We start from the raw sequence: 144,179 nt of genomic DNA on the forward strand, positions 1-144,179 counted from the left end.
TTTCGTGTAAAAGGAATCCAGTTCATGTCTTCAAAAACTGTTCTGTGATGGGAACCAATGCACAGTATGTATGTTTGTAGGGACATTTGTTTCAAAACACACTTCTGATTCAAACTAAAGCACTGAAGTAGATAAAACCCCATAAAGCAGATTTGTTCTGTATAGAAGAGACAGCTTCAGTCTGGAGCTGCTCAGAGGACTGCATTTGAATAGCTCTGATGAATTAGAAGCATCGTACCCTCACACAGTTCTCTCTGTGCATCTCTTGTTTCCCTCTGTTGAATAAGTCCTAGCATGGCAGGAAACTCATTAGCAAATTCTTTGCTGAAAGTAATGCTTATGTAAGTTGAAGACAGGCGCATTATCAGAAGAACGTTTTGATTAATTTGCTGTTCATTTACTGTACACCTTGGTGACCATATAGTAAATTCTCTTTTGAAGACAACCCTAAAAATTTCACACAGCTGTATTTTTTGAGAATCTAGTGTTCTGAGCACATTTAATTACCTCTAACAAATGTTGGGTATTTGTTTACATCAGGTCCCCGTTTAAACTCTGTAGCACACACTTGCATGAAGACTAGCAATCCGAGGTCCCAGAGGGCTTCTTCCAGGAAAGCTATCATTGTGGAGCCATAAAAAGTCCTCCTGTTGTTAAAAAGTGGCCAGGGTTTTATGTCATGTCACCCATGATTCAGAGCCAAAGAACATATATCATCTCTTCCACAGAGAATTTATGGTAATTACTTTTTTCCAGCGGGTCAGCTGGGACATTTACTATGATGAACTTTAATCTGGATCATGCTTGCCTGGCAAATCCAAAACTTTGATCCTGCTTCCTTTAATGACACACATCCTTTGGCGACCTTTATCAGAATACCTAGCTAGTTTGACTACTAATTGGAGACCGCTTTCTTTTTATTGGATTAAGAGAAGGAGTTTGCTGCACGAAAAGCAGCAGAAATTGTGTAGCTTTGCATTTTTTCCCGGGGAAAAAAAGTGTTAAAGTGAGGGATTTCTTTCTGTACTGCATCTGTGCATGCCTCCATTTTAAAGGGTAATGTGGTGATGAAGCCATCAGTGTTTTGTTTGCATATACTAGCTACAGGTGCTGTACCCCTCACGGTAAAAATAGCTCCAAGAGTCTCTACACTGTGCCAAGCTGGTACTAGGCAGTTATATTTGTCTAACATAACACACTACTAACAGGGTATGCTTCAGTGTGGTGCTGCCATGTATTGCCATAAGGAGGCCTGTAGCATTCACTTACTTATTACATTCCCTGTGCACTCTACATATTTCTAGGTTTCTAACGAGCTTTACGATACTTAGGACATGAACACTTCTGTAAATATAAGAAGTGGGCACATTCTCATTTTCTCCACAGTTTGCCACCTGCATAATTTTTTTGGTAGGTTACCACAGAAAAGGGTTTTCCTTTCACTTGTTTCAGCTAAGGCTGGTCTGCTCAAAAACCTGCTCACAAGTTTCACTCAACTGCTGAGCAAAGATTGACCAGGCTGACTTACCAGTTAATAATTGATTAAAAGAAAATGGCTCCTTCTCCCAGAGATCTCCTTACTTTGCCAGACTGGAACATAAATGGGGACGTGCAGTGGTCTGCTATTGCTGCTTCTGTTCCTGCTTCTGCTGGAGAAAAGAGGGCAGTGAGCACTGACCAGCAAAAAGACATCAGAAACACAGCATGGTATTAACAGCTCTTGCTCATTAAGGAGAACAAAGAGACATATTTCAGGGTAACAGCACAACATCTGCCAAAAATCTGCACAGAGCAGTTATAAACACAAATGAGTACTTTGTGTGCACATGCAGGTAATGGCAAACTTCAATCAAATAACTTGAGTGAGTAGGTAGCTTTCCAAACAGCTCCCCGCCTTTCATCCTGAGGCACAATGATGTGCACAAATCAAGCAGCTCAATAGCATTACCCTATGGAAATGTGTCCCCAGAGCCCAATGTTCCCTCTTCCTTCTCCAGTACCCCCAAAATGACTCCTGCTAAAAGCACAACTAGTTACAAAGATAAAAAGAGCTTGAGGAGTCTTGTCCTTAAATCTTTACCAATTAAGAAAGAATAAATTTAAAGGCAGGATACACAGAGAAAGCCAATAGGAAACTCTTGGAACTTTGTAAAACATTTCCTCCTGCCTCGCTGTTAAATCAAATTAAATATTTGTTTCAATTCTTTCTCTATAGGCAGACAAGATGTGAATGCCTTCAGTTTGGAACTACTGTTATTAATACTAGCAGGGTGTTAGACATGCTGGGGATCTCAGGTAGCTGTCCTCCAGGCCCCTGATGTGTAGCTCCGGGGAGGGAGCCTGTCCAGCTCACACAGGCTGGAAACAGTGCAGAATTACTGAAAGAGACATGCAAAAACTGGGACTCCAGGGAAAAGCCCCCAAGTCAGCAAAGTGGAAAAGCCCTGGAAAGGGTGTCTTCAGATGATCCCTATTTGCAACTCTCAGCTCAAAATTTTTTCCCATACAGGTGAGCACAAGGTCTGCAAGGCAATGGAGGTGGCTTTCCAGGCATCGGTGGTGTAGCCGGGCATCTTCTGCCTCTAGGTGCTACACTGGGTACTGATTAATGCTGAGCTGGTGCTATAATATTCCTGAATCTTGCTCTGGGTTTGTTTTTTTCCTAAACTGATGAAGAAGCAGCCCTTTCATTCAAAGCTCTGACAACGATCTGCCTCCCCTCTTGGTGTCTGCACCTATCTAAGATGTAGAGCTTTGCATTTAGCTCCTGCTTTTGTCCTAACAGGGTTAAACTCTGAGCATGAAAGGGCCCTGTATATACATCTATAGACTCCTTTGTAGTCTGCAAAACAACAGCCAACCAACCAAAGAAACAAACTCCTCCCCCCAAAAAAAACCCAAAACCAAAAACCAAACCCAAACCCAAACCATTCATTTCTGCATAGAGGAGGGATACAAATGTTTTCTCTGGCTAGTGGTTGAGGATGCTGAGAGAGGACACACCTCAGTTCTACTGACTGTGTGGTTTATATCAAGTAGTTTTCAATAAAAGACTACCACAGGTAATCTGAGGAGTACATTTTTATAGCTGTTTAGGAATTTAAATAGGTTGCCGAAAGGGTTTCACATTTAGTAGCTACTGCAAATGAAACCACTTTGTCTCAGCATGGTCGTGTCGGTGCAGCACACCACGCTGGCTGGAGCGGCTTGCCTGGCCTCTGTGGTCCCAGCTGGAGCAGCAGAAGCAGTTCAGGTTTCTCCATACTGCACTGAACTTTGCAGCACTGACACATCCATTACTTCTGCTTAAAGGGGACTTGCTCTGAAGAGTCTTGTTTCCCACCTGAGCCATCTCACTGACACTAATAAAGTCCTGCCAGCACATATCCCCTGCCCTCACAATTAAAAATCGGTGTAATTCAGCCCGAGTGGGACCTAAATTCCGAGTGCTTTTCTTCTGAGTAAATATCACAAGAATAGTCAGGGGTCTTTTGACTCTGCAGCCTGAAGTTGGACAAGTAACTCCATTACCTTAAATATATAAAATAATTTCCAGAAGAATATAGAGTAATTTTCCAGTGGTCTCAAGAATTATTAGGGATTGAAGAGTTTTGAAAACAACCCAATGCGCTTTCAAATCAGGTTCCCTCTAGCCTTTCGTATTACAGCCAGACCCAGTTTAGCACGTCATGGAAAAACAAGCCAGGCTAACAAAAAAGCCTTGTCAGGCCTTCCCGTTTTCTCACTACATTTCTTTATTCCAGTTAAAAGAGATTGACCTTTTTTCTTTTTGTATTGGTCTTCTATTCTTACCATATTGCACAACTGAGAGATCTGACATCCTTAGCTTCTAAGGTATTCATTTTCACCAAACTACTCTAAGAAAGAAAATTCATGAGTGGGAAACTGAAGCACCGGAGCTCCGAAGAGCTCCCAGAGCCATTCAGGGAGTCAGTTCAGAGAGCACTGAGCCCAGACCTCCTAGGTCTAACAGTGAGACCTCAGCTATTCAATCATCCTTCCTTTCAATAGCACCATTTTACCTGTCTGGAGATCACTTTCACATGATAAATCTTTTTAATCATAAAAATACTCACATTCAGTGCGTGCTAATTCATAATGGGAAAAGCAGAATATTTTAACTGAATTAAACTCATCCTGTATCAGTATTTATGAATATCAGAGTTGTAACTCCTTATTCAATAAAACAGGTATGTATTCATTTGAATGAATGCAAATAAGGACCATTGATTCCTTTGACCCCTTTAATTCATTAGCCAGGCAGATTAGTTTTTAAGATAAAGTTGAAGGGAAAAAATATACCCAAGGTGAATTTTGAAACAACTGTGTCAAACTGAAACTGATCCTGGAGTGATCCTTATCGGCAAACTACAGGATATTTGTTCCATTGAACGTCAGAAGGATAAAATCAGTCTAAAGTCTCATGTTAGCAACTGGCAGCCACTTAAGAGCACTGCACCTGAGAACAGGCTTTACTTTATTGACCATAAAAGTAAACAGTGTGGCTTATCATTCTGCCATTTAGGCATCCAAATACTTTGAGATGCTGAATTTCTAAGTTTTCCAGTCTTTAAGTATACAGTTTTTAATGGGCTAGTACTTTCCTTAAAAGCAGTCCTCAGCACAGACCTCGTAAAACCCAGCCATTGCTTCAGTAAATATTCTGGCCATGTATTCTGACCTTTGCTTCCAGAATGAGGAGCTGGCCAAAAGGCAGGGATGTGAAGGTCTTACAACCCAAGTGGAAATTTGCTTGGTCTGGTAGGGACCACTCTAGTCCCTCAAGCTCTACAACACAGCCCCTAAAGGCTGGCTGTATGGTATGATGGCAGGGTACTTCAAGGCAGATCTCCCTGGAATATGTTTGGCTCCTTTTATGGTATAAAGAAGAGTTAAGAATAGGGCAGGCAGGCACAGAATTGAGTTTTTCAAACAAGCTTGCAAAAATTTGTCAAGGGTTGTTGTAACACAAGGCAAGCCAGGCACCTGATTCCAGAAAAAGTGGTGCTCCCACACTCCAGTCTTTACCTATCAGCTTGTGTGAAGTATTCGGGGAGGTGTGGGAGCTGGGATTATACCTTCCTGCTCTGCCCACAAGGATATGAATACCTGGTGCCTCGTGCTTTTCAAAGGAGGAAAGCTCCCACTTTCAAGTTATCACTTATTCTTGGGGGTTAGGGAGTGGGGAAGAAAGCCCACTTGTGATTTTTCTTGTTGGATCTGCTCATTTTGTATAGGATGATTAAATATTAGTTAGCCAGAAGGTAAACACTACTCTCTAGATGCTTCTTTGGGCAAGGGGACACCTGTGTTTCTGTCCTACCTCCTATTACTACCTGAACAGCAGGGTGGGGACAGGAAAGCAGGTCTGTCTTCCTCCGCTCTCTCCTCTTGCCCAGGTGAGAGCCCATCCATGGGACAGTGCTCCTTCTCTCCAGCCAAATGAACACACAGCTACACAATGCAGTATCAAACAGATGCAAGGGGAGGGTGGAGGACACCCTCAGCCTATGGTACCACACCACCCACTCCTAGAGCATTCATCCCTGCAACTGAGTACACAGGTAGAAAAGAGAAGGGAGAACCTGCTCTTTCCACTTTTGGAGAGGCAGAAAGAGTACTGGGAGAGGTACAAGTCCTGAAGTAAGACAGATGCTTCACTGTGGTGCACAGAGATTGGAGTTCACTGGAGTCCAGAGCAACTGGAGTTATTCAGTAATTTATTCTCCACCCCTCCTGCTCAACATACCCCTCACTAAAGAAAGAGGGATTTGAGGGAAACAGAGGTAAGGAACAGTGGCATCTAGGGCTGCACTAGAAGGCTTCCTGAGCCTGGGACAAGCAGCACTAGGGATCTGGCATTCAGCTGGAGGCCTGACAGCCTCTGGAGAAGAGAATTTGGGGCAGAGAACCCATGTGCCCCAGATGATGGTTGGGTTATGGTCCACTCTAGACATCAGTAAAAAACATTGCTTTTCTTCCTTGGTTATTTAGCTCTGAATCACCCATGAAAACTGGAAAATATCCCTTGAAAAATTTATGTATGCTTTTTATAATCTTTTTTTTTTTTAATGTGAGTCATAGACCAAAGTGACTTCTAGATTCTTTGGTTCTGCAGAAGAAATGAAAGACAAGAGATTCCTGTAGATAATGAGGTTTTGTCACACATATGGCATATCTGCAAGCCCTGGTAATGGGGTTATGAGCAGGTAGAAACAGCATGGAAAGAACACTAGTGTCCTTCAGATGCAGATTACCAGCAAGAAGCTCACTTATGAAACAACAATTTAATTCAACCCCACGTTAAGCAAATATACAGGAACAATTTCTAACTATGTGAATAATAAACTATATGTCATGTATCATAGAAGGCTGATTAATCCTTTCTTGCATTTTATATTATCCAAGTGTACTAAGTATGACAAAGTGTCTTGGCTGGCTTTAAGAGATACCTGTGGAAACACTAGGACAACTTTGCGCACCCCCATCCTCCACACAAAAGCATTTCAGGCTTTAGTCAAAACCCTCTGGAGAAAACAGGATTCTTTCCATCCAGGTCAGATTCTTGCTCTGCAGGCAACATTTGTACTGACACATTTAAAACAAATTCTTTCTAAGATTTGCCTGTATACAAATGAGGAATCATGGGGGTTGTGAGAAATGTGGTATGCAAAATAATTTTGGAGACATATTTATCACAGGTTCCAAAACCTTGAATGCTGATCCTACAGGTCTTGGATTTGTAAATGCCAAGAAATTACAAATAATAGCAACTAACATAGAAGTGATTCCCACTTCTTCCTTTTTTTTTTAAATTTTAATTCCCTTTCTTTATTAGATTATTATCTTGGTCTGTGGGAGCAGCTCTTCCCTCCCAGATCCACGCATTTTTAGCACAAGTGGGAACAAGGAACTGGCAAACCCATTTACAAGTGGGTTAGTCACTATTCCAACAGCAAATGTGGACTGCCATGCAATAAACATATTTAGGTTTTCAAGCCATTAACACAAATATCTACCCTTAAGTCAGAGATCTCCTGGCACTGCTGGTAACCAATGGCACTTAGGTGGGTTTTGTTCCCCCCCCCCCCCCAACCTGGGGGTTCACCATTTTCCTTGGCTTCCCTAATTGTCCTAGCAGGCATTGAGCCAAGTTGGGGGAGGGGGAGGGCAACAGTGTTTGGGACTCCTTCCAGTTGTGTGAGATTTCTTGGGCATGGTGACCTGATACTGACAACAAGGTACCTTACTGAGGAGAGGCAGGAGCTGGTAAAACAAGGGCATTTCCTGTGAAAAATCTTAAAGGGCCTTTCTCCACACCATCTTTCTAATTTAAACCCTGAAGAGGGGGAAAAAAAACCCAAAATACAAAATCCCACACAAAAAGATTTAGGGAATAGTTGTTTTTTTTTCTTTTCTAACAACCACATAAACTGTCACTTTTTAAGGTTTTTGTTGGCTTTTTTGTTTTTATAAACTAGAAAATAAATGGGGTGTCGAGCCAAACCCATAATATTCCAAATGTACACAAATCTTTGCTTAGTTAAGGAACCAGGTCCAAAGGGAGGTTTAAAAACCAAACCAAACCAAACCAAACAAACCAAAACAAAACTAAACTAAACAAAACCAAAAAAGCCCCCCAAAAACCTCAAAACAAACCCCCCAAAACCAACAAAGAAGCAGAAAAGCTGATAAAGGAGATTGCAGCAGAGTACAGCTCCTGACTAGCACTCCCTGACAGCTAACAGCATTGTATGAGCAATAATTTAACTCACATTTTTACAAATGCCATGTACTCAAAGGCATTAGAAAGACTTCAGCATTGTCAAGGAGAGCTACTAAAACGATTGCACTAAATTCCCTTTCATGACTCTAAATACTTTTATTTGCCAGAGTAAAATACTTACAAGTGACCTCTCCCTAACGGCTCTGCCTCTCCTTTCAAGCACTTGACTGTATAAAAACCTTGTATGCTACCAAGGGAAGGAATGAGAAATTTTACCTGGTAAGGATAACACCTGCTAACAAAAATAGAAACCTATATTTAGATTCTGTTACTTCATGCCTGGTTAATCTGGAGAGCATGTCCGGGACAGCAACTGGTGTTAACCAGTCTGACAGTGTGATGCCTGCAGCAATACGAACTTGTTAATCTTAAGTTTAAAATAGATCTTCACCAGTAATTCAAGTTAACTGTGTCTGATCTGACTATTTTTTTCTTAGACTATTTGCTTTATTTCATCTCCTCTCCTTGGTGCTGGGAAGATTTCACCCTAATTTGATATCATCTCTTGATCGTTATGCAGCCTGCACTGAATTGTAGAGACAGGGAAATTGTGGACTTTGCAAACTAATAGCTTGAGTTCAGTGGAGTTAAATGAAACATCAGACACCTCAATTAGAAGTGCCTTTGGGCCCAGTTAGGTGCATCTTTGGTGGCCCTTGCAGCTATCAAAACAAATTGTTTTATTCTACTTAAGAGGTTTAGGAGGAAGTTCACCTTTTCCCAGCTTGAGCTCCAGTGCACACCATAGAAGGTCCTCATAATAATGATGAAGATAATCTTTTCTGCCTGCAGGAAGAAACGTTCCTGAAGTGATAGTGAGTATCTGCATCTTCCACTGGTTTAATAGGATTTGTGTGCACTTGAGTTTTGGATAGTCATACAGTTTGTTAATAGGTGCCTAGATATAGACTTCAGAGCCTGATATAAATCTCCAAATTGAAGTGTATCAGGCAATCTGACAGAACAATACGTATTATTCATTTGCCAGACTTTCCTACTCTAGGTGAAAGCAAGACCCATTTGAAAAACTGAGCTGTAAAGTGTTACATTTTTCCTTGTTTTCTAGACCTTGATTCAAAGCAGAGAAATTCACATTGCGAGTTTACATCATTAATAGATTTACTCCTCAGCCTCAAGAGACCTTCACAGATTTCCATATCACAACATCAGGACTCAGAAGCCCAAAACATTTTCTCTCTAAGAAGTTTCAAACAGCAATGAAATGCGGGTTTTAGCTTGCTGGAATTCAGGCAGTAAATGTAGCTTGTCCAGAAGCATCCTTATTATGTAAACAAGTTTGGTCCCCTTTCTTCTTTAAATAAAATTTTAAAAATTAAGTTCCACACTCAGTTTTTCTCATGCTACAAGACATGATCTCAGCAGCAACCTTCTTGGCTGGCATGGTCCTTTCAGCTCCTGTTACCAGTGGCCCAGCCTGCTCCTCCCTGGCACAGGACACAACTGGCCATGTGTATAGGTTGCTTCACACACCAGGTGGTGTGGGCTGACCATGTGTATAAAACCAGCAAGCAGACCAGTTTGATCAAATTAACCCATCATTCTGCCTCCTGAAAGCTTATTTTTCCTTTTCCACATAGACACTTTGTGGCTCTTTGACAGGGGAAGGATGAATAACATCCCAGAAGCTATGGGTCTGGGTACATTGCAGCCATATGTGTTAATGAAAAAGGCCTTTTCACAAAACATTCAAGACTGTCTGCAGACATCTCCTAGACCAGAGCAGCTCTCTGTTACGCTCTGCACTAAGGGTAAGTGCAAAAATTCTGCTTGAACTTAGGCCGTCTGCTCCCCACGGGAGTCAACTCTGGTGGGGTTTCCTGGGCCATGTACAGATACTTTCTCTCTGCCAACATTTTAGGAGCATGCTGTTGCTGTGTGCTTGAGCCTTACTGTCTTTTAAATATGTGGATAGAAGAGATCGTGAATCGTCATTACCGGTGATGTCCCCTTGAAGAAGTCACCATTAAGAAAGCTTCCGCCAACTTTGTTGCCTAAAGAATCCAGCCTGCCCACTATGCCATCCTGTGAAATCAAAGCCTCCTCCCACTTTCTTGAACTGCATCTGCCTTTTACATTAGTTTTAGGAACAGATGCCCTTGAAGATTTATGGGTAGCAAAAGGGAAGAATATGAGTCCTCTGTAAGAAACTGGAGAAGTCCTTTGTACTACGGCTTTCATATCAACAGGCAGGGCAGCAACAAGCCAGACATATGCATGTGCGTTGTTGGTCTGAGTTAAAAGCAGCCACACCTTGTCATCCACGGAAGAAATGTGGCTCACAATATTTAACAATATATCTTCGGCTCACTTAAAATGTTAAGTGCAAAGATAACAAATTAATCTTGCCCTATGAACTTGGCTTATCCATAGAAAGTACATGATGATAAAGGTTCTTGTAAGTCTCCAGAAAAGCACTGAAAAAGCTTGCTTAAGTTAACAAACTTTTCTTAAAGGTAAAGGCTCTAAGCTTTTCAAAATCTTAGCAGCAGCCATGCAAAACACTTCTAATTCTTCCACTTACCTGTACCCTCGATAACATCACAGAGAAGAGGGGAAGAGTCAGCCCAAAAGGCACGCTGGACACTTGTGAAACAAAGAGAATAGTGGAATTTTGAAGGAAAAAACAGAATGAGACTGCTCTAAAGTATGTGTGGTATGCACAGAGCAAGGTTTTGGTTAGATGAGCACAAGCTCCATAGGGCAACTGCAGGACATGAACAGACCTGGTCCAGTCTTGGTGCCAGCACAGATACTTTCTGGCATGTCTGTCCTTCAGTCTGCAGAATGACTTCAGAAGCAGTTACAGAAGCTCTGGCTGCACCAAAAGGGGGGCAGTTTGTATGTACAGCTAGAGAAAGTCACCCCATAGAGGTGGAGGGCGAATGTTCACCTGTTCTGAGGGCCTTCTTCACGTCTAACACAGGCTCTGTCAGACTGCAATGTTGCTGGTGTTAAGCTCACACCTTTTGTTATTTCTCGGATGGCTTATTCCATTCTTTGAAACTTTCCAGGAGATTTTCCTCTGTGGATTCTCGCCACGGATTCCTGTTGTGCATCAGGCTGCAGAGGACCTCACTTTGAGGTGACAGCTTTTATCTGCGCTTTTGCCTTCCATGCTTTTCCATGGCACAGAGCCGAGTTCTTCCTTACCCTCCTCCAGGTTGTGGGAAGACTAGGGACGTGATGAGAAACAGAGGGACAGACCTTTCAGAACAGTCATTCTGATACTGAGCAACTGAATATAGCCAGCAAGGCACTGCTGAAATGCTTTTGGGGAATCTCTCACTATTATTCTCATTCCCACAAATCTGGGAGAGAGTCACTGCAGACAAACTGGCACTCAGGAGCCTGCCCAGGCACCTCAGTTATGTGGTGTTTTCACGCTCCAGGTGAAGAGCCCTGCTGCAGATAGTGGTGGATCACAAGGAAGACCTGTGCCAAACCATTCTGCTGGTGAGACTGTGGAAAACAAGAGGCTTCTCACAAACAGACGGAGGACTAGAACCCTGGAGCTGAGGTCAGTCATGTGTTGCAATTAGGTGAAACTTGGAGAAAGACACCCGGACAAGTAAGTTTGTGCCCTGACAGGACATTTTAAGTATTCATTGCACATTTTTCCTGTATAGTTGAGTGCAAAACCTTATCAGTTGATGTGTCTGCAGCATGTACTTATTTTCATATCTTTACTACATTTACCCTATAGCTATTTAAATACAGGATGAACTTATCTGGATTTACATTGCTTCCACCTGGTCACACTGGCAGTGCTACTGGTGGCCACTTCTAGTCCTTTAGCTGATAACAGAAAGCTCCCCTGTCCCCTCCCTCCCCCCCTATACACACACACCCCCCAAATCTTTTCATGACAGGTACAAAATGCTGGCCATCAGTGATGAGAAGTAATGCAGCAGGTTGGACTGTGCAGCCCATTAAACTCCTGCTGGCTCCCACACCACCGGTATCACACGAGGCACGGTGGGAATAGCTTTGCAATCCAGGTCAGTCTCAGTCAAGATGTAACAAAGAACTTTGTGAGTTTGGAAAGGGGGCTGTGAGGCTAAAGTTGTAAACTGATAACAAGTTGGACACACTGCGCTCTTGTGTTGTGAAAGCCTAATGTTTAGCTTCTGTTTGCTTTGACTGGCTAACATTTTCCATTCTCTGGCTGTTGTAAATGTCAATTCTTTCCACGATCACAAGGCCAGGCCCTGATCTTTGCTCAGAAAAGGATCCAGCTCTTATATCAAAACTGCTCATCATAATTTTACTGCAAACCTTGGACAGCTATGATAAGTGGTTATGTTATGAATTGTTGGAAGGAAAGCTTCTAATCTTGAACACAAGTGCAGGCAGATAGAGTGGATCGAATTTTGAATTAAAACAAAATAAATGCTTTTTAATGTATCATTTACAAGCTTCCAAGAAGCCACTGTGCTTATCAGATGCTGAAATCACTTCCAGGAGCTACTTAGAAGAAGCTGTCAGTTCTCTTCAAAAGTGATATGCCTTGGAGAATTAATAAAGAGATTCCTTACTAAATTTCTCTTTTCTGATCTTGAACTCATCTACAAAGTAAATTATTTAAATTTTTAAATAACATTAAACTTTTTTTAATAGATCAGAGGGATGGAAAATACTGTTAGCAAGTCTGCCTTCCCAATGTAAGGTTCTATTTTCTTGATAAAATCACACATATTTTTTAATCTGTGGGTAAGAAAGGAGATAAAGTGGTGAAAACATGAAAAGCAAACAAACAAACAAAAACCCCAAAAAGCAGAATGCAGCAACCTATGTAAAAAGAGCTCATATAATTTGGGAGATAAATAGCATATGGAAGAGTTATTCTTCTCTTGACCTGCAAGATTACCAGCATTGATCTTCAGTGAGAGCCATGTACAAGAATGGACCATACAGACAAACTACAGTGGGTGGTATTTTGCACAGGAAAAAGCAAACAGGGTTACACGCCTGCTTCTGTAGACTCTCAGTCGCAGCGATCATTGATCACGCAGATTCCTGCCCAGACCAAGAACTCACATTGCTGTGCAGCAGCATGCAGTGACTGAGATCTTTATTACAACGGCACTTACGTCATTTTTGCTGAGCTAGTTTGGAGCTCAGCAGAGTTGAAAGATGAACCTGTTCACCTTAGAATATTGTTTGCTTTATTTATTGTTTTTTCCATATTACACTTTGAGAGTCTCACCATGTACTTTTACAGCTTTGAAGTTGTGTGGGTTGACCTGTAACTGTAATAAAAGAATTTAGAACGAGATAACACAAGTTTTTCCATTATTTACAAAAGGCTGAGGCTACTTATTCAAGACCTTCATATTCCGTAACTTTACTAGAATGAATGTTTTTTTAAGCAACTGTTATGTTTTGGTAGACCCTTGCAGCACACAGATTGGACGGGACAGGACTGCGCTGTGAGACTGAACAAGAAAAACCTTCAGTTTAAATTTTTATTTCAACCTTTCTGAAGAACACTGCATTTCCTAGTTACAAATTAACAGTATGTTTTCATCCTGCATAACTACTCTGGGACACAGGTTGCGTTTCTCGTGCTTCACGCTATTCCAAAGGAGCATTAAGTTCAGTTAAGAGGACATAAGGAAATGAGAGGTGAGCATTTGGCTCCCGTTCTGTCCACAGAGGACTGACCCACAACACCATTTCACTTGGAACCCACCTAAACACTTCTAAAAAAAACACTCCTGAAATTGCACCCCCAGTTTTTTGGCCACACAACCAGGTTTTTCTCCAAGCAGAGTAATGCCCCATGAATGTTCCTGGGCTGCGGAGCAGGCATGCCCCAGGGTGCGCACTGCAGCCCTGGTCCCCCTCTCACCCAGGCTGCAGTACCTGTGGGCGTATTTTGGAGTTTCCTCTCAGCTGTCAGCTCAAGTTTCTTTCAAAAAAAAAAAAAAAGTCAGTGCTCAGGAAGTGAGGACTATGGGAACAGGGACCACTGACACACACCCAGACCTCCTCCTGTTGTGGAGCTAATGCTCAGCCAAAACGCGCATGCTGCTCTGCAAGCGAGACACTGAGAGGGCAGGGTGAAGTGAAAATGTCCTAAATATTCAAGAGGAACTCCTCCAAGGAGACAGGCAAACCTCCTAAGCCAGGATCCTTAATTTCCAGCAGTCTCACAGTAAGATGTCTCCCATGATGGGCCTCTGAAAGCTTTGGTAATCAACCACCACAAGCAGCACTAACATTGCAATTAACTACGTGCTAGACGACTAAGTTGGGCTGAATTTGCTTGGAATTGCATGCAAATGCACATTACCCGATCTGTAGGAAGTTAATCACAGAATCACAGAATTACAAGGTTGGAAAAGACCTTTAAGATCATCAAGTCCATCCTATGTTAAACCATATCCCTAAGTGCCTCATCCACCCCTCTTTTAAACACATCCAGGGAAGATGACTCAACCACCTCCCTGGGCAGCCTGTTCCAGGCCCTGACAACTCTATCAGTGAAAATTTTTTCCCTAACATCTGATCTGAACCTGCCAATAATAAAAACCTGGCCTTGTCTATAGCAACATAAGCCACTAAAAATCCCACTGAAATTGAAAAACATAATAAACGCTGGATGAGGCGCTCCAAGAAAGCACTCAGTCCCACCAGCTGCAGCCTATGCCCGTTCAGCCTGTGCCATGCACAGAGCTCAAGGCAACAGCTGAAGATTTCCTCATGCCAGGGGTAGCTTTGGCACTGTCGATAACTTCACAGCACCTCACACCCCACCAATGTGAAGGTATTATGGGATGGTGGCAGGTGGGAGAGAGGAGATGCTTTTCCTCACATGGGTTAGGTCATCCCCAACCTGCTTTCTCTGCTATGAGTTAGGTCATCTCTGAGTCCCTTCTAAATCTTACAGGTAGGCAGGTATTTGCTACAATGTAAAAGAAAACAAAAACAATAGAAAAGATGGAGCTAAACACAATGCTGCATAGTTTCACTTTATCTTGGTTTCCTAGTTGGTCTGTAGTATTATAGAATATCAATACGATCCTACACACTTCAGGTGCTTTTCCTGGTGGCACTGATGCATCGGCACCCCAGTACAGCCTTCCATGCATCGATAGTACTAACATGTTACTGGATTCTTTTAAACAAAAAAGCTGGTCCTCATGCTGGGAGCCACAGCCTGTTATGCTCCCTGCCCTTGGGATTTGCTGGGCTGGAGGGAGGTTCCAGGCCAGCACCACTCATGAGGTCTGTGTTGGGCATTGTCCTTGAAGGAAGGGAGCTGTGATGTGATGAATTAAATGTTCTGGTGGCTCCAAGGACCTTACAGGGTGGAAAGACATGGCAAAGGATGGCTGCATGGACTTCAGGTCTTCTAATACCAAGGAACCTGTTGTTGAGCATTGACTTGTCATCAAGTATGTTGTTCCTTGGACAGCTACAGATGAGACTGTAAGGGTATAAAGCAGGTAAAAGAGGGATGAATTAGGTCCTGGCTAAGGTCGGGTCTTAGGATATGCTGCAATTTGTATTTAAAAGTGTCTCACCAACCTGCAGTTTAGGTTAAAATACATTTAATGACCCTAAAATTATTTCAGACAGTTCTGTCTGGTGCATGAGAAATATGTTTCTATATAATTCTGTCTTTAAAAAACAGTGAAGGCTCATGCAAATAACTATAATACATTTCCTGTGCAAATAGTGGCTTACTATAATGACTATACAAGCCAAGGCTAGCTTAAGATAAAATGTGTACTTCAGTGATGCATTTTCTTTTTTCATGTTTAAAGAATACAAATACAGATAAAGAAAAAGTAAGCAATAAATTATTCCATAGTATTACCCAAATATTTTGAAAAGACCCATTCTTCCACCCATGGCCAGCCATGTTTGCTTGCAGTTGCACACAAGTTGAAGCTGCCTTCTAGAGCCCAGTGTAAATTCCACCACAGTCTAAATCCAGTGCCAACGCTGTTCCAGTCAGTTCAGTCTGGTTTATGTGTCTTGACTAGGCTTGGGGATCTCATTTAAGTACCTGGGTCAAAGATTTAACTGAAAAAGAGGTCTTCCCAACATTTTGGGTTCCTAGGATCACTCTATAAAGCACCAGCCCCTACTTGTACATCTGCTGCTGTTAAGACTAACACTAGCAGGAATCTGTACAGATACAGATGTTTTCCCTCATTAAGAATTAACATCATCTACATCCTTTTCCTCTTATGAAAGGCTGTATCTATTGTTTTTAAAATATTTAATAAGTGTCTGGGCTCAAGGTGAAGGCCAAGCCTGCTTTTTGCATTTGCTTAAGAGCCACTGAAGTCTAAAAATTTGGTTAAAACCTTAACCTTTCAGTTACAATGCTTTTTTAGATATGTGTTTTAATGTAGGAGTGCAGAATCACAGAATCACAGAAGCACAGGGGTTGGAAGGAACCTCAAGAGATCATCGAGTCCAACCAGAGTGTAAGAGACCTTGTCCGTATTTCACAATCATGACAAGGGTATAATTAAAATCTAGGGAAACACTTGTTTCCAAACACTTCTTACTGTGATGGCTCACTACAGGAAGGCAGGACTGTAGGGAGCAAGGATCATAATTTCTTTCTACATCTTTCGAGAATGGCTGTGCTGTTAATTGTCACTGGGTGTCAAATGGGAAAGACAATGTTAATAAGAGAAACTCAGCCACACCTCAGGATCACACATGAATACAGTATCTCAGAGGAGAAGTGACACAACAGTTCCTGCCTTCAATGTCTCTTCTGGTGGTAGACTGAGGAAAAATGAGTAAATAACTTCTGTTGTCCCCATGGAGCAGCTGTGTTGTTTATATAGGACACTCTCATTTGAAAGTTCTTGTGCTTGTGTCTCTTTTGGTCTCTGCTCATCAAAATCAAGCTTCAGCTTCACATGTTGCTGAAACATTGGTGCTCTCTGACTGAGAATTACTTACCCTGTTATTTCTTGCTTTTGTTTTAGGTTGTATTGCTATTTTACTGGTGTATTTGATTTTCACACAACTTGAGAATCCCTTGGGATATTACAGCTAGGTACTCTTTAGAGAGTGAAGACAGAAGTCTGGTAGTCAGATCCAGGAAGTCTCAGAAACCCCCCTACATAAAAAAGTATTAATGAAAAGCATTTGAAGAACAGCTATGAACAACAAATGTTTTCAGAGAATATCATAATCACTCAGACTCTGGGTCAAGTTCCCAGCTGGCTTCAGTGTAGCATTTCTGACTTCTGTCACATATGGATCTGGCTCTTTTTTTTTTTTTTTTTTTGTAGGGAGAACTTCAAGGAGCTCTAGCTAAAGTGAATGACAGGGCTTCAGCTTCTCAGTGAAGCAATTCATTAATCAGTGTGTATATATGTGTACCACCATACATATAATTTGTGAAAACATGAAGAGCTTTATCCTGTATAAAGCCCTCTAGAGTCACTGGGAAAATCTGTATGGCCTTCATTGGGTTATGGATCACATCTTGAATATATCTGCATTTGTAAATCTTTTCCAGTGCTTCATCTTTCAATGGAAATTAATAGCTTTGTGGAATTGAAATGACCAGTTTTCAATTTAGATTTGCATAAGAAGCAGAGTCCGATGGGATTGAATGTGAATGGTGGCTTGGTAATTCATTAATCGTGAAAATACGGTGTGCGGTTAGATAAGTGGTTATTTTCACATGGAAATAACTGCCACTTTTATGCCTGTGCAGGAGTGAGCACATACAAACCCATTCACCTCGAGTGCACAAAGATGCACAGGTGCTCTATAGACAATACTGATTTTGTAGATGTCAGCATACTGAGAGGACAGCATGCCCAAGTATCCTACCTGTACGCAATCACACGTGTGCCTGTTGGGGAGAAGCAGCATAACTTGAAAGTTGCTGTGAGATTTATTCTTTTTTTTTTTTCAAATCCTCTGGGACACACATGATCTATGTAAAATATTTTATTCTGAGAAGTTCTGAAAATGTGAACGTTACAGCTTCTGTTCATTTAAAAGCCTGAGCAGTCAGGTGAACAAGATTGGGGTGGCCTCAAGCAGTGCTAAATTCTCTCCCTTTTGTCTACTGCCTTCTGGGACAAGGAAAAGTAAAAAGCACAAGATTTAATGTGCCATTGCAAAACTGTACACAGCAAGGTACAAAGCACCATAAGATGCAAGTCAGAGGACTGTTGAAACAGGTTTAGTGCTCAATTTCCATTTGTGCGTGCTGCTGGAAGCTGAAATTCTGCACTGAATGGAGTAATTCAATACACTTGGCAGATGTAAGAAGTTGCCTCACTGGCACAGATCTCTTCTATCTCAAAATGATGGAAATGCCAGTTCCACCTTTGTCTCCTTCCAGTGCCCTTGCGTCACTGGCACCCCGTTGTCTTTTCCAAATACAAAGGATAATCCCAGGTTCCAGTCACTGTGCTTCCGCCCGCCAAGGGCCAGGCCCTGCCATGTACTTTGTCCTGGTAAAAAAACCCCATCCTCATGAATCCTCTCCTTTCTTTATCGTCGATGCCTCTTTATGGAAATGCACTAGTTTCAAATTTTTATTTTCAAGACAAGATGTAGGCAGACTGCAGAAGTTCTGGCTGCCACTGAAATCTAGTATGCTGAGAAAGCCGTGCCTGAAGAATGTTCCTAGATGGGAAATCAACCCAGCCATGAATTTTATTTCTTTTTCACATGGAGAAACACAAAGCCTGATTGTAACCGAATATTTAAGGTTTCTTCAGTTCTATTTCAAGTGTATAATGGTATTTGTGGCTGTAAAACTATCCTGAACATTTTTCACTCATACATGTATTTTGAATTGAAGGTATTAATAATCTGATTCTTCTGTCTTTCATCTTACCTGCTTTATTCAGCAGATCACAAACCAGAGCGCAACACGATGTATCTTTTGAAGAACTCACAGCCAAGCTGCAGCAACAGAATGAGAGAAAGCTGCACATAACAGGTGGAGAAACAGGAGAATGGAAAGATGGAGGGAATCAAGTATAAGGTCTCATGATTACTTAATCGCTATGCCCACATCTTGTTCCATAATGCATACAAGATTTCAGCCACCCTATCTACTGAAATCCTTCTCAGGACATGTCAGCCTTTATCCACCTCTCATCCTGCTGGGTTATGCATCCCCCTTGGTGTTTTACTGTCTTCTGCATTATTCCATCTTTCTTAAATCCTTGCACTATATGGGAGTCTTAATACAATAATGTCTTACTGTTGCTCATGTCAGTCACTTCAGACAGAGATTCCCAGGTTTCCCAGCTGTTCTCATCCACTATCCTTACTATACTACCTACTGTATTTGCCAGCAAATCCTGCCAGCAAATCACCGTGGCCATCAAACCACCCTAATTCAGTGTAGCATCTGAGGGGTATTGCTGGAAGGAGGCAGGCAGTTTTGGTGCTTCAGGAAACCCTGATGACTAAAATAAGTCATCATCACTAGTGCAATGCCATGTTACCCTGTGACAAACGGAAGATCTTTGGTAAGCTGCGCTGTCCCCTCCCACCACCCCGCTGCTATAGGAGGACAAGTCTCTAAAACTGGTCTACCAAAACAACATTCTTGCCCAATCAGAAGTGACTATGGTAGTATCCCTCGCACCTCCACACTGGGAAAGAAAGACCTTACTAATGAAGTCTTCCATAGTTGCCTGTTGGGATGAAATTACTCGCTAGAGCAGTGTATTTAAACTTGCCAGCCCTGTTCCCATGATAACACAATATGGCAATCACAATATCCCATGGAATCTTAGTGGGAATACCAGTTTAAAAGGTTGCAATACCTCGAAAACTGAGTCTGTGTGGAGCTGTAGGCAGGTCTGGTTTGGGGAGAGAGCAATGAAAAATGGATTGCTTGTACCCTACATGGTGTCCCATATGGATTTTTTGAACTGGGGCATCCTGCAGTGCTACTAGCCATGCTCTGACATCCAGGACCCTTTCCCAGGTAAGAAGGCCAATGGCTAAACTGGGAGACAGCGTGCCCTCTGTCCTCCACGTCTCACGGGCACACTCTTCCTTGGCGAGGGACCCTTAATAGCCTCTGGGTCCCACAGCGCTGCTCTCTCTGCTCAGGGCCTCCACCCGGCACCAGCACACCCTCACTCCGGCCCAAGCTTAGGGGTGACTGTCCCCGGAGTGCTTAGCCGCGGGAGCCGCCGGGCCAGCCCCCGGCCTTGGAGCCGCCGGCGGGACACCCCGACCCCCCCCGCGCAGGGCGGGGAGGCCACGCCGGGCCCCGCGGAGAAGGGAGGGCAGCGCCGGGGGGAGTGGCCCGGCCGGGACGGCCCCATAAATAGCCCTCGGCGGGGCGGCGGCGGGAGGAGCCGTCGGAGCCTTCGCCGCAGTCGTCGCCGCCGCGCCGGCCGCGGACATAGTCAGCACCTCGGACAGCGCCCCACCGCTTCCCCCCGCGCCCCCCGCGCCCGCACCATGACGGCGGAGACCCACCTGCAGGGCGTGGAGATCTCGGCCGCCCAGTTCTTCGAGATCTGGCACCACTACGACTCCGACGGTGACTCCTTTTCCCCGGGGCGGCGGAGGCGCGGGGGGCAGAGGGGGAAGTGGGAGAGAGGGAGGTGTAGGCTCGGGGGATGCTTGGGGGGAACCCCACCGCCCCCCTAGCGAAAGCAGCCCTGGCCCCGACCCGCTCCGCGCCCGCCGCCCCGCAGCCTCGGGGCGCAGCCCCGGAGCCCTCAGGGATTGGGGTCGGTCCGGGGGAGGCGTGTGGGGAGCCGCGCGGGGACCCACTCCGCCGGGAGGGAGCCCGGGGGTCGGAGGCGTCCCTGGCAGCGCTGAGGAGCTGAGAGGGTTTGGAGGGAGCGGTGACGGCAACTGTAACTCTTTCTGTTGTAGGCAATGGGTACATGGATGGGAAGGAGCTACAAAACTTCATCCAGGAGCTGCAGCAGGCTCGGAAGAAGGCAGGCTTGGTAGGTTAACGTTTTAGCCCTACTTTTCAGTCTTCTCTGGGAAGAAGAGTATTTTCTTGAGCAAACTCCAGAGCCCTGGTCCCTTCTGTTCCCTGTCGCCATCACACAGTTCATGCACAAGCTTCACCGGGCAAAGGGAATCGGGACTGTTAGGAATCGTCTGCTTTGGAAAGGTGAGGCCGGGGTCCGCCTCCCCGGAGAGAAGGTCCCGCTCACACCCTGCCAGGCTAGGAGCCAGTACTTCTTGCAGGGCTTAAAAAGAAAAGCCAAGAAATGCATCGGCATTGTTTTGGGTGGGACCTTATCCCACTGCAATTAATTGTACCTGATCTAGATATGTACCCAAACTAAAAAGGAAAATTAAAAAAAGGGGGGAGAGAAAGAAAGAAAAGAATGCTTCAAGTTAGTTGGGCTCTATTTTAATGTACCTAATGGGCAGTATGGGCTGAAATGCATTTCTGCCCCTCGGTGGTCAGTAAACAGATCTGCAGATGACTGCTAACCAACCACTCTGTGCCCTTCACCGGTGTTACACGTCGGGAGTATGAATCCCAAATCCTGGCAGTTTAAGCTGTTCAGAGGGACAGAGAAGTTTTTGACAATGTTGTCAACACAATTCTGTGGATGAGTTATTAAAGTACTAATTATTAATTTCCCCCAATCTATGCCCGTGTGGGGAAATAGAAAGAAAGGAAAAAAGAAAGAAATGAAAGAGTCCATGTAAACATTTGAGTCAGGATTAAAATAGAAGTGAACCTTTTTAAAAAATAAATTGCCTTTAAAATAATCGGTTTCTAAAACAGGCCACTTAGCATCAACTCCAATATATAACCAAAATAACTCAAATTAAATGAATCTATGCTAAAAGACTTCTGAAGTAGCAGAAAATGTAATTTAACTGAATGGTTTGTGTGCATGGGGGAATTATATGAACACTTCATATAAGAATACCTCTAAACTGAGCAATAGCTTTACAATATTTAAATTTGCTTTTAAAGTTGATGTATATTTTAAAAGTAAATGCAAAAGAAAAGAAGAATATTTTATGGAAAACTGTATTTTCTTATTAATTGTTTGGGTCTGAAAAAAAGCTATTCCCAGCAATGTCTCAAATGTTACTGCAGTCTTGATACCAGTTAATTCTTCTTACAGTCATTGGTGGAGGCACTCATCTTCATGAGTGTAAATAAGTTTTAACTGAAATTAAGAAAAAAAAAAAGAAAAACAAAACCCACCAAGAGGTCAAAAAACCCTACCAAAAAACCCACCAAAACCCTCAACCCAGAAAACTTGGAAAGGAGTGCGTTTTTTTGAGGGGAAAAGTCTGCTTTTTTTCTCAGAGAAGACTAAACACAACTTCAATATATTGCAAGTATTGCAACAAAACAAATTGCTCTTCTATATCAAAGTGCATGAAACCTAAGTGTGTCCATTAGAAAGAAGATATGAAAGCCTGTGTATATTTAGTATGAATGGCATTCTTAGTAGAGATGCTGATATGTTATTCATTAATCTAAAATTCATTAGAAGCTCAGGAAAAAAATATTTACCTTTTCAAGATCAAATTCTTTTCTCTCTCAAAATAAGTGTGCATCTCTTCTTGAAGTAACACATAAAAGCCCAGGAAGATTATTCTTATCTGCTACAAATTCCATCATTTATTCTTGTGGGGTTTTTTTTTAAATTACCTCTGCCTGTATTTCACACTGTGTTTTAAAAATGCTCAGGTGTTTAATTAAGTTTTCCTTTGTTTTCTCTGATTCAAACCTATTTTTAGTTTCTTCTGCTGAAAAGAGCAACCTACAGCAACAACATAAAATTCAGTACTTGATCATTGGCTCTGCCTCTGGTAGCTGTTACCTTCATTCCTAAACTCTGTTTCTGGAGTATGGATATATGTCACATTAGGTTTCAAATCTAAGCTGATCCTTGGATTTGAAGGCTCATTTGCCAAACAAGCATCTCGACAGTTCATGTCTTGTCTCACGGGATACTAATTCAGTAGCTTTGAATTTCTATTCTTTTGCCAGAAGGGACACATTGAGAAACTAGTGTAGGTTATATGTCATTTCCTCGGCTGTCCTTCTTTTAACACCCCAAAGCTTCTTTGTCATCATTAACTTCTGCATTTCAGGTCACTCTCCTGCTCACTATTTTTGAAATATTCAATTATGCAGTCTTCATAGCTGGATATTACATCAGTCATGCCATCTGCATCAAAGAATCGCATTGATTCTGTCATTGAACAGGATGGTTTAACATTTCCCAATATTCTTCCCAACTACAGAACTGTTCTAATTATGTTCTAATTCTAATCCTTTTATTAAACCCCTCAATAAGAATGCACTTTCACAGTTGCCTTATTCAGACGGAGCAGTAGCATGCAGCCTAATTCATGCTTGCCCAAAGGGTGGCTGTGTACTTGTAGGTTTTAGGGCTTGGGCTTTTCTCTGGTAATACTTTGTCTTTTCACTTGTATTACTATGTCTTTTTGCTTCGTGCGTTATGGTAGTGAATTGATCTGACATACTTTCAGACATGTCGGAGGAAGTGCCTCTTTTTTAAAGATAAAAGCTGTTTATTTGCATTGCTTCCATTTATTATGCCCCACATTTATGCAGTACCTTCTCTATTTGGGCATGCAGATTGTCAAAAGAAAGCGAGGGGTACCAGTGACTAGCACAGAGGTTGATACAGGGTCAGGAAGTGGATCTCAGCTGAGCTATCCCACATCTGTCTCTCACTTGCTCTGCTTATGCTGCTTATACAGGCAATAACAATAGTTATCCATAGAAACGGGATTTAAGAGATGTTTATGGAGAGTCATGTGTTTCTGTAGTGCCATCTATCCTTACATTTTTTAATCATCAAAATAGGGCACTTTTTTTTTTCCTATAGCTCCACTTGATTGGACAAGTGTCTCTTAAATTTTAAAAGTGAAGACCTGTGAAGAGTTAGTTCCTTAATTTCAAACATTGAGCACTGCATCTGTATCGAGCTTGGGACTAGACTTGGTTAAATTTAGGCTTTTTTTTAACTGATAACTTTTATTTGAATAACATAACTTGCATAGCTCATCAGGCAGCTCAAGAGCAAGTGAACACCAGAAAAAAACCCTTTTCTGAATAATGTACAAGAGTACAAGTGTCTTGTTTTAATCTGTAATCAGCTGTGCCTCCTTCAGCTGCTGGACACTGTCTGGCAACTACTTAACCAGGACTAATTAAAATCCAGGTGTCTAAATTCTCCATTCCATCTGCTGAACAAACTTGTGCCCACTTTGGGATCATTAGATGAAAGGTGACATTGAAGTGCATTGTATTAATAACCGCATCTCTAATTAAAGCCACGGCAAATTACTAACCTGCCAGGGATGACTTTGACAGAAATAGGATACTAGGCCACGATTGTATCAGCTACGAGGAAGTGACATTTTAGTTAGCTTTGGTAGTTGAAATTTGGGACAAACTACAACAGACTTTGTACAGCTGGGATTCCCTGTGTCTCCTGTGAGAGAAACACTTAGGTCCTATGTAGTCGTATCTATTATAGCAGCTGAACCTTTCATTTCCAAAGAAGGCTGTATTTTCATCTGTAACCAGAGAATTGTCCATTGTCTTAATATAACTGTAGCCCTGGTCCTTGCTGCATGGTTTTACCAGCTCACATTTAGAAATACAAAGAAAGTTAAATGTTTAATCAGTTTTAAAAGTTGACAGTAGTCCATACCACAGCAAGGCAAGGCAAGTCGAAGCGTGAAATCAAGTATTTAGATATCCCCCCCACCAAGTCTGGCACCTTTGCCGTAGCCTAGAGTGAGAATAGCCTTTAGAGAACAGATGTGTAGCAGGGACCATAATTGATAGGAAGAGCAATTATGCTGGATTTAAGGTACTGCTCAAATGTTTCTCTCCACCTCCTGCCTAAAACTGCCTCCCTACATTTCAGCAGTGACACTTTGACTCTGTTTCTATGATAACCAAATACAAAACAGTGAAAAATATGATATCATGATGAGTTCTGAGGGCTAAAATAGCATCCATTGTTCAGGAAAAATCCACTCAAAGATGTGGAAAGGCTATTTTGGTGTTCAGATGTATTATACTGAAATGTTCCTTATTTTGCACTGCCTTCAAGTTACTCATTTAAAAATGAAAACTGAGAAAATTGACTAATAATTGCCTATGAACTTCACTGTCATCCTCTTAAACAAAGGAGCTGTTATACACATCTTCCAACACATCTGTCTTTATAGTTTTTTTCATTTTGTAAACTAAAATAGGAGTTACAAGTATTTAGATGCCAATCATTCACACTGACTGTAGTATAATTCCTTAGGAAGTAAAATTTATGGCATTACTTGTGATTAAAAAAAATACTTAATTTTATTTAAACTTGAGGAATCTGAAGTAAGTGTGACTACTTCATTAAATACATTATATATATTATTTGGCAACTAAGAGTATTCAAGTGAGTTTACATATGTTTCTCTGTATCTTAAAGTAATGGTTCTCTCATTGTAACTTTGTAGGATTTAACACCTGAAATGAAAGCTTTTGTGGACCAGTATGGGAAGACTACTGATGGAAAAATAGGAATAGTTGAGGTAAGAAAGACAATTACTTTATAACAAAAAACTTAATTGTTTACTTGTAGGAAATACATTCAGCACAGAACCATACGGGCATAGTGCGTAAATAGTTTGGATTTTTAGTTACACAGAAAATTTCTTCCTCTGTTCTAGGATCTTTAGAATTTTTTCCACTAATGAAACTTTTTCAGTAAGAAAAAGTAAGGTATTCCTTACCCCTCTCCAGACAGTTCACTATGCTTCATTTAACTTTGCATGCTTTATATTTGGTTTTCCTGGAAAGGTGATGAAAACTCTGTGTTTAGAAGTGTACCTTGTGAAAGGTAGAATGTGATTTTTTTTTTTACGTATAATTTTGAACTTATGCTCTGTCATCACTCCTGTAGTGAGGATAATGCATAAGTGAACACAACTAGGCAATCACTGTAGCTATCTATTCTACAAATATGTATATTGTAAGAGAGCAGGTTAATCGTGTTAAGTTCTAACACAATTTTAATAGTAGTTGTCGTCCAGTTTGTGAAAGATCAGGATTTCTTATGAAATCCTTCCTTTAACAGAACTTCAGGCAGAAAATTCCCTTTACCTGTACTTCCTAAAGAGGGCATGGATAACCGACCCCTTCCCACATACAGCTGTTTGACAAGTGTATAATTTAGACAACTTACCGGGAAGGGGAAACCACTGTGTTTTCTCTTGCTTTCGCTGCTCATTGCTTCAGGTCAAAAAAGCACTGGGTTACAGCTTCAGGAGTCACTTTTTCAAGCCTAAACCTACAAATTCTTCATGTCACTGAGTGCAGAGAGGCTGCTATTTTATTATTAAATACCTTTTCTTTTCTTTTTCTGATAATAAGGAATATGACCTAGAGAGCTAATTAAGAAACAGCTGGAAACAAGCCAGGTCTGCAAAATTTCTAGTGACCAACTTCGGGTCAGTAGCTTGTCTTAAAGTAGAGGACTGAACAGAATCTGTAAAAATCAATGGAAAGTATCACTGCTGTTATAACAGATCTTTTCAGGGTATCTTTCCATCTCTGTCATGTGTCTGAATTGCATGGACTTGTTTAAATGCGTATGTAATTAGGACTAGATGATCATTTAGTATGCATGGTTTGTTTCACTTTCAGCTATAATTGATTTTAAAAAATGCATCTTTTGACAATACTTGGTGTTGATCAAGTAGTTCCGCATCTAAAAAGAAATACTGTTTATCTTAACTAGGGAATTGTTTAGTTTTGGACTAGTAAATGCTTATTCACTTGAAACTGAGGAATCCTATTTTAATGTAGTATTTTCCAATACGTGTGATAACAATCATTGGATGCAAGAAGAACACATAGACAGTGCCTGAAAAAGCTTGTGTTTCTTCACTTAAGAACCATAAAAGTTTTAGCTTTCAAATTCTGTTTCTGATTCTGCTATTGACTTAATGGCTAAAGGTGAGCAAATCTGATATAGTATGGTGCTCACCACCCCCACTGAAGGGCCAAGCATGCTCAGCATCCACGGAAGCCATTGAATAGTGACAGTACTCAGTTAGGTGACAGAAGGTACTTTCTCCCTTAATATAGCAGTTTCCTAACCCAAGAGCTGTATTTTATTTCACTTACATCAGCACCAAGCTTGATTTGGAAAGTGCTGATGGGGCTCTGACAAAATGTGTTGTACATTCACAGTAGTATGATATTAAAGTTGGTATTTGGACTCAGTTCTCCTTCCTTACAAATAAAAATGTCCAGATCACTCCATTTACAAAGTGCATCAAATAGTTTTCCTGGAAAAGTATATGGATGTTGTTTACAAAAAATTATGTAAAGCCATTCAGGCTCCCCACCATCATAACGAATCCCCCAGCATCTGACAGGAAATGTCCTAGTGAATCATGGGTTTTCAGAAAAGGTCTGTTGACTGAGATAAAGAGGAGGCTTGGGTGGTTTCACAGAGGAAGGAGTGAATCTTCACCTCAGATTGTCGATTCTCTCTTTGCAAGCATACTGCAGTTAGTTCACTAGCTTTTATCCAGTGCCCTCCAGCTAAATGCAGAGCCTGACCTGTCCACTTGCTTGTCATTGTGCAAGGGACCTTTCTTTCACCTTTTGTACTCATTCAGACCAATGCTTTCACCAAAATGTGGATATGAAACCCAAGGTTTGAAAACTCAGGACTGCAGTAATTCCACATTCAAATTACTTGAAGCTTACTGCTGCTGCAAAAATAACTACTTATTAGCCTAAAATAATCTTTTTATTCCCATGCTCTATTATGGGGTTTTAAAAAGCAAATTCACTGTATTAGGCAAAGGGAATTTTAAATAGCATTAAATATCAGCAGAATTTACTTAGCAAATGATTTCTAGAAAATAATTCCAATATTGGTTTAAATACTGAGAGTATTTTTTTCTGCAAGGTAACCTTTAAAGACATACCTCAACCTGCAGCTAAACAGAGAGGAGTCCAGCAAGTCTCAGGCTTTGTGGTTGTCCTCTATTACTCACAATGCAGAAATAGTCAATGTTCTTCCAGAAAGCAGCAGAGCTCACAGAAATACTCACTAAACTGCTGCTGCTGCCATACATACTGGAATTTGCCGTGTCCTGCATGCTTACTCAAACATGCTCAGGTTGCTCTCTGCTATGGTTACCCTTGCAACGAATCATCATTAGAAACAGCACCAGGTTTCCAGGTTTCCTCTCTGTGGTGGTATGCAACTGGGACTGGGAAGTCGAGCCAGTTTCCACACACATCCCTCAGTAATGCAGAGTTTTCCACAAAAGGCAGCTTAATGCTATTTGATGCGTGAGCTTGGAGAACTTGACTTCCCTTTAGCCATATTGTTGCTATCATGAAGATTAAAGACTTCTTTTTTTGGCAGAAGCCTGAGCTAGTGCTGGATATTGAGCTACTACGTCTTCATAATGTGAAAGCCTGTGCTTTCCCTTGAGTCTTACAAAGGGTGAAAGGTGTAACTTAAAATAAGGTAATTTTCTTCCAGGGTAATATATTCTATACCTCAAATACACTTTGGCCCCAACAGTAAGATGTTAATGATTCTTTGTAAAGTTACTGGAAAGTTACCATTTTATATTTACTCTTGAACCTTGTACTATTTTACAGCGTCCTTGCAAAATTCATCAGGGCTAGCATTAAAAGTCCCCAGAACAACATCCTATTTGTAATCTCCACACATTTAAACCCTTTCCCATGGTCACAACCAGTCCCTTCCCCCAAAACTCTGTTTGTTATTATAATCAGTTCTTCCATTCAATGTTTGCTATTGAGTAGAAGTGTTGATTTACTCTAAAAATCAAAGCGAGAAATACAGAAATGTTTCCATAAATCAACACTGTTACAGCCATTTAGCTATTGCATATATATGAACACGTACTTGCTCAAACATGTATAAGCTATTTATAATGGAGTAGGGTTTGAAAGCTGCTGACAAAACCAGGTTGTTTAAGTTGATTTGGTTTGGCTTTCAGCTGTTTAGCAAAATGGCACTCTGATGGGCTTGACAGTCTGTCATTAGCTGCTCCGTTTCTGTAAGGAGAGTGTTCTGATGTGCCTTTTCAGTTGTACCAACACTTAGAGAATGTCACTGATTTCTCACACAGATTATTTTAGGGAAACAAGAGGTCTGTCTCCGTACCCTTGTCGTGCCTGTAGGCTGAGAGGGAGAGCTGAACTCACTTAAGGTGCTGCTGGAACCCATTTAAAAAGCCCGAGTAATTAGGCAATAGCACTGAAATATGAATGAGGGATTTGAGGGTGTAAAATGAATGCAGGAAAACAAAAATTTGAATCAAAATTTTAAGATGAGGCTCCAGGAAGTTTGCAGATGTCATTTTTCATAAAAGAATGCAGCTAAGAAATCTGTCTTTCTCCGTTTTCTCTTCCTAGTAAGCACAGCTGGTCTATTCTTCAAGTAAAAAAGTTTTCTTTAATCAAAACATATTTCATACGTTTTGAGGACAGAAAAAAACACATATTGGGCTTTTGTTAAAAACAAATCACGATTTTACATTAAATTATACAGCATACTCTCCATCTTCTACATTTGTCACATGCCAAAATTGAGTTATAGTAAATTAAAATTTTCAATAATCAGTACAATAATGTCTGATTTTTAAAAAGCCTTTTGTAGAGCAGCAGCATTGGAAGAACGACCCCTGATTTTGCAGGGCTAAAAGCCCTTTTGATTTCTTTCTGGTATTTATAGCTCTTCTTGAACACAAATCTGTGCCTGGCAATGATCACTGTTTGCCATCCCCTCACCCTCCCCATTTTCTTTTTTTATCATGACTTCTCCATATATTTTTCTGGTTACCTTACACGTGTTCTTCATGTCAGTATTCCTCTCTCATCTTCCTCAGTATTGGTGAGTAGTCTGTTTTCCTCACTTTCTTAGTTCATGGTCCTTCACTCTTACCCTCTACATCCTTGAGTCATGTTTTCCTTCATGCCAGTTCCAAGGTTTTCAACACCTATCCTACCTCTGCATGGCTGACACTTCCCCCTCTTTCTCCAGCTACCCCTCAGTAAAGTGCTGTCTCACTCCCTTCTCTCAGACCTCACTTCTGCTTGACCTTGATGAACATGGCAAAGCTGCAAGCCAGAAGCCTCTCAGAGGCTGGGGCAGTACAAGCACAAATAATTCCATACCCTTTTAAACAAACTTTCACAGACTCAGCTGACCTAATGAAGAATCAAAATGTAATATTTCTTAAAATCTGTTGCAGCTTGCTCAGATATTACCGACGGAAGAGAATTTCCTGTTGTTCTTCAGGTGCCAGCAGCTGAAGTCGAGTGAAGACTTCATGCAGGTACAGTATGAAGAGTTGTCTTTTTTTAAAACTGTCCAAGACCTGTTTGCCATAAACACATCATTAAAGCATTCATGTTCTGATTGCAGACATGGAGAAAATATGACAGCGACCACAGTGGCTTCATTGATTCTGAGGAACTCAAGGTAAACTGATACCCCTGAGTACCACCACATGAAAACAGGCATTGGATTACAGCCTGTGCTGCTATCTGTTTCTTCAGATACCCACCCATGCATGTTTTTGCATTTCAAACATGACTGGAAAGCAATATGATTAGCTGATGTTTTTATCACCAGTAAATTATTTAAAGTGAATCTCTATTCTGATCACTGTTCTTTGAAGGGTGTTTTAATTCAGATCACATCTCAAGTGACTCAGGGTAGAAGGTGCTCTAGCTTAGAAGAAGGATTAAGAAAGGAAGGTAGGCCTCTGAAAGCTGCACTGTTCTTTGCAGTACATTAAAGAGGACGCCTGTTTTGTTGGGTTTTTTTCCTAAGGGCATCACTACCATTAATAGCTATGCTGCCAGACAGATCATGCTGCCTCAAGTACCACGTAACACAGCAGTTTCCACTGTAATACACAGGCTGACACAACTGGAATTCTGCTCCCTCTGCTTGGTTAACTTGGTGGGATTTTGGTATCAGCTTTAATATGCACAAATAAAAGCAGAACTGAGATTGTGACAGTAGCCAACTCGGCCTTGCAGAGTTACCAAACATTAAAAGCAGAGTGATATACCTCCCTAGTCACAAAAACAACAGAATGGTTGAGTCACGAATCACAGGATGGCTGGCAGGGACTTGTACAGGTCATCTGGTCCAGTTCCCCTGCTCCAGGAGGGTGATCTACTAGTTCCTAGTTGCCCAGGACCACATCCAGATGGGTTTGGAAAATCTCTGAGGATGGAGACTTCACAACCACCCTGGGCAACATGTGTCAGTGCCCATCACCCTCACAGTGAAGAAGTGTTTCCTCATGTTCAGAGAGAGCCCTCTGTGTTTCATTTTGTGCCTGTTGCCTCTGCTGCTGTCATTGGGCATGAGCCTGGCCCCATACTTTTTGCATGCTACCTTCAAGTATTTCTATACATGGACAAGATGCCCTTGAGCCTTCTCTTCTCCAGGCTGAACAGTCTCAACTCCCTTAGCCTTTTCTCATAGGAGAGGTGTTCCTATACAACAGTCTCTGATTAGAAAGGTGGCATTTTCCACAGTTCAGTTGCACTGGGTACATTACCCTAGCTTTAACTTTAGAGGAGTCCAAACAATTCATAGCAAGAGAAAGACCTAGCAGTGCTTATATGTCTAATTTGGACTCTGTTGCCCATATCTGGTATTCTAAAAAAGAACTAAGCATTATTACCTAAAGCATAGGGAGATCAGACTGTCTGAAATAGTTGCAGCTTTTCTGGTCCAAAGAGGAATCGACATGAGACAATTCACATCTTTTATTCCCTTTTCCCTTCCTCTTCAAGTTTGGTATCTATGTGATGTTTGATGGCAATCCTACCTCAAGATAACCCTTGGGCAGATAAGCCCATTCTTCTGCTGGCTTGTCACAGCATGTTGGTGTATCTAAAGTTGGCAGGATCAGGAGCAGGCCACACATGCAAGCACTTGAGAACCCTCCAGCTGTTCAGTGAGGTCTGAAGTACTGGTGCCAGCTTCTGTAATTTAAAATAGACTTAAAAAGGGAGGGCTGATTGAGGACCAGCTGAAGAATGAAGACATTTTAACTGTATCCCTAATGTTCCCATCTCACTTGTGCTGTGAGATTTTGTCCACCTGAGAGAAACAGTGCATTTCACCATGTTGAATATAAGATATAATGCCCAGTATCAGTATTTCTTGACAAGCCCAAACATTTTAAGTATTTGCTATCTGAGGAGTACACCCACTTACAACTTTGTAAGAGAAATTTAAGCTGGAAATTAGGAAAACTTTCTAACAATAGTAACAGCAGTGGAATACGTTGTCTAAGGGGGAGGCAGACTCTCCATCACTGTCTGTATTTAGGAAACGTTTGGCAACAGTTCAGATCAGACAGTAACTCAGGAAGTTTAGATATAGATGATCCTGTATTGAGACATGGAAATGGACCAAATGGCCTTTTAATGTCCTTTCCTGTTCTATTTTCCATCAAAGCACGCAAGGTTAAACATGCCTCTGTAGCATCCGTTTAGAACATTTCTGTCCTGTTCTCTGTACACAAGTTACTGGGAAAGCCTTCCAGCATCCAGAGGGCCAAACTAGAAGACCTATCGTGTATTAATCATAGGACTATTCACAAGGGTAGATTTAGATTAAGTTGCAATTTTTCACTGTGAGAGTGGTGAGACCCTGGCACAGGCTGCCCAGAGAAGCTGTGGCTGCCCCCTCCCTGGAGGCATTGAAGTCCAGGTTGGATGGGGCTTTGGGCAGCCTGGTCTAGTGGGACATGTCCTTGTCCATAGCAGGGGAGTTGGAACTAGCTCTCTAAGGTCCCTTCCAACCCAACCCATTCTATGATTCAATGATTCTATGACACAGTTGTATCCAAGTTCAAGAATGTAATGTTTGCACAAATAGATTTTCTTATGACCTACCCCACTTTCTATCTTGAAATGTGAGGCAAAGTTCCAAAAAGATAATGACTCTTCAACTGATGACAGTAATTAAGTATTTCACTGGGCACTGACAGGCATACAGACATCTCAGGTCTTGTAGTACCCTTGCTAAATAAATTGATATCTTTCTTGTTTAATGTTACAGATCTAGTACAAAAATTTAAACCACTGAATGGGTGGAGGCAATCTTATTTTTAATGAAACTGGCTGCATGCACTTAAAATACACTCTAGGAAACAGCAACATAGGTTAACATTCACTTCTAGCATCAGGCACTGCCATAGGCAAGGAGAAAACTTGATTAATCATTGATCTTTTCTGTAAAATTGTTCCTATGTTTAAGAAGTGACTAGGCATCCAAGTTTTCAAGGAGACTCAAGGTTAATTACTTTAGTTTACTGATAGAGCTGATTAGGAAGCAGTGTACTGGGAAGCAGAACTATTTCTTCCAAATTCACAATACAACAAATGGCATACAATGCAGAAAGTTTTATGAGTCACTTTTTCCAAATAAAACTGTGCAGAATACTTGAATTGATCAAAAGAAACTTGTTATATTCTTAGCTGTTAATTACTACTTCTTTTCACACTTATTTGGAACTTCAGCAGTAAATACTAAAGTGGGAGTAAAATACTATTTTCCAGTACTTTAAGCTGAAGTTAGCGACTCCAAGCATTTTATACTTGGTGTATTCACCTATTACTCTTCTATTTATTTTAACAGAGCTTCTTGAAAGATTTATTACAGAAAGCAAATAAGCAGATTGAAGACTCGAAGCTAACAGAATACACAGAAATAATGGTAAGAATGTTTACAAGCATATTTCATCAAGACTGATTTAATCCAAACTCTCGTTTATCTTTAGCCACTGGAAGGCTCCAAATGACTTGGAGCCCCACCAGGTCCTAACCAGGCTAACTATGTCATTGTAACTGTGAGATGACTGTGGCATCTAGCACTGAAAGTACTTCTGCAGCTACAGAAGTAACTGCAGAAGAAGCTGCAAAGAAGCTTTGATGGGCTGTTTTCAGTGCTGCTTAAAAATAATAAATAAATAGCTAGCTCAAGAATTTTGAATCTTCCTTGTATTCATATGAGATCATACCATAATATTTTTCCCTGCTATGCTTCCCTGTGCCATTACTCGTAAAACTGAAGTCTTCACAGTTCACTGGGGTTACTTTCTGTGTTTCGCCTTCTTACAGTGCTGCAATGTCTGTCCCTTCTTACAAGCCATCACTGCATGGTGGCTTCTTGCAAGACTTACAAACATCTCATTCTTCCCTTTTTTCCTGCTTCAAGGAGGAGAAATTGATGTTTTAGATTAACACTAGAACGTATCTCTCATTTCCCTGGCCTTAAATCAGCCCATCCTTGGGACACTCCTTCCACCCCACTGCTATGATGCTCCATGGTAAAGACCAGTATTGGCTTAATGAGTGGATGTTTCAAGAAAAAAAATTGGACTCGTAATTCTTGCCTCCAATAAATGTATAGCACTACTCTTTTGGTTTAGCAGCTCAGTTTCATCCTGAAATATTTTTAGCAAAGACGTGTGAGGCAAACATGCTGGCCCTCAAACTGACCTGAGAATGGCTGATCAAAGCATTGGTGTTTGCCCTGGAAAAGTCTTCTGTGTTGCTGCACCAATGTAAGCCCTTTACCTACAACTGTCACTGTTTACTCACTGGTGAAGATAACTTCTGTTTCATTCAGGGAGCTTTTTGACCTTCATCTTAAAATGTGCTCTTAAGTTCTGGCCTCTGCAGAGAGATGCAATGAGGAAGAATTAACAGCAATAATTAAAAACCAAAAAGAGTTGGCCAGCTCTCTCATAATCTCCTCAGAAACCAGAAAAGAGGCTGAATAGAAAACCTAAGGGCCTGAGCTGCTGCGGGCAGGTACAGCCAGCCGCTGACCACCAGCAAAATACAAAATATGTTGACTTCATAGCTGCTGCTGCTGACCTCCCCCAAATGCAAATCTCCTTTCACATGAAATGCATGTGGGGCAGGTGATTTTATACAACAAAGGCAAGTGTTAAAAGGAACCAGGGTGTTATGGAGAAACAAATGTTTATAGAATTGGTCTCTTTTCTGGTCTCCTTTGCCATTTATTGTGTATTAAGCAAGTGAAATTTGGCCTTTTTTCACGCCATTAATTCTATCTTTAAAAGGATATACACTTATCTCAGAACAGGATGACGATTTTCCTCTTATCTAAAAACTACATCTAACATTACTGTGATTGAAAGTGATGGGATGGAGTGTGGGTGGTGGTGTTTTCAGTACAATGTCTAATGATGTTTTGTACAGTTTGCTGCTTTTGTGACTCTTTTATACTGCAAAGGCAAAATAATACCTGCAGGTAGCAAAATGGAACTATACAGACATAAAAACTGGTAGAGGAAATCCCACGCAGGTGTAATACTTCTATGTACTTTTAATAATGAATATAAGCTGTTTGTGCCACTCAGCAGCAGAAGCTCGTGCTTTTAAGAGCTCAAAGGGAAACACCTTAATACAACAGGATGATTAAAAATTATTAGAGTATTCACATGTTTTGTCACATTGCATTACTGTATTTGGTTCTATAATTAATTGTAACTATTTGGAGATGTTTAGTTTCCCATTTTTGTATCATCAACAAAATGTGACAATCTACAGTATCTGTTCACTGTTTTGAAATGTATCACAGAAATAGAATGTGATCTTTACTTAAACAGCTCTAGCAGCTAATTGAATGAAATGTCTATTATTTTCTGTCTAAGGCACTGAATGCCTTGGATTCTATTGAACTTTACCTGACTGTTGTTTCACATTTATGATTAGAGAATAATGATACTATTATCAGATCATGACACGAAGTCAAAAGTAAAATGTTACCCTGTCAACACTCCTCTCATTTATACATTATTACAGGTGCGTTTCTCATATGGGACATTCATCATTGTAGACAGGTTAAGACCTGCCTTACAGTAGGTTAATCAGGATTGTTTATCTGGTTTCTTACCAGGTTTTTGCAGTAGAATTAATTAATATAAATTACTTCTTCAGTACTTTAAATAAATGTACTACACAGAAAGTGTCACAGATTAAAACCTGGGACCATTATTTCAGCATGAAATAAAGGCTAAATTTTATTGAATTTAGATTTTCCAAATAAGTGTTCTATTATGTTGATTAATTTTGGTTAGTAACATAAAAAAACATATTCTTTCAGCTCAGGATGTTTGATGCAAACAACGATGGAAAGCTGGAGCTTACTGAACTGGCCAGGTATGTCTTGTGTCTCTTCACAACCAATGTCACGTACCAATCACTGTTATGGAAACAGTTACATATTTTGACCTTCCTTTTTCTTTTTCCTCTCTCCAAAGACTACTCCCTGTACAGGAAAACTTTCTTATTAAATTTCAGGTATGAATATTCACATTCTTAAGGTAACCTGTTACCATCACACAAATCTGGTGTGATTAATGGATTAATTTTTTTTTCCTTTTGGTATTTAGGGTGTAAAAATGTGTGCAAAAGAATTCAATAAAGCCTTTGAGATGTATGATCAAGTAAGTCTTCAAAAAAACCTTTCTGTTAATTGCATAGTTTGATGGCACTTATTTTCTGAACTTGTGGAAAATTAGTGGTAACCTCTGAAACAAAAAATAAATGTTTAAAACTATCTGTAATGATATTTTTCAGGATGGCAATGGCTATATAGATGAAAATGAACTTGATGCGTTACTGAAGGATCTCTGTGAAAAGAACAAAAAGGTAACCACAGAAGGCCTTTTTCCCCCCTTAGAGATTAGATTCAATTTGGATTTTAATGACACTTTAATCCACCAAATTAAGATAAAGAGAGAGTTTCTAAATCACAATTCCTGAAGTCAAAGTACAACTAAAACCTTCTTAGCAGAAGTCACAGAAGTGTAAATCCTGAACTAGGGGAGTTGTAATTACATAGCAGCACCATCAAAAGCTTGCATCTGAGACATCAGCTATTAGCAAGCTAACATATGGTTAGTTGTAATATGGATAACATATAAATACATAAACAACATTTGCAATGTGTTAGTGTTGGACAAACTGAGAATACCCTTCTTCCCTCCCCCCTCACCTCCATTTTCTGCCATTGGAGGCAAACTTGTTCATGCTGGTAACTAAACAGGATTATAAAGCATTATCTGTTCTTTAAATAGGAATTAGACATTAACAACCTTGCGACATACAAGAAAAGCATCATGGCCTTGTCTGACGGAGGAAAGCTTTACCGAGCAGAACTGGCTCTTATTCTCTGTGCTGAGGAAAACTAGAACTCTTCTATCATGTCCACTTAACTAGTGATGTACTCTATCTACACAATAACTGTGCACTATAAGGGAGTAGGCTGTATTTTTAAACTGCATATAGAAAATTAGCCAGGATGTGTGGCACATTCCTTTCAGTTTGTTTCTATACTGTTTGTAATGTACAGTTTTTGTAACAATAAGATTGATAAAGAGAATGTCTATGTTTGGGCCAGTCTGTATATTCAAAAAGAAACTAAAATATGTTGGGGTTGGTTTTGTTTTGGTTTTTGGTTTTTTTCTTGCTTTCATAAACATGGCTGGAAAAAAATTAAACCTGCTGACATTGCTGTGGTCATCATATCCTTTGACACTTGCAACATTTCTTGTTGAACTAGGTAACAAAAAAGGTCTACAGGTATCTTTCCCCATTACAACTGAATGGGGGGGGGGGGTTGGGTTAAATGCAAAACATGAATTCAGATTAAATATGATCTAGGTCTGAAATAGGAAAGAGACGTTGGCACGTCTGGTTTCCAAAATTCAACACGGCACTAAGAAACATTTCCAGTTGTCAAACCACCCACTTACAGGTCTGTGCTCTCTGCAGTTTTTCAATTACTCTTCTCATTACAAACTCATAGCGTGTAGGCAAAGCGTTTATGCGGGATAGATCTCCATGCAGTAGTTGACAAAAATATAGTGTTTTCAATCTAGCTTGAATTTAAACATAGGCACTTCAGAAATAAATGCCTTTAATCTGTCTTGGAATCCTGGCTAAATGGCAGGTAGCATAGTTAATACACAGATTAACATATGATATTGTAAGTGTACCTTTCATGACTATTGCTGTGTCAGAGAATATGACAATCCATTTTCTAAACTATTTTCACATTTTGCAGGTTATAATTATTCTAGTAAATTGCTGTTTTTACATCATATTCTGTGTAATCTATAATTAAATTTAATATCCTAAGATTGTTGGTGTCTAGTTTGTCTATCTTCTGGATTCTTTTTTTCTGTACCATGTAAAGGACACTATTTAAAATGTGCCTCCTTGGATCTTCCACTTTATTACTAATCTATAATGATAGTATCAAAATTTAACACTAAAGAAGCAGAAGATCTAGTACAGATTTTATAACGATGTTTATAGCATGGGCTCTGTCTTTTATTATGCCAGAAAGCTATTTTCTAAATGGGAATGATAATGTGCAAAGAACCCTGTCTTCTTCCTTTTTTTTTTGGCTCCGTTTTTACTTTACACTGGTTTTATGCCAGACAATTCCACAAATGCCCAGACTGTTACTCCTAGTACATACTGCTGTCAGAAGGAAACCAGGCTCTGTCTTAAAGCCAATAAACCGACGTTGCCTCTATGTACAACTCTTTCAGAAGCAATTCCAGGTTAGCAGCTTAGCTATATACAACCTCTCAGATGCATCTCTGTGTCTTATTTAACAAACATATTTAACAAGGAGAAGCAAACGCATTTTATATGAGAAGTGCCTCAAACAATGAGGCTCAGATCCTTCCAAGATCACAGTGAAACTCCCACTGAAAGGAATCCTGAAGTTCCTCAGGTGAACTCAGGTGACTGAATACCCTTTCAGGAATGGTCTAGTGGCCTCGGCCTCTCTCCAGTCTGGGCCTTGTAAAGTTAAGGAGTAGGTGGTGCAGTATGGGGCCTCGCTGAAAAAAACCCAGAAAAAAAGGTAAAGATTAAGCTAGCTCATTCTCATCACTTCACTCCCACTCCACACACAGTGATTTAACTTCTCACTGGCTTGTTCTCATTTCTCTATGCAATGTGAAGTACATTTCATGTATGTTAAGCGAAGGAACAGTGAATCTGCCTATCAGTACAATAAATAATTTCGATTGCTCTATTGTGCACTTGAAACCCTGGATTTTGCCTTATTTTAACGTTTTAAAAGTGTACAGAGAAAACACAGAAACTTCTATGTAAAAATAGGATGCGATGGTTTGCCAAAACCACTCCAGTGGAAGATACTCCAGGCTTGGAGGTTGGTGTCTCTGCCTGTGGCAGGAGGGTTGGAACTCTATGATCCTTGGCGTTCCCTCCAACCCAGACCATTCTATGATAAAGTGTTTAAAGTGTTTTGACAAAATGTCATCACAGAAATTGGCCTCTATCTTCCTGAACACAAGTAAAGTTACCTGTCACAGATTTGTTCTAAATTCACCCCCCCCAGCTGCTCCCACCAGCTGGCTCTGCGGCAGACCAGGACACAGAAAGCAGGTCTGTCACCCACAGGCAGAGCGTGTCCTGCAGTTACTCCTCATAAAGAAAACGTGGATTGAAACACAGCAACTTAAAAGCCCAGTCTACATTGCCAGTGCAAAACAAAGTGTAGCTGAACAGGGCAAGTCAAAACTGCTATAAAAACTCCAGATTTTAAAACCTCTAAAATACCCCTAGGCAGAGCTCTTAAAAACGGCAGGGTATTTTTGCAGAACCAGGCTTGGAACAGTAAGAGAGGTGATGACAGGGAACACTGCAAGCTTCTTTCTTCTGGTAGATATTTGGTGACTGAAAGAAAGACTGAAAGTAAAATAGTAGCATCCACAAAAATTAATTACTCAAGGTAGTGCAGGTATGCCATATTCCTGCTCAACAGAGAAACTGGCTGATAGGTTCCACCCCCCTGCCATGGGCAGGGACACCCTCCACTAGACCAGGCTGCCCAAAGCACCATCCAACCTGCCCTTGGACACTGCCAGGGAGGGGGCAGCCACAGCTTCCCTGGGCATTGTTTAGCAGCTACAACACAAGATGCTCCATGGACTCAAAGGCAGAAATTTCACTGCAACATGGGACCTACTTTACTGAAGTTGTAAACCGTTTTACTACCTAAAAATGTGTATTTTATTTAAAAAAATACTCAAACTGAGAAGCCTTCAAGCTAATAAATATTCACCGTCCTACAAAATTGCCCAGAAGTATGCTGTGCAAAATCTGAGCTCATTCTAGTGTGAATATGTACAGATGAAAACACAATGTTTCCTATTCATATCAACTCAGTTGATTTTCTATTAATTTTAAAGCAAAAGGCCCCAAACTTTTACTAATGCTTAAAGAAATAATCCAGTATTATTAAGCCCTTTAAGAACTTCTGGCTTTATAAATGCAGTATTTGCAGACAGATGTAAACTTTAACAGTACCAGGCCAGGCACAGTGAGCACCTGCTCCCAGCTGTGCTAATTTTCACCAATGATTTAAACAGGATTGAATAGGGGCCTCAAAGCAAGCCATGTGGCTCTCGTTCACCGCTACCCTGTGATATCCCAAAAATTTCATGACCCTTCTCACAGCACTGGTCTAATCCCCCCTGTTTACAGTGTAGTTTTTTATCTTTAAAAAGATTACTCCAGCAAGCTTAAAAAATTTCTAGACAGTGCATTCCATGTGCAAATCCCAAACACAGATCAGGTGCTGAGACCCAGCAGTGCTTTTATGCAACATGAACCTTGTCTCACAAAATACACACAGGCTGCTGCTAAACTCCACTTAAACTAGGATTAAGCCTGTATTTCATTAGAAAGCTTTAGCTTTTTCTGAATAATTTCCATTTGACATCTCGTGCATTTATACTAAGCCCCTCATCATAACCACTGTTATAATCCTCTGGTTGTGGAGACATACTGAAATCCACACCTACTTGCTGTGTCTGTGAGGAAGCTCAGAATCTGTCTTCAGGCAACCAAGCATGTGTGGCCTGATTTTCAGAAGTGCTGAACACCTCCAAATCCCTCTGAAATCAACTGAAGTCATTCTGCACCAATTAAAAGCAGGTCACTGCATCAAAATCCCAAAGATCATTTTATTTTACTACATATTAAATTGTCACGTAAAAGATTGAGGGTTTTAACTTGGTTAAAGTGGGGTTATTACAGAATCACGGAATCAAAGGCTCATAAGATGGTTTGGATTAGAAAGGGCTGCAAAGCCCATCTAGTTCCAATCCCCCTGCCATGGACAGGGACACTCTCCAGTAGACCAGGCTGCCCAAAGCCCCATCCCCAATGTGGCCTTGGACACTGCCAGGGAGGGGGCAGCCGCAGCTTCCCTGGGAATTGTTTAGCAGCTACAACACAAGACTGTCCACAGACTTAAAGGCAGACATGTCATTGACAACTGAACGTCTTTACTTATGTGTTATCAGTATGTGGGAAAAAAAAAGAAAGGTAAATGAGCAGTTCATGTGCCAATGAACTTAGAAGCCAGTGGGGACAGACAGGAACCCAGAGTTTCTTCAAATAGTGTCATGTTCTGCTTGTAAAGCAGATTCTCAAATTGGTAAATAGTAACAAGTCTCAACAGTAGTTGAGATATTCAAGAGGAGGGAATTACCTGGAAACTGAAGAACCCAAGATTGACAGCAGTTCTGGTATCACAGAGAAGAGGTTATACAACTAATCTCTTTCATTTGCAACCTCATATGATTTTCATAACTTGTTTATAAGCCTCTACTATAATTCTGCTTCTCCAGCACAGAATTAATCTATGAAATTATAACAGGCAGGCTCAAAGGCAGTAAATAATCAACTGAAATAAAACGGGTATTTCAAGATTTAACGAAGCAGGCAAGATGCACTTTTCAGTTGAAAACAGACAATGAATCCTCCTTTGCTAGCGTCTCTCAGCCGAGTTCATGGAAGTGTTAATACCCTTGACAGACAACAGGTCATGCAAAAATCTTTTTAAAAAATGTAATTGAATTCCAGGAAGATTTCCTTGTGAGCCATGAAAACAAAACCACCTCTGCAAACCTACTGATTCTTTGTATCGTCTGTCTGTGATAAGCACGTACAATATACAGCTGCGGAGCATCCTTACGGGCTAAAGGATTTAGTGGTATTTTATGCCTCTCTCAGGACAGTCTCATCCTTGTGGACATTCAGCAACAGGCTCTTTTGGAAGTGCCAAGCCAAACCAGACACTGCCTGGGTTCAGTAGTTGCTGTAAAGCTACTTTCCCATGTCCACTTCCTGAGTTCAGATGATGTCATGTGATGCTACTTTAGTAATGAACACTTTGTATTTAGGTAAAATATAAACTTGCAAGCTTCAAGATTCATCTCTTCATAGTCACGTTCCTTTCCTGTCCCTAACAACTCTTTCAATGAAGGAAATGAATCCAAGCCAGACTATCCTGTCCTCCTGCAGAAGTAATGGCTAGATCAGACTTAAGTTTTTTCAATTAACAAACTTTATATATTAGGAAATATTTTATAAACTATCCAGGAATATATAACTCTTTAAAACATTTTCCAATTTCTAAAACCTGCATCAGCACATGGTCAAGACAGAATATTCAGAATCTAAAAGCAACTAACTTGCATAGGTATATGTCACTGGTATAGGTAAGATAAAATAGACTCTGTTCTTATTATGGATGCTCATTAAAATTTAAAATGTGCTTTCTGGTTCTATCACTGAATAACATATGCTTTCAAAATGTTTTGTTGGCACTTTACAATTAATAATTTATTTAGTTATGGACAGTAAACAGGCATATGGAGACACTTTGGAAGCAATACCTGTTTCTGCAAGTGATAAACATAGTTACTGAATATATATACCCAGTGTCTATTTACAAGGCAGACTTTAGGAGGCCTCTCAGTATTGTTACCTTACCCAATAAAGCAAAAATCCCACCCTTAGAGGACATGTTCCAGTAACTCTGATGGTTCAGAAAAGAGCTCCAGTCCCTGAAAGTTTCACTGTGAATTCAAATGAGTTTTTCTTAGATGCAACGTTAGACCGAATATCTCTGATGAGTAAAGCAATGGAGAAAAAACAAAGACCCTTATTTAATTTCAGGTCAAGAAGCAGTATTAATTTTAAACTGTAAAAGCACCTGAAAGTCTTTAAGACTTTTGCATAGGAACTCACTACCTTTTGCAGAGAAACATTTTGAATTGACGTCTGAAAAAATTACTTTCTAAACAACGGACACATGCAAAGAAGAACTATAGGGGTGGTTGAGCCAAAGAATAGTGGGTCTGTGTGTTTACAGCCACAAAATGGACTTCTGATATTTACTATGTCAGTAGGCAGTGCATCTAAGCAACACTGTACCTACCACTGAAATATCTGAAAAAAAAACAAACCCAAACTGTAGCTGGGCTAGGCTTACCCCCCTTTTCTATTCTGCCTTTCCTTTTCCATCTCACCCTACCCTTACCAAATGAATGCCTCTGCTTTCAATATCTAAAAATACCTTAAATAGTATGCAGGATTATTAAAAAAGTAAACAAGATTTTTTAAAAAAAGTTACTATTTTATATAAATAAGTTATTATTTTATTACAAGGAAGAGATGGATTAAGAATAAACATGTGGCATCCAGAGTGCTTCCCAGCCCCCAAGCCTAGCACAAGACTTGATCCTAACTTAATGTTGAAAGAGAATACGCCTCCTCATCTTTTCAACCTGTGTGTCACATGGGACCTACATTTTTGAGCTGAAAGGCATGTGCAAATCTCCCTGCTTCTGATGGCCTGTTCCTGAGGAAACACCACAAAGCATACCTGCCCTGCTGTTCAGATGCAACAAAGGTCACACAAAGCCTACGATGGCGTCCAAGACCAAACGTGGTCACCTACAATCTCAGTCCAATACCTAAACCACATGACAAACTTTCATGTAGTAGAAGCTGTACGCAATGGCGGATGCAAGAGATCCCTGGGAACTTATTTTTATTGATAGTCCCTCTCCAGAGGATACCTTACTAAAAATCCCATAGCTCTCAAAAATATCTTTTCCTTTTCTGAAACGCTTTTTTCAATGTGTATAAGCCTTATATGCAACTGTGTCCCATACAATGAGAAAAGTATACACAAAGGCCAATGAGCAAATAACAGTATATATAGTCCTAACATCTCAATTAAATCACTTTTGGGGGGAAAAGACATGGGCATCATGTCAGAATTTGATCTTGACAGTAGATGCTGTAAAAGACTTTACATTATATTCAAGAGACACCTTGAAGGCTGCTGTGATAAACACATTTGCTTTATTGTTGGTGGCACAGATGCTATGCAATTCCCCATAGGGCCATCACTCTCAGGAGAAAGCTAGCACCTGGAAGCCTGCACTAGTAGTCCACCCTTTCAGTAGAACATATGTTAGCTTGCTCCATCTCTGTATTAAAGCAAGCAAATGACATCAAAATGAGATTCTAGCATACATAATTGCAGCCTGATGTATGGGTAAAGTGACAACACTTGTCAAGAGTTGGTACTTGAAGGCAGACATCCTCGAATTGCTTCTACAATCCTGACTCCTAAATCACTCTATCAAATTCAGAGCACATACAGCTATGTCCATGCTTCTATGTGTGGATTGTCCGGACCTCAGATTAAACAATCAAAACCAAAAAGACACAGATGTCAAGCTGCAAAGGCCAGAGCCTGTTACTTTCTTTGAAGAATCCCATCCATTGTTTGAAGCAGTGGGGAACTAACCTCACTAGTCTGGAAAATGTAAAAATACTGAAAAAGGAACAGCAATAAACTCTTTGCTCGGTGGGTTTGGTTCCCTCCCCCCTTTTTTTTTCCAAATAAACCTTATTGGGGGTGGATAAGCTGGCTAGATTCAGAGGCAATGAAATCTTAAAGCTTCTTCATTACGAGCCTGTGAATGCAAATAAAAGCTAACGATTTCTGCAAATCCCAAACAATGACGTTTCAATGCTTTCAGTCCCAATATATTGATGTCCTTTATTAGTCTTAAGTAAACCATTTTTATGGAGAGACTCCCCTAGTCACACACGTTAACAGCAAATGATTTTTAGTTTCTCATTTTCAAGAACATTGACTTAATCATGACAAAGGCGAGCTCCTTAAAAGGCACTGCTAGTCCTTAAATGCCATTTTTAAAGTTCAGTATAGCATAATTAACAGACTGAAAATGTCAGCAAAAGATGAGAGGAAGATGGTTATTTATTTCAAGATTTCATAAGTAACTACAGGAGTTAACATCCTTTTTCAGTGTACGTAGTATTGCTGATAACTTGGAACTTTGTTACTTGCAACCTCAGGACTTATTAGTGAAGTGTAGAGCTTAAGAGTTAATTTCTTGAGTTTTTTCTCAGAGTAACAATTATATTCAGTTATGATAGTCCTGAAATGCTATCAGAATTGAAATACTAAGAGACACATACATATATATAAGAAAAAAGTCCTGTGAAATATTAAAAAAGTGCTAATTGTAGACCATTGCATGGCTGTATAAGACATAATCTAAAGAACAATAAAATGTAAGTGAAAAACTGTTGTTCATTATTTGCAACATTAAATTGCAGGTGGAAAAAATGAACAATTTTAAAAGATTTTATTGAAATTAGCATACAAAATATTTTTGAGGTTATTTCTCAATTGGATATTTCTCAATACTCATGAAAAAGTAGTGGCTCATTTCCAAAAATCTCCACAATACAGTTACATACTTTAAGAGCCTTTTGTCTTTCTAATCATTGCTTCCATTATATCCCACTGCTCTTTGGTAACCTAATAAAAGAAAAGAACATTTTATTGGAATTCCATATAATAATTACACATCTAAGTAAGTATCTGAACATAAAATAACAAGCAAGGAATTTAATACCTTCTTCAAATCATTGAATTCTCCTGCCATGGAAACATACTCTCCGCCATCCATTCTAATAACCTAGAAAAAGTATAAGCAGAGTTATTTAATTACAGCAGTTTTCTGTGGCATTCCCTTGTTACAAACTGTGAAAGTACTTTGCATTGATTTGGAGCAGAAAAACCCATCCTCAAAATAATGTAATTCAATCACTTTTAAAAGTTGTTCTTAAAGGTACTATCATGCATTACAATTAGAAGGTTAATAATACTTGTAAAGAACTTCAAAGTAACAGTTTTAAAAATCAAACTAAAAGATCAGCAAAAACTCAGGCCATCATCAGTGTAATTGTATAAAAAAGATCAACCCAAACTCACTGCTCCATTAACCCAGCTTGCATAGTCACTGCAAAAATAGGCAGCAAGATTTGCAATTTCTTCTACAGTTCCCAGGCGACCACAAGGAATCCTCTCAATAATTTTCTTCTCATATGTGCCTGTTGGGTCAAGGCGGCTAAAAGCACCCTGAGAATGAAGAGAAACATTAAAAAAAAATAAAAAAGCCAAGTTATAACTACATCAGAAATTAAAACCCAACAGATATTTGACTTCACATAAACTATATGGAAATTAACGTCTGTGAGTAAACTGTCTACACCTCCTTTGTCAGTAGGATGAAAAAGAAGAAAGTAGGAAACCAAAACCAATTTATCCCTGTTGCACTGACACGCACCTCCTGAGGATGATAAACTGGAATTTAACACCTTTGGGATAGTCACCCACCATCTACCTATAAAAATCAACTGGGGTTAATAATCTTTGTTTCTCACACAGCTTTGATAAACATTTGAGGAAATAAGGGAGATACGAAAGCACTTCGTGGACAGGGAAGAGGAACAAGGGGCGAAGAGAAACAGGAAAGCAACATATATAAATTATGCATGACAGAGTAAGTAAAAATGAAAAAAAAAAAGTTTAGTTAAATTAGAGGAATGGTTATAACTAAACCAAGTCACTGGGAGTTTTCGCATTGCAATAGCTTAGAATAGCATAGGAAAATAGAACAGGTTTAGTTTTTTTTGTTCTTCCTGGGTCCCTGACAAGGCAAAAACCTCCTCAGGCAAAATCACAACTGTATTAGTAACATTTACAGTTTATTTAACAGTTAGTGGAGTTATCAGAGTTAAAGCACACCTTAGTTTAAGCAATCATGGCCACAGTCACACCCTTTAAGCCTTCTATTGCCATGCTTTTAAATGCCAGTTTATAAGCTTAACCACACTGTGCTTCTATGTTGTTTTCTTTTCCTCTCACAACTTCTGACAGTGGTTTTTAAAGACACAGATGTAGCCCCCGAGGCAGAAACCCTTTGTTTTGCAATATGCTGTTTTAAGTAAAGCCGGTCTACCTTTTTATGCTCCCAGGGAAATTTTAACTTGGAATCAGTATGACAAATGTAGTACTTTATTAAGAACACACAGTACCTCAAGTGGGATACACACTATTAATTTAAATTAGAAACATGAACAGGAGGTAGTGATATTGACATATAAAGCAGTTAACTTGGAAAAAATTATGGGAATCTATAAATCAAAGTGATCTTGCCACGTGAAACAGAGGAAGCCAAAGGTTTGTATGGATTCGAACAGGAATAGGACAAACCAATAGAAGAAAAAATTCCCTTACAATATGAAGAATTATCAACTGTACCAAACAACCTGTGCCACAGACTGCCAGAGTTTGGAGACATAAAAGATGTTACTAAGTGGTTTTCTACCACAATTCCCTAAAAATCCACCCGATACAAGGCCTGGAGGACTTCTGGTCTGACTCTGTAATGTTGTACAACCCTGATTATACTGCCACTTATCTTTCTTCACAGTCAAAAAAAGTAAAACTCCAGTGTAGCAACCGGTATTGACAAGAGGAAAAAAAGAAAAAGAAAAAACACCAAAACCCAAAGAAAAGCCAACAACAAAACCAAAGAAGGAACCCTGCAACCGTACTCCCAACACATGAGCAAAACCAAAAACCACTGTGAAACATTTTACAGGTAGCACTAATACCATTATTAGCTGTTACTTAATTGCAACATATTGCTTCAACACAAAACAGATCCTCCTCTCCTCTCGCAGTACTGCTTTCTTTTGTCTTCCTGTTCCAGCTGGTCTGAATTACTTCCTCCAAACCCTCCAGTCCTCTTTTTCACTCACATCGGAGCTTCCCACATAGTTTTTCTCTTTCTAGTTTTGTGATTTTCAACAAAACTAGTTAGATTCAGGTCTTATAGGCCTGAAAGAGATTCTGGAATTTCGGAATTGATTACATTTTTTGTTTAAAAATTAGGTGTTCAGGCAGGAATAGACATTTTTACTCCACCAAGAATTCACTTCACTTGCAAACTAGGTACATACAGTTGATAAGAGTCAACATTAAGTATTTTAAAAAATATTTTTTAAAAAATGTTTCACTGACATTAGTATAGTAGAAGGGGCAGTGGCAGCTTTCAGAAATCCAAGAAATTCTAATTCATAAAAGAACTGAGAGGTAGTGTGTTCAATATTCCAGTGCACTCTTGACTACCAAAGAAATCACACTTGAATTTAACAGTTACTGAAAAAGTTAGACTATCTGAAGTTTGTAACTCTGTACTACAAAGCATATTCAAGTCTGTGTTTCACTTCATGCTATGTACCTTTGTTTTTATTGGACCTGGTTGAATCACATTGAATCTCATGCCATATTTACCCCATTCAGCCGCAAGAGACCTAAAAATTCATTAACAGAATGCATCAATACTTTAAACACAGGATTTTAATAATGCTATGCAGCAAAGTTTTGTGGGTTTTTTTTTTAAACCAAATCAAACACATTAAATACCAGAATTTTCCTGAAACAGGCATTTCTACTTGGGGGGGGGGGGGAGGGGAGCAAAGGGGGCATCTCTTTGTTCTAAACAAAAACATTTCAGAGAATAAATAAAACCAACCACATTCACAAATGGAAGAATATTGATTTAACAGATGCATCACATAAAGCAACATTACAGAGCAACTTGTTCTCCATCACAGATCATACAGATACGACTTTGGCACCTGAACTCCTTGACAAACAACTGTCAGGCCACCATCTTTCTCTGGTGTGTATCTCTAACATTTTTCAACATTGCTTTCACATTAGATGTCTTGAAATAACACAAAATAGAGGTTACATTTTAAAATGGGACCAATAGAATAATTTTGCTTTATGGCAGCTTTTTCTCTGCATAAGCAGGACTTCAGATAAATCACCTACTATGCAGGGTGAATTAGTTGGGTCATAAAGTCTCTGAAAAGTGCACAGTTCAGTTGCAGCACTATAGAGCAGAAATCAAGAGCATAACTCATTCCCTCTTTTTTTTTTTTTCTTCCCTGGATAAAGAATTCCAGTTACTAAAAGGCTGCCAAACTATACAATTCCTTCTGCCAAACCGCAGAGGAGGATCTATTTGAGGACTGTCATATAGTTAATGAAATCCTTTAATTTGCTGGGTAACATGAATATGTCACATCACTGTGTTCTGAATTAAGTACGAGTACAGACCTTAATTTGAAATACTGATAGGAAGACATTTCTTCATAAAACTAGATAGGTGAAACAAGAGTTTACTCCAATCATAGCACATCTTTTCCTGACAGTTCCCCTAACTGCCTTTAAGTCCTGGGTCACCTATGAGAATGCAAGAGAATCCGATTATCAAAACTCTGTAATTAAAACTTTAGACTTTGCTATTGCCAAAAGCAGTAGTTAGGCTTTTCCTTATCTCATTCTTGTGATCAAAATCATCCCTTCTGTACGAAGCTGTCAGCATGCGATTTTTTTTTGCTAGGATACTGCAGGCTGAAAAGTTCTGTGATGATACAATCGAACAGAGACCATTTTAAAGACCAATTACCCTATCTGAGGGAAGTGAAAAGCAGAACATTTTGCTGTATTACTCACTTGCTCATTGCTTCTACACCAGCTTTGGCAGAGGCACTTGGCAGCACAAATCCTGAACCACTCTCTGCATAAATTGTTGTAATAGCCAGGAATGCTGCTCCTGGAAGTTGCAAAAGCATTATTGAAAAACACAACACCAAACAAACAAAAAATGCATAAAGATCAAACACTGAACGTAGGGTAAAAGTAACCTCAGTGCTAGGGATGCCATTTCATTCTGGGATGTAAAAAAGTTATTTTTAAAAACCAGACTTGGAAGCTTTGCTTTCAAGCCTTTTATTTTCCATTTCCTCTTTTCCATAAATGTTAGGAGTTCTTCCATGGAAGTGCACATAGCTATTGATTAGGCTCCAAAGTCCTAAACCCACAGACTTGTACCAATAATAAATTTATATATGAACATCAATCTCACTGGAGTGAAGGCCTAAGGTCTTGCAGTGCCTTTTTAGAAGCTGCCTTAGCCTTGTAGTCACTAACCAAGTTATTTGCTGTAATTTTATCAATTCCTGGCTGAAAAAAAAAATTCCCCATTAACAATGATGTTAAGTTAACCTGTGCAACTTTTCCCCACTGTTATCACAACCGTATTGTACAAAGACCACTCGCTTTTATAGGCTGTATTTTATGATAGATTTAGCTAAAGCATTATGGAAAATAATGGAAACTGCAACTGCTTATTTATCTTTCTTTTACAGAACCTTGTCAATTCTAAATGTCTGATCAGCGACTAGCATGAGCTAACTGTAACTGGGGAATGGAGGACAAGGGACGACAGCTCACTCCTTACGCCACAGTAACTGAAATAACCGTTCTACTTACTGCATTTTAAAAATAATTTAATTAGAATAGCTACCCAAGGGATATTTCTAAAACAATATACATTACAGATAGAATGTATGTGAAGATGAAGTAGAGACTCAGTTAAGAAATCACAGCAATGTTACACAAGAGACACTAAAGAGAATCATAGAATCATAGAATCATAGAATGGTCTGGGTTGGAAGGGACCCCAAGGATCATAGAGCTCCAAACCCCCTGCCACAGGCAGGGACACCAACCTCCAGGCCTGGATCTACACAAGGCTGCCCAGGGCCCCATCCAACCTGGCCTTGAACACCTCCAGGGATGGGGAATCCACTACCTCTCTGGGCAGCCTGTTCCAGCACCTCACCACTCTTTCTGTAAAAAACTTCCCCCTAATATCTAATCTAAACCTTCCCTCCTTTAGCTTTAGTCCAAGAGAACTGTGTACAAGCATTGACAGAAATGACAGTGGGTATCTGGAAACCATGGACTCCACCTATAAAAAAGTAGTCCACAGTGAGCAAAGCTTTGAAAGCAAAATCAACTCAGGCAAATTAAACAGAAAAAACTCTGAAGTATCTAGAGTTGATAATGATACATTTTGCAGAACCTAAACCATGGAATTTTAAAAATACACGTTAAATAGAGGTGAGTTGGGTCAACCTAGCACAGAAGCAAGAATGACTGATAAATTTACAGCCCTGGAGTTTAAAGTACACTTCAGTTTATACACAATTTTTATTTCTAAGGCTTGTATTCATAAAATGGACAAGATCTAATAAATTAAATCCTGTCACTTTGGAAAACTTTATTGCAGAAATAAATAATGCACTAGCAGATTACAAATCCCTTTTAAATACCAGGTTAAAAAGCAGATCACTTTTATTATTTACTAAATTAAATTTAATGTAGGTGATTCTGGAGAGCTAAAGCATGGGCCAGTGTTCTAGTAACTGTATAGCATCCTCACAGACTGTTCTAAAATATTTGCACTGGGTAGCATCTCCATCATTTCAGAAACTAGGATTTCTCCTTAAATTTAAAAAAACCAAGGAAGTAAAAGGAAAATGAAAGTGCAGAATGAGAGGACAAGCATAGAATCACAGAATATACTGAGTTGGAAGGGACTCATAAGGATCATTAAGTCCAACTCCTGAACAGGTACACTTGATTTACTTGCAAAAATAGTCCTTAAAGAAAGTCTTGAAGAAAAGCCTTATTTACAGACAGAACCCCGTAAAAAGAAAGCATGCAAGTAATCACAAAAATAAAGTGTTATGTTTTGGAAGCAAAGATGTGAAAGGAAGAGAGACAACATGAAGGTGAAGGACCTCTGAATTTTAATTTGGGGATGAAAGCAAGTAAAGTAGTTTTTCATTCAACACAGTAGAGACAAAGACATTTTTAAAGCTGGATTTCACATTACTACAGGAGATACTGCAAGCATCTGGAAGGCCATAAAGCAAACTACCACAGGTTTGCTAAAATGGTATAGTAAGTCAGAGCTGAGGGTGGCTTTTCAATGTGTGAATATTAGCACTAGAATGGTGGAAGCAGTTATTTCATGTGCTGCCAAAAATACGTATGAGAAATACTTCGTCAACTGACCAAAACTGTTCCAAGACTTACTGAAAGTACATTACATTGTTATCATTAAACAGCACTAACCCACTGAGTAATTTTTGGAAAAGATTTCTGGAAAAAAAAAAAATCCAATTCAGGAGTTGGAAAAATACAGTGCAAATACAAAAGAATTATTTCAACACAGTAGCTGAAGCTAGAAAAGAGGACTCAGAAGTGAGAGCACATGGAAAACTGTAATTAATATACCTCACAGCTTTTAAATGTTACTGGAGATGACATCATTCTGACAAAAAAAAAGCTCAATGTTTTTCAATTCATAACTAGAAGATAATGTAAAACGAAAGCAGTTCTTCGCATATAACAGATGATGTGCCAGAGAAGGGCATAAGTTAAGTTAATCTTTGGCTAAATAGTGTATCAAAGCACTATCATACTTTTAAGGTAAAGCTAAAATATTGGATTAATCTCCTTAGTAACCTAGAACCAAGAATTATACCTGCAAAAACAAAACATCATGCTGATTCCAATTTTGAAAATAATTTTCAAATTATCTCAAAGGTAACATTCTCCAGTGCTATCAGTCAAATACCACAGCTGTGAATTTCAGTTATTTAAGTGTAAGAGGAAAAGTCAAAGCGATATCCTGACTTGCTGTTCATTTTAATAAATGCCACATGTTTAGTTGCTCAGTGAAAACAACAGAGAGATAGCAGACTCAAAAGATGTAACAGCCTATGTTTAAAACAAAGCCTTATTTTTTAACATTTTAAAATTTAAAAATGTTTTACAACTACCACAAACTCTGCAACTTCATGGCCCTGGGTCCAATTTTAAGGGCAGGTTCTACAATGCAGTAATTATTAGCCAGTTCTACACATGATAGTTAAATATGGCTTTACTGAAAATGGCGTTTCTCTCTAGAAAAGCTGTAGAATGTTAAAAATTCTTTCTTTTCAAACTTTCAAAACTGGCTATTACAAGGCAAAAAAGAGCAAGTAATACTACATCACGATGCTTAGTCACCATTCATCTTATGCTTATGATACCTTTCTGTGCCTTAATGAGCTCCTTTCCGATTTCCAGAGTTACAAAAGCAGTACCATTAAGCACGATATCAGTTATCGTTTTCCACGCATTTGCAGAAAGCCGTTCAGAGGGGGAAATAAAGTTCCCAGCTGCGTTGTTTATCACAACCTGAAACAGATGACGGAAAACTGAAGTTAACTAAAAATAACTTCCCGAGAGAAAAGCAAAGAATTTACAAGGAATCTCGTTCTTAGTGTTTCTAGGAAGAAAAGTAAAAATAGCCTGATCAAATGGCATGTGGGGAGGTGGAGAGGGGGAGAAAAAGAGAGAAAGAGAGAGAGAGAAAGAGAGAGGAGAGAGAGAGGAGAGAGAGAGAGAGAAGAGAGAGAGAGAAGAAGAGAGAGAGAGAAGAGAGAGAGAGAAGAAGAGAGAGAGAGAAGAAGAGAGAGAGAAGAAGAGAGAGAGAGAAGAAGAGAGAGAGAGAAGAAGAGAGAGAGAAGAGAGAGAGAGAGAGAGTGAGTGAGTGAGTGAGTGAGTGAGCGAGCGAGTGAGTGAAGAAGAGAGTGAGTGAGAGAGAGAGAAAGATAAAGAGAAACCTGTTACAGGCTTTGGCAAATAACTGCAGTAACTAGTAGTCAAAATAACATCCAAAGTATCTTGTCTACAAATCAGGACAGTGAGGTGTTTTATTTTGTAGCACCATTATAGCATATGTTTAGAATTAGAGTGCAAGTATAGACACTTTGCATAGACACAATAGCTTCTTATAGACACAGAAAAGATGTGTGTCTACAGAAAGCTACTGTGTCTATGCAAAGTGTATACAATACACGAGTTTTAATCTATAGTAAAAAGTTTTTATCTCCCTGACTATTCTTTCCATGATGTTAACACCCTTGTCACTCTATGCATCAGCCAGCAGCACCTGAGCTGTTTCTCTAATGGCCAAAGCAGTTTGGTGCTTACTCTTGTTCAGACTCCACCAGACCACCCTTCTCCAAGCTACAGTCTGACGCAGAGTTCTGTACTTTTGTGCCAAACCATTAAAACACCAGATGCTTAGCTTGACTGAACATTTTTTCCCTTCATTTTATGAGAACTTAGTTTTCAAATTGGCACCTACTTTGTGTACTTCAATAAGCTAAACAAGGACCGAAGATGACTACTTCCATTTCTGATTTGTGAAACATTCTGTTAACAAGGTTGAATTTAGTACCAAAACAGGTAAGTCACCTTTTCAGGAGGAGCTAAGGACAGCGTTCTACTCAATTAATAGAAAGAACCCCATCATTATTGTTCACTGTTTACAATAAAAAGGTTAGTCCTTTTAAGTCCTAGAGTAAGGACAACATTTTGTCTATTTCACCACAAAGTATTTGAAGAACCATGGGAATAGAGCAACAGTCTAAGACTGTTAGCTTTACCTTGAAGTATAGCCACTTTTACTCTAGTGTCTCTTTCAATTCCATTACTTTCTACCATAGTAATTTTCTCTATACCTACTGTAGGGATATTTTCAGTAGTGAAGACTGAAGTTCTTTCCTTTCACTGTAACACTTACATCAGGATGTCCTGCCACTTGGATTATTTCAGCAACAGCATTCTTAACTGAAACTGGATCTCTCACATCACACTGGATGGCATGAACCTAGAGAATAAGAGAAAGGCAGCTGTTAAGACATTATCACTCATAAATTAAAGAACCCCACAGAAACACATAATGCATAAAAATCCTATAACCATTTAAAGTATAATAATAACATATTCACAATTCTGGAAGAGTTTACCTTATTCCCTGTTTTAGAAGAAATTTCTTCTGCTGCTCCTTTCAAAACATCGAGCTTCCTAGAAACAAGTATACCACATCACTAAATTTCAATTAAAATTAAGATAATAAAATCTGGAGATTTTTTCTGAGTAAATATTAACTAGATCTCGAAATATCATTTAGTAAGTGTGTACATGCACTTCATCGCTAACTTTCTGAAAAACTAAATCTACTGGTTACTGCTACTTCATAGCAACCCAGAAGTGACTACAGTAGAGGCTACCTTAAACTAATCAAGCCTGTTAAGCTAGCTTCCTTCTGAGTACATAACCATAACAAACAGCTGCTATTCTATTAATATTTCAGAAGGGACACACATATTCAGATGTAAAACTAAATATCTAAACCCCTGTTTGAATGAATGTCACAACACTTGCTTATTCTGATTAAAAACGAGACTGGTTTTCTAGCCCTTACTGTAGTGCTACTTAAGAGAACTGTATAAAAATCATCTTTGCTATGGGAAAATCAAGGCTGGTTTTAAAGTTGTAAGAATATCCAGCACAGGGCCACCAAGATGATAAAGGGAGTGGAACACCTTCCTTATGAGGAGAGGCTGAGGGAGCTGGGCCTCTTTAGCTTGGAGGAGACTGGGGGGTGACCTTACTTACGTTTATAAATATGTAAAGGACGAGAGGCAGGAGGACTGAGCCAGGCTCTTCTCAGTGCTGGCCAGCGATAGGACAAGAGGCAATGGGTGCAAGCTGGAGCATAGGAGGTTCCATGTGACTATAAGGAGAAACTTTTTCACTGTGAGGGTGACGGAGCACTGGAACAGACTGCCCAGAGAGGCTGTGGAGTCTCCTTCTCCGCAGACATTCAGAACCTGCCTGGATGTGTTCCTGTGCGATTTACTCTAGGTGATCCTGCTCTGACAGGGGGGTTGGACTAGATGATCTGTTGAGGTCCCCTCCAACTCCTAATGTTCTGTGAGTCTGTGAAGAATTAATCACAGAATCGTAAGGGGTTGGAAGGGACCTCAAGAGATCATCCGGTGCAACACCCCTGCCAAAGCAGGTTCCTTAGGACATATCACACAGGTAGGTGTCCACTAGGTGTCCACATGGGTCTTGGATATCTCCAGAGACGGAGACTCCACAACCCCCTGGGCAGCCTGTCCCAGCGCTCTGCCACCCTCATTGTGAAAAAGCTCTTCCGCATGTTGGTGCGGAACTTCCTGTGCTCCAACTTGCAGCCACTGCCCCTTGTCCTGTCCCCACAGACCACTGAAAAGGGGCTGGCTATTTCCCCGTGTCCCACACTTCAGATTTTTTAAACATTAATAAGATCCCCTCTTAGTCTTCATTTCTCAAGGCTGAACAGCGCCAGTTCCTTCAGCCTTTCCTCACAGGGGAGATGCTCCAGGCCCTTAATCAACTTTGCAGCCCTTCGCTGGACTCTTTCCAGGAGAAATTAAGAGGAATTACTTTAACTCATTACTACAATTCAAATCTGTATCAAGAACATCTGCAATAATACATTCAAAATATTTGAAAATATTTCAACATACTGTTGTATTTTAGGCCTTTGTTGTATTTATGTCTAATATTCTGGCTTGTTTATTTTGCTGCCAAGTTTCATGGAAATGTGTTTAGTTTATTTCTTCCTACTGCTGGTTACACCATTACCTACTTGTAGATGGATCTTCATTCTTACCGGCTTGCTATGACACACTTGGCACCCAAACTGGACAAGGTTGTTGTCATTCCTTTGCCAAGCCCGGTACCTCCACCCGTTATAAAGGCCACTTTCCCTTGAAAGCTATTTGGTGGCAACATCACTTTTTGGACAGGTGAAAAAAACGCAGCTTGTGATGCTTCACTGGCTTGATGCAGCACATTTGATCCATGGCTGAAAAACTGAAAGAGGAAAGGTGGTTTTTTCCCTCATTTCTGTATACAGGGCTGTTACACAAGGTTTAGATTTTCTTATCACGGTGGAGCTAACAACCCTGATTTAGCTTTTAATAATGAAATGTTAAGAACAATTAGGCTGTATTACACTAGAACACACAGACCTTCACACAAATGCTAATACTAGACTAGGAAAGCTCCTAAACTACTTTCAGATGCTTCACTACAGCTACAGAACAATTTTAAAATATTGTACACACGATTTCTGTTATTTTGAAAGCTAATTATTCTTATGTCTGTCACTTTTACTAAAATATGTGGAAAACCATTACAAACTAATTACAGATGCCCAGCAGGAACTGAGTTCAGATTCATACATGTAATATACTTCATGCATAAGGAGTTTAGCCCTATCAAATCCATTTTATTCTGAAATTCTGTGTGTAAATATTTACAAATTCAAAAGCTTCAGCAGTAGGTTCATTACTGATCCTTTATTACTGAAGTAAACAAAACATTCTTCTTCACTGGAGAACAGGGTAGAATCAAACTCCACAAAACTTGTCCCAAGCAAACCAATGCCAGCTCCCAGACCAAACTGTCCAAGATCTGGTTAACAACATGACACTGTCCCAGCAGAAATGCCATTTACAGTAAATTAGCTCTCAACGAACTGGTCCCTGCAAAAACACATGTGGTTAGTATGCATTTAAACACATACATATATATATATATTTTTTTTAATTATCCAAACAAAAATAGAATTTGCATGTTTTCACAGGGTGCCAGAATACTATTAAGCCTTGTAAGAAAAGAGTGTGTGACTGTTCTCTTTTGGATTTTAGTAGTGCCCTACTCATCTCTCTTCAGAGAGAAGGGGTCTCTCTGAACTTCAGCTCATAGCACAGACTGCAAATCAAGACAGAATCTGGACTCTCTTTTCCCACAGGATAATGAGATAACTGGAGACAATCCCTATGCAGTACTAAGTCTCCCTGACCTGGTGCACTGTTAGCAATGGTCACAGCCCATTATTCTTGCTACAGAGCCCTCATAGGCAGCTTTCCTCCTGCTCAGGGGAGGAAGATTAGGAAGCTGGCAGGAGCACTGCACCAAAACTAGGAAAATACAGTAATGGTATTAAGCAGCCAGTAACGCTGCTATAATTCAGCAACCTTTTCATGAGATTGCTGAATTCTAGTCTCATTAGTGGCTGGCAGAAGGGGCTTCTGTGACAGCATTAACACAATTTAGTAATTCCCCCCCCCTAAGGTCAAGCTTTAAATTAAAAAGTAGAAATAAAAATAGGCAGAAGCCAGGAAACCGCATTTTAAAAAGGCAGCCCAAAACCCTGAAACGTGAATAACCTGAAAACCAGCCTTTGCCCTGGGGCAGAGACGAATCCCGGCATCACAGCAGAAGGCCCTCTCGGGAGCACACGATCTTTGGTAAGCAGCACGGTGGCTGGGCAGAACTCACTACCAATGGCCTCCAGCAACACCCACAGAAATCAGCCATCGCACCGCTGGGAGGGCAACGTTCAAGCCACCGTACCTAAACCGTCCTGCATAGCTTCACTGCCGGGATCAAAGGCCGACAGCAATGCCTCCGCTGCCTGCAATGAAGTGAGGCACGGGAACTGCCCTCGGCGGGGCAGGGAGCTGTGTGCTGGGGAGCCTCCGGGACGGCGGGCAGCACGGTCCGCGGAGACTCGCCGTGTCCTCTGATGGGACAAGGGCGCCCGGACAGCCCCGGCGGAGCGGGGAAAGAGGTCGCGGAACACCCCTAAGGCGCCAGCCGACTGCCCTCGGCCTCACCGGAGCAGAGAGCATCTTACCCGCCCGGTGCCAGAGAAGCAAGCCGAGGCACCACCACGGACGCCGCGCAGGCCCAGCCGCACCGCCGCTGCCATCTTTCCCTGCCGGGTGCGGAAACCGCCGGGCTGTGCGCCTGCTCCGGGGACCAGCGCCCGCCCCGGGGCGGGAGGCGGTCCGGCCGCCGAGCCTGCCCCGGCGAGCCCGGCCAGGCTGCCGGTGTACCGCCGCCAATCATGCCTGACCTACCGAGTGCGGAAGCTGTCGAGGCCGGCGCTGTAGCACAAAATCGGGACCCCGCCAGCCCCCCGGGAGCGTCGCCCGGCCCCGGCCCCTCGACCTCCAGCTGACAGATTGTGCTTGCTCCGATTTGTACGCTTCGCTGGCTGGGGGCTTTTTCTTGCAAATTATTTACTCACTGCTATGTGAAGGTCGCTAATTAGCTTTATTATCATTTTCAAATCGTATCTGGCCATACGGAATGGCAGTGTAAGGGGGTCGGGGGTCACATAGTAGCTGCAAGAACCTATGAATTCCAGAAAACTGCGGATTTGAGAACAAACCACACCAATGTATCTACACGGTTGCAGAATGGCACAAGGGGACAAGCCTGTCAGTGGGTCGATACCAACTTTTGAGTTAAGAATTTAGGGCAAACTACACACTGCTGTGGAGTTCAGAGACATCAAAACTAAAATCCTAAGGCTTAGTCGCCAGTGTCCTGTCTAGAAATGGTCAAACAGCTCAGCATTCAAATTTTAGAGAAAAATCCTGTTCATGCAGCTGTTCGTAGGTATGGTAAGTTCCAGATGACATAAGGTAATGGTCCTGCATGCTGTCCTGCAGGCACTGCAGCAGTAGCTGCTGTGGTGTCATTAAAGCAGCATGTCAAGTACCCGAAAGTTTGTTAAAGAGACACTTCGAAGTTTAGGTAGAATTATTTCATTCAAATCAGTTAATTCATAACACACTACATGTGTAAATGAATGGGAAAACATGATACCATAAAAACCGTATTGGTAAAAGCATGGAAATTGAAAGTATAAACATTATAATGGGGTTTATGGGATTCATAGTTTCTTATGATGATGATTTGTTATATGAGGTGATCACAAAAGTCAAGCCAATAGGGTAACTAAGAACAATAACACTATAGAGAATACTTAAGTACAGTTACATAAAGCTGAGAAATAGTCTCATTTAGGATACACTCTATATTTCTGGCCACCATAGCACAAACCTGACTGAAACTGCAAAATTATGAGAGACTCAAAAAACCAAGCTAGTAAGATGAACAAAACTCACAAGAAAAAAGATGGGAGAGTGGAATCATTTATTTTAGAAGCATAGGAGGAAACATATAAAAAGGTATCTAGGTGAACACTTGAGGGTAAAGGATAATTAAAATCATAACACATGCAGATTAAACAGATAATTCTATAGAAACAACATTTCTGACTGACAGCACTTCTGTGTGCTTTAAATTAATCTTTTCCTATTAGAAAAATATTATCCTGAGTTCTCCCACTCCATTTCAATTCCAGGGGTTTTCCAATGCTAAAACTTCATACCTCTTGGTATACCTCCAAAAGCCTTTGCCATCTTGCAAAGTTACAAGGGCAAATGATTACCAGTACTGATTATCCAAGAAGCAAGTTAATTGCTGTGTAGGAAGAAGTGCTCCTGTGGACAGGAGGAGCCGCTGCCCATTATGGACAGGGCAGCCTGCTGCTCCTTGTGATATGGCGCAATGGTGCTTTGTGTCATACCTCAGATGCGTGTGGAGTCATGCACGTATGGCTCCTCTAGACCCACCCTGCACCATTCCTTTCCAGAACATTCAGATTAATAGAACTCATTTTTTTGTAACCTACCAAATGTCCTTCAAACTCCCAGGCGTTGTTCTGTTACTTAAAATTCTATTACGTTTATATTTTTTATCCAAAAGCTATTTTCAGTTAAGAGGTGAATCTCTAGAATATTCTTCGTTCCACAGTTTTGCTAGGGCTGTCAGTCACTATGCAGGGCAGGACAGAGGGACACACCTGTAACTGGGAGGGAGGTGGCTCCCCAGGCCTTACCAGCCTGCCCCCGGGCCTAGGAGTCCCGCTTCGCTTCAGCCTGCGGCTGTCAGCCCCTAACAGCAGCTGCCGGGTATCTGAGGCGGGGTCCCCGGCTGAGGGCTGGGGTGAAGGGAATATTCCAGCGCGGCTGGTGAGAGACCAAGGGGCCTGGGACCGGGGCTGTGCGGGGATTCCCTCGCTCCGCATGCGCGCTGCACACCGGCGGCGCTTGCTTCCCGCTGCCGCTGCGCGGCGTGCCCCGTTCCAGCCTCCTCCCTTCCTTCCCCTTCCGCCGTGCTGCCGCGGCTTCGGCCCGGGACTCGCTCTCGGCGGCAGCGAGTGGAGAGGTTTATTTTCACTCCGTTCCCGGCCTTGCTCCCGATTCTCCGGGGGGCGCTGGGTGGAGCTGGAGCCCTGTGCGGAGGTTCCTCGGGTACCACAACCCCCCCCCCCCACCTGAAGGCGCTCCTCGCCGCCCTCCAGGATGTGGAAGCTGGTGCCTGCTGCGGGAAAAGGTGAGGGAGCGCCAGACCTCGCCGGGAGTCGGGCGGGCTGAGCCCGGGCACCGCCAGCACCCGGTCCTGCCCCGCCACGGCCTGCACGGCTTCCCGGGGCGGCCTCCGGCGCCTGAGTCCGTAACGGCCCGGCCGTGCCTCGGGCTGCCGAGCCGCGCCGGGCGGGCACCGGCCTTTGTTTCCCATGGGGTCTCCGAGCGGGCTCGCTTCTCCGCGCTCGCCGGGCAGAGCCGTGTTGGTGCGGTGTGGGCGAGTGGTGCGCTGGCTGTCGGCCGAGGCTCGTATGTCGGTGGAGCCCCGAGCATTGAACTCGCAGCTCCTGTTAGTAGCGCCTTTTGCTTTGCTGGTGTGTACATCTGGGATGTCTTCAGGTGCAGTTGGAGCCAGTGAAGCAGGTCGCAGAGCGTTGATTTGAGATACCCGAAGAATTGAGCTTAGATGCAGAAATCAACCTCAGGCGTCTCTCAGAAGAGATGTCTTTAAACATGATGTTGATGTTTCGAGGACCAAGGGTTGAATTTAAGACACCGTGTTGTTCTTTGGATGCAGAGTTTTGAAACTGAATTGCCACTCAACCTTTCATAACTTTCCTTATTCACAGAAGTTTAGATACACGGATAACTTTGATGATAAGTGTATAATACGCAAATTTTTTCTTCACTTAAATGTTTTCTATATAATCAGCAGTCTTGCAATAGTTGCACCTGCTCTTTATTTCCTAATTCATCAGGAATAAATTTTGGATGTCTGGTTTATCTCCTAGTGACAATAGTACCTAATCCTGTTGAAATGAAAGTTTCTCTTATCTCCTGGAAAACTCTTTGAGCCAAAACATCAGTATTGTCATATCCAAGATGATGGTTTCTGTGCAACTTATATTTGGAGCACTAATTGCCCGGGGTTGATACCTAGAACATAATTTTTAATCATTAATTTTCTGGGTTTGTTGACCAGTAGGTAGCACACACCTTCTGGGTGCAAGGCAGTTGGTTCACTGAAAAGCCACAATGTGGTCAAGACTACAGATATCAAGAACGTGTTAAAGTGTAGGTGAAAGGCTGAACTTAGTAAATATCCCTTTGATTTACATTGCAAATCTTTGCTGGTAGAGTAGGAGGATATTTTTCTGTGAAAAATTAGTTATGTAAATAAATCATAGGCCCTCAAAAAATTTCATACTCTTAAAACCTGTGTTACGTCAAAGCTATATTACATTGTAACATTTTTTTCCTTTATCAAGAAGCAGTACTAGAGAAGAGTTAATAAGCAAAATATTAATAAAAATATATTGCCTTTGAAAATAGTGTGTTGCCACTTTCGTAACTGCTTTATTTATCATAAAATATATCCTTTTTAGAATGGACAGAGCAAGGAAGAGTGGAAGAAGATTCTATCTATAAACTAAATGCGTAGTTCTAGTCAGCATAAGAAATGATGCATGACAAAGTTGAGTTTCACATATATTATAAACTTTGGAATGTTTCAGAGGTGCTTTGAGTGTTTTGGAGGTTTTTGTTAGTTGATACTTTTTTCCGGTCTTGTTTATTTTCAGGAGAGCCATACCGGCTCTTAAGTGGTACAGAATATGTTGTTGGACGTAAAAACTGTGCAATTTTAATTCAGGATGATCAGTCCATCAGTCGAAGTCATGCGGTTCTGACAGTAAGTCATCCTGAAACAACCTCTGTAAGTAGCCAGCATTTTACTGCATTATCAATGTTAGGTGGATAATTCAGTCTGCCATGACCATGCATGACATTATAAATTTGCTCTCACTGGTGTTCTTTACTTGCAGTAGATCCATTGATCACCTGTCCTTTCCTTTCTTAATCTTGACAGACTTCTTTTTTTATTTGGGTTGCTTGGCTGTGTTGAGACACTTAGTGGCATAGTTCTACTGGTCCAATCTCCCATTTGAGCATTTATTTTATCACAGAGTAAAGATTCACTAAGAATTTGTATTAAAAAAAATGATAGCAAAAAATTATTCAATTAAATTTCATTACGTAGACAAGCTTTAGGCCTTCATTCTGGAAGGTGTTTTACTTGTCTTATTGCAGGCTTAGTACCTATTTCATTCCACATCATTAATTCTGCATTTGCTTAGGGGACTGAAAATAAAAGTGTCCCAGGGAGAATGAGCAGGCAACAGTTTTCTGTTGCTTCTGTGTTGCAGTGTTTACAGACATTTTTAAGCCAGACAGCAGGAATTTAATTTATGTAACCATATAAGGAGTTTGAAATGGAATAAATAAAATCTATTTGTCCTTTAATTGCCACAAGTAACGTATAACTACATGGCAGAATTTCATAAAAGCAGGCTGTCAGTCTTCTCACGGGCTTGTGAACCATTGGGGAGATATGACAGTGCCTGATCTCATCTCAAGACGTACTGGTGTCACCATACTCTGCAGCTTGTAGAAGGAGGTGAGGGAAAGTAACTTGGCCACCTAAGCCAGGGATCCATGGTAGGTAAAAGCATCAATGATAAATCACAGAGCCTTGCTAAGTAGCACTAGCAGAGGCTTTGGGCCAGTGAATGATTGTCTTGCACAGCCTCCAAAAAGACTGAATGTGGGAAGCACAAAAGTTCTGTCACTAAAAATACATGTTTTTTCTCAGTGAATGTGTTCTTCACAGTGAAAACCAGAAGATTGATAATGACACGTACCCAGCCTCATTGTCCAAAGTCTTAATTTAGGATGGTATTTTATGGGCTCTTTCTTATTTTTCTACTGCAGTGACCTGTTTCCAATAAAACTACCTAATTCTGATAAACTGTAATGGCTTGCTTTTTTACATTTCAGAGCCAGTCTCTCTCAGTCCCTGTATTAACAGTAACAGATAAATCTAAGTATGGTACATTTGTTAATGGATCAAAACTCAATGGCAGTTCAGTGTCTTTGCAGTCTGGTGACAGAATCAACTTTGGAGTCTTTGAAAGCAAGTTTAGGTAAGTTACTTGGTTATAAAACAACAAGTAAAAAATTGCAGTTTTTGAAGAGACTATTTTTGCACATGGTACAGCTTGGCAAGTGATAACAGCATTAGTTTTTTTAGAAGGCAAAGGAGATGAGTAGGATTTTGCATGTGTTCCATACCTGCTTCTGGAATAGTTTTTCCATTATATGTTTTTCTAGTATTTATCTTGACACTGAAGAGATTAAAATTGTTCATAGTAAAGAGTAGGCATGTTAGAAGATGTTGTATCATGCACAGTGAGTGTTTTCAGGCTATTTTAAGCAAAGAACAATCATAAAAGGTAAATGGTTCTAAAGAAGGGAGAAAAATTCAGTGCAGGAACAGAGAGCTTGTCTGAACCCTTGTTAACTGTTAAAATATAACAAGAACTGAAATCACTGGAGGATGCTTTGTGCAGCACTAGCCATTCAGTGCTTGCTGCTGTGATGTATGCCTGCATCCTCTTTAGTAAACCCAGCTTGCTAATTTTTCAAATGTAACACAGTAGTCAGTCCTGTCTGAGTATATAAAGCATTCCTTGAAGTAGTGGGTAAATAGATGAAATTCTAGACAGATGGTGGGAGGTCATCTATCTGAACTTCTGTAAGGCTTTTGATATGGTCCCCCACAATGTCCTTCTCTTGAAGTTGGGGGGATACAGATTTGATGGTTGGACATTTCAGTGGATAACAAATTGGCTGGATGGCTGCCTCCGAAGGGTCATCGTCAATGGTTTGATGTCCAGATGGACATGGTGCTCCTCAAGGGTCTGTACTGGGATCAATGCTGTTAAATATCTTTATTACTTATATTGACAGTGAGCTTGAGTGCACCCTCAGCAAGTTTGCTGATGACACCAAGTTGAGTGGTAAGGTTAATGTGCCAGAGGGACGGGATGCCATCCAGAGGGACCTGGACAGGCTGGAGAAGTGGGCACAGGTGAACCTCATGAGGTTCAGAAAAGCCAAGTGCAGGGTCCTGCACCTGGATTGGGACAACCCCCATTATCCCTACAGATTATGAGCCACCAATGTGTATCTGCAGTCCAGAAGGACCAACTGCATCCCAGGCTGTATCAAAAGAAGTGTGTCCAGCAGATCAAGAGAGGTGATTCTGCACCTCTACTCTGCTCTGGTGAGACCTCACCTGGAATACTGTGTCCAGGTTTGGAGCCTTCAACACAGGAAGGATATGCACCTATTGGAGTGTGTTCAGAGGAGGGCCACAAAAATGATCAAAGGGCTGGAGCACCTCTCCTGTGAAGACAGGCTGAGAGAGTTGGGCTTGTTCAGCCTGGAGAAGAGAAGGCTCCAGGGGTGCCTATAGGAAAGCTGGGGAAGAACTGTTCGTGAGGGCATGTAGCAGTAGGACAAGGGGTAATGGTTTTAACCTCAAAAAGGGGAGATTTAGGTTGGATATTAGGAAAAAGTTCTTCACTGTGAGGGTGGTGGATCACTGGAACAGGCTACCCAGAGAAGTAGTGGAGGCCCCATTCCTGGAGATATTCGGGGTCAGGCTTGGTATGGGGCTCTGAGTGACCTGATCTAGTGAAGGTGTCCTTGTTTATTGCGGAGTGGGTGGACTAGATGAACTTTAAAGGTCCCTTTCAACCTAACACATTCTGTGATTCTAATGACCATTAAAATCAACGTTCAAGCAACCAGAAATTGGTTTTGTTCCTTAAAATTTGTCTCCAGTTGTCACTGTTGCTGATATTTGAAAAGCTTTCTTTTAAATAAACATACCTGAAATGTGGTACAGGAATTACACTGTGACACCAGATACATCATGATTGTTGTACCAGAAAGATTATCTAAATTTCTTTCTGCTTTGTAGACTAAACCAGATCAAATCATGGAATTTGATATGATACAATTCCATATGAAGACCTATAAGTAGGCTTACGGTCAAGGGAAGTGGCAATGTTAGGGAAAAAAGTTACTTGAACTTGCATTCTACAACACATATTTTTTTAAATACCTGTTTGTGGACTGTTCTGTTGATCATGCTTTTATCTTCGGAAGCACATGCTCTGTATTTGCTGACCTTGCAGTATGCTTGAAATGCTAATTTTATGTGATGTGATGTCTGTGGAAAATCCAGAAATGCTTAGAAATATTTCTGACATCAAGTCAAAATACTATTTTTTTCTGAATAAAAATTCCTGAAGAAAGTAAATACTGATTATTAAAGTGCAGCCTTTGATCTGGGTCTATATCTGTAGTTTTGTGTCTTTTGGGGGGGGGGGGGGGGGGGGTGTCGGTGTTTTCTCCCAGAATTCCTTGAAACGCAAACAAGGTGGTTGTCAGGTCTGTTAATTATGTTTGGCTGAAGTAACTAAAACTCTTTTACTGTTCTTTTCAGAATAGAGTATGAACCTTTAGTTGTCTGCTCCTCATGTTTAGATGTTGCTCAGAAAACTGCTTTAAATAAAGCCATCCAGCATCTTGGAGGCCTTGTAGTGAATGAATGGACAAAAGAGTGTACTCACCTTGTGATGCTATCCGTAAAAGTTACTGTAAAGGTATGTTGAGATTTTGCATATCGATGGTGTTGCTTTGCAGTTTTTCCACAAATGCAAATTAAATTCTAGACCTGCTCAAGATTTTCCTGTACAAAGCAATTAAGTCAACTCTTCCAAGTTAAGAAAGAGAAGTATGTTGATGGGAAGTTGGAGGGAAAGAAAATGAAAGTTTTGAAGACTGCCTGGTACATTTTCATAACTTCAGTCAAGACAGCAATTAAAATCTAGGCTATTGGAAGTAAAACTGTCCAGGTCTTCAGTAGCAAAATTCAGTATTCTATTTGTGTGACACTTTCCACATCTAAGATCTTAAAAGGTAATGTCAGTTGAACCATGGCCTAGCTGAACTTTTTCCATATGATAAATAGATTTTTTCTGTCTTTTCAGACTATATGTGCTTTGATTTGTGGTCGACCAATTATAAAACCAGATTTTTTTGTTGAATTAATCAAAGCTATTCAGTCCAGGCAACAGTTGCCAAATCATGAAAGGTATGTATCATGTTTTCAATGTCACAAAATTAAATTTATGGCAATTAGATTATCAAATAACTACACACTGATCTGATTATATTTGACAGAATATATGTGTTACAGTAATGTAATTTGTGGAAGAATGCTTAATATGACGTGTGTTTTAGAGTTCAGGCAATTTCCTTAGTTTCATCCCTGGAGTTATAAAATGAACTCATGAAATTGACTATGCTCAGAGATATTACTAGCTCTAAGTAAAAACTTGTTTTGTTTGGAGCAACATTTAAACTCTTCTGGGAGTTGATACTTCAAAATAAAGAAAAATTTTATTTTTGTGAAAGAAATTATATCAAACATATTTCATTATGGAGACATTTTCCCAGTAAACAGTTAGTTACTGAATTTACTGTAAACCTTGGTGAAAATAAACTTAGCCTAACCATTGAGTTCCCTGGTTTAATTACCTGTAAAGAGTATGAGTATGAGAAATAATTCTTCATGTTTAAATTATCTTGGAATGGGGATTTTTTCTTTGGAATAAATAAGTACTGTAGAACAGCCCTTTCACTTACTTTTGCAACAGAGAAAAACGTAAAATAATCCGATTATTGTAGGAGATAATTTCATCTGAGCAATAGCATTGTTACAACGTTGCCTTGAAAAGTGATAGTTGTGGTTTGGTTTTGGGTTGGGTGTTTTTGTGGGTTTTGTTGTGAACACATGATTCATGCAGGTGAGAAATTTCCATTGTGTGTTTTTAAAAGGTAAACTGCGTGGATAGGTGTGTTTTTCACTTCTGCTCTGAAGGCTTTAGAAGATACTGTGGAAAAAAAAACCATAATAAATGGGAATTGGAAGAATGCTTGGCATTTGGAAAATAAAATGTTGAACATTTAATTAAAAGTTAACAGGGAGAAAAACTTGTGAGACTACTTTAAGTGCGCTCAAGATGTGATGATTTTTGTGACTGTGTTGTTTCAACCAGGTGGATGCTGAACACCAGACATGGAGGTTGGGGGAGATAAGTGGTGAAGAAAAGTCACCTAGTTGCCTTTATCTATGTATGGATATACATCCATGCACTATGTGTTAGGACATAATTTAGTTTATTTTCTTCAGGGCTTTGATAATAGCCTTTGGTGGAACAGTTTGAAGAACAGTAGGGTGGAGAAAAGGGCATCTAAACAAAGCTCAGCGGTGCACAAGTGGTATTGGAAGCAAAGCTGCTGAGGATTCCCAGCCAGCTGCACTTGCTGAGTCTTACAATACGTCTCACAGAATGTGACAGTATGCTGTTAGAACAGCACAGGTGCCAATCTGGAACAATTGGTAGCAAATACTTCAGCTTCTAGATGCTGTTTTACATTTGCAGAGCTTATGTTATTTGTCAAATCAGTCATCTGTGAGTGGTTAAAAGCTCATTTGGTCTTCAGTTTCAAAAGAAACAGGGAAACTTCATGATGGGAACTTTTCTGTACTTCTACATTGCTTTGTAAGGGTATGAGAAAACTAAATGAACTGTTTAGAGTCCTTTGAAATACTGGACATAAGGGTTTTTTTCTGGCAGATTTTTTTAGTGCAGGTGGTACAAGCCATCAAAAGCTGGCAATTGGTTGTGCAATCTGTAATTTCCTTGGTGTGATGTAAGCTGTAAGGCTGCTGTTGCTGCCTGTTACACTAACAAGCTGATAGTGATTTGGGCTTTTGATACCCAGGTGCATGTTTTTCATTCCTTTAATAGAGAAGTGATGGTATTACTCATCTGTTAAGTGCTCCTTAAAATAGAATCAGATGGATATGGTTCCCTTTTTTTAACACTTCCCTTACTTTTGAGATCCTCAGAGGAATTCACTAAATGTGATTAACACTAGCAGTATATCCACTGTTTTGCTTTCACAGAGAGATTTCTGCATCAAGCTAAATAATACAACTGATATAATACATGGATCTATATTTAAAATAATTGTGGCATCTTAAATAGGTGGTATTTTTAAGATGAAGCTTGTAGGAAAATACTGGAGATTAACTTGGAAACTGTTTGCATTCAATTTCCAAAAATACGTTTTAACTTTCATAAGGGATCTCTGTGCTGTGCACTGTAGCTAGAGCGGAGTAGGTACATCTGCAAGACACAAACCAAATTGAATATGAAATCATTTTGGATATGAAATAAGAAAGGCATATTCAGCCAGCCCCTTTTCAGTGGTCTGTGGGGACAGGACAAGGGGCAATGGCAGCAAATTGGAACATAGGAAGTTCTGCACCAACATGAGGAGAAACTTTTTCACAGTGAGGGTGACAGAGCTCTGGGACAGGCTGCCCAGGGAGGTGGTGGAGTCTCCTTCTCTGGAGATGTTCAAGACCCGTCTGGACACCTATCTGAGTGATATGTCCTAGGGAGCTGCTTTGGCAGGGGGGTTGGACCTGATGATCTCTCGAGGTCCCTTCCAACCCCTACAATTCTATGATATTGATGTGGTAATACAGGGTGACACTATAATTTAAATCTTAATTACTCACATAGATCTGATTAAAATAAGAAATCTTACGGAAATGAAATCTTGAAGTTCAAAAAATTTAAAACTTTTTATTTATAGTAAGACTTACTAGAATTACAAACCTGCAGTTCACATAATAAACGTGGCTTCTTACTTGAGGCTTTTTACGGGGAAGCTGATGGTGGTCTGATACTCTGTGATAACCTATGCAAGGAAAAAAATTGATTGAAGATTTCACTAATAGGTGCGTAGAGCACAGCCCTGTGTGAAATAACATGTTTTATTACAGCAGTCCTGTGTAAATTGTGCAGGGTTTTGAAAAAGTAGGAAAGTAACCAAGCTTTTAACAGAAACTCATCAGGAATCAAAATGTATCTATTGAAAGATTCAAGACTGTAGATGGCCTTTTGTGCATGATGACGTTGCTGTTCAGAGCTTATGGGGAGAGAGTACAAAGAGCGCTTCACAATCATGAGGGTGAAAAGACTGTTACCTTTAGGTTTACATCAGGATTGGATAAGACTTTCAAAAGAAGATCAGAGATTTCCTTGAAGAAATGACCAGTTGAAGGTTCCTGCCGAAATTAGAAACCAAAAGATTTGAAATTTCTAGAGAAACTATAGTCCACTTCTGAAGTAATAGAAGCTGCAGTTTTTCCCTATTTAGTCATCCTTTGGTTTTTAAAAATAACTTTGTCTCCTGTATATATCTTAGGTTAATAGCTGTCTCTGTTGGGCTCTATCAGAAGTCTTCTGGCTTCGTATCCAAAATTTGAGTTGGGCTATTTCTTAACATCACTAGAATTTATCATATGTATTTCAATTTCAGTGGAACAGTTTTTTTTGTAAACAGACTTGAATGGGATGTTCACTTCTGTCTAATCTGTTCCCCAGCTGAAGTCCGTTTGCTTCTCTTGCATTGGACAAAACAATTGAGAATCAGTTCAGTTTTCTAGCCTACCAGCAAGAAAAGTGTTCTTGTGGTCATCTAGTGTGGTGGCACTCGGTTTCCAGTAGAAGAGGAGGGGTGGTTGTCCGTATGTGAAGGGTAGAAGCAGCAAAATGGCTAATTTTGCACAGAGTTTTACTGTTAGCTGAAGTAAATGCAGAATGAGATTGCAGTCTGGTGTGAGGGTGGTGTTAGTGGAGAATGAAGGTAATGCGTACAGCAGGTGCAAAAAGTGGGTAGGTTGAATGGATTGCTAAAAATGTCATTTCAGTTACAGTTGTAGAAAGTCTTGATCTTAGCTTAGGTGTTGAAAAATTAGAGGGTCTGTTTCCTAACAATCTATTGAAAAAAAGATTTCTAAGACAATAATAAGAGTTTCAAGAGAACAATACAGTATTTTAACTGCAGAGCTTTACTCCAAAACAGAAAGGACTATTAGTACTGATAGGTAAATCTGAATTTTGCAAATTCCTAATTTTCTCTGTTCTTGCAGCTTTTATCCTCCAGTTGATGAGCCTTGCATTGGTACCGAAAAACTGGATTTCTCTGAGCATCATGAAAGGAGAAAAATATTCAGTGGAAAAACATTTGTATTTCTAACTGCCAAGCAGGTAATTAGGCTTTACATTACCAAAATGTTGCAGGGGTATCCAAACACAGGTTCTGTTCTCTGTGAATTCAATCTTATTCTGGGTTCATCAGTAAAGGAGGACTTCTGTGTGTTTATCTTATTAGAATACGATGGTCTAAGCAAGATGAAGTACAGAGTGAGAAACAACACAATACATCTGTATTAGTGCATCAGCCGTAAACATTATACTGGTGGCTCATTATGCTGATTATTCTAAACCAACTGTATTTAAAGATATTTTAATTTTTTAAAAATTTACATTCTCTCTTTAGCACAAGAAACTGGGTCCAGCAGTTATTCTTGGAGGAGGAGAAGCAAAGTTGCTGATGGAGGGAAGAAAAGACACATCTTTACTGGTTTCTCCTGAAGTTTGTGTTGTTGATGTGGCGTTGACAAACTCTCAGATCCCAGCATCTGACTCCATGAGAAACTGGACTGAATCTATCCTTGCTGTCTTGCAAAGGTGCAGCATTGTTCTCGTGTTCAACAGTATGGTAATCTCAGAATTTCTGCAGAGAATTAGCCATGGTGTTTAGATACGTATTTTAATGGTAGGGTGCTTATGAAGAGGATAACTTCTTCATTGCTTTAATTATTTAGCATAGTAACTAAGATTTCTTGAAGTGATACAGAAATGACTCAGCAGTTCTGTGAGGATTTGGTGGGGTTTTATGTTTGGGTTTTTTTCCCAGAGGATCCAGTTCTACAAAAATTCATTGTAATGAAGCTGCTTTGAAATGACAGACAGCAAATAGTTTGTCTGTTTAAAATAAGTTAAACATTAATATATTTTGATAATGGAAAATAGATCAAGTATGATTTTTTCAATAAATACACGCATTGGATAACAGGTGAGGTGGCACCTGGTTCATTGCCATCTAGTTATGTACATATAGTGTTTCTGAAGAGCAGCTTTTGTTTAATAAAAAAAGTTTTGATTATTTTTGTTTGTTTGAGAGGGCAGACTGCTTACTTTTATAGATGTTAGTGTTTTCATTAAGCTGTTTTATTAAAACAAAACAAAATCCCAACCCTTAATACCTAAACTTAATTCCTCTGAATTTTCCTGCAAAATAAAGAAAAACTGCTCAAGCTCTTCTCATGATTCTGGTAGAGAAAAAGTGTATATGTGCCAAACTGCCTGGTAAGAAATACTCAGGTCTTGCAAGTCACTTCTCTGTTCATATATGTTTTCGAACTGTTAAGTAGAGCACAGTTGGGTAAATGCCCACAAGTCAGGTATGGAGAGATGTGTTGGTTGGATTACTGGAGCCAGAGTGTGGCTATGGCAGCAGGAGACACGGGAAGCCCATATGTATGGGACACGGGTATAGTGATGGGTAATTATGCTGGCTTAAGGTGTTGTGAAAAATTGTAGTGTAGACTGATGTTTCTTGAAAGGAGGAATGGAACATTTTGTACATTGTCCTATGTGTGCCCACTCACCTATTTATCTTTGAACTTCTACTAAGGAACTTTTTGTCTTTATTTTATTTTTATATTAACAGCAAAGATCTCAGGGCTATACCTGAGGCAGAAATTGGATTGGCGGTTATCTTCATGTCTACAGAAAAATATTGCAACCCTCAAAAGCAGCCTGGTAACAAAGGTAATGGGAAGAAGGGTAGTAACAAGTTACACAGCATTAAATAAACAGTATTTCTTTTGTACATGACATTCATGGCTAATGTTCCTTTGTTTTGCAAAACAACTCAATTAGAATGATAATGTATGAAAAATGTATTTCAAGTCTGAAGAGGTAATTGGCTTATAAACTGCAGTGAGAATTATTTGACCCTGAAATATAAATAAAAAAGCAGATCTAAAATTAGCATAAAAAGCAGACACATAGCATGTTGATCTCTAAAGGCAAGGTACTTTAAAACAGTCTTCTGAAGTTCATGTTTTTATTGGCCACTAAATTAATATTTGAATTCCATCCTTTTCTGTCTTTATTAAAAGATCAGGATGATAAGGAAGTAAAACGTGAATGTTAAAAATTGAGAGAAGAATGGAATTACATTGTAAAGGCTTGCTTAAACGTTTGCGCAAAATAATTTGCTTTGGGAAATTCAACTGCCCCCAGCCCTGTTCAAAATCAAACTTAATCTTGATGTAACAAGTAAAAAGAATGACACTTGACTGCCATGTTTGCTGAAGTTACAGTTACGGGGTGGACATCCCAAGTATCAACTTGAAACTTAACCTGTATTTGTTAAAAGAGATGTAAATAAAAATTGTTGAGACATGGAGTTTTTGTCTAATTCTCTTCTTATGCTTTTTCCAAAATTTTTAGTCTGTCAGAATTATATGTATAATTTTAGGTTCTGTTGTACAAAGTTATATTGGGTAACAAATCTTAGAGCTTTTTTAAAAAAATCAAACTAACTAGTAAATCTGTCCTTAGTTGTATGGATATTATTTATTCAAAAATGTATTTGAAGAGAGATACAGACATGCAGTACGGCAGAGCCCTGAGTAATATTTTGTTTGACTGGTATTCTTGTATGAATAACTCGTGTGTGATCTGTTGTCTATTCAGTGAGTTTAGAAAACAATACAAAATTGATTCACAGATTAAATTTAAAGATAGTGACCTTACAAACATGTGGATGTATCAGAAATGCTGACTCTGATTTCCACTCTGAATGATTCGATTGGGTAAAAATTTAAATTGTCTGAATGAATTGCATAAAAGGACTCAGTATCAGGCTTTTAATGGTAGCTGTATTTACAGTGTATTTGCTAAGAGGGAACAAATATTATCGTTTGGGAGTTACGAAAAACTTCCATGTATGTGTTGCAAAGCAAAGGGATTGGGAACAGAACTTCCTCTTGGAGGAGATAAAGCGAATGAAGAACAAGTGGAAGGGCAGGGAATTTAAAAGATGTATATGCTCTTCTTTCTGTTTTACAGAGAGAGAATGTGAATAACTAAACAGAGCAGCAAACAATGTTTTAGGGCAATCCACTGACTATGGGGGATCACGGAGTCACCATCTCTGGAGGTGTTCAAAGAACACATAGATGTGGCATTGCAGGACATGGTTTAGTTGACACGGTGGCGTCGGACAGGCGGTTGGACTTTATGATCTTAGAGGTCTTTTCCAACCTTGAAGATTCTATGAGAAATTGGCTGGCAAACATACTTAGTCTGAGATTATTTTCTGATAGCAAGTAATAGGAATAATTCCAAATATAATAATCATATGTTAGAACATTGTACAGTGGTAAATGTAAGGAATTTTGTGCTCTGACAGTTTTGCCTAAAAGTGTATTGCGTGATTTATTAATTACATTATGACCATATTGATACATGATTTCCCGTTATGCTGCTTTTTATTTAAGCAAAAGTTGATTGAGAGGAGTGTTTAACTAAAACTGAATCCTAGAATACAGTCTTTTAGAACTGCTGCTTTCAGGTTTTTTAGTCAATAAATCTGGTTTTTTGGGGTTGTTTTTATTAAAATTGTGATGACACTGTTCTACCAAAATCCCTCCTGACATGATAATAGGTGCAAAGAAACCCAGAATGTGATATTAACCTCTTATTCCTCTCTTGTGTTGATCCTGCAGGTGTAACTAAAAGTACTTCTGCATCAGCCCTTGCAGGGCGAGCCATTTCTCAGAGTTTGGCTGTGGATGAAACCATAGTGCCAGATGACAGTTCAGTATATGTAGCTGATACAGAAATAGAAGAGCTGACATGGTAAAGTATTCATGGAAATAGTTTTGAAGATAATACTTGCAAATAAAGGAGTCTTTTGGGGCAGAGGAACTGTATTATTTTCATGGACAAAGACATACAGTGTTTAAAATGACACTTACTAAATTCCTGTTGCTTGTCTGCAGTGAGATAATTTCTGCCTTGCTAATGTAGGACTTGTGACTCAGGTACAAATCTAGATACTTCATATCTGATTTAACTGTCATAACTGTTAAAAGTTTTCAGGCTATTTCATGGTTTCAAGAATGTACTTGCCATAAGGGATTTTACAATTTGTTTTTAGCACACTTAAATTGTTAGTAAGTTCAAAGTAGAGGTACAGCTTTTTTCAAAAGTGGCATTCTGCAGTGTATCTCTCTGGTAACTTCCTGTGTGTTCACTTAGTACTTTTTCTCTCTTATATAGTATGGAGACAGAGAATACCCAGATGGACAAAAGTGGGAAAACAGCTTTCCAGGATATAATCGCTGTCAAGAAAAACCCTAGCACAAGTGGCAATGTAAATGCAGCAACATTGGTATCTAGAATGAACAGAACACCTGGTTTTAGTCAAAAAAGTCATCCTGGTTCACCATCTAAAATTTCAGCAGCTGGCAAACCCAGTGAATACGCTTCACGTCAGCAGTCGAACTCAATTACAAATTACTTCCAGGTAGCTAGAAAAAGGTATGTTAGAATTTTGTTGTCATTCCTTCTCTTATTGTTATCTTGCTGCTGTTTCTGGAAAACAGTTCTAGCTCCGGGGGTGTAAATTTAATTGTGGTTTCAATTCAAAACACACTTAAAAGGCAATTTTTAGATCAGCTTCCTAGAATAGCAAACTCTTTCTCACAGGTACTTAACATTCAGATTTCACAGTGCAGTCATTAAAACCCCAGGAAGTTGTTACGTTGCAGAGGCAGTTAGTAATATATAAAAAAAGGCTTTTGTAATTTATTTCTGTTGTGATTAATGTCTGGCTAAGGGATCGTGCTGAAGAAGGAGAAACATCTGTACCCAAACTAGCAAAACTGGAGGAAAGGTCATCTCCTGTTTCCAAGTGCACTGAACCCACGGCTTCATCAGTGTGGACCAGTGAAGCAGGACAGCATCAAAAGAAAAATAACATCCTGGACACAAACCCAAATTGTGCCTTAGAAGATACCAGTATAAAGCCTGCAAGGGGAAATGGGAACCTAGCAAGTGATAAAACCAACACTAAAATTACTTCTGGTGAACAGCATACAGCCAAGAAGAGAAAGGAGTTAGATGATTTATCTGAAGACACAGAGGCACTAGAAATTGTGTTTGGAAAGAGAGACCTAGACTGGGAAGACGAGATGGCAGATCATGACCGGGAAGCTCAAGGAAATACACGAAAAAAAAGATGTTTGGAAGCCAAAGGAAGCTGGATTCAAGAAGTAAATACAAAACAGGAGGAGGACAATAAAACACTGGTAAGCTATATTTTTCTTATGGGACTAATCTTGAAAGTTACAATTATGCTGGGATGCAGATAGATTGTTTAGGGGTAAGGCTGCCTGTATGCAAAAAGTGATTTTAGGAAGTTTGTTTGCAAGTTTGTCTCAAATCACCGTAAACTAAAAATTGACGTGATGTACCTGTTACGTTACCTGTGAACACTGAAGTGTTACACCTATCTAAAAAACATATTTTTCAGGTTTTAGGATGTTGTTTCTTTGTTTTCCTCTCTCTTTTCTACCTACAGTACTTCAGGCAAACAGCAGAATGTATCCCTGGTCCAAGAAAAACTTACTATATTGTTAATTATGATGTTGATGTTTATACTAAAATAGTATTCTATTACATTCTCTTTATATAATAAATCTGAAGAAACCTTTAGTTGACCTCATCTGTTGAATACCACTGTAGCGTTCGGAGTCTTTCAAGCCGGAATCTCTAGGTGAAGTGTGAAAGATTATTAAAAACCCCGGATGAGGCGATTCAATTCACTAATGTCCTCTTTAAAAGAAAACCAAATCCCAGCTCCCCCAAAACTCCCCAGCCTATGATTAGTTTTCTTTATTATTTCTCTGGTTTTGTTTTTGACAATAAGGTAGTTTTCAAAGAGAAATGAAGAAAACAGTGGCTAAGAGTAGCCACTTGATTAAAAAAAAAGGCAAAAGCAGGTTTGTAGAGGAAAGCAATGTTGAGAGCTCTAGAAAAGTAGACTATTAACAATGTGGGAGAGAATAAGAGAGAAGGAAGAGGTTTAATGTGCATTTAGTGAAAAAATACAAATGCTTACTGTCCAGTCAGTTCTTGCACAGTGAAGGCAGTATTTAAATGCTGTAATAATAATGTTTCAATGTGTGATTGAGGAACAGGTGCAAGATACCTTGAATCAGGTGAGAACTAGTGATTTTGTGAGCATCTTTATCTCAGACCAGCTTAACACTCTTTTTCTCAATATTTTACTGGAGCTTGTTCTGGCTAAGTGCAAATTTTGAACAGTACTTTTTGTGTGTGTGCATGCTTGTGACAGGCAGGTTTTAAAAGACAAATCTTGTTTCTTGCTATTTATACTGTCAGAGAGGAAGTACTTTTTATCAGGTCTAACCAGACTGAGAGACTAAAAAGTCTGCTTGGAATAGTCTTCTGAACTTTGTTATGGCCTGGGAAGTTCTGCTAGTCTAACTTCTTGTTGGGATCGTCAAGTAAAGTAAATTCTTAATACAAAATTGAACTGTAATTTTACAGATGAGCACTTCAGCGTTTTGCTGACAAAGTCTTCTGATAGTTTAATAATGACCTGTTGTCCTGGTTTCGGTCAGGATGGAGTTAATTTCTTTTGTAGCAGCGGATGGAATGCTGTGTTTGGGAGTTAAAATGGAAGCAGTGCTGATAACCCCCTGATGTTTTTAGTTGCTGTCAGACAGTCAAGGACCTTCTCAGATCCTCATACTTCTCTATTCATGAGAGAGGAGGGGCGAAGCCAGGACAGGTGACCCAACTGGCCAAAGAGAGTATTCCACGCCAATTACGTCCTGCTCAGTATAAAGGGGGGCTGACGGGAGGAAGGCCGGGGGTGGCTCCAGGACGCGCGGTTCTTGGGGGACGGTCAGGTTCCGGGACGGCTCTGGGTGGCACGGCCTGAGTTGTGGGTTCGGTGAGAAACTGCATTGTGTAGCAACAGCTTCATATATTTTTGCTCTAAAGTCCTGTTAGCATTGTTGTATTTTATCTTTCTGCTCTTTTAGTAAACTATCCTTATCCCAACTCATGGGCTTTTGGTTTCTTGGTTTTGGGGTTATTTGCCCCTTCCTTTTCCTTCCCTTGCCCCAACCCCCCTCCCTTCCTTTAAAGAGCAGGCAGCTGCATGGATCTTGGCTCTCAGCTGGGGTAAAACCATGACACCTGTTTTGTTCATGTAAATTATATTCCTAGTGGAATAGGATGAAGATGTCAATATAAAGCACCACATGTGTATTTATTACCTGTTATTCTTTACGTATAGATGCATGTTGTGTATCTGGCAAGACAGAGAACATAACTGACTCAAAATCTGCAAGGTGCATAAAACTTGATGTGTTTTCAACCACTGAAAATAATTATGAAGGGCAAATCTGGCTTTAAACTGTGGGACAAAGCAGCCTGCAGAATACTTTCCTATCTATTTAAAAGCTTTTACAGTATTTCCCAGAATGTGGAAGGACTCTGAAGATCGTTACACATCGACAAAACTTGCTACTGGTATAAGGAAAAAAAGAAGTGAGGAAAGGAAAAAAAATTGCTACAGTGTACATAAGTGGTTTAATTTAAATTTAAAATTTGAAAATGCATTTTCTGTCTAAATATTTATATTGATTTGCAAATGCTTCACTGTAGAGAGCAGAAAACAATTTTATGCAATTAAGTTTGTGTTTAAGTAGAGTGTTACATTTTAAATAATTTTTTTAATCCAATAGAAAGAAGACAAACTTGAATCAGTTGCAACTTCAGAAATGGAAAGTGAGATGAAGCAAGAGTCTCCAGTCTTGGTAAGAAAATTACAGTTAATTGTAAGTTTAAACATCAAGCTTTGAAATGGGATCCACAAATACTATCTTCTTAAATGTAAAACTGATGGAAAGATTCTGAAGAGGTAAAGGAGAATGTAGGCAGATAATAAGGGGCACGATATAAACCCTTCTCATGTATATACAGAAAACAGCCCCACAGGAGGGAATGCTGTATGCAACTAATGGCAGAGTGCAGAGCCAGCTCAGATTAAGGGACTTTCACTTTGCACTGTGTACTTTGCTAGAAAAGCATTGTACTCCATCTGGGCTGGAGCTGTCTGTGAAGATAGTTTAACGTTATTTGTGAACTTTTTAATCACATTGGTGATTTGCCCAAGCAGCACAGTGAGTATGCAGACTTGCAGGCATGTGAGCATCCTCATGCACACAAAAAAATTGCTTCATTGATCATACCAAGTTTATAGCCCTAAAGCCAGCATAAGGGGCAAGTCTGTGTGCTAGAATTGAACTGAAGATGTTCAGTGCTATCTGCCTTGGAGTTAGCGGGAGTTTTCATTCGAGTAAGCTTACCTGGTTAAATTAATTCAGGTAAGAGGCAGGGTGGAGGGGAGGAGGGAAGCAAGTCTTAGATATTGGCTGAATTAAGAAAAAAAAATTACTTAAGTTTTATATTTAAGTAAAATTCAAGTGTAGTGAGGTACACTGACTTCATTGTTATGATTACTGTGGTTCTTAGAGGTTGTCTTTTCAGCAGTAGCACATGTGAAAGATGCAAATTTCAGAGCTCCCAGCTTTATTGGCAGTGTGTAAAGAGGCCAAGAAGTACATCCATCTCCTTGGCTTTTAGCACTGCTGCTGCTTCCCCTCACACTTTTGTAATCCTAACTTTTTCCTTGGCTGTGCTTACAAGCTTTAGATACAGAAATTATCAGTGTTGTTCATACTCTGTTTATACACTTGAAGTACTCCTTCCTTTTTCTTCTCACATAAGAACCACAACAAACCTGAAGATGACACCAGCCGTCTCCCTAGCAGACTTCTGTTGACTGAATTTCGGTCGTTGGTTGTCAGCCATCCAAGGCTGAACAGTCAGCTTACTGGAAATACCAGCTATGGGGAAAAGAAAAATTTCAAAGTATTCAGAAAGGTTAGTGTGTATTTGAAATGATCACAAGGTGGCACTGTTTTAAAATACGGAAAAGTATGGCCTTAAGGTTGTAGAAGTGTTAGGAATTTTTTTTTTTTAAAAAAAAAAGATAGTAACTACAGAAAGATAGTAACTTGATAGTAACTACTATTAACAAATATTTTGTTAATTGACTGAAAAATACCAGGCTGACAAAAGGTTATCTTGTGCTTGATTGCTTGGATATACTGGTACTTTCTATTCCAAGTTGTTACTTGGAATAAGTTGCTAAGTAGTGCCTGCCCTAACTTCTGGTTGCACTTCCAAAAGCTAGCAGTCTGAGTTCTCCAAAGATGTACATATAAAGCATGTGCTGATTCAGGATCTTACGTTTTGTCTAATGAGTCTTGGGTTTCTGAATAGAACTAAATTTAGTATGTTACAACACTAAGACTGTTACTTGCTTGGGTCCTGAAGATTATTTCAAGATTTTTAGTGTTCTGTGTAAAAATACCTCTTCAGCTTGTATTAAAAATTTTTATAAAACCCCAAAGATGTGATCTAAGATCACTAGAAATGCATTTCAGTAAAATATTGTGTAGTGGGTGAGTCACATAACTTCCAGCTTTCTGGGACTGTGCTCTCATTTTTAGGTAACACTTTTTCTCTCATTTTGTAATAGATGCTTATGCATTCTAGTGTCTATCAGTAAAAACAGGGTTTACATGGAGTTTATAAACACTATACCTACTACCAGATTTATTTGGCATATGTAACTTGTGAAGTGTTTGGTTTGGTATTTCTTGTGAAAGGAACAGACCACTTACAATGTGCTTACCTTGTATTGTCATTGTAAAAATTACTGTCCCACAGGTGGCTTATCCAGGGGCAGGGCAACTTCCATACATTATCGGAGGCTCAGATTTGATTGCTCACCATGCTAAAAAGAATTCAGAGCTAGAGGAGTGGTTGAGGCAAGAAATGGAGGTAAGTAATTATTACTGATCAAACAAAAACCTGGCTCATGTAGGTGGCCATACCATTCGTTACTGAAATTCTTCAGAATTTTATTTTTCAAATAAAACTTGAGCCAGTGATCTGTCCACACATGCTCATAGGAGCATACACCTTTTAAAAGTTACTGAAAGTCAGTGCTAAGGCTGATCTGAATTCATTTTACATGCAAGATTCATACAATCAGAAATATTGATTTAAAGCAAAATCAATAACCTAAAGCAGCGATCTGTTTTACAATAAGCAAAACTAATATTACGGAAACTCTTGACTTCTATGAATGTGACAGGGAGCTAGGAATAACATCTATGGTTAGCTGTGTTCACATTGTTAGTACAGTTGATATTTTACTCTTGAACAGAACAGAAAATGCCTGAGTAAAATTCTTTTGGAGTGTACTGAAGATTTATTATTCTTTACCAAGAATAAATTTAATATTTAATAATAAATAAATTATTCTAGTTCCAGTTGAATAGATTTAATTTGCCCCCCTGTTCTCAGCGCTGTTGAGGCCCCACCTTGAGTACTGTGTTCAGTTTTGCGCCCCTCACTGCAGAAAAGACATTGAGGTGCTGGAGCAGGTCCAGAGAAGCATGATGAGGCTGGTGAGGGGACTGGAGAATAAATGTTATGAGGAGCAGTGGACAGAACTGGCATTGTTTAGTCTGTAGAAGAGGAAGTTGAGGGGAGACCTTATTGCTCTCTACAACTACCTGAAAGGAGGTTGTGGAGTGGCAGGGGGCTGACCTTTTCTCCCTAGTGACCAGTGATAGGACAAGAAGAAATAGTGTCAAGTTACACCAAGGGAGGTTTAGATTGGATATTAGGAAAAACTTCTCCACGGAGAGGGTTGTTAGGCTGTGGAACAGGCTGCCCCCTGGAAGTGGTGGAGTCTCCATCCCTGGAAGAATTTAAAAGATGTGGTGCTGAGGGACATGGTTTAGTAGTGGATGGCAGGTTAGAGTGATGGTTGGACTTGATGAACTGAAGGGTCCCTTCCAACCAAGACAGTTCTATGATTCTATGAATATTTTTTTCTATTGCAGAAATCTTCACTTTTGCAGAAGTTCTAAAAAATACTATAACAGATCACAGCAGTTCTCTGGCACTTTCGTTTTCCAGCAGTTTCTTTAAAAATACTTGCTGATGAGTCATATTCTGTTTCTACAGCCCGATTCAGATCCCCTTACATCAACACTTTCTGACTATTTTCTTTTTTTCAATCCTAGAAATAGATAACACTAATTAAAATTCCTTTTATGCACCAATAAACAGAGAAAAAAATCCCTGTTTCTGTCATGATGCTTAAAACCCCAAAATCCCCACATTTCTGACCAAAAATGATACCGTGCACAAACTAATCCATTCCATTAGTTGATAGCAGTACTCAAACTTCAGTAAATAATAAATAATAAAATATATTAGTTGATCTGAATGTGCACTAAACAGAGTTCTTAGAGAAAAGTTAGTACTGTGGTAGTGCAGGAATATATTTTTCTTCTATATTGTTGGTTAGCTTCATCCTTAACATCAAATATTGTATTAATTTACTTTCTCAGGAACAGAACCGACATGCAAGAGAAGAATCACTTGCTGATGATCTGTTCAGGTAAGAATTTTAAGTTTGTTATGTAGAAAACCTGTATTTTTGCATCACTTTCTTCAAAACTGGAACTTAAAAAACAAACAACAAAGCCTACTTTGAGTATTCTTTTCAAAATTTCATGTATTCCTCTATGGAATATACCCAAAATGACTCAAAAACTTCTCTCAAATTTTTCATGCCTTCAATTCCATTCAGACTTGCTACAGATTTTCCAAAGAGAAACTTCTCAAGCAAAAGTGTTGCTATTTCCTGGCTTGTGTACACAAGCTCCATTGTTCACAAAGGCAGGAAGAGATTCCAGGGTCAGGCTTTCTGCCATTAGTGTTTGGTAGAGCCTAATGAAGTGTCTTGATTTTGTTATCTGAACTGCAAAGAGAAAGCCACAGATGTGGTCTGTTGCATTTTTTGTTGTGGCCATGGAATTTGTCTGTCCCTGTGCTGAGTCACTTGAGGGAGCTAAAGCAACAGAATACTAGTTCTGTGAAAATGTGATCGGCAGAACTGCTTTTTTTATCTTTGAAGTAATGATTGCCAGAATTTAAAATGAAAAATTTAAAAACTCTAGGTAAATCCTGCAGTATGGCCCCTGTGTGTCCCTGTCTTTGAGACCTTAGCTGCTTTCAAATCCATTCACAAGCAGAGCTCCTGCCTTTTCTTTTTACTTGTTAGAAACTCCGTCAATACCTTAGTATATTTCTAGTTTTCAGACTGAGAGGAGACATTTTTGTACCCATCATTGTGCTCTTGGCAGTGTGGTAGAGTCATTAATTCTGTCTTAATCAGTGCCTATGGCACAGAGATTTTTGGTAGGTGTCAGGTTCACCTGGCTGTTCGCTGTTGCTTTTTGCCATTACCTTTGCCTCTAAACTACAGTCTGTTTCAGTACTTTTCTTTCAGTAACCTTAATTTCTTTTGAAAGAGAGAATCAGCCTATTCAGTTAATTTCCTGTCCAATTACTTTGAACTGTAATCCTAATTTAATGATTTATAACAACTTTCTAAATAAAAAAAAACAGTTCTAAGGTAACTTTACCACTGCATTAGTTTTTACATTTGCAGTACAGCCCCTAAATATGTGTCAGTTGTGAAGATGCTTATAAACACATGGTGTAGTATGATTGCTGTGCTGGAATATTAAGTGCTTCAAAGTATCTTGACTAATTTTAGCCTTTCAGAACACAGCAGTGGAAACTTAAATAATATACATGCTTTCACACTTAAAAAAAGTTTTACCCCAACTTCAGTTTATTTAGGATAGTTGTACTGATAGAAGTTTCCACAGTCAAAAATTTTAAAACACAAAATTTAGCGTTCAAGCAGTTTGTGATGTATTTCTAATGTTGCCTTAATCCTGAGTAAAACTGCTTGGAATAATGCTAATGTTAACAGCTGCAATTTCCAATGAAAATCATGGTTGAAAATGCTGTTAGAAAGTCATGGTACTCTGAGCTAGACAGGAAAGCTGTGCCCTCAACTGCTGTTGAGTATGTACTGAGACAGAGGAGGAAGAGAAGGCTATCATAGACTATCTGCTAAGACTACACATGAATGGATTATGTTCAGCAGTAGTCCTTTGTATCCTTCACTCCCTGCTCACTGTTTTACTTCTTACCTGCCATGCATTTGACGAATGCTGGAAATTGTGCATTTAAGTAGAAAAATATATATGCTGAAGAAGGATGGGTTTTGTCCAAATGACTGTCAAAAAAATGTGATATCACATACCAGTGTATGTAAGAGCCATTCAGAAAGTCCTGCTGCATGAACAGGTTGCTCTGTTCAATAACAGTTAATAATAGAGCGCTTCTTTCAAAGTGTATACATTTCATTTTTGCCAGGAGTCGTGAGATGTACAGCAACAGCAGTGACTTCTAGTTATGTGGTGGTGTAATTTGGCTCACAAGCTGTCACATTTTCCTGTCTAAGCAAAAAATGTCTTGATGAAAGCAGAATTAGTGGAAGTAAAACTGCCTGATCGTTCAGTTGTGTCCAGAAGTTATTCATGCGTAAAGACAAAACACATCAGAATTTCAAAGAACTGGCACAGGATTTTGGGAGGTGAAGCTCAAGTGGAGAGAGAGAAAAGGCCAAGGGATAGCACTGTCAAGCAGAGGCAAACGATATGCATGTTGTGGTAAATCAAGTACCTACTTAGTATACCCAGAAGGTAGATCTAAATTACTAAAAATCAATCAGAAGCTGCATAAAGGGGAAGACAAGGCAAGGAACTGCTTTGTGTGGGAGTAGGAGGCAGCAGAAGGGTTTTGTCAGGCTGAGTTGTGGCCAAGTGTCATACACTGCTGAGAATATGCAGCTCCCCTTTTCCCTCCCCTTTCAGTTTTGGGGGTGCGTTTTGTTTGGTTTTGGGGCTTTTTAGTAGAGAAGTTGATGTTGGATCATTAAAGGCTAGGAGGAACTTGTTCGTGCAGCAGATGTAAGGCTCTTAAGTAGGTAGGGAGTCAGTGAAATTTCTTGTAAAGATTATGTCTAGTTCATGTACAGGGTCTAGCTTATGATTCATGCATCCTTCAGTCAAATTGTAGCAACTGTAGTTAACTATAAAAGGGCACATAGAGAAAGAATTGAATGTTGGCCAATTCCTTGTTACAAATACATAATAAAGGTACTGACATCACATTGTTAACTTTGAATATCATTTAGCTTTTCTTACTTGTGACAGACTTTCTTTCGTGTTGCAGATACGATCCTAATGTAAAAAGGAGAAGATAAACTGTGACCTGAATTTACAGTGATTCTGCTTTCTGTTCGTTTGTTTTGCTGGCTCTGGTGTGTAATACACACCTATGTATGACCATCTGAGCTCTGTTATTGTAAGACTTGTTTTTAAGTCTTGCTTTTATTAAAGAAAAAAGTTTCTTTCACTGGTTGGTACTTAGGGATTGCATGTTTTCAAGACCTCGATATTATTTGCTTCAGATTAATGCTCAGTAAAATACTATAGCTACTTATGATTTAATTTTAGTCTGTTTATTTCTAATATTTGTTTGTCAGTACTATTTTTTGGGGGGAAAGGAAGTTAGGATCAAGCTGCTTTCTTTTCAGAAAGGCTTTGTTAGTTAGATTTGTAAATATCGTCAGTTTTGTTATGAGGTGAAGAGTTCCTAAATAAGTTAGACCAAACTTCTAAATTTGTATCTGGGTAAACAAGAAGTATTTAATGTTGATAAGATCAAGCTTCTTCCTGTTTTTTGAAGTTGGTGATATCAAATTATTTTAGCCAGACACCAGTTTTGTATGATGACCGATTTGAAACAAATATTTAAATTCTGAAATTCAGTGGGTTTTTTTTCCCTGTATCTTCAAATCTTCAATATTTTTTTGAACAGCCTAATATAATTATACTAGAAGTGCTCATTGAAACTGAGAAAAAGATAACTTCCTTCATTTCCATTCAGAAGAAAGTATGTGAGCTTCCTCAGCACATTTTTCACAGGTATTGCCATAATAATCAGGCATCTATAGAGGAGGACTTAAATATGTGTGATATCTGATCATGATGGCCACCTCTGTGGTTCATTATACTGTTGTTACTGTTACAGAAGATCTTGGAGCTGAAAAAATCAGCTATTTTTTTCTCTTGCTTAAAAGATATTTTTGTTTGCAGCTTTAAATTGATTTACTTTCATGTCCATTTGGCTACTTCCAAGCCAGAGAAAGTCTTAATCATCTGTTGCACTCAAGTTTGGGATTTTAAATTATTTGACTCACTTCTCCCTCTCATGCCTTTTTAGTTTTTGCAGTCACCATGTAAATAAATCCACCTTTCAAAATAATTCCAGTTCAGAAATATAGTCAACTACTGGGGAGAGTCCAGTGGAGGAAGGATCTCTAAAGGGTCCCTTCCAGCCCCTATCATTTTGTAACTGTATGAAAACACCTGCCTGTTCTTGGGTTACAAGGGCTTATCTTAATGATCTCAGAAATTGGAAACTCTGGGATTCCCCTGGAAGTATAGTAAAAAAAACTTTCTAGACTTTCTGCTCACCCGTATGAAACCATCACATACAGAAGATGATGGACAGGAGCTCCATTGGATCCTGTTTCAAGAGGCAGGATGGGAGCATCTCCTGCATGTGAGTAATGTGTTTGATGTTAATGAGTACCTGAATTCCATAATAAAATTAGTTCCTCTGGTGAGAGTTCAAGAACATGTGAGCAAGATGAGCTGAACTGTTTCAGTTGTGTATACACTCTTGTGTATTGGATTTGAAGAACAGCACTGGGAGATGTGTCTGTGTCAAGATGGCAGATATGCTGCAGTCACTGTGGGCTCAGAAAATACCCAGGCATTTCCTTGGGTCTGGCTTGGCATCTTGTTCACTTGGTCAGGGAGTGCAAGACCAGTCGCTACCTCTGAGCTCAGCAATAGCTGTGACAGTGGTGGCTTGCATCAGAGCACATCAAATCTTGTTCACCTGTTACCTTTAAGAAGACTTCAGTGGTTGAAATACTCGTTGGAGATGTACTGACTGCTGCTTGTTGTGTCCTCAGGTGAGTTTTTCTACTGTCCTAATGAGAATCTCCAGGTTTCCCTGTTGAAGACCAACAAGGTAGCTCTTGTGGATTGCCAAGGATGGCCTTTTTGATGGATGTTAGTAAATTCAAGCAGATAGCAGAATATCAGCTTTCAGAAGGGTGGTGGTTACAGTTGTAAAAAATAGAATTTGCTACCTTAGAAATTCTTGAAAGATGCCAGCTGCAGCGGCCTGGTGTTTGTTAGGAAGTAACAGGTAAGGCCTTTGCTGCTCAGCCTGCTGTCTGCTAGGGTTCAGGCAATGCTGAGGACACAGCTGAGACCACTCTTGTATGTATCACTTAAGGCTTCTCAAAGCCAGTGCCCCATAGTAGAATTTAGCGGCTTCGATGCTTTTTTTTCCTCTTTTTTAGTTATTTGGTGCCCAGTGACTGATGGATTCACCCACCATGTGACTGGGGGAGCCCCACAGGCAAACACTTGGAGGTTTTATAGATCTTGTTTAAGATGCCTTCTCTGTATCAGCACTTGCAGCAGCATCTCTGGATTTTGTAGGCAGCTGTGTGCTCTCAAGAGGATTTCCACACTAGTGTGAAGGCAACAAAAAATAGGAACAGCACTTGGCTAGAGCAACACACAGTGTATGTTCCTGTTTTGGGTCCCACATGAGGGGGGTACATAATTGGTGATTGTTTGGTTTCTAATTCAGTTACATCATCTGGTTGATGAGCAGCCTGTAGGTAGTGAACCTGACCTTTTACTATTTAAATGTTGTTATGCTTGTAGGACAGCTAAAGGTCTATCCCTTACCCAGAGCTTGAACTGTAATTCCAAAATCATGTGATAAATCCTGTCCCTAAGCTTTCCCTCTATTTTAGCATAATTGTCATGGTTCTCAGCTCTAGACTGTAGAGGAAGCATGCTTCGTGGCTTGCTGGTCTGGGCTTCCTGTGACTGGAGTTCAAGGTAGAAGAGACTTGGAAGGGTAAAAGGTGGGAAAACAGGGCAGTTTTACAGGCAAATCAAAAGCTGTGAGCACAAGCAAAGGCAGTGAGCTTGTGTTGCATGCTCTCTTTTCATGCTGCTTGTGCTCTGTGGCTTTAACATTCAGTTCACCAGTTTTCTGCAAGAACTTGTGAGTTTTCTTTAGAAGGTTACAAGTTCAGTAGTTCAGGCATCTGAGGTTTCTCTCATCTGCTTCAAACCACAATGCAAGCATAGCCACCTATTTTTGCCAAAATTATGCTTTTCACCTAAAAATACATCTAAGCAGAAACTTATCTCCAGATCTCATTTCTTGTGTTTTCCTGTGTAACACAGAGTTTGCTTGGGGGTTGCTGGTATTGCTTTTTATGTATTCTCTTTGTTCACGCTGTGCAGAGGAAGGAGATGTACACAACACACAAGCTACATCACTTTTTATTAGCAAGGCTTCTAAAATACAGTCTGGCAGGCAGCAGTTGAGCTGAACACAACTTAAAGCAGATTGATTTATTCCACATGCCACTAAACCAGGACAGATGCTGTATCCCTGCTGAACAAAATGCTTAATTTTCAGTCTACCTCACACCAGTTTCAGGTCACTTTCTGACTTCCCATCTTTCCTACATCGGTGGAAAAGCCACTGCCAAGATAATTTCACTGTTGGTTTTCTGCTTCTGTCTAGTCACGTATGTGAGTCTACCTCTTCCTCTTACTCCACATTTTCTCCCAGAAAGGAAGGGTGCAGCAAGGCTGGATCTTTCCTGTGACACTTCAGTTTCCCCTGTCCACAGACCCACATGCTCGGCCCCCTTCATTACCTCCATCCCACATACATCCAGGCGCCTCTATTCCATGTTTACCATCAAGCATTAGTGCGTAAGAGGCAGTAGCAGAAGTCTCTGCTCTAGACCTACCTCCAGCCTCCTCCCAAGCTCTCCCAGTACCAGCATGTTTTGTGTAAGTGATTTCTCAGTCCTTACTCTCTACCCATAAAACTTGCCCTTCTCTTGCTCTGTTCCAACCCTTCTATCTATCCTCAGTCACCTTTAGCTAAAGCTGGGGGTTGATTCACAAACTCTGTGTTCCGATTCTTCTGCTACCTCCTTAGAACTTAAGCCAAACATGCCAAACCATGAACCATCTTCCTCACCATCAGCCCTCATCATCCTTCCTCTTACAATACCCACCATCACTGCAATCTAGTGACAGTTACAAAGATGCTAGACAAAATCTAACTGCCAACTTCTTTTTCCCCTGCTGATTGCTGCCCCTACACTGTGCCCCAGCTCACTCACCATCTCTCGAGCACTGGCTACTGCACCAGATCTGTGCAAACCAACACCTTTTCCCTCGTTTCAAACAGTACACCTCTCCAACTGTCTCTTCCTACCCAGCTTGGTTTTTTCTTTGACTTGGAGAAGCAGGGAGCTACTAAACAAATAATTGGCTTTTAGGTGAGGCTGTTCTAAAAATTACTCTTAGCCTTCAATCCACCATCAGTTTTCACACATGAAGATAAAAACAAGCTTAGTGTGCAAACCTCAACTAGGTTTATAATCTAATTAAAGCTGAAGGTTTTGCATAGAAGTTGGTTGTAGCTCAGAAGATATTCCAGCTGACAGCAGATGTTTTGTACACATTCATATTGCTGATCTAAAAAAACAAACACATTATGACCCAAGCATAGTCCAGCAAGACTGAGGCATGACACGTGGAAATGTTGTGTTCATAGAACCTCCCAAGTCTGGGTCTGTCAGACATGTGAACAAATGTATAGATAGATGAATGTAAGCCTTCATCTTATTTAGAACTGGAATTCCATGATGGGCATACCAGGCCTAACAGAGAACCAGGCAAGATCAGAGTATTGACTTTCCAGATTGTGCCAGGCAGATGTAAGGCTGCAGGATTGGGTTCTCCAATAACAATAACCCAGTGTTCACGTAGAAGCTGATGAAAAATGAACCATTTCCCTCAGAGTATCCATTGGAACTGTATCCAATTTCTTTGCTTGCCTTGTCTTTAGCTTCTTATTTGTAGACAACTTACTTTTTTCTCTATACACCTAGTTAAAAAAGAACCTAATATTGCCAGGATTCGTAGTAATTTGCGGATACTTAACCAAACCAGGAGACTAACCTTACGTCCTGTGTGCTGCCATGTAAGTAGTCTACAGAGGGTGTCCAGGAATGTGAACCTGAATTTCAGTTTATTGAAACATCGGCTGTAGGCAGTGTAGGCTTGTACTTAAACATTGTCAGTGAACTCAAAATAGAAATGGAGGAGGAAAGTGAAAGTTAGATTAATTTAGTCTCCAAAAAAAGTTGTTTCAAACAGATTGGCAGGCTAAGCATATGGAGTATGGGTTTTTTTCCTGTTTTTGATGACCACTAAGATATAAGAGTTGGCTTAATGTGCCCTGTAAGTACAAAGTCAACATTGTTAGAAAATCAGCTGGCATGCAAACAGGTGTCATGTGAGATCAAGTTCAGGGTTTGCCTAAGCTGAAGTGTTCTGTGTCTGCAAAGGCAAAACCATCTTTGAAAGAGGCCTTAGCTTTGCAATCATTACTAAATACTGTAGTGCTTTTTTCCCCATAGCCCTTGTCCTTACAGCAAATTCATCCTTGACCTCACATATCCATGCATAATTTAAGCTTCAAAAATCAGCTAAATTAAAATACCTTAAGTGTACCATATTCCCCAAAACATGGTCTTGTTGGTTTGGGGTTTTTTTTTCAGAAAGAGCTGTTTATAATTCAGTATTCTGACTTCAAATTTGTATCCCTAATGTTACCGAAACCTGGCTTTCTTCGTCACAGAGTATTTCTGTTTCCATTTTTTCTGCTAAATAGAATCAGCAAATGTTGTTATTTCAAACAAAGCATGGCTTCTTTCAGGTTGGGCAAGGGGAAGAGGGGGATATCCAAAAACCTCTCACATTAGTTAAGGTACTGTGCTTCAATCTTGCTCTCACCTCAAAAAATAATCCAAAATGACGGCAGAACATAATGTAAGGTTCTAAAATATCATCTGAAGTCAAATATAACAGTATAAACCTTTTAGCATTTTCTCAGAACTTCTTCAAAATGAAATCTTTACTATATGGATGATAAAAATCAAATACTCAGCTGCCTTTAAGGCATACATGTGCTCCCTCTTACCATGTAGAAACGTGCTCTCTTACAGCAGATTCTGCTATTACATAGAATATACAGTACCAGAGCAACCATGTCTCATCTCTTGACACACCGCCTTACTGATCCAGTCCTACAGTTTCTGGAGCAAAATCCAATAGCTTCTAGTTCACACATGCATGTATTGCACTTCAGTGTAACTTCTGTTAACAGCCAAGTAAAAATTTAGTGTGACACGTTAGGCTAACAGCTCCAGCACAAGGTAGCTCTATAAAGTTACAGTATGCAGGTCTTGACACAAGAGGGGACACCACCAGCCTACCAACGCCGCCTGGATTCACTTCAGCACCTAGAGGTTTGCAGTCTGTATTGCTCAGATTCTTCGCTGTGTCCCTCACATCATTCCTTGCTGGTCATCACTTGTTATCAGGATGGACTCACTAGAAGTTCCCACATTTTACACACACCCTTTCTCTCTCAAGAGCAGTTGGCCTAAAAATGGCCTTTTCTTCCTTTTAACTGGATGTGTAGGTCAGGTCTGCCTCAAAGTTTGGGTCTTAATTTCCTCCAGCTCTGAGTAATTGCTCTAGATTCCTGGCTCTAGACTTCTTTTCACAGTTCTTGAGCTGTGAGAGAAAGAAGCTATAGTCACCTCCTTATAATGAGTATTTTTCATTATGCAACCACAACTCTATGAAATTAATCATTAAAAAAGGTGCCTGCGCCCACCAGACGGGAAGGAAAACACAGAGTACCCCAAGTGCTGAGGACTAGGGACCTGCAACCGTGGGTTGCGCTTTGGTGCTGTTTCTGGGAGCTATACACCCTCCATGCATTCACTGGAAAGCACAGGCTGTTAGCCTGAGGCAGTGCTTTGTCCTGAGAATCACATGGAATCTTTGAGGTTGGAAAAGACCTCTAAAGATCATCAAGGGCAATCATCAGTCCAATACCACCATGTCAACAAAATGTTTTAAGCAGAAGTCACTCACCCACTGGAAACCCAGAGGAAGGCTGTGCTCCTTCCTACCACCCTGTCAGGTGCCTCCCTTAACAAGCACCTTTTGGCAAATAATCACATCCGAGGCAGATTGTCAGGGAAACCTACTACAACAAACCTTAGTCCCAGTTCAATAGCTGGATACTACTTAGCTACATCATTACTAAGGTTATTTTAAGCGATACATTCAGCTTTAAGAACAAACTGAAATACAAGAGACATTTTTCCACTAGCCTATTAGAAAATACACAGTATGGGTTAACACACCTCTCTAAAGTCTATAAATACAAATAAAAAAATTACATTCTTCCTGGGGTTTTAGTAATAAATTGCTTAAAAAGGAGTTGCTTACTTCCAAGGAATTGCTTACTACTCAAATCAGTGATGTTTAAAAGCTTATCTTTCTTACTGAAAGAAGAGATGAAATAAATAAACAAACAAGTCCCCTTCCAGGAACAGTTAGAACATACGGGACATTCAAATAAAGTTTAAAAAAAAATAAAATCAATCTGAGAAATAAAGTATTTCCACAGAAGACAACTACTCAGTGCCAACATGTAATCCGCAATAAATGCAGCAAGTATAATGCTTTAGGCAAAATTATCTAAGGTAAAGCTTGAATTTTTAGGTCTCATTCTCTCAAAATACCAAAGAGGACAGAAACAAATTTCTCTCAAAATCAGAAACCCAAAAGTGAGTACAACCAGTTACATCTTTAAACCTCAATTTCTAAAAGAAACAAGATGATTTTTAGTAAACCTTTGGTTGAAAAAAGTATTTTTACAGTGGCTTAATAAACACGAACACCAAGAACATTCTTCTGCCCAACTAAGGGGTCTCACATGAGATTTTGTATGTCAAAAATATTGTCAAGATAGATTAAAAAAAAAACCCCAAACAATTAAACTCCAAGGTGCTGTAATGCTGCAGTGAGAGACACCTGTGTAGTTACTGGACCAAAATCTCTGCTACCTATTCGTCACTCCAACACACAGAGCCTGTAAGCAGCTGCAGCAGCTGAGGCTGAGATTTGGCTGCCTGAAACTTCTTCCTCCTGTTCTGCAATGCAACCATTGCAGTACATTGCTTCCTTTGTTCTCTTGGCATTTTAAGTGTTTCGCGTGACAAATGAAAAAGCAGTGACATGCCATGATGTTGTTGTATTCAGACATTTATATTGACACAAAACTGGAAGAGTTTAATCACAGCCCAGATGTATTCCCGATACATTAACTGCAATGAAGTTCTATAATCAAGTGGTCAGCACGTGACACTGAGTCTCAGTTAAAATCATCACAGGTTTTAGGCTTAATTTATATATACACACAGTTTCTGCCAAAGGCAGCAAATTATAGAATCTCAATTCAATTATGAAGAAAATAAGCCTAGAATTTAGCATAGTTAAAACCAGCTCAAGTATCAGTATAAAACTTAACTTACCATCTTAACTTGTATTGACAAAGCACAGATAAATCCAACCATATAGGTAATGCAGAAATCAGTATAAATGTTGCTTCATGTTTATTTTTATGCTATTGACTCCAAACTAAATCTTATTAGTAGTGGCATCATCATTTCATAAATTACTTTGGACTTCCATAAAATACAGTCATTTTAATCCTTGCATACGTTCCTTTTTCAGCTTCTGCGTTCAGAGCCCGAGCAGCTTGCTCAGGTGCACAAAGGCCTGCAGTAGCCACAGAACCCCGTAATTCAGTAGGCACAGAAAACAGGCATTTATTGCATATAAGTATCTACAAATTACAAAATGTAGACAGCTACAGAACCAAGCACAAGGTCTAAACCTAATTTCCTTTTAAAAATCTGTTCAAGTTCCAATATGGAGATTTGAATCATGCAAATACGATACCTCAAACTCACATGACGTTCTTCAACACAAAAAAAGCCACAAACAAAAACTTAAGTAACATCTATTCCATCACATTGGACCTGAATTCAAATGTTTGGTAATCAATCATTAAAACCAAGCACTTCTGTCTAGTGAGAGTTTTGGAAGTTTCTTTAACTAGCTGTTGCTCACGTCCCTATGGTGAATGGGTGCATTCAGGTAAACTAACTACTCTGAAGCCCAGATCTATGTCTTGCATTATGGAGCAGAAAGGTGAAACTTCAATTCAGAGGTAGGTACAAGTTAAGTCTTTTGCCTTTCATGACAAGATTAAAGATCAACAGGAACTATGGCATGTTTATTTTTTTAGCTGGCTCTGAGATATAACCCTTTTTCAAGTTTCAAAAACCACAGGCTAAAGTAGTTTTAGTGTTATATGCTGCTCTAGAAAGATTTAAAAAAAAATAAAAAATAGAAGTAACCAATACTTGGTCAAATGGGAGATGAAAATACCTGCCACCCACCTTCATCAGTCAAGTGATCCCATTCAGTCTTCCTGAACTAGGAAGCAAAAAAAACCCTTTGTGTTTTGTCATGTACTCAGTTTTTTCAGTAGTACACTAGATAGTCATTATATTGACACTGTAATAAGAGCACTTACATCAGTACTTTATTGTTTATGTTAATGAGCATTCTCAGAAAAGTACATATCACTGTAGGGGAACATCTCTTTCTGCACTCACCCAACTCTAGGCATAGTGTGACAAAACAGCTGTGGATGATGTCAAGTCATGCTCTAAAGATTAAATGGGAATGCTTATTCTTTTATTCCAATTATCAAATAGATAATTTGTAACTGTTGAGGAATACTTCTTGCTTACAGAAATCCTTCTTACAGCAAAAACCATTCTAGTGACTGCTCATTCTAACTACTACTATGGTAAGTAAATAAAATCCTTGTTTCAAGCAAAAGGCTCCAAATTTACTTTGGGACCAAAATTCACTTTGTACTAAGGAAGCTTTCTGCTTTTAAAAGTTATTTTAATTTCATGGTAATAATATTGTCACACTGACACTAAAATGTAAAGCCACTCTGGTAGACATTGCTTTTCCCAGAGGAAGTCTGCTCTTTTAGCTGAGCAAGAAATGACAGGCAGGTCAATGTAAGTTAGTCTCATTCGCTGTTCATCTGGAAGTAGTTCCAGTTGAGGAGAGATCAGTTGTAATAGCAGATCATTTTGCTTTGCATTTTGAAAAGGTGAAGTGTTGTAGTATCAGCATCCTTTACCAAGCAATACAAGCGCAGGTTACTTGTATACAACAGAAATGTGACTGCTATCAACTTTCGCTGCCAGTGAGTGTTCTGTTAGACTATGTCTGTGACAGTTTCTAGTGTCATGTTTATGGTACCCCATCTCCTCCTCCATCCCCACCTTCAATCAATTCATGCTGCTTCTTTCGCCTTACGGCCAAGCACCGCGCAATGCCCAACGCGCCTCCTTTTAAAAACCGTACAAAGTTGTCTCCCACCAGAGGACCCAAAGCAAAGAGGTTAGCTTCTTTGGTGCATTCATAAGTGTAGGGATCAATCTCTATAGGATTCCCCTTGCACGTGATGGGCTGATTAGAGTGATGGCCTATGCTACGTCCTTGGTCCTTTAGAAAGAAAAGGTTTGGATGAGAACCTATCAGAACTAAGGCTACAGAAAACTTCAAAATTTTCTTCAGTCCAGAGGCACTCTGAAGAACACATTTCATTTCAGGCTTGAAGGAAAGTACGTTGTGTTCAGGGAAACTCGTGTAAGCAGAATGTAGATTGGAGTCCACCGTGTGGGACTGAGTACACATCATGTGATAGACTTTATGGTATTCAGGATAAAGCTTTTTAGGTAACTGTTTGAAAATTAGACTTGAATCGGTAACTCTTCTGCGAAACACATGGATTACCGGGATGTTGTTGTTGTAGGCACACAGTACTGCATCAGCTGCTGTGAGTCCAGCACCCACAATTAACACAGGGTCTGCCTTCCCACGTAACTTTCCTTTGCTGATAGCAGCTCCAAAGTCAGACATGGAATGAAGCACAAAAGGAAAGTCTTCTCCTTCGACCTGTAACCGGCCAGGAGAATCAAAGGTTCCTGTGGCAAGAGCCACGTTCTCAGCAAAGAGGCAGAAGGGCACATGAGAACCATCTGTTGCTCGCTGATAGCCTCGGACTTCCCAGTTTCTCTTAATCAAGGATTTCTGTCCATCTTCCACGTCCAAATGCTGTGCTGAAATATTTTCATTTAGTTGACTTCTATCTTCATCATCCTCTCCTCGGTAAAGCCTGGATACTGATGTTATGTAAACATTGTCTCTGAAATTCTTCTGGAGGCCCATGACTTTAACATAGTGTTTATAGTAACAAGCTATTTCCTCTGGCATTACTCGATCAGTCTTTATGTTTCTGAAACAAAATTGAATGGATCCAGTTAATTTCTAGATCTTGGTAATTTGAGTATCACATGGCACACCCCAAGACAGTCAAATTTAAGGGGACTAAATCTGCTCAGTGTAACTGTGTTATCTTTAAACACATTCAAGTTGGTTTTAGTTGTGCTCTCTGATACATGAGACAAGCTAACTTTCTTTTTGAATAGCTATAAGCCTTTACAGTGTCAAGTGCTGTGGTGATTAACAAATTAAGCCAAACAACACTCTTCTATACCATGATAGGTGTCTGTATGAAAGTGTTTTACAAAGCCAGTTTAGCATCACGACTGTCAACAACAATGCAATACTGGCTAAACTTGTACTCAGTGAGAATATGCTTACTTATGATGTAAGCAACTAAATATAATGAGTGCTAATTTTGAACTAAATACAAGTGCTAATTTTGAAAGCATATGTTTGATATATTACTTGAGTCAAGTATTCTTTATTATACTTTGCTAAAGACCTCTCCCTTGTGTACAGGCAAGTTCACTTAAGTATCAAATTAAGTAGTTCCCCATCCCAAGAATGAACAAAGCACGTACACCACAGAACCACAACGCAACTAAATAAGTGTCCACTTAAAAACACTTTTGCACTGCAACCCCAGTATTACATCTACACTTCTCACATTTATTGCATTCTCATTTATAAAAAAACTAAAAATTTAATTATTTTGAACAGTTGCATGAATTTTGCTGCTTCTTTAGAAGAAAACTCTAAGAAGGCAACAAAAACAGTAGTGAACATGAAGATTACCACTTAATTACGCTTAAAAGCATATTTCTAAGAATTCAGGCTACTCATTTTCATAGATTAACAAGACGACAGGATGTGTACTTTGAATTGTTCAAGTTACTACTATGAAAATCCTGATGACATATTTGTTGAAGAGGGTCACACAATGGTGTGACACACCTTACAATGTAACTTAGGAAACTATTTTCAGTATTGGAGTTTTCATTATCATAAATAAATTTGAAATGTTTCAAATTTATACAGTATACAGGTCAGCATTTCTGTTTTTAGTATTGTTGAAAACTGTAATATAAACAAAATTAGCCTCAGATAATAAGCAGCTTATGGGATTTCAGTTAATAAGGCAGCAAGATTACTGTGGTTATCTAAGAAAGCCATTAAAGAATAAAGGTACAGTTTCCTCATTATAAGTCTTGTCCTGAAATGAGAAACAGTCTGCCCTTAAAGACATATGCTCAAGTAATTCTTCTTCTTCTTGTGCCATACATGGAACAAGAACAACTTCCTTTAACTTTGCGGGAACAAAGTCAAGAAAATTAAACCTTTAGAAAAAGATTATGTAGAGTGCTCCGAGGTTCATCTACTATATGAGCTGAGGCCAGTTCCATTTAACATCTTTATTAATAATCTGGCTGAGGTGATTGAGTATACCCTTCATAAATTTGCAAATGACACCTAATTGGGTGGGAGAGTTGATCTCCTTGAAGGTAGGAAGGCCCTACAGAGGGATCTGGACTGGCAGGATAGATGGGCCAAGGCCAACTGTAAGAGATTCAACAGAGCTCAGTGCTGGGTCCCACACTTGGGTCACAACAACCCCAACACTACAGGCTCAAGAAGGAGTGGTTGGAAAGCTGCCTGGTGGAAAAGAACCTGCTGGTGTAAGTCAACAGTCAGTAATGTGCCCAAGTGGCCAAGGCAGCCAACACCACCCTGGCTTGTATCAGAAATTGTGTGGCCAGCAGGACTAGGGAAGTGATTGTGCTCCTGTACTCAGCACTGGTGAGGCCACAGCTCGAGTTCTGTGTTCAGTTTTGGGCCCCTTGTTACAAGGGGGACAGTGAGGTGCTGGAGCATGTCCAAAGAAGAACAACGAAGCTGGTGAAGGGTCTGGAGCACCAGTCTGATGACAAGCGGCTGAGGGAACTGGGGTTATTTAGCCTGGAGGAAAGGAGGCCAAAGGGGAGACCTTATCACTCTACTATTACCTGAAAGGAGGCTGTAGCCAGGTGGCAGTTGGTCTTTTCTCACAAGTAAGAAGTGACAGGAAAAAGAAAAGGCCTCAAGTTGGGCCAGGGAAGGTTTATAGCAGAAATTAGGAAAAAATTCTTCACCAAAACAGTTGTCAAGCATTGGAACAGGCTGCCCAGGGAAGTAGTTGAGTCACCATCTCTGGAGGTTTTTAAAACATGTGTAGATGTGGTGCTTAGGTACATGGTTTAGTGGTGAGGTTAACGGCTGGACTTAATCTTAAAGGTCTTTTCCAACCTAAATTATTCCATGAACTAACAGTGTAACTTCAGTAGAACAGTGAGCTTGTACAAGACAGTAGTTTTTCTTTAAAATGTTTCCAAGATACTACTAGAAAATATATTGGGAAGTACTGAATTATGCTCTTACAATTCATACATGGCAACATTTCAGATACTGCAGCTTTGCCTATAAAAGCAAATACTGAAATAGAAAGTTCCTGAATTACAAAGAAGCTAGTGTGTGCAACTTAAATTGCATCCATGTTGAAAGCAGAACTTCTAATATTTCCACAGATTTTAAATTTCTCCCTCAATCTTCCCTCAACTTTATCAAAACTCCTTACAGTAATAGTGCTTCTTTGTGAAAAGATGCTAAACCACACCACTGCTAGAATGTGTGCTTCTGATGCAGTCAAAGCAATTACTCTGGCTAACTATCAGAGTACACACAGCACAGTAGTTTCCAGTGCTACCAGGCAATTTAATAAACAAAACAAGAAGCCCTCCTGTGAACAACGAACTCTGAATTTTTTTCAGTTCTTAAAATAATGTTATCTGGATTCTTATAGCAGCTAGGTTTCTTAAATACATTACCTGCGTTTGCTAGTTGCCCACTCCTTAAAGGTGAGGCCAGGCAATTCCATCCAGTCTCCAAAACTGATTGTTAGCATAGAGCCTTCCATGGACTATGGAGAAAAACCCCAAGATGTATGACCAGACACATTTCAAATGTAGACATATATGCAAAAACCAGTTTAGTTCTCATGGCACTCATTCAGAACAGTAATATACCAGAACTTAACAGCAGGGCATTACATGAAGTGTTGAACTATTTTCATGCTACAGTTAGATACTGTTTTAGTGAGAAAGTATGTCATGTAATAAAGCAGAAGGTGAAAAGAGAACAAGTGACAGGAAAACTAAGAGCAAGTTACTTAAAACACAAAACAAGAAGAAAACAATGTGAAACCAATAGAATATGAACATATTAAGATTTAAGATTTTGTATAAAAGCACCTGGAAACAATACAGATGAGAAAGAAGTCATAGAAAAATCATTATAATTAATTAGATTTTAACTAATTAAAAAACCCATGTAAGAGAGCAGTCATGCTCACAAATCCTTAAAGGAAGGACTGCTTCTTCCTTCCTTTCTCATCTCCCCAACGTGTTTGGGCTTTGGTAATTGAGCTGTTGAAACAGCAATTGCCGTTACTATCTAAAACGGACTTAGATAGTAAGAAAAACCCCAAACCACAAAGTTATCAAGACACTCTAGAAGCGTTACAAAATTTTTTACTCACATGCCAAGCCCCACCAGGTGGTCCTTTACCAAGCACTATATGGGGAATGTAATTATGTTGTTCTAATTTCCAGTGCAAAACTGGTGGGTAGTCATACCCAAAGTCAGCGTCAGGATGAAGCAGTGTATCAAAAAGCACTGCAACTGGGTTTGAAGAGCGTCCTTCAAGGCCTTCAGACAGGTACTCCAGATCCTAATGTATATAAAAAAAAAAAAAAGTAAAAAAGTGGCACATTCATGCAACTGTTCATCATGCTATTCTGACATACAGCAGGTCAATTTCAACAGAAAACACTACTTGTTCAAGTTTAATTTTAAGTACAGGTATATATTTAATGTAGAGATTAAATCAAAATGCCTTTCAGAAATAACTGCCATGATTCAGTTCTTCTCTAACTCCAAATAATACATTTCAGCCATTTAAAATTACAGGTCAGGAACACAGTAATACCGGGGCAGGTCAGTACTTGAAGCTCATTGTAAAAGAAGAAATACAGGGACAAATATTCAGAGACAAGAACAGCTTAGTAACGTTGATATTTATAGACAGAACTGCCCTTAACAAAGAATCGCTAGCATTTCTGGGAGTGCCCTTTTGATAAAGGAAAACTGGAATCTAAAAACGTTATGTTTTAAGATGGAGTAGAAAAATCTCCTTTTACAGCTCTTAGGTAGTTCCAACACTAATTTTATTATATTTTGAAACAATGGAGGTATTACATGTGTTCTTTTTAAAAAATCATGAAAACTAGGCTTATTTTACAAAGCAATTAATGTTGAGAACCATTTATGTGAACATTTTACAAAGTTCAAGTTCAGCATCTATTAACTTCCTAAAAATTTTGCAATGCAATGGTTAAGTATATGAAGAGAGGATAGAGTTTTAAGAAAAAAATTGCCATAAAGACAATCTTTGCTGACAAAGACAGGAGAGTTTAGCTTCCTTAGCTGGGAAAATATCAGGGGGTTAAGGGAAGATGAAGTACACAAAACATATGCAGCCCAAAGCTCAGGCAACTTACTCTCCTGACAAAAAAAAAAAATAAATCTTGAGAGTTAACATCAACATTATATGCAAGCAGCACAAGGACAAAACCAAGCCAACCCCCAAACAACCACTTACTTCCCTGCTACAAACACTCGTGCATGCTTGTATTCCAAATAAATTAGTCATATGGGCAATACAGTCAGTGATAGCATTGCAAGTAATCCATCAGGAGTCTAGTGAAGTGAGCTAAAAACAATGACAATATGGCAAACAAGTAGAGAAGTGAGGAGAAAAATAATGGAGAATATTTAACTAATCAAATCAGAGGAAAAAATTGGATGTGTATGAGGATAAAAAAAAACCATCACAAAAGCAACTATGAGTGCAACACAAATGCAAAATGGGTTATGCTTACAGAGGATCAATGTCCCCAGTGCTACTAAGAATGAAGTAAAAATGAGAATTGTAGTATTGTGAAGATTTTTAACTTGAAGTATGTGTACTTGGTATGTTAGCAGCATGTGTTCTTTGATGATAGAACCCAAACATCCAAGGATATGAAAGCTGAAGCTCCTTGATCAGCTACTTGTTGCCAAGTGGTGCTCCAGACACTTTAAACAAGTAGCAGTAACACAACAAAGGGCAGATTGTAAAACCCAAGAAACACCACAAACAAAAAGCCCTCAAGAACCACAAAAAATACCACATGTTCCAGGATTGGATCTAACAGCCATGAGTTGAATCTATTTAAATTAACAGAATAAGAAAATAACTTATCTAATTGTATTTCTAATGCATTAGTAAGTAGGCTGGTTCTTCACAACGCAATCTGCAGATCTTTTTTGGATAAGCAGTTCTTAAAATGCATTGCTTTTCATTTGAAGTGCCTTTCATATCATTTTTGACAAGCCACTGAAGAACGTATAAACTGCTCTTTGTTTTACAGGTAGGAAAAACAGGTCAATTGATAAAGTCAGTTGTTTGAGGCCACAGAGTTACTGAGCTTTTCTGCAGTCTAATTCTTCATGGGGTGAGTATTAAGCCTTTTCTGGTCTATGGCTCTACTTAAGTTGTGAAAGCATTTAAACAGGATCATTAAAGAAAGCCTACTGTTTCATAATCCAGCTCACAGCAGGAAAAAACGCTGGACAAGAGGTATCCGAAGCTTACTTGATCAACAATGGAAAGATGCCGAGCTTCTTCTAATTTTGTATGTAGAATGGGGTTGGGGTGTACAGCTTCAGGGGATAAGTATGGCCTGTATCCAGAGAGCAGGTAAGAAAGACAAATTCCCGAAGGTCCATTTCCTATTGAGAAAAGAAGTTACTGCTTTAGTAAAAAGGTCAATAATAAAGTCACTAAATAACCAGCAACAAAAACACACTAAAATAGTATAATGCAATACTGTTCTGATTCAAAGGAGCTTATAAATATCACAATAAAATAAAGATTACCATAGGAACTTCCTCCAAATAACCTAAGCAAAATCTGTACCAGATAGCAAGAAACGCATGTAGGACTCTGTGCACCACAAAACGAAATGCATATAAACGAGTTTCATCTTTTAGTATGTCAAATTAATTATTCTTGTGTGAAAATGATTTGATGAATATGATCACAGAATGTTAGGAGTTGGAAGGGACCCTCAAAAGATCACCTAGTCCAAACCCCCTGCCAGAGCAGGATCACCTAGAGTAAATCGCCCAGGAATGCATCCAGACAGGTTTTGAATGTCTCCAGAGAAGGAGACTCCACAACCTCTCTGGGCAGCCTGTCCCAGTGCTCCCTCACCCCCACAGTGAAAAAGTTCCTCCTTACATGGAACTTCCTATGCTCCAGCTTGCCCCTGTTGCCCCTTGTCCTATCACTGGCCATCACTGAGAAAAGCCTGGCTCCATCCTCCTGACTCTCACCCTTCACATATTTATAAATATTAATAAGGTCAATAATGATCTGGAGTGCCTGTCAATCCCAGTGATATCTGCACAACATTGTCATCTTACCACTTTCCCTTCCCATTTACACTGGGTAGTGTGACAATCTAGAGCTCTTTTAAGGGCTCCTCAGGAAGAGAGAGGCAAACTGAAAGCTGAAGACTCCAAGTCAGATGAAAAGTTGCAGACACAGCACAACAGCAGTGTAAAGGCTTTGTGATGACAGATACAGTAAAGTGCAAGAAACTCATGGAAGAATATACTATCATTCAGCAACAGTATCAATTCAAACATATTTCTATATTTTTTGTAGCATTTTATAAATCATATCAGTGTGTTACTGCAATTTTAATAGACTCGTTTATTTTCAAAATCTTACTAAAGGAATAAAATTGATGGGACTAGGGTTTTTTTTTTTACTAGTATTAAACAAAGTATTTGTTAATACTTTATATATTTATAAAATGAAAAATACAGAAGTAATGTTTGTGATGTGAAGTCATATATCGAAAGCTAGGGAAAGATCAAGTCAGAAAAGTACGTGCTGTGATAAAGAATATAAACACATGACTAGGTACTGTTATTTCTATAACTCCTCTTTCTCATTAACTCAGTGAAAAGCACAGTGTTCTCCTAATGAGGCACTATTCAGTACTTTGTCTTTGTTTTCCTTCTAGAGTGGCACACACGGTATCTACCACACGCTATTCAAATTCTGGGCTAAAGATAAAGTTACTAATGTATTCATGGTTTTATATAGCACTCACTGTTCCTACTGTTTCAACTCCTGATCTCAAGAGTTCACCCATTGTTTCCTGTTCCTCACCACCTTCACACACACTATTTCTATCACTATTTCCATACCATTTCTCCAATACCTGTCTCTTCTCCCTTTTCTGACTTCCCAGTCCCTAAATCTCCCATCAGCTTGCTGAGACCCTGTACATTCCCAGTCTCTTCACACATCAGATCTCCTGGGACCACCTAGAGAGCCAGTCCAAACCTGGTTCCTATTTTTTGAGCAGAGTGAGTCCAAGGGAAAGAAATACCCTTGTGGATACGCTCTTAAGAACACACAAGATGAAGGTTCAGCTGCAAAGTCTGCAATTAGACTCATCATGATTTTCTCAGAAAATCCTTGGGGGAGGCAGGGAGGAATAAAATCTTTTTGAGATGAGAAATTTATACCTGAGGAGTTTGCTCTTTATTTACACACGACACCTCTCCAATAATGGTTCTGATCTCACCTGAGAGATACTGCTATCATACAGACTTTAGATATATAATCATTATACCCCTAAACCCCATGGCCCTGTTCATTTCTGGAGCAGTTAATACTTTGTATAGCAACAGAGGCCTCCCCTGATCAACATAAACTACAAAATAATCGTCTTACATTATGTGCCTAAATTTAAAGCAAATAAATCAGCTTCATCCAAATAACAGAAGTGTTAGGATGCTTGAAAATTTAAAACATAGTGTTTTGCACAGTAATGCTCAGAACTAGGTACAGAAGATGAAAGTCTTGAGCACAGAACATGCTCTAGACTTAGAGCTTCAGCATGAAAATCTTCAATCCCAACTCATTCAAATGAAATGTATCCGTTTCTTCACATTTTCTTGAAGACAGCACAGAAATTACTTCATATTACCACAGCAGCTTAGTACTTCATGCAGAACTGCAGTGCAATATGCAGCACAAGCTTACAATCAAATCTTAAACTGGGAACAGAATCATAGAATCATTAAGGTTGGAAAAGATGTCCAAGATCATCTAGACCAACGGTCCCCCCCAACTTACATTTGTAACTAAACCATGTCCCTGAGTACCTCATCCAACCTTTCCTTGAACTCCCTGAGGGATGGTGATGGCATTATACAGCGGAAAAAGGGGACAGTGAAGTTAAAGCAAGTGGAATATAAGCTACTGCTCCACCATTAAGCTAGCCATTTACATGTATCATCTTCTTCTTTCCAATTAACAAAATAGTGCAATGAGATGATGGTGGCAGTAGGAAGCTAAACGTGTGTTTAACTCCAGCTACACAGGAATGGCACAGAGAAGATTAAACCAGTAGATAGAGTAAGTGAGTGTGCATGGGGTGGGGGGGTGGGGGGGCACGACAACTATTTCTGCATTCTTCTAATATATTATTAAAGCATTTCAGATGCCTTTTAAGGCTCTTCAGACAGGAAAAGAATCAGTGAGAACAGGCTGCCAAAGGAGAAGATCAGCTTGTGAAGAGTCTCAAACATATCTATGAAAAAGCACTTGGGAAAGGTATTTGTTTTTCAAGGAGAAGTAGTGAAGGCAGCTGTGTTTGGTGTCAGCACATAGAAAGGAGCTCTAGACAAAATAAGTACTGAGCACACTGAGCACAGGTATTTGCATAATGCGTATTTGCAAAACTCAACAGTGAAAACTGAGTCATTAACCATATGGCAAACCTATACTAAGGTTGACAGAATGCCAAGAAACTGTTGCTGAGTTCTGCATCATAGCTGAAAAGCAAGTGATTCACGTCTGTCACATCCACGTAAGTCTATTACAAGAGCACTATTTTAGGCTGCCATGAAGGGAGCTTTGAGAACCGGCACTGAACAAGTGCCAGTCTTTCAGAGTTGCGGAGACTTTCCGGGAGCAAGTTACGCTGAAACATCCTTCTCTGGACTCTCTGCTTGTTTGCAGGTACAGTAAAAGCTGTTGGTTTGCTGCAGTCCCAACAGCTTTGGACTAGATTACTGAAAACCTCCTTTACTCCAGATCTTTTCTTTATCCCCTCATCAAGTCATGGCAGTAAGGAGCTGGTGACCAGCTGTTGTTGAAAAACCTTGGCCCAACACAAATCACCCTGGCATTCTCAATTAAGCTGTGCACCTAAGGAGCCTGCTCCCTCTGCTATCCTGCCATTCAGTAAGATTTTACGAGTGTCTAACTATTCAATCAAGACTACAACTTACTGCTTTTAACTGATTTAATTTACTTTGGAAAAGACTGGATTCATTTTGGAAAGTATGTTAGTGGTGGATGCAACAAAGTAAAAGGCAAATAACGAGAGAGGTTAGCATCTAACCAGCTTACATCACACATTTTACATTTCACTTTTCGCTGTCCTATCTGACCGCAAAAATTTCTACTGGCACACCATCAACAACCTCCATGCAACCTGACATACCACATTAATCAAACCCTACGTGATCAACACTAGAATCCAAACAGTTTATCCACTAAGATTCATGTTTTGTCAGAGTACAGTCTGATTTTAAATACACTCCAACAGTAAGTCCCTTTACATAATTTTATGGTACTGTTGTTCATCACAACTACTGTATTAGACTAATAAAAATCTTCACTGTAAGGATGCTAAGCTTTAGTTATTAATGACTTCAGGCAGCAGGACTACAGAGGCAATGGCAGCGACAGAGAATCTTTAGAAAGAGGAAAAACTCACCTATTATTACTACTGGCAGAGTAAGGAGAGAGTCCCCAGGCAGAACAGTTTCTTCAATTAAAGGCATTCTTTTAATCTTCCTCCCAAGGCTGTCACCAAAATACTGGACGAAGGAATTCAAAAGCTGTCCTTCTGTTTCAGGGTTGGTGTAACTTCTAATTAAGAAGGACAGATGGGAGAAAACTAAAATGAAACAGTTGAACTGCTGTCAGAACAGTCTCTTCAAAAATAAAGTTGCTTTTTATGCTCTACATTAAGAGCTACAGAATTAGCAAAACCAAGACCAAAACAGATATGTTTCATCCAACCTACAAAGTTTCGCTCTTCAACACAGCTTTTCTAACAAGATTTTTTTAAAAGTCCATTTTCTCCTAGAAAGTCTACAGAAGGATAACAAAAAGGCACAGATGGCTCTGCAGAGATGCAGATTTCTAATTTCAGTTTATACAAACCTGAAGTGTAACCAACAAGCACTACTTTGATTCCCCCACACAGCAGAACTCATTTCTCATTATCCTTATCAAAGGAGAGAGATACACACCACCTAGCTAGTTAACAACATTAGGGCCAGCCAGAGGCTGAGGGAGCAGCTCAGGTATGACAACAGCTGCTCCTACCTGCTAAGCAGCACAGGAGACATCACCCCAACAAATTTCTGTTGAAAAACTGGTTAAAGCTGGCAGCGGTGTGAAGATGGAGAAAAGCATGAACCCTGTAAGCCCCAGAACACAGCCCATTTTACCACTTAAAAGAAAACTTCATATAAAAAGGAATAACCATGCTCTGAGGTCAGCTACTCCCCAGCAGACTGCTTTCATCCCTAGTCATTTTCCTAGATTTCTCAGGTCTTTGCAACATCTACTGAGGTTCCTCCCATAACTATTTAAATGTGCTTCTAGGCTACAAAGATTTGGTTTGTGTTGTTTGCTGTTTAATTATTTAGGTTCCCTTTCTGAAGCCTTTCCAGGTCATTGAGGAAGCACGCACTATCAGTTCACCTAGAAAGGCAGGAGCAAATTAAAAATGGTCTGTTATTAGCAGTTACTTCATTAGGTTCTCAAAATAAAGACTTAATAGCTTTTCAATTAAAACTACCCCAATCAACTAATCTAAACATTTTTTCTCATTACAGAGTTTTAATTATTAAGTTAATAAATAAAGCATTCATTTTCTAAGAATCTGTGCATCTCACAGCTATTCTAGTACTTCAAGAATTATTTTCCTGATCCAGTTCCTATGGCCTTCAAGAAGCCACGTATGCTACGCACCGCCTCAGCTCCCACAACACTGAAGGTTCTCCTACGTATTTCAAAAGCCTGTCCTCAATGGGGAAGTCTGAATTAAACCAAAGACCGAGCTGTACAGTAATAACAGCACTAGCACGCACGGTAACTCTTCTCCTTGATGGTTATTTCACCATTAATGAGGGTGGGGAGCAATTCTAAGGTTGCATTTATTCCAGAAAGCAAAGCACTTGTCTTCTACCTGCCCTACTACATACAAGTTTGTGAGTTACATGCTTACTGTGTGATTGCAGCTGTGCATTAGCTCTTTGAGATCTTGGAGACACGTAGCATACAACAAGCGTGAGTTAGATCAAGATAAGCAGGAGGCAAAGAGAGGATATCTAATTATGATACTGCTTTTTTCACCTCCACTCCGAGACAGGCACAGGGAGAGTATCACAGAATCATAGAATCGTAGGGGTTGGAAGGGACCTCGAGAGATCATCGGGTCCAACCCCCCTGCCAGAGCAGGCTCCCTAGCTCATACTGCACAGACAGGCGTCCAGATGGGTCTTGAATATCAGCCTTTGCTCAAAGTTAACCAAGGCAGTGCTACCTTATGCTTTGCAAAAGGCTGGCTCAAAGGGGGCATGCACATTTTAGTGCTGCTTACTATACTTGATGTGCTAGAGGGGAGATAAAAACCAGAAGAAACATTTCAAAATATCTTTTATGGGTTACATGCAGGGGCTCAGTAGGCTACAAAAGTAACTTTGACAACAAAACAGTTGCTTCTGTGCAGCTTAGTGTACCACAAAACTACCCAGCCAGTTTAGTGCAGAATCTAATTTTGCACAGAATCATCCACATACATGCAGCTTCTCAGGTACCGTGTGTACAAGGCAGATGAAGGACTGTCACTGTCAGGAGCACAGGGCAGATGAAGGACTGTCACTGTCAGGAGCACGTTCGTACTTTGCCAGAACACAGTACCAGAATTCAGTAACATCTTAAGGTAAGGGACACCATCTTCCTAACCTCTGAACACCTCCGAAAGTCACCAAGTACCAGAAGTTTTTCTCTCTATAAAAACTCACAATAGACACCTTTGCAGTAGTGGGGATTTGGCAAGAACATCTGTGGCTATAGTCCTGCAGAGACGCAAGTGGGCACAAAGATGAGTCAGTTCTAAAGCTACTGCTTAGTTTACTTCATGCTGGTCATACCAAATAACCTTGAGAATTACATTTTGTCAAACCACTGGATTCTGAACAGGTTCATCTTCTCCCCCTCCCCCCTCCCCCTTTTCTCCCCTGCTTCTCAGGTAATTACTTCTATTTTTAATCGATGTGGAAAAAAAACCAAACCCAAAACATTAAGAGAAAAACACACAGCATTCACATCAACGTTTTTCTCCCTTTGAAAAATAAAATAATAACTCTTCCATAGTAACCGTCTTGATTGGCTGCAAGTTATTAAAATAAGAAGTGCCCTTTTTGGGGTAGCGGGTTTGGAAGAGCCTGGAACTGCCTACTTACTTTTGGCAAAAAAAAAAACCAAACCCAAAACCAAAAAAGTGAACTGACAGAGACGGATGGTTAACAGAAAACGCGTTATATAAAGGCATTTGTATCTGGTCTCGAGTTGACGCTTCGGGAAGCAATTTTAACGCTGCCAGTGTCGCGGTTCTTTTAAGTCGCCGAGAAGAGCGATGCCCGTCAGGACCGGGATGCCCGACGGTGCAGCGCTACGGACCGTGAAGCGAAACCGAGCTGGCGTCGATTTCCTCCCAGCCCAGGCTGCGCTTCAGCGTTGCCCAAGGTCACTGCGCGCCTTCCCGGGGCGCCACCTCCATCCCCGCTCCGCCAGGCGCCTCTGCCCGCCGGCGCATCCAGGGAGCCGCGCAGCGGAGGGGGCGTGCGGGGCTGGGGACCGCCGCGGCCGCCCGCCGCCACGCAGCAGCCCCGCGGAGGCCGCAGCACCGGGGCGGCGGCCGCGCTTCCCGCTCGCCGATGTCTCAGTCTTCCCCGGCACCGCCGCCTCCCTCAACCCGTTCTCCCGGCGGCCTGGCTCCCCCGCCGGGGCGGAGAGCGGCGGGCGGCCGCACTGACCCACCGATCGCTCGCTCTCCACCGCCGCCTCACCTGAAGTGGCCGGCCAAGGAGCAGCGGCAGCACCACACGGGCATGGGAGGCGCCGGCAGGCTCGGGGCGCCGGCGGGGCCCAGCGATGAAGCTGCGGGGGGACGCCGCGCCGCGGCTCCCGCTCCTCTGCCTCCTCCTGTCGTCGCCGCCGCCGCCACACTGGGGCCCGCGCAGCGCCGTCCCTCCTCCCCACTCACATGCGGCAACGGGTCACACGCGGGAGGAGGAGGAGCCGCCTTCAGCACCGGGAGGGAGGGAGGGACGGGCGGGGCGAGAGGCGAGGCGGGGTGCCACCGCGTCTCCGTGCGCTGAGGCAGGGTGCAGCGCCGCGCCTGCTCCTCTCTGGAGGATGCGGGATGCGCCCCTTTCCCCGGGGAATGCGAGGAAGAGAGCCCAGCCTGGCACCGGCGCGGTTGGAGGATGAGCGGGGAAAGCGCAGCAGCGGCAGGGAGACACCTCCCTGGCCCGAGGGCGAAGCGGGCGGCAGCAGCAGGGGCCGCCTGAGCCTGCCGCGGCTCCCACGCACAGCCCCCTCGGAGGAAGATGAGGCCTCGCCGCCTTCCCGCCGCCGGCCGAGGCACACCAGCGGCCTCGCCTTGCCTCGGCCGGCGGCACGGGAAGGGGGCTCTGCTTACGGAGGGGAATTAGAGCAGCCTGCGGTGGCACCGGCCGCAGTCACTAACCTCCCGCCCCGCCGGAGCTTCTTGCTGTGCCGTGCCGGGGCTCACCTGGAAACGCACGCGAGGAAATCAACATAAACCAAACTAGCTTATGGAGTTCTGAGGTGCTGTTTGACTCATTTCCCCCCCCCCCGTTTAGAAACAGTAATTCATATCTGGTGTGTTAGGTATTTTAAATTGTGTTTTATTGTAAATACTTTGCAGGTGTGCTCATTTGGGAGAAGGAGTTTCTCACCTTGTCTTTCCCCTAGTCACAGAGCAATTGAGGTTGGCAGGAGCTCTGGAGGTTGTCTGGTCCAACAACCCCTGCTCAAGCAGAACCACCTAGAACAGGCTGTCCAGAAGCACAGCTAGTTGGGTTTTGATTATCTCTGAGAATGGAGACTCCATGAGCTCCTGGACAACCTGCTCAGGTGTTTGACCATAGTTAGAATGAAAACGTGTTTCCTTTTGCTCAACTGAAATTTCCTCTTATTTCAGCTAAAGCCCGTTGCCTCATGTCCTCTCCCAGGGAACCACTGAGTTGAGTCTGGCTCTCTCTCCTTCATTCACTCCCATCAGGTATTTATGCCCGTTAATAAGATCAATCCCCCTCAGCCTTCTCCAGGCTGAACAGTCACATCTCTCACAGCCTCTGCTCCTAGTACTCAGGCAGCTGTCTGAGACACCAATGTCTTACACATTTTTTTCTCTCTCGAAGTCTACCAAGCAGTAAGGGCGAATGCTGATCAAATCTACAAGTGCTGATTTATTAAACAATTGCAGACTTTCACACAGAGTTAAACTTGACAGTTCAAAATGTCTTCTCTGTGAATCTATAAATGCACAACACCATGATCATGAAAGGCCCTAAGGCTATTGTTTCTGAAGTGGCTGTTGGGAGGTGATAGTCCTGTTCACCTCTAGGTTGTTCACTCAACAGACTGCCATGGCTGTAGTCAGCAAATAATTACTGTTTATTAGCATTGCTCTGGTTCCCACGAGAAAGGATGGGTTTATATTTATTACATATGTGCTCTATAAAAACTCAGGGCAAAAGAATGCAGAAGTGGAGTTGCAGTGCCGAGGAAGTACAGAATATTGATACAAAGTCTGTATTAGAAAGGACAAAACGCACCCAGTTAAACACACTGTTCTACAAATAATAGCCAACACTGGCTATAATATGTCTTTCGACAAGAATTAACAACCTGAAGCTGTGTTTAGTTTTTTCTATCCCCCAAAATACTGCTTTCAGTTCAGGAAAGTGCATAAATGATTTGTATGTTGACCGCATAGCTCATGCTATTTGAATATTCATGCAGCTATGTTAAATTGTGGTCTCCAGTACAATGAGTTACAGGAAAATAAAACAGAAAACAAAAGGCAGTCTGAATTTTTTTTCACTTAATGCTTTGCTTATAGTCAGGGCTCAGCCTCTTTCCAGATACAAAACTCCAGGTCTGTGGTCAAGGAAACTAGCTGCAGCCAAGCAAAAGCTTTTCAGGTTTCACTATTTGATGTCAGTCATGTAACATTGACTTCAAAATCAACATATTAAGGACATTCGGCTTTGAGTACCGTGCAGCCTTTGAGCACAGCCTCCTCTTTATTCTCCCCCATCAGCAAATCTGGTTGCATAGACTGTAACACAGAACCTCAGCTATACTGGTACTACTATTAGTCCATGCCCTTGTCTTTGTGGACATAACCTTGAATAGAAGAGAAAAACAACCACTCTTGTGTCCACACCTACAATCAGGACATGTCTTTCCCCAGCACACTTCTACATTTAAAATTGGGAAGGTTATACTGGATCTTGAGTTTGTGATAGAGAAAGGAGGTAGTTGGAAAAAATGGTATTTTATAAACATAATAAGTACTCGTGAGGCTTCTCTGGAAATAGTGTTCTGTGTAGATGGCCTAAGTTACTGTTAGTTAGATGCTTCCAGAAATGAAATTTTATATTCCCTTGAATTCTACACATTGGTTTGACTTTTTCAAATGTCTCAGTTTGTTCTTGGGAGATTATTTCAAATCCATGTGTCAGGATAAAACACACCGTCTTCAGATGTACCTTTGTTGTATTGAAAAGGGATTTAACAGTAAGACAGTGAGAAGTGAGAGGGGAATGAAACACACCAAGCCATTGCAAATATTTCCTCCCGTAGGCAAACACTAATCACATTTTAAAGGGATTTATGTTTCCTGTTCTGCTCATTTCTGTTAGCAGATTTAGGCAGTTGCTGGCTGCGAGGTATATACCAAATGTTCACATTTTAAATCATGTTAACCAACCAGCCAATTTAATTTTCCTCTGTTTCACTAATTATACTGTTTTAGGTAATGAAATTGTGCAATTATTCAAGAAATAACTTTTTTAAAACTCAATTGAATTTTAAAACATTTTCTGCCCCAAATATTTAGTAAATCATTGTCTCAACTAATTATGTTGGAAAAAAGGTGAAGCATCATTTTCGTGAATCACTTTGTGTACTTGCATGGATGTTTGCAAAGGGCAGGAGAGGGTTGTGTGCAAAGCAAGTTTGTCGAGACTGACATACACCTGGCCACAGGGATTTGCCGGATAGTAAAAGTGGTTTGCCAAACAAGGACAAAGCCACATGAGTTGAAACAGCTGCAATTCCCCAGTTACAACAGGTCACAGCCGACTGGGGTCTAGCCTACTTTTTTTTTTTTTTCTTTTCCTGTGGTGGCTTCTGCATTCCTCCCTCCTTCAATCTCTTGAAAATCCAGCTGTCATGAGCCTCCTATTGCTTAAACTGAAAATGCTTTTAAATTGCTCTATCAAAAGGCATTGCCTGTCTGTGGCATAATGTTGCATCTCTTATTTATTTGACCAGAACCAACTGTTTGTTCTAAGCCTAAAATACAATAAATTGCTGGTTCCAACAATTCTACCTTTGTTCTTATAAGTGTCACCTTTCTTTGTCTTCTGCATTTTTAATGTGAGTTATTGTGCATAGATATACTTCATGGTTTTAATACTTCTAGTATAAAAGTAGCCCTGAAATGAATTAATGGAAAATATTTGATATGTGGATTATTGTACTAATACAAGCACACTATTTCTGGTAGGTAGTCAGCTTCAAATCTTTCTTGGGTGCAGCTGCAACTTTAATCGCCTTTGGCAATAAGCACATGATACTCAACTGTTTGTAAGAAAAAATTAAGAGCCATGACATGCTTACATAGATAGATGAACATCTGCCCTCCCAGTTCTTGGTTATTTTTGTATTATATTGAGGAAAAATAACAATGACCAGAGATTCTGCACAGGGACATGAATTACACAAAAACATTCTGTAGCTGATCCAAAGTACAAAATGCTGCAGTGCAGGAGCAGATTCAAAAACAACAGAGCAGAATGAAAGCGGTTGTGGATTCCTGTCATTGGGCTGGTACTTTGCTTTTAGTCAGTTTGCTGGGAAGCATGGTGGCATGTTTATGACATCACTAAAATCGCAAACCATGCCACCATGCTTCCAGGCCACTGAGGAGTGGTGAAGCAGGGCTCTTGCGGCATCACTCTGTTGATGAATTTGCAGTAGTGTTCTTCAAATAGAATGCACACTTACTCCTCATTTGATAATTACTCTTCATCACTGAAGTTTAGCACAGTCTGTTTTACTTTGGAGTGGCTGTTCTGTGGAAAGTAGATAAGTACTTGTTAGGCTTGGCCTCTCAGTGTTGTAAATTGCCCTCACTGAACCAACCAAAGCGCGTCTTTGTGCCGGTCTGTGGAGGTACTGGGGTGGATGGAGCTCAGTACCCGACCTGGACAAAATGAAAGGATGCTTCCAGCCTATGGCAAAATTCCTCTAAAGATGTCCTCCACACACAGCTAATAGTTCTTACTGCCAGTACTGCCTGTTCTTTCTCTGTGCCCATTATTTTACCAAAGTCTAACTCCTGGAGACAAATTATTATATAGGCTGTGTCTAATCTTCTGTCCCCCAAAGCCTGGAAGATGTGACTCAGTCATATGACAAAAACATATGACATAAAAGTAACTGCTTAAATATAGATGAATTTTAACTCCATATTTATTGTAGATCTGATTCATAATTTCTTAAATCCTTGGGGCTGGCTTTATTGTGTTACTGTAATGTCTTTCAGATATAATGCCATGATGCAAAGAGCATTTTTATATAAATATGAGAATGTACTGCTTGTTCCTGACAGTATCCAACTCACGCTTTGTGCTGCCTTCTCAGTCAGTGGTGCACCCTGTGCAGAGGACTGAAGCTTGAATAGAAATGAACTTCACGTTTCTCAATTCTTCTGTTAGAAAACAGAGATTATCCCCATTCACTCCGGAACCTGCCTTCTGTGAAAGTCAGGTTGCATCTCTTAGAGACACTGACAAATCCATGGGGAAGCTTTTGTGTACTTGCATGGATGTTTGCAAAGGGCAGGAGAGGATTGTGTGTGAAGCAAGCTGGTCGAGACTGACATATACCTGGCCACAGGGATTTGCCGAATAGTAAAAGTGGTTTGCCAAACAAGGGCAAAGCCACATGAGTTGAAACAGCTGCAATTCCCCAGTTAGAACAGGTCGCAGCCGACTGGGGTCTGGCCTCTTTTTCCTGTAGTGGCTTCTACATTCCTCCCTCCTTCAATCTCTTGAAAATCCAGCTGTCATGAGCATCCTATTGCTTTTGCTGCTTCACACATTTCTTTGACTCACACTTTTGTTGTGTTGCCCGAGTGGGAAGTGAAGGAGAGGGTGGGAGAGAAACATGAAAACAAGGGTGTCAGGTAGTGAAAGATGGAGCTTTCAGGAGCAGCTCTTAAAGGCCTTTAATTAAAAAGGAAAAGAAAAGCTTTCAGTCATTGAACTGGGCAATGTAATTATTTGTAGGGTCTTAGAATTGCAGTTGCTGGGTTTTTTTCTTTCCCGTTTTTCCTATTGCCAGTCACGGTCATTTGTAGCATTTTATTTCTGATTGCATTCTTAGGAGAGCCATGTGTGCTGCTTTGTTTGGGTGGGCTCTGCTGTCCTGGAGCCTTGCTTCTGGTTAGGCTTTTCAACTTGTGCTGTAAACCAAAGTCATTAAGTGAGAATTTAAAAAAGAAAAGAAATGAAAAAAGATTAGATGATCAAAATATTTTGGTAACAAGTACAGTTACTGCTGATTTAGCATTTCATTAATCCTTGTAACCACTTATGTAGCAATTAATCTCACTTTAAGTGTAGTTGAGTCTGCCAGGGCTTTTCTGATTCTGTTACAAGATGATCAAAACGTTAGTCTCAGTTTTTATTCTGACACTCTCGTTTCCGAAAGCACACTGATGATAATTCACAGTGATAAAGGCAGGGTTTGTTTTTTGGGTTTTTTTTCTCTATCACCAGTGACTTGCAGCTTTGTCACAGAATGGGAGGTGCAATTGCTGTAATCAGAAGTCACTTTTCACAGTACCCAAACCCACCGTATACTTCCTTGAAACTTCTATTTTTGTTAGACACCAAAGGAAACTAAATAAAGAGCCATACAAAAGGTTTTATCCCTCTAAATATTTGATTTCTATGTTTTCGGAGCATGGTACCCCCCCCACCCCCGCCCCCCCACCCTGACAGTTTGGCTCTAGCTGCACCTCCAAAGCAACACCACTTCGACCACAGTTTGCAGCTATATATGAAGACGCCTTATTATTTTAAGTCATTCTGATTTAATTGTCACATATGGTAATTGCTTCATATCTGTAATAGGTATAAGGCTGCAAGGATCTTGGAATGTGAATAGTGAAATAAGAGGTGTGACCAGTTTTTAATGGGGTAAGTGGGTGGAAAGCAGAGGCTGCAGGCTACAGGTGAGGGAACCAAAAGGGAGCTCACATCACCTGTGTGCACGTGGATGTCCTTTAGCCACACTTAGGTGTCCTAAAAAAACCAAAAAGACAAAATCCAGCCTAAAAAGCAAACCGGCTAATTAACAAGTATTGCGGAAAGCCTTAGAAACAACAACAGGATTTTCTGTTCTGTACCAACTACATTACCAAGCCTCCCATAAGCCTGCCTAATCATAACTTTCCTCACTCTTTTGTAACTCAATCTTTTGTTTTGTGTCCTGTCTTGTTTTTCAGACCACAGGAATGGGCTGCAGCTCGCACTTGGTTTTACATGTGTTTGTGGACGGAATGGGATTTGACTTGGGTGGTGACTTGGCAAACTGTTTGGAAGCATTTGCCAGTAACAACTGTACTCGTAGCTTGTTTGTTGTTCTAAAGACAGTATGTATTGCACTTGATGGGCATTTTTAAGGACCAATTCAAGAAAACATGTGGCTAAAGGCACATAAATAAATAAATACTCCTTATGTGTTTTCATAGCTGAGAATAAATGGATTATTCGGTAACCACTGAGGTGTAGTTTATCTTTTATTCTTTTTTTTTTTTTAAATCTCTCTCTGTGTTTAATTTCCCTGTATACAAGCTAAAGGATTGTTTGTCTGAATGTGTGATTATCCCTCTCTCACTGCTGTAAGCAACAGCGGCAGTTTGCAAAAGATGTGCTGTATGTAGTAGACTCCAATGCGGTTCATCTTTACCTCTTGTTAGAGAAAATGCAGAATGCACCTCAAGGACACATTTTGAGAGTAAACACAGACCTCTGTTAAATGCTAAGGGCCACAATTTCTTTTCATTCAGTTTTGTTCCATAGGAGCTATAATTTAAAGCAGAATTTAAATCCAAATATTGTCAGATCCCCTCCTTAGATTTGTATAGTGTAATTTTCCATCACAGTTTCTGAAAGAGGAAACTTATGTATTTTTTTTAAGTCATAAGCACATCTGATGTGTTTTGGGATATATATGTTTTAGATTTTTTTTTAATTTGCACTGAAACCTTCATATTTCAAAGCAGCATTGTATAGCCTGCTAAACCCAAGCAAATTGCCTGACCCGATGTTGTTGTCATATGGTCTTTTACCAAAGAGTGTTTAATATCAAAGGTGAGGAGTAGCAAATGCAGCTAAATTAGAGAATCCAAAAGACAAAAGAAAAATAGAATAGTAGGAAATATTTGCAAAGCTCATATGTTTTTGAAACAGAATGCTGACCACCACACAGACCACCTTCAATAGCACCCTCAATAGTTGTGATAAATTCCAGAAAGAAAACCTGAAAAAAGCTATTCATTTAACTTTAAGGTTGTTATTATATAAGGCTATTCATTCCTTGATGAGCATTCCAGTCTGCCAAAATCAGCAGTTTTGCCACTGGAAAAAAAAATATATTTTTTCCCCCAAGCATTCTGTGGAGCAAAATTAAACATTTGGCCACCTCCTACTCATGTTTTGGGACTGAAACTGTGATTTCAGTGGTGTAGTATTATGGCTTTAGGGAATCTTCAACAGTGGAGGAAGTGCAAACAAATTTGGGAGAAGTGGAAGAGAGATAAGAAGCCCCTAATGGCCTGTCTGATTTTTGCACCTGGATGAATGCATGGTGGAAATAAAGTCATCTAACTACTCAGTGGGGCTGCACAAAAATCTATTGGGACCAGTTAATATGAACAACTGGCACAAGAAGCAGTCAAGGCTCTTAATTTTTCTTGTTCTTAAGTGGCTTAGTGTTTCTGATATGCCTTTGTTTTGTGCTCAGCCTCAGTAATATGCATAGGTCTCTTCATTTCCTTAAAAAGCCCCATGCTGTATTCCTGAAACAACAGATGAGAAGCTCAGTGATAATAGCTTTATTCAACCTCACTGAAAATGTTAAGTCTAGTAACAATAAAGGCTTAACTGTTCTACATGCTGGCACACTGGCCTTCCCATATTACGGCCAACAATTGCAAGCATTTAGCATTTTGGTACACATAAAGCAGAACAACTTGGGGCTGCAGGGTCTGAATACATACTCCTGATGAACCTACACGGCACAGTGGCAAAAACACACACTGTTGTAATCAGTATTGGTCACCTCCTCTTTGGAATGCTGCATGGTAGATACTTCTGAAATTTTCTTTTACACTGTGGTGGTTTGGCCCTGGCTGGAGGCCAGATGCCCACCAAAGTTACTCTACCACTCCCCTTTTCAGCTGGACAGGGGAGAAAATATATATTGAGAGGCTTAGGAGTGGGGATAAGGACAGGGAGAGATCATTCCACAATCAGCATCACGGGCAAAACAAACTCAGCACATAGTAAAGGAAAGAAAGCGAATTTATTACACTATCCACCTATGTTCAGTCAGTTCTGTCAATTCCCTCATGCAATTATTGTCCTTATCTCAAATTCCTCGAGTCCCACAGTGCCAAAAAGGACTGTGTCCCATGGGTGGGACCCCATGGTGCAGCAGGGGAAGGGTGTGTGTGTGTGTGGAATGCCCCCCTCCAGCTAAGAAGGAATACAACTCCAGAGGAACTGACTGAAACCCCCATTCCCCCACCCCTCCCCTTGTCTGGTGGCAAAATGCAGCTGGTAGCATTTTTTTGTGTCCTAAATGTTATTCCCAGATGCACTATGATGATCAATGATGGGTTCTGCCTTGGTCAGCAATGACTCTGGTCTTGAATGGGCTGGTATTTGCTCTCTGGGGCCTGCAGAGAGCTTCTAGCTGCTTCTTGCAGGAGCCACCCCTGCAGCTCCCGCTTCTCCACCAGGACCCAGCCATGCAAAACTGTGACACACGCATTCAGATGAAACTGAAAAGATCGTTTTAAATTTTCTGAAACTCCAGGGACTCTTAGACAGAATTTAGGTTGTGCTGACCCAGCAGAATGAAGAAGGTATGGGACTGTCTGCAGCATCTGTAACCCTCCTGTGTTTGGAATCAGGAATGTTCCCAGCTGCTGCCCCTAGAGCCCAGTTAGGTACATCAGCTGGGCGGCAGTCGGTCAGGTTTGTTTGTCACTGTTGGATCAAATGGTTTGATGGAATGCATCATCTTTCCTGTTGAGTGTTGGTTAAAGACATTGGTGCGTGAGGAAAGGATTTTTTAGCAAATTGGTATGTAAATGGTGTGGCGCCTGTTTATTTGTACTGGTAGTCATTTTGGGTCCCGGCTTGTAAATTCTACACTTAAAAGCTGTGTAAAATAAAACAGACAGTACATGGAGAAAAGTAATGCCTTATCTGTTTTGACTTTGTAGGTTTTTTTCAGAGTTTAAATCCCTATTACAATTAAAAGTATTCATCTTGATAATTCTTAGTATGAAAAGCAGATTTTTTTTTCCATTTAGTTGCTTGATTTGTAGTTCTTGCATGGGACTTGTATTTTTACTTTCCAGAAGTTGCTTTATCTGATATAAACTAGTTTATATTCACTCTTAAACTATGTTCTTTATTAAAAAATAGTTTCCAGTCATCCTCAGCTGTTCATGACTTTGGTTTAAATGCTTGAAGATACTTACGACATTGTTTTAATTTTAGATGTCAGATACACCCTCCTTCTCTGCTCTGCTTTAAAACAATTTTTAGCTTGCCAATCCCTTTCTCTGACCCTTCTTCCCTCAGACCACCAGCATATAAACATCCGTGTTTAGGTAACTTCTATTAAATTCTTACTTTTCCTACAGGATGACTTCTTCCCTCTTTTTTTTTGTGCTAATACCTTTCCTTTATTTGCTTTTGTGCATCCTGATTTATTTAACATGTAGTTTAGATATATTTCAACTGAGAACAACAAAACTACATCACGTTAGGAAATGCTCTCTTAACAAAAAAAACCTGTGCACATCGCATCAACTCCTGTCAAAGCCTACAGGACTCTGCATTTTGCTTAGACTCTTCCTGGGAAGTTCTAAAATCTGTCTTTGGAGATCCACCTACCAAGATTTTGCTTTTTCTACTGTGGCGTTACTGATGGCAGCGATGGGTTATCATGCTCAGTATGAAACAAAGACAGAAAGGTCTCGTCACAAGGGCATTGGTAGATAACAACAGATGGTTTTGGATGAAAGATGACCATAGCTTTTAATTCAGGAAAAACAATGTATTTCCATAATCTTTTCAGAAATTGCTGAGCTATAGCCTATGCATCTTGTGCTAGCATTCACTTGCAAAATTTACTGACTTCATAATTTCTTGGCATCACTTACAGACTAAGGCCCTGTGTCTTTGGCCTTCTATTATTTCCCCAGTGCCCATATGCCAGCCCCTTGGAAGTCAGAGTGCTGTGCTGATAGTACTCCTGATATTTTTCAACTAGCAATTGTGAAGTTACTTTAACAAGCTTTTGGTTTTAATACAACGTTATGCCAGAAAATAGCTTGCATGGTTACCTTTAGAATAATTTTTGTATGTGTGGTAATGATCTCTTTTTGGAATGTGTGGCTTTTTTTTCCCTCTGAGTTACACAAATTCTCTGCTGCATATTTAGAGAACTGGTTTAGGGTCTTTGGAAGTTTTATTTGGTTTGATTTTTTTGTTCTTGCTTTGAGAAAACCAAGAGGGTTCCTGTTACTAGCTTGTGTTGCATTTCTGATTAAAAGCTTTCCATTATGTGAGAGAAAAAAGTATTTCAGATGCCCAGGCTAGATTCATCTAATCTCCTAGGAAAAATCACTACATAGCTGTATCCCGAAGAGAAAGAATGCTTTGCTGAGGCTGGGATCACATGCTCTGTACTGCCAGTGTCCTAATCCAAGGCAAACTGAAATGTTTCATAGCATCCATGAAAGACATCACAGTGCTTGGGGCTATGGGGCATCCAGCCAATACCTCCAGATTCACTTTTTCTGCGACAATGTCTTTGTGTTAGAATAAAAATATTTCCACTTTTAGAAGGATATGGCAATATTTTCAGAGATGCCCTCGTGGGTCACTTCATTTTTGAAAAATGAGCTGCAGGCAGAAACAGCAAGTCCACCAACAGTATTCCCTTACACACCACCTATTTGTAGTGTTTGGGACACATCCTGAATGGCTCAGCTGCTTTGTCACATCAAATGATTGGAAGGCGTTTTGACATCATTTAGCCTCTGACCTTAAATTTCACTCTCAATAAGCAGAAATGAAAACATACCCCACAAAACACTGAGAAAATAGAAACTGCGACTGTGTCATTCCGAAATGAATCCCTATCACTACAGATGAGACATTTCCCTGCTTTCACACAATAGATGCTTTTATTTATTACTATCAAGACTGGAGCCAAAGCGAACAATCTCTCTTTGTATACAGATACTTCTTTTAATTTGCCATTGGCTTGAGCCTTTAAAAATTGCTAATTAGCTGAGCTGTTATTAATGTGACTCAAATAACTGGAAAAATCTCAGTCTTATGATCACAGGGCTTTTCAAGTGACTGGTTGACAAGTACCGCTCATTCACCCCATAAGGTCTTTAGCATAGATAGAAAAAAGTAAAGTAATGCATACTACGCAAATTGACAATAATAGAAGTGTTCTTGATACAGAATTTTAACACTTCCCATACTTAATTAAATGCCAAATTAGTTTCTTTAAGAAAAAAACCCCACCCAACAACCCAACCACCACTAACCACCACTAACTGCAAAATTATTTTTTAAGCAGAGGAGACTTTTTTAATTTCCAAGTTTCTTAGGACATACAGAAGAAGCATCTTACTTGCAATGGAGGTCCTAGTACAGAACATACATCCTTGTCTGTGTTTGATGTCCTCTATTACACTAGTAAGTCCTTCAGTTCCCTGGCGTGGGTCAGCACACCTTTTTTTTTTAGTGTGTAGTCATTGTTATTAAACCTAGGTTCACATTATATATTTTCTGTAGTAATTTACAAGTAAAGAGGAGCAGACTTTGCTCCAACTACTATTACTCTGTATGGTAAGTCTGTTTTCTTTTTGGAGGTTTATACTAAACAACTACTATCGTTTCTCCTTCTTTTCCTTCCCTCTCCCTCCTCTGGAGAAACAAACTACACCATTGACCCAACTTCAGTTCCTAACTGGGCATCTGGGGAGCAGGGAGTTGTGAGAAGTCATTTTGTCATTTCATACAAGTCACAGAATCACAGAATCGGGAGAGGAGGCTGAGGGGAGACCTTATCACCACCTACAATTACCTTAAAGGAGGTTGTAGAGCAGTGGGTGATGGTCTCTTCAGCCAAGTGACTGGTGACAGGACAAGGGGAAATGCCACCAAGCTGTGCCAGGCCAAGGTTCAGGTTAGATGTCAGGAAAAAATTCTTCACTGAAAGAGTTGTTGGGATGTGAAACAGGCTGCCCAGGGAGGTGGTTGAGTCACCTTCCCTGCATGTGTTTAAAAGACAGGTAGATGAGGTACTAGAGATATGACAAGAATGGTTGGACTTGATGATCTTAAAGGTCTTTTCCAACCTAGTGATTCTGTGATAAAAAAAAGACCCCCCACTACAATATCCCCTGTCCTTCCCTTTAATCCTGACCCATGAGCTCTCAGCTATCTTCTCATCCATCTCCAGGCAGAGCTCCGTGCACTCCAGCTGGCTATTGGCATAGAGGGCAACCACATCCTCATTGTCTCTTGGCCTATCTTTTCTAAAAACCCTGTATCCTTCCATTCCAACACTCCAGTCATAGAAGCCATCCCAGCACACCTCCAGAATGCCAGTGAGATCATAGCCCTGCAGGCATATGCAAGTCTCTAAATCCTTGTGTTTGTTCCCCATGCTACCTGCATTTAGGTAGAGGCATTGAAGCTGTGACCCATGAAGATGAAGGTGACTGACTGGAGTGGCTGGAGTTGCTTTGTGCTGCACTTCAGCTGCTCTCCTGCTGACCTGTCATCCTTCCCCCTGGCTCTGGGCATCTGTTACTGGCACTGGCATCAAGCTGGTTGGAGTGGGATGGACTGAGGTTTCCCTCCCACAGCTATGTTTTAGTGCATGGCAATCAAGAAAGAGCTCATACATAAACAGATTTTAGCTAATAAAGGAGAGTTAATTATGGTCACGTTGCCTGACCTGAATTAATGAGATTGTGTGGCACAGATTAAAGATATAAATGATCAGAAAAATAAATGTTACACAGCAAAAGTTTTCATACTGGCAGAACTACTAAGATTTCAAGTGTATTTTTATAAAATACAAAAGTGTATTTGTATAAAATACAAGGCTGTTCAGCTTATGGCTGTTCTGCATTAAGAACATAACTTTGAAATATAAAAAAGCAAAAATATTGATATTTTGTTCACGTTTCTTTTTTAGAGAGAACCTATGAATAAATCTTTGTTAAAAATAGTGTGAATTTAAATACATTTACCAAAATAGAGGGGTTTTTTTTTAAATTGACATAATGCCTTTGCATTCAGACTTTCCCTTACTGTAATAAGCTGATACAATTACTGAATTCTGAAAGTTATTTTGAATACAAGAATTTGGAATTTTAATACAGCATTTTTTAAGCCTGGTTGCTAAGTGGACATGTTTTGAGTTACAAGTGAACTCAGTTGACACTTGATTCTTGAAAAGGGAAGCTACCCAAGTGGTTCATTAATGTGATTACATGAACAGAGAAGCATAAGCAGAAAAATCCAACAGGAATTCCTATGAAAGAAAGCCCTTTTGATTTTTCCAGAGCCCACATCTGCTCCCCAAGGCCTGGCAAATGAGTTGGCTAAATGTAATCGTTATTGTTTTCAAACCTCCAGAAAAGGTCTCTCTCTGTTCTGCATTCTTGAAGGTGGTGAAATAAAATCATGACTTCTCCCTGTCTGATTTGATTCCGGATCCCTTAGGCCAGCAAAGGTCCTTCTGAAGCCTGTGGTAATCTTAGCCAAAACAGGCTACCTGGGGACACAAACAAGGGCTACCAAGGGACACCTCCTAAGCTGAAAGCAAGTCCACAGAGGTTTAAAGCAGGGCTCTGCCTTTAGCAAAGTTTGGTGAGGGGGAAAGGGGGTTGTCATGCATTTCCATGGCAATATTGATTTTTTTTCCCATGCTTTAACTTTGTGGTTGGGGAAGCGTTAGATGTTTCAAGAAATGAGATTTCTTGAGCTTCCTTGTTTCACAAATATACAGCACAGAAGTTATGCAATATTAAAAAGAGTAGATATTTAGGATAGGGTTTTCAGGGGCACTTAAAGGGCCTTTGTTTTGCTCTGAGCTCTTTATTTGCTTAAACATGTCTGAGAACACCCTGTGTAGACTGTGGTTTTGTATGCGCTTTGTTGTGGCATTGTGTAGTTTTGAGACTGACGTACGTGTAAATGACCTAAGGATATATATTCATGTAATACACCATTCAAAACCAGTCTTACTGAATCCATTTTAAACTTATCTAAATTTGATATTCTTATATTGGTAGAGAAATAGGCCACAAAGCAAGAAATTAGATGTTTTTCTGTAACGTGCTAGTATCTTAAGCAATTGTTGAGCCTCTTGAGAAAAAGCGGAGCAGTTTATATTAACCCACTGGTGTAGTTAGCTCAGTGCTCCATGGAGATGTGTAGGTGTTACTAACAAGCACTGAAAGAACGACTGCACACACAGTAGGGTTTCAGCAGGTCCTCCCTTGATGTTTATCCATGCGCTGGGGGAATAAAACTCAGGTTCAGTGGCCATAGAGGCTGCTGAGGCTTCATAAGGCTAGACTGTGGCTAAAGTTCTTCATTTTATACTAAGAACAATACTTTTAAAAAATAAAACCCACAAAGTTGAGGTTTATGGTTTCAGAGAGAGTTGCTTGTAGCTGGTGTCAAAATCGGGGAGCTGAAAGAAAAGGAATTAAGACTTGAGACATCAAAGCTGAGGTATTCTGTATGTTTGTTTTGTTTTGTTTTCAGGAGAACTGTAAAGTTTAAATAAGTGGCATACTAGAGAATTAGCAAGCATGGGTGTGGTAGAGTACATAAAAAATTTAGAATATAAATGAGAAATGAAAATGCATTCCTGGCGGTTCAAACCAAAATGTGAGAAGGAAGAAGATCAAAAACAAGGGCTATTTTACCTGAAACACCCACAGGGGAGCTGAGGGGAATTACTTTGTAGAGGAAAACTAGTGTAGAAATTATTGTCATCAGACTGCATCCTCACTGACCACTGATTGCAGGACATGCCCCCTCCCTGCTGCTCAGAAGGTGTTGGGGAGCTCAGGATCGGTGCCTCAAATGTCCTGAGAAAGTGGAATAGTCTTTCAAATGCAGTAAGTGATGCACACCTCCAAGCTTTTTAAGCTCTGTGCCTCTATGGAGGGAAGCACTGAAACAGGCACTCTTGATCCTTTTGACTAATCCTATTTTTAGAATTCTGACAACACTGCAAAATTGCCTCTGTCTTCCCTATAAAGTACAACTGCACCTAGGTAGAAAACGGTGCTCAGAACAAATGTATGCTTATGCTGGAGTTCAGTGGACAGGTTGCTATGACTCTCCTTTAAAGAAGGCTGAAGAATGAATTTATGAATAAAACGCTGATGTATCCAAGCTGGATGTTTGAAAATATATGCAAAGATCACCCCACGCATCCCTTTAAATAGGCATCTTATTCAGGAAACAGGTCTCTTTTATTCCTTGAAAGCAGAGCAGTAGTCAGTGAAAGAAGTTTGATGTGATGGTGCTTGTTTTTACCTTTAGCAGATCAGACATTTAATGAAGTAAACTGATCTGGATACATGAAACAGTTATTGGGTCCAGAAGCATCTGAGATTTATAATATGTGATGAAGCACGATATTAAATTTTAACATTTAATAACAGAAAATATGTGAAAACAGTGGTTAAAAATCAGCTTTCTTAAATTTCTGTTTCTGATGCGTAATTAGCAAAGCTTACATCTACTTTTTTATTCTGTATGGTCTTGGATGGAGGTTGCATGTTTTACTCCACTCCATCTCCAATCTCATCCTGGGCTGCATCAAAGAAAGTGTGTCCAGCAGATCGAAAGAGGTGATTCTGTCCCTCTACTCTGCTCTGGTGAGACCTCACCTGGAGTACTGTGTTCAGCTCTGGAGGCCTCAACATAAGAAGGATGTGGACCTGTTGGAGTGAGTCCACAGGAGGGCCACAAAAATGGTCAAAGGGCTGGAGCACTTCTCCTATGAAGACAGGTTGAGAGAGTTGGGCTTGTTCAGCTTGAAGAAGAGAAGGCTCACGGGGGACCTTATAGCGGCTTTCCAGTACCTGAAAGGTGCCTGTAAGAAAGCTGGGGAAGAACTGGTCGTGAGGGCATGCAGCACTAGGATGAGGGGTAATGGTTTTAAACTCAAAAAAGGGGAAATTTAGGATGGATATTAGGAAAAAAAAAATCTTCAATGTGAGGTTGGTGGATCACTGGAACAGGTTGCCCAGAGAGGTTGTGGAGGCCCCATACCTCCAGGCTTGATGCGGCTGTGAGTGACCTGATCTAGTGAATATGTCCCTGCTTACTGCAGGAGTGCGGGGGTTGGACTAGATGACCTCTAAAGGTCCCTTCCAACCTTACACATTCTATGATTCTATGATCTCCTTCACCAGGTTCTTCTGATCAACATCATGTGTCCAAGAGTCAACAGTTTTTTGTCTTTATGGACCTTTACTCAAAATGTTTGCATGTCTTTTATTTCTCCCCGTTTCCCTTTCCCCAGTGTGTACCTATTCAAATACACCTAACAGGCTTCCTCTCTTGACACCCATACTTTGCTTATGTCCTTTTTCACTCTGTGCTTGTATTCTCCCCTGTGGGTGTTGGTTTGGGTTTTTTTTACAAATGATCTCCTCATCTTGTTACAGCTCAGTTTTCTCTTTTGTTTCTCCTCCAAAAGCACTCCTGATAGATGTGATCTTTTTTTTTAAAAAAAAAAAAATTAAAAGAAACCTGGAAGCAAAAGTATGCAACCTTATATCCTCTATGTTTGGTTAAACATGGTATTCGGTTTCATTCAACATTGTAATGAGTTTCCCCCAGATAATTCCAGTTCGGTTCATTTCTTTGACAATTAACGTTATTGGCTGAACACATACATATCTCTGATCTCACTTAACTCTGGCTCTGAATTTAATTTTCTAATGCAGGTGTTTGTATATGTATTTGAAACCAGAGTTTTCCCCTACTCTTGTGCTTTTACTGCCCACGAACACTTTGTCTGAATTATGGCTTTGCTGGTCGGACTACTATTTGGAGCACTCTCTCCTTCTCTATCTCAGCCATCAGTCTAAAAAAATCAACCAGTTCCTAGTTTATTTTAGCTTTATGTATCACTTATGGAAAGACAAAAAATAACATATCTACTGATTGACCGTGTCTCATGAGGAATAATGGTGGTGGTGGTGCTGCTGTTGTTATGACAGCCTGAAGACATAATCAAGACAGATTTTATTGGTGGAAGCAATATCTTTTATTAGACCAGCCTGTATCACTGACAAAATTAGACAAGCTTTTGGGCACGTGAGTCTTTCTTAAGGTCTGAAATAGAAGCAGCAGACTTCAAACCTAAGTACAAGTTAAGAGCATTGTCTTTTGTATATTATATTAGTCATGTCTCTGACTATCTCAAAGAGAAAGTAGCTCATGTTTTTGAAGGAAGGGATGTTGGAAAAAAGAACAGAGGGAGGAAGAGGAGTCTTAGGAAGAGAGACATCAGGATGGTGGTGGAAGATTTTAATTTCACAAAAGCATTGCCTGTATATTCATGGGTTTTGCTATCTAGCAGATTTGTGAAAGTGCTGAGTTTTTCTTTGGAAAATGCTGCAGGATTCCTTGAAGCTCAGGACTAAGACATTCAAAGTACAGTTACTATTTTCTAAGAAACATTCCCTCCCTGATAACTGGGTCCTTCTTTACAGCTTGCATATGCTCATTCTTTCTGATGCACAGTGGTTGCTTAGTTTCACCTGCATAGCTACCCTGAGATCACTTGATGCACTCAATGAAATGTGTGATGTCCCTAGAAGAACAGGCATAGTATTTGATTGTTTGGTGTTAAGGGGTATTTATTGTACTGTTAGTGTAGAGAGATGTTGGTTACATGTTGCACTTGGGAAGGGCCTAAATATATTTATTTTGTTTTGGCTGCAGGCAACTTGCTTCTCATAATGGGTTTAGAGGTTGGGACCAGAGTAATTAGGGTGGTTCTGGAGAGTACTACCTCAAAATTGGATTGTCTTCTAATAAATCTTTCAGTGACTGCGTGTGTGTAGATTCCAGTACATGAAATTGCAAGTGGGAAGGATGTGTATGAGCTTGATGATGTTCTGTTACCACTACACTGTTTCAATACCATATGTACCCGGCAGTTTTTCTTCAGACTTGTGGCACTCAGTCTGATAAAATACATCATTAATACATACAGACAAAGTGAATATTCCCTTACCTTTTAAAAAACAAGTCCTAACAGCAAGAAAAGAAGATAAATTATGCTAACATAAACTTTTGTACAGTCTGTGTCATCATGTGTCAAGTATGTTGATTGCACTATAGTTAAAACAACATTTGTGCAACCGATTGAATCACTCTGTGGGGGAGGATTTGCTAATAGTGCTGCATTTAACCTACTCCCTAAATCTTTTTGTTTAGTTAGGAGCCCAACGTAATGATCAGCATCATTGCATTCATTGACTTCATCTACATCTTGACCTTTGACACTTCTGTTACTTATGGTCATTCTTGGTGACTACTGGCAATGCTGAAATACAATGTCTGTACCATTTAAGTTAACAGTCCATGCTGTGCTCTTCACTGTAGGGAATCCAGTCTGTCCATAAATACCAGACAACTGTATATAGTACTTTGGCCTTTCCCAAGAAATGTCTCCTCTATTTGGGTAAAGATTTATAATCCAGTTGTCTCTGTTTTCTCATAAAGCTTTGCCATGATGTCTTCTCTTTCAGCCAAAAGTTTTTCTCAGATCCTTGTTTGCTGAATCTCAAAATGTATATTCTTTCCTCAAATGACCAAGTTCTCCACAAGAGGGGAGTCTTCAGAGTTTCATCGAGTATAGAGTACAGGTGGCTAGTTTGCCTTTGTGATGCTTTTAACCTCAAGTCTTAAAATTATTTAGTATTAAGCCAGAACTGTCAGTCTGACCTCAGTGCCAGGGAAGGTTATGGAGCAGATCATCTTGTTGGGAAATATTCATTGTCAAGCTTAGCATAAATATTGGCAAAACTAATCTAGCATAAGTGGCTAAATTTGCCAAAACTGTAGGCCGCAAGCAATGAACTTCCACCTAAATATATTAAACTTCTGCTGAAACCTTTCCTAGTAAAGTAAAAGAAGACTCCAGAGCTGGTTTAGGATGGAAGAGAAGTAGGCTACAACCTTCAGCAGAGACAACAACCCTAGAAATAAGAAGAGAAGCAGCCTGCCTAGAGACAAAGACAGGACCCAATAAAGAACATGAGGACACCAGATCCTAATATTACTATTAGTCAGAATTGCCTCATGAGGGAGGGGAACTTGGATTGTAAGGGTGTAATTGCCCAGGATATTCTTTGTCTCTCCATGGAGGTACCCAGTTTGAGCAGAAATAAACTGTTCAGAAGATAGGGCCTGAACTCTTTAGAGGCTAAGACTGGATGCAGCCACACCAAGACTCCTCTCTGAGAAGGAGCTTAGAAAACAAGGGAGTCCAGTCTGATCCTCATCTCTTGTTAGGATGGTCTTCTTGGACTCTTCTGTAACAATCTTGAGAGCCACCATTTGACATGTATAGGACAACAAGGTGGTCAGGCCCAGTCAGCATGTGTTTATGAAAGGCAAGTCCTAACCTGATCTCTTTCTATGACAAGGTGACCCACTTAGCTGGATGAAGAAAAGGCTGTGGATGTTGTCTACCTAGACTTTAGTAAAGGCTTTGACATAATTTCCTACAGCATTCTACCAGAGAAACTGTCTGCTCATGGCTTAGAAGGATGTATGCTTCACTGCGTGGTTGGCTGGACCCAAAGAGTTGTGGTTAATGGAGCTAAATCCAGTTGGAAGCTGGTCACAAGTGGTGCTCCCCAAGGCTCAGTACTGGGGCCAGTTCTCTTTCATATCTTTATCAATGGTCTGGACAAAGGGATCGAGTGCACCCTCAGTGAGTTTGCAGTCAACACCAGCTGGGTGGAATTGTTGGTCTGCTGGAGGGTAGGAAGGCTCTACAGAGGGATCTGGACTGGCTGGATCAATGGGCCAAGGCCAACTGTATGAGGTTAAACAAGGCTCAGTGCCAGGTCCTGCACTTCAGTCACAACAACTCCATGCAATGTTACAGGCTTGGAGAAAAGTGGCTGGAAAGCTGTCTAGCAGAAAAGGACCTGGGGTTATTGGTTCAACAACTGACTAAATATGACTCAGCAGTGTGCTCAGGTGGCCAAGAAGGGCAACAGCATCCTGGCATGTATCAGGAATAGTGTATCCAGCAGGACTAGAGAAACGATTGTGCCCCTGACCTTGGCACTGATGAGGCTCAAGTGCTGCGTTAGGTTTTAGGCCCCTCACTACAAGAAGGACACTGACATGCTGGAGTGTGTCCAGAGAAGAAAAAAGAATCTGGTGAAGGGTCTCATGAGGTGCAGCTGAGGGAACAGAGATTGTTTAGCCTGGAGAGGAGGCTGACTCTACAGCTACTTGAAAGAAGGTTGTAGTGAGGTGGGTGGTGGTCTCTCCTCTCAAGCAAAAAGTGATAGGACAAGAGAAAGCTGTGCTGGGGGGACGGTTAGGCTGGATATTTGGAAAAATTTCCTCATTGAAAGGGTTATCAGTTAATGGATCAGGCTTCCCAGGGAAGTGGTTGAGTCATTTACAGTCCTATTTACTTCTACGTGCAAGTCCTTCACTGTCCCTGTTTAATCGAGCAAATCTGCATTGCTAGCACTCAACAGTATTCCTGCCAGGTGCCTCAGCTGCAGTTTTTTAGAGGCCTTTTATCACTTGTGTGTACACAGTTTAAAAACTATTGCAACACAAAGTCTTCTGGGTATTTACTCAGTTGCCCTGTTTGTGCTTACAAACTGCTCAGTCTAATGTTAATGTTTAAATAAAACTAATCCCTTTGGCACCTTATTTTTCAAATGCTAGGAAATTAGTTTCTCTGTCTCTGACAGGTGGGAAGTTCTTGCCTTCATGTTATAACCTGGCAAAGAAAGTCAAACAGATAAGTCACTTGTCAAGGACGCAGCAGGAGAGGGTGAAGTAGCTGGGAAGAGCTATTTTCTGCTGCTGAGTCCCGGCGCTTTAACCCTGGGATCATACGAATGAACACAGGCAGAAGCCTGACCTGAAAAAAGCAGGTTTTCAGTTAAGATCACTAATGAGGATTTTAATTAGTTGAGTAAGCCAGTGTCAATACAATCAGTAAACCAAGCTCCATGACCTAGCAGCCTACTTCTTTCTGAAGGAACCTGTATAGTAGACGTGTGGATATTAGGCCTGTCTCAGCTATTTTTACCACTTACTGACACAAGCCTGGTTTGATAAATTTGTTTTTGAATTCATTTTGAGCGACAAGTTTCTTCTCAGTGTGTAGATCCATTCTGAACGCTGTCATCTGGACAAGGGCAGCCATCCATTTCCACCAAGGTAAGCACCTCGGGTGTGGCTCACTCCTGGGGACCTGCCCATTCAGCGGCTCCTTCCTTGGCAGTTGGGCTTTCCTCACCTGGCTCTCCAGGCTGCCATCACTTACATTTCATCTAGTGCCAGCAGTGGCCTTTGCTGTGTTACAAAGGAAACTTGATGCTCTGTGACAGTGGTTGCAGGAAAGATTGCTGAAGGTTTTCAGCATTTTCAGGTTTTGCTAACCTCACTGCCCCTTGGGTAACAACAACCAGAATAAATCTTCCAGCAGACCTCACGCCTCACTCGGGTTTTCATTATTTTAGCATGTTGCCCATTGTGCAAGGTTTGGCAGTGGCTATGCTATTACAGCTTTAAATATATCTAGGCAGTCTAGACACATTCTGTGATATAGTAGAGTCTCCATCCTGCACAGTGGAAACAGTTTGCTCTGCTGGGGTCAGCTGTTATCTCCATGGTGTGAAGTCAGGGTTACAAGAGGAGTCTGGGACGCCTTCTAGCTGAAAGTTTGTGAATAGCCAACAAAATCGGGAACTTTCGAACCTGCATTGGGATTGGGATAACAGTTTGCGTTATAAACAAAGAGCTTGCAACCATCACCAGCAGTCACTAGTGCAATGTGTTGTGCAAACACTGAGTGGGAGCTTTCCATACCCCAACAAGTTACAAACAAGATGGGGTGAAAGGGAGGACAAAGGCTGGAATGCGGTGGGAGAGAAGGTAGCATGACAGCTGGCAACCACCAGGGCAGCAGCAGCGAGGAATCAGTAAACCAAGGAGGGAGTGGAAGAAGAAAGTTTTCCTCCCATAGGAAGGGAGGAGAAGAGCTGGAGAGCAAAGGAAATGCAGAAGGGAGAAAACGGTACCACTTTGGTGGATTCTGCTGGATGAGTTGCGGAATGTCCCTGTTACAACTGAGCTGAGAAAGCTATGGGAACGCACTGAGTGCAGTGGCCGTAGTGCAGAGCTAGTGCCAGCACCAAGAAATACTTCACCATCTACTCTGCCTTCATGAGGCCCCATTTGGAGTACAGTGTCCAGACCTGGGACCCCCAGTACAAGAAAGATGTGGGACTGTTGGAGAGGGTTCAGAGGAGGGCCACAAAGATGATTAGAGGGCTGGAGCACCTCCCCTATGAAGAGAGGCTGGGGGAGCTGGGCTTGTTCAGCCTGGAAAAGAGAAGGCTGAGGGGGGACCTCATTGCAGCCTTCCAGTACCTGAAGGGAACATACAAACAGGAGGAGAGTCAGCTTTTCTAAATGGGTAGATAATGTCAGGGCAAGGGGGAATGGATTGAAGCTAAAGGAGGGAAGGTTTAGATTAGATATTAAGGGGAAGTTTTTTACACAAAGAGTGGTGAGGGGCTGGAACATACCCTGGACATGTTCAAGGCCAGGTTGGATGGGGCCCTGGGCAACCTTGTGTAGACTCAAGCCTGGAAGTTGGTGGCCCTGCCTGTGGCAGGGGATTGGAACAGTATGATCCTTGGGGTCCCTTCCAATCCAGACTATTCTATGATTCTATGATTAAGAGAAACTGACTTTCTCCATAGCGGCATGCAGGAAAAGCCCCAGATGAATTGAGCCTGCATGGAGCCAAGTAAGAGATTCCTGATGGGAACAACGGGGCGGTGAGGGCTGCAGCAGGCCTTGGCAACATCCCATTCCATTGGCAAGCCCACACTTCATTGAATTGAATACAGGCAGAAACACAAAGTGTAGAAATGCTCTCTGGAATGAGAGCACTGAGCAAAGTGCTCAGGCTAGGTATGATAAAGAAAAAAGATTGAAATTAAATCAGAGCAAAATGCCCACTATTGACTATTAACTTAGGTCAGTAAAGGACCATAGATATAGACATCAAGTCAATAACCTTTTAAAATCCATAAGATGACTTCTAGACGCTATTGAGAATGAAATGTGAAATGCACAAAAGACAGTATACGCAATCAATGACAAAAATAAAAAAATGATGTAAGTTACTTCCTTGTGTCTTGGTTATACAGACTAAGTGGCAACAGAGCAGTGTCAATTTATATTAACTTCTGCCATTTATAGCAGATGAGATTGTGGTTCTATTTTTACCCAGCATCAGTGGTGCGCTGGTAATTGAAAATATCACAGCTTCAAATAATTTTCTAATTCAGTAATTTTTCTCTTATCCTTTTACCTGAGTTCAGAGTGAATGAAAGATTAAAAAAAAAATTGAATACTCACCAGTTAAAGCTTTAACCAAATAATCTGAAAATTACTAGATTTATTTTTCATGTCTGAAAGGTTTTTTTCTGGAAGTGTGATTTTTCTGAAAAGGAAGTAGCACATTTTAATGGTGTTTGCTGACCAGCCTTGCAGGGCCAAGAAGCTTGCATGCATATCCAGGATTTATGCACCTTCCTAAGAACAACCCCAAAACTTCTAGAGCTTATTTTGACTGTTCTAGAGCCTTCTTTCACTTTCCTGCTTATCTTTCCCTTCCTAGAGAAAGCTCAGATCAATTGGGTTTGAGTTTTGTCTGCGTTGCAGGACTTTCCTACCATGCCATTAGCTTAGGTCTCAAACAGCTCTCCTTACTCAAGGGAGAGCTGCAATGAAGTTAAGTTACTGCAGGGAGACCTGTACCATCCATTAGTCCTCTTTTCAGTGAACAGGACTAGATTTACTAATGCAAGGTTGGAGTAGAACTGCCTCTTTAAAACATCCGTGATCGAATTTTCAGCTAGAATAACTCCTTTTGGCCCCACAAACTTTGTTACAATTTTTGGTCCATTTCTAATACACTCTAGTACTGGTTTTATTTTATACTGTGTTCTAATTCTTACCACACTAGATCTAGATGAGATATCACTCAGCAGACAGTATATGAAAGATATATGCATTTGGAAGACAAACATGATTCTTTTAAGACAGCATATCCTGTTTATTCCTAAAACAGAACTGTTTTAGCTTCCTGGAGTGTAAAGTTATAATAAAAGCAAAAAGGGAGCTAGCAGGTACCAATTACAATGGTCGGTCTGCATGGGCACCAAACCTGCAATTATAATTTGCAGGTTAAGTGCTCACACCACAGAAAATCTGGGAACATAATAAAGAATTTGTTCAAACTTAATTAGGACAAGTCATTACAGCAGTTTTGAGGGGGAGGAGGGGAAAAAGGAGACAATGGAAAGAAATTGCTGTCCTTAATACTGTTGTATAAAGTAAAATTGCTCTCAAGTCAATCTAACTGTGGCAGTGAAATAGTAAAAAAGTGAAAATTAGGGAATAAATACAAGGGAAAGAAATTGAAAAGAATTAAACTGTTGGCATAAGGAAAGAACTAGGTATTCGGCTTTCTTCAGTCTATGTATGTTTTCTGCTAGCGTGCTGGTTGCAGAAAGCTTGATGTTGTCCCTCAACACCTATTGCTGATTTCTCTCCTGGTTTCATATCAGCTCATGTGATGTTGCCTCTTTTTGCACTTCTGTGACAAAGTTTGGAAGGAATTTAATGAAGAGGTGAAGGGCAGTGCTGAGAGGGTACAGCCAGAAGTGGCTTGTCAGACAGAGCTGGAAACTTCAGGGTGGCCACAGCTGTACTCTGCCCTCCTTTTTGACAAGGAAGGTAATGGTACTGCTGCTCATTTGATTTCTCATTTTAAACTCTTCTATTTTTTTTTTTTTAAACCCTAACTTGAATCTTTTGATTCTGTAGCAGTCTCTCGTTTTAAAACAAAAAAGGAACAATAAAAGAGCAAATCTATCTGAACAAATACACTTTTTGTGCCTCATTATTTCAGAGGAAATTTTGAAATGCATCTAAACTATAAACAGTGAAACTAAAAGGCCTGCCAGAAAAAAGATTTCAACACTGCTATTTTAGATCTTATAGGGGCTTTTTTAGGTTTTTTGAGAGCCTGATTTCTGACTTTTGAACAGTAAGTTAAGACAACACTAGTACCAGAGTGCTGCTGTCCCGCCTTATCCCCCATGAGCACTGCCCAGCCCTGCTGACTCTCCCAGAGCTGACTGGCACAAGCACATTGCTCACACCACTTAAGCACTGCCAACCTCTGGTCCATCAGTGCCTGAGTTTACTTAAGTAGGATTATGTATATCCCAGTAGATGTCAGACTCTGGCTATTTTTGTCCTGGCTGCAAGATGCTGAGCATCTGTCCTATTTGTGCAGAAGGCTACCTCTGCCCACCTTCACATCCTCAGGATAGCTGCTGCCTGGTCTGCTTAGCTGTCACCGTCAACTGTGCCCAAGCCATTGCCATTTATCCTCTGATGCTTGTGGCACCAGAGCACTGTGTTAGGACTTGGAGCACAGCCTTTCTCGGACAGTGGCACCTAGTTGTGAGAAACATCTCTCCTGGCCCTGCTCCATGCAGAGAAATCAATCCCAGCTGATGGCTTCCTAGTGACCAAGCAATGTGATAGAGCCCTGTGGCAACTGAAAGCCAGGGCTGCTTGAGCCCAGGGTGTTGGAGGCATGATGGTGACTCGCTGTCATGAACTTTTGCCCTAGGTCCTGTTTCCTGGGACCTGATCTCACAAAAGCAAACTGCTTGTGTGCTGCTCTGACATAGACTACCTGCACTGTACTCAGGAGGTCATGTTACCTGCCCTTAGCCTGTGCTGGTACATCTCCCAGTCACATCAGAAGCTGAACATCTCTCAATCCCCACCCTCTCTTCTACTCTGGAATTTCAATAAAAGATCAGCAGATTGGTTTAGAAATGCCATGGATGTCAACGGCACATGAAGCGCAGGAGGGACCAGACGACAATGCTGGCATTTCCACTGAGTTCTGAGAAATCGTAGGACTGCAATGATTGCAGTTGATGCAAGATGATGATGTTTAGTCCCCCTGCCTCCTCCATCACTTTTCCTATATGATGAACTGGGGAGGAGTGTAATTAGGGAAACATTATTGATATCTAGTTAAAAGCAGGGAGGAGGAGTCTGGGATGTGCCCAAGTGATGCAGGGTGGGCAGGCAGCCCACCCAGGCATGGAGGCAACACTGGACATGGGGGTTGGGGGGAAGAGCGTGGAGTGCCCTGTGCTCCCCTCCAAGCTTCCCGCTTCCCATGCCCCATAATGGCCCTGCACTCAGCCCTAAGTACACCTTCATGGTCCTGGCCCCACCACTGCAGCACAGCATTGTCCTGCAGAGGAGCAGCCTTCTCCCTGCATGTCTCCTTGCATCATCCAGGCAATTACTGCACCAATATCCTCAAAAGGGGAAGGGCTTTGGGTCTGGGACCTGATTTTTAAGTGCTGTATTAGTTTCTGTACTAAAAAGTATATTTTCACATCCTTCTCCATAGTGACAGAAGGGGCAGCCTGGGTACGAAAAGTGTGCATACCAAATCACAGCTGCCTTTCTCAATATCCCACTGTTCCTTCTAGAAACACTCAGCGGTGTGAAACAGGACCTCTACTATTCTGAAAACCTTCTGAAATAAACAGGAATTCACAGCTTTCACATAATGCAGATCACAGGAAACAGAAATCAATGCAAAGTGATAGCCTTAATATTACATGAAGGCTCAGAAAAGTCTGGCTGATGTATTACAGACTGTGCAGCTCTAAAGGAAAAAGGTACATATTAAAATCTTATTATTGAAGTATCTAAGTATCATCCTATCCTGAAGGTATGTGCTTGAACAATCTTGCTGTGAAGAAGTTCTGCTCCCGTCATTTTAAAGAGCTGAGACTTAGAAAGAGGTACATGAATTGCTTGTCACCGCACAAGTTACACCTCAGATCCCCAAACATCGAAATGACCAGACCACCAGCACATTCACTCCAGGTGTGGTGGTAGGACTGTGCCACTGGGGAGAATGATAGACCAGTGACAGATTCACCCAGCCAGTAGGAAAAGCCCAAGCTCTTGGGAAGACATGCTGGGCTGTTTAATTTCCTTTTGTAACAGTCCATTGGACAGTAGCTTAATAAACACAGAAAGACTTAGAAAATAATGGCCATGAAATGCCTTAAAGCAAAAAGAAAATAGTGTCCTGGATCCTTTTCTCTGCTCCACACTCTCTGCCGGTTTCAACCATTGGCAGCCATTTACTACATCCCCAGGCTGCAGCTGGATTACCTGTGAAGCTGTTTGTAAAAGCAAATGCCTCCTTTATTCAAAGTCAAAATGTTTCCTTAGTTTGTCTTGATAAATTGTACCTGGACAAGCCAGTCTAACAGAGGAGAGGGGGTAAAATGCTGGTTACATTTCTCTCTGTGATTCTCTGAGACTCTCCTGGGCAGTTTGGTCTTGCCTCTTTTCCAGTGTCCTGTCTTTTAGAGAAACAGACCTAAGCTTTGAGTGTGCAAGGTACTCGGCTGATTTTCTTGGTTTAGCATTTTATTATGGAAAAAAATAATTGCTGTGTGCCAAAGAGAATAAACATCTTCATTCTGGTGAGATCACACCTAGAATATTGTGTCCAGTTCTGGGCCTCTCAGTTCAAGGACATAGAACTCCTTGAAAGAGTCCAGCACAGGGCCACCAAGAGGATGGAGCGGAACACCTTCCTTATGAGGAAAGGCTGAGAGAGCTGGGCTTTTTTAGCTTGGAGAAGAGGAGACTGAGGGGTGACCTTATTAATGTTTAGAAATATGTAAAGGGCGAGAGGCAGGAGGACTGAACCAGGCTCTTCTCAGTGATGGCCTGTAATAGAACAAGGGGCAATGGGTGCAAGCTGTAGCATAGGAAGTTCCATGTGATCATAAGGAGGAACTTTCTCACTGTGAGGGTGAGGGAGCACTGGAGCAGACTGTCCAGAGAGGTTGTCAAGTCTCCTGCTCTGGAGACATTCAAAACCCACCTAGATGCATTCCTGTGTGATTTACTCTAGGTGATCCTGCTCTGGCAGGGGGGGTGGACTAGATGATCTTTTCAGGTCCCTTCTAACTCCTAACATTCTGTGATTCTGTGATACTTTTTATTCTACAGAGTTTTTATCTCCTCACTTCCCGTTCCTGAGGACCACACCCCCACCCCCCCACCCCCCCACCAAAAGGAGGTTTACAGCAACATCTAAGGCTGGTCTGACCCTGACAGTGGTGCAATGGTCTCTGAAAATTTGTTGTACATCCAATTTCTTACCTGGAACAAGAATAATCTTATACAGATTATGTAGACTAATAGATAAACGTTAATCTCCCAAAGGCATTAAAGCTCTTAGAAAGTTGGACTATTTCTCCTGTACCAAAGCATACCTGAAGTCTGGCAATCTGCATGGTCCTGGAAAAGCAGAAACACCTTAGTGATTTGTAGGTCTCGATTCAATATTCATTATGCCTGGGATTTGATATCTAAATTACAGTGAATGTCAGGAATAAATCCTGCTCACTGGCATCTGTTGGTAAATAGAAGCCAGTATCTGAAGCCTGGGCTGATGTTCTCACGGCAGTTCAAGTCACACAGGAAGCGAGGGGATACATTTGGAGTCAACTGGAGTTGCTTGAGCATCAGCAACCTCCTCCTCAGATGCAAAGGGTCCAAAAAATCCTGCCTAAATGTGTGTCCCACAGAAGAAGGAAGAGGCAAAGGGCGTAAGGTGATACTGTCGCAATTGACCCAAGGGCTAGCATGCATTTGGCCAAGCATCTCAAGCAACCTAACATGGCACAGAAACTCTGTGCAGCTGACAAATGAGGGCATGAATGGAAAGTGGGAACGCTGTCAAGTCTGCTACCACTTAACACATTTTGGAGAATAAATAGCTGAGATACGTGGAGGAAGGTCAGTAGGCCAAGATACATGCTTTTACCATCTGGATTTGTAGCAAACACTACAAGTAATACTGGTTCTCTGCCTCAGAGAAAAGCAAAATGAAGAAAGAGCTATGAAACCCGGGCACCCTTCTCCACTTGCCACCTTTCGCTGGCAACTGCTTGTAGAGACTTTGCCCATTCCATGCTTAGTGCTCACGCACAGCTATTGCTGGCAGGAGTGAATTCAGAGTTCCTTACTCTTTCGAGAGAATTGCTGTCTAAAGATGGGTATCATAGACCAAGATGAAAGGCAAGCATGGCTTGGTATTCCGCTAAGTGAGCAGAGTGAGGGGATTGCTCTAGAAGGCAGTTAAAGCAGAAGTTAATTCAACAGAATGATATGAAAAAATAACAACTATATATTTAGAACAAAGGCCATAGCTGCCCATGTACTGACATCATATTGGCAAGAGTACAACAGGCAACTGATTTAACCACTGTATATTCCAAAGGGTGTCTTTATAAATAGCTCTTCACTACCAATTAGCAGAAGGACTTGGTTATTTCACAAGTTTTATCTGAGAAGAAGATGAAGAACTGCTCAGACATTCAAATGGGACTTTTTTTTCCATTTCTATAAAATAGCTAAATTTATTATCTATTTACTATTATTAGCTTATTTATTATTTATGCTTATTGTGGAAAATCCGAAAAGGATGTTAATTATCCTTTTTTTCTGGTCTCTGAATGTAGGTAGAATGTTCTTAAACAGCCTCAAGCAGGCTTTTTTTCCAGTTTAAACTCTTTGCCCTCCTCCAGCAGGTGTGGCTCACAGTTAGTTGTGCCTCTGTGACATGAACATTTCTGAGCGCTATGTAAATACAACGCTGAATTAATCTTTGCTTTGTGCGCTGAAGTGCATTCAATCCCACCAGCAGACAAACAGGACATTTTGTGTGACTGGTTCTTTAAACACCGACAAATTTCTACTGTGGGTTTTTTTATTGAATTGTAGGATGAGCCAATTCATTCTCATTTATTCTTTCTGTTTGAAAAAGATCAACTCACAAGCATTTGCTTTAAAATTGCTATCTCTGGTTTCAAAACCATGGTCATGTAAATTCCACTCCATTCCTTTGGCTCTAAAACTGACCTTTCTAGGTGATTAATAACCAGACATTTCAGCAACCCACTTGTCTTTCATGTTTTTCAGTTGACATCCACTACGTTGAATGTATGTTCCTAAATAAGCACTTCTAATTTCTTATAATCCAGGCTCCTGATGTACAAGACAAAGACATTATTCTCCTCTTACTGTGTTATATCTTGTTTATATTTTCCTCATATGCCTTATTTAGAAAAAAATTTTGGAGCTTTTGACCTAGTTGCAAAACTATAGCACTTCACATAGTTGCTTGGCTGCCACTCCTCATAAATCAAAAATCAATCCTGCAGAAAAAAATAAGAGATTTACAAAACCTGATAGCTTATCAGCTAGAGAACAGGGACTTGACAGATCTAGTACTACAGATTCAAAGATTGTGCAATAACACTTCTAAAGTTCCTGTTACACAATGAAGGTAAATGTCAAGAAAGTGTGGCTTCAGTTTCAAGTCACGTGTAAGCCTAAGGCACTTTGTCCCCTAACAGACCTCTGACCTTGCCCACTGTCAGGTCGTGCGTCTCTCAGGTTGTTTCACACTTCAGTATCCTCCTGCGAAGGCATTTCCTCACCTCTGTAACCAGGGGGCACACAACAGCCCTCCCAGCTGTCACACTCCGGCAAAGCCCAGACATCTTCAGACTTTCTGTGGCTGACAGTCTTTCAACACCAACTTTTGCTGAAGCAGAAACAGAATCTGATTGCAAGTCTCCAATTTTTATTCAAAGAACTGTAATTCTTCATAAAAAGCAAGAATCTTGTATTTTCTTGTTTCCTGGAACAGAGCTAGTACTACTTCCAAGTACTATATTACCCCTGCTTTTGCACTTAAAGACTCTTCCCCAGCTCTGTTTTCCAGGGTGTCATGTCCCTGCATCCTGCCAGACTTCCAGTGTTGTCTGTACCCTTCCACCCCAGAGATGCTAGCTGACAAACTAGATGTCAAACAGCCTCCTCTAAATATCTTGTTAGGTAATGACAAGACACTTAGCCTGGAAGCCAGGACTATCTCTGAAAAAGGAAAACTGTTTATTGCTTGACTGTATAATTGAGCATCTGAATAACGTAAAAAAATATAATTGTTTACTCTTAGAACAAGAAAGTGTTTGGGTAAAGAATTGCTCATCACCGTAGTGAGAAAAAGTCTCACCTGGAGTAACTAGATATTTTTTCTTCTGTAAATGCTTATTTTGTTGTGTTACAGAGAACACAATAGTCTCATTGCTCTCCTGGCAAACCAACTTCCAAGATGTAAGGCAGGGCAAATTTCACTCATGACACTATTTTTACCCTTGAAAACCACAGGACTACAGCATTTGCCAAGGATCAAATGTTTATTTTAACACTTCAGCATCAATGACTAGCTTTAGATATTTGACAATAACTTACAAATTATTTCAAAGGAGTGAAAAATCAACAAACACATTAACATTTCTGAGATTCTGAACAGAGAATTTCAATAACATTATTCACATTTATAACCTTGTACCTGACTACTACTTTTCTTCTGTCTAGAAAGAAAGAAAATCGAGTGTTGTGTGCCATGCCTGGGAAGTTAACAGATTAATGCAAAACCAGATTTTTGCAAAGAAAACAGGAAAAGGACGACGTTTCTCAGCTCAGAATTCTCTATGGAAATGGTCTTAGTCCATAGCCCTTATTAAACCATGTGTAGTGCCTGCTATCTGCTATCTGCTACCACCCAAAGTGTCACCTCAGGTGTTTCAAATCACTTGGGAACTTGGGGCCTGCAAGATAAAACTTCAAAAGATGGTACAGTGCTGTCTTGGTGTGACATAGCACCAAGACTTTGAACTCTGTGGAGGCAAAGATGGTCATGTTTAGTTTGGTAGGAACTTGCAGGGTTCATACTCTCCTTGTGCCCTATCTGGGTCTGTGGCTCTGTGGATAACCAGAGCTTCTAAGAGATGGGGTGAAAATGCAGTATTTTCATACAATTGTAGAATAGGATCAAAATAGTATTACACTGTAAGAGAAGCATGTGTTGTGTGTGTGAAGGGGAAGTTGTGAGCTAGGAAAAATACACTGTACCTTAGGTCTTCATAGAACCACAGAATAGTTTGGGTTGGAAGGGACCTCAGAGACCATCTAGTTCCCACAGCCCTGCCATGAGCAGGGATACCCTCCACTAGCCCAGGTAGCCCAAAGCCCCATCCAACCTGGTCTTGAACACTGACAGGGAGGGGTTGGCCACAGCTTCTCTGGGCAGCCTGTGCCAGGGCCTCACCATCCCCATAGTGAATAATTCTTCTTTCCTCTTGGTGTTTTGTGACTGTAATATTTAAATTATTTTAGTGCTCTAATATTTGGTATTGAAGTAGCAAGGATTGCCTATTGCTTTGCTCTTTCTCTGGGCAAATGTCAGTAAAAGACAATAATGCTAGAAGCTACAGGGACTTGTGTAAGGTTATGTTACCCTAATTGGGGTTAATTGAATAGGAATACTGAAACTTGAATTAGAAACAATGTATGTTATATTCAAATGGAAATACAGAAGGGAAGTACAACTTGTCAACAAGGATAATGAACAATACTACGTATCAACAAAGCACATAGAGCTGGAGGAGCTGGTTTTGTGGTCTGGGTTGCAAGGCCGATGGCTTTTTTTAATGACAGTTATCATCTGATCTCTTCCATTCCAGTAGATTAGGACTAGCTGCACATTCCCACGTGCCACACTGAAAAACTTAATGCTCAAGAGAATAATCCTAGTGTCCTTTTCTTTCATGGCACCCACTGGTGAGTGCACTCGTCCAGTGCCCGGGCCTGCCCTGGGTATTGTGCAACAGGCGCCTACAAGACGCGAAGGCCTGGCAGCCTGTGCTGGAGGCTCTCTGCCCGCTCAGTAGGAGACCTGTTACCCTGCCAGCAGGAACTAGCGAGGCTTGAAGGGTTGGTCAGGGGCTTGAGGTATTCTGTAAACATCAGGACATTTTAATTTCTCCTTGTGAATTCCTTATATGAGTTCCCCCATGGAAAAATTAGCATGATGCACCGGGTCATACCTTTGATACTTCTAGGCAAGCAGTGGACACTATAAAATGGTGACGTGTTTTCCCTGAACATACTCTAGCTGGAACATGTCTCAGTGCCTCACAGTGCTCCGTGGCAGTTTGTTCTGCTGGAAAGCAAACGTACTGCCATCACAATGGTATCATTTGTTCAGTGAAAATACCTCTTCTGCAAAATGGGTAATGAACGAGAATTTCTCACAGAATTTAAATGATCAAAATCTTTGTTTCTCTCCTTTTGGTAAACAATGTAGGGCAGGAATGATGCATTAGAATAGTTTAACACTAGTACTACATTGACTTACAACATGTCTAGCAGTTTGAATTAATTTATTTTTTTTTACTTTGGATAAAAATGTCATTATATTTTTAGAAGTA

At 40.4% G+C, this 144,179-nt stretch overlaps 4 protein-coding genes across 4 annotated transcripts; 2 read left to right on the top strand and 2 right to left on the bottom strand.

Moving 5' to 3' along the window:
- Nucleotides 1–20,260: 20,260 nt before the first annotated feature.
- On the top strand, nt 20,261–37,096 carry CALB1 (calbindin 1; the record flags this gene model as incomplete). The annotated part of the gene is made up of 11 exons (XM_084260088.1): nt 20,261–20,342; nt 20,684–20,760; nt 25,292–25,366; nt 30,089–30,172; nt 30,262–30,318; nt 33,508–33,585; nt 36,007–36,062; nt 36,164–36,203; nt 36,296–36,349; nt 36,483–36,554; nt 36,983–37,096. 11 exons carry the CDS (start codon nt 20,261–20,263, stop codon nt 37,094–37,096), a joined length of 789 nt encoding a protein of 262 aa, XP_084116214.1.
- An 8,313-nt stretch (nt 37,097–45,409) lies between these two features.
- DECR1 (2,4-dienoyl-CoA reductase 1) lies at nt 45,410–58,676 on the bottom strand. The gene is made up of 10 exons (XM_084280303.1): nt 58,598–58,676; nt 56,564–56,766; nt 54,867–54,924; nt 54,641–54,727; nt 53,100–53,247; nt 49,666–49,765; nt 48,380–48,452; nt 46,063–46,209; nt 45,704–45,766; nt 45,410–45,606 (listed from the first exon to the last, which is right to left on the bottom strand). Exons 1-10 carry the CDS (start codon nt 58,670–58,672, stop codon nt 45,547–45,549), a joined length of 1,014 nt encoding a protein of 337 aa, XP_084136429.1. The 5' UTR covers nt 58,673–58,676; the 3' UTR covers nt 45,410–45,546.
- Nucleotides 58,677–61,083: 2,407 nt separating this feature from the next.
- NBN (nibrin) lies at nt 61,084–85,599 on the top strand. The gene is made up of 16 exons (XM_084280183.1): nt 61,084–61,152; nt 62,705–62,838; nt 63,960–64,105; nt 66,478–66,637; nt 67,025–67,128; nt 71,050–71,167; nt 71,460–71,650; nt 72,696–72,796; nt 74,764–74,896; nt 75,320–75,580; nt 75,879–76,350; nt 78,823–78,894; nt 79,868–80,023; nt 80,876–80,989; nt 82,576–82,625; nt 85,322–85,599. The coding sequence occupies exons 1-16, from the start codon at nt 61,122–61,124 to the stop codon at nt 85,350–85,352; spliced, it is 2,274 nt and encodes a 757-aa protein (XP_084136309.1). The 5' UTR covers nt 61,084–61,121; the 3' UTR covers nt 85,353–85,599.
- A 9,888-nt stretch (nt 85,600–95,487) lies between these two features.
- Nucleotides 95,488–109,883, bottom strand: OSGIN2 (oxidative stress induced growth inhibitor family member 2; the record flags this gene model as incomplete). The annotated part of the gene is made up of 6 exons (XM_084260319.1): nt 95,488–96,535; nt 99,387–99,478; nt 100,097–100,288; nt 102,254–102,390; nt 106,470–106,624; nt 109,840–109,883. The coding sequence occupies 6 exons, from the start codon at nt 109,881–109,883 to the stop codon at nt 95,488–95,490; spliced, it is 1,668 nt and encodes a 555-aa protein (XP_084116445.1).
- Between the last annotated feature and the right edge of the window lie 34,296 nt (nt 109,884–144,179).

The sequence above is a fragment of the Gallinula chloropus genome, assembly GCF_964237585.1.
Source record: "Gallinula chloropus genome assembly, chromosome: 2".
NCBI lineage: Eukaryota > Metazoa > Chordata > Aves > Gruiformes > Rallidae > Gallinula > Gallinula chloropus.

Coding starts and splice junctions, on each gene's coding strand:
- DECR1 (XM_084280303.1), bottom strand. CDS start 58,672: ATGGCAGCGGCGGTGCGGCTGGGCCTGCGCGGCGTCCGTGGTGGTGCC. Junction 49,766..53,099: donor GCTCATTAAGGCACAGAAAG/GTATCATAAGCA, acceptor TGCAACTTCCAG/GAGCAGCATTCCTGGCTATT. Junction 45,767..46,062: donor CAAGCTGGGTTAATGGAGCA/GTGAGTTTGGGT, acceptor TACTTTTTCTAG/GTTATTAGAATGGATGGCGG.
- NBN (XM_084280183.1), top strand. CDS start 61,122: ATGTGGAAGCTGGTGCCTGCTGCGGGAAAAG. Junction 62,839..63,959: donor GTCATCCTGAAACAACCTCT/GTAAGTAGCCAG, acceptor TTTACATTTCAG/AGCCAGTCTCTCTCAGTCCC. Junction 82,626..85,321: donor CTTGCTGATGATCTGTTCAG/GTAAGAATTTTA, acceptor TTCGTGTTGCAG/ATACGATCCTAATGTAAAAA.